General features: G+C 36.6%; 9 protein-coding genes across 12 annotated transcripts in view; 4 read left to right on the plus strand and 5 right to left on the minus strand.

Annotated features, from left to right (window-relative positions):
• The first annotated feature begins 3,797 nt into the window (after window positions 1-3,797).
• LOC113514184 (calmodulin) lies at window positions 3,798-43,812 on the plus strand. Of its 4 annotated transcripts, none has more exons than XM_052899648.1 (4): window positions 3,798-4,112; window positions 7,873-8,047; window positions 39,099-39,341; window positions 42,903-43,812. In XM_052899648.1, the coding sequence occupies exons 1-4, from the start codon at window positions 4,110-4,112 to the stop codon at window positions 42,929-42,931; spliced, it is 450 nt and encodes a 149-aa protein (XP_052755608.1). In that variant the 5' UTR covers window positions 3,798-4,109; the 3' UTR covers window positions 42,932-43,812. The 4 variants fall into 4 exon arrangements, with proteins under 4 accessions (XP_052755608.1, XP_052755609.1, XP_052755607.1 ...); XM_052899649.1 differs by lacking the exon at window positions 3,798-4,112 and adding an exon at window positions 4,758-4,776; XM_052899647.1 differs by lacking the exon at window positions 3,798-4,112 and adding an exon at window positions 7,272-7,407.
• Window positions 43,813-46,072: 2,260 nt separating this feature from the next.
• LOC113522411 (cytosol aminopeptidase-like) lies at window positions 46,073-58,074 on the minus strand. The gene is made up of 12 exons (XM_052899637.1): window positions 57,847-58,074; window positions 56,438-56,547; window positions 55,948-56,083; window positions 55,306-55,433; window positions 54,250-54,436; window positions 53,788-53,990; window positions 52,079-52,184; window positions 50,753-50,860; window positions 49,618-49,723; window positions 48,757-48,906; window positions 47,276-47,349; window positions 46,073-46,246 (listed from the first exon to the last, which is right to left on the minus strand). The coding sequence occupies exons 1-12, from the start codon at window positions 58,000-58,002 to the stop codon at window positions 46,073-46,075; spliced, it is 1,638 nt and encodes a 545-aa protein (XP_052755597.1). The 5' UTR covers window positions 58,003-58,074.
• Window positions 58,075-58,603: 529 nt separating this feature from the next.
• Window positions 58,604-59,820, minus strand: LOC113522020 (alpha-ketoglutarate-dependent dioxygenase alkB homolog 6). Its single transcript, XM_026907723.3, has 2 exons — window positions 59,568-59,820; window positions 58,604-59,358 (listed from the first exon to the last, which is right to left on the minus strand). Exons 1-2 carry the CDS (start codon window positions 59,601-59,603, stop codon window positions 58,714-58,716), a joined length of 681 nt encoding a protein of 226 aa, XP_026763524.1. The 5' UTR covers window positions 59,604-59,820; the 3' UTR covers window positions 58,604-58,713.
• Window positions 59,821-60,504: 684 nt separating this feature from the next.
• On the plus strand, window positions 60,505-67,068 carry LOC113521996 (ubiquitin domain-containing protein 2). Its single transcript, XM_026907711.3, has 4 exons — window positions 60,505-60,711; window positions 60,790-61,070; window positions 62,953-63,150; window positions 64,563-67,068. The coding sequence occupies exons 1-4, from the start codon at window positions 60,630-60,632 to the stop codon at window positions 64,707-64,709; spliced, it is 708 nt and encodes a 235-aa protein (XP_026763512.1). The 5' UTR covers window positions 60,505-60,629; the 3' UTR covers window positions 64,710-67,068.
• A 10,199-nt stretch (window positions 67,069-77,267) lies between these two features.
• Window positions 77,268-89,908, minus strand: LOC113522006 (cytochrome c oxidase assembly protein COX15 homolog). Its single transcript, XM_026907722.3, has 8 exons — window positions 89,715-89,908; window positions 88,699-88,862; window positions 86,733-86,865; window positions 82,340-82,472; window positions 81,211-81,397; window positions 80,006-80,270; window positions 78,757-79,025; window positions 77,268-77,464 (listed from the first exon to the last, which is right to left on the minus strand). The coding sequence occupies exons 2-8, from the start codon at window positions 88,858-88,860 to the stop codon at window positions 77,324-77,326; spliced, it is 1,290 nt and encodes a 429-aa protein (XP_026763523.1). The 5' UTR covers window positions 88,861-88,862; window positions 89,715-89,908; the 3' UTR covers window positions 77,268-77,323.
• Window positions 89,909-90,915: 1,007 nt separating this feature from the next.
• Window positions 90,916-95,302, minus strand: LOC113521988 (tubulin alpha chain-like). Its single transcript, XM_031910712.2, has 5 exons — window positions 95,200-95,302; window positions 94,515-94,725; window positions 93,230-93,702; window positions 92,245-92,601; window positions 90,916-91,307 (listed from the first exon to the last, which is right to left on the minus strand). Exons 1-5 carry the CDS (start codon window positions 95,206-95,208, stop codon window positions 91,050-91,052), a joined length of 1,308 nt encoding a protein of 435 aa, XP_031766572.1. The 5' UTR covers window positions 95,209-95,302; the 3' UTR covers window positions 90,916-91,049.
• Window positions 95,303-96,733: 1,431 nt separating this feature from the next.
• Window positions 96,734-97,675, plus strand: LOC113521981 (3-oxoacyl-[acyl-carrier-protein] reductase FabG-like). Its single transcript, XM_026907685.3, has one exon. It carries the CDS (start codon window positions 96,795-96,797, stop codon window positions 97,557-97,559), a length of 765 nt encoding a protein of 254 aa, XP_026763486.1. The 5' UTR covers window positions 96,734-96,794; the 3' UTR covers window positions 97,560-97,675.
• On the minus strand, window positions 97,666-118,879 carry LOC113522036 (circadian clock-controlled protein daywake-like). Its single transcript, XM_031910713.2, has 6 exons — window positions 118,737-118,879; window positions 102,027-102,255; window positions 101,245-101,375; window positions 100,359-100,496; window positions 99,164-99,318; window positions 97,666-98,369 (listed from the first exon to the last, which is right to left on the minus strand). The coding sequence occupies exons 1-5, from the start codon at window positions 118,795-118,797 to the stop codon at window positions 99,167-99,169; spliced, it is 711 nt and encodes a 236-aa protein (XP_031766573.1). The 5' UTR covers window positions 118,798-118,879; the 3' UTR covers window positions 97,666-98,369; window positions 99,164-99,166.
• A 16,507-nt stretch (window positions 118,880-135,386) lies between these two features.
• LOC113510024 (protein takeout-like) overlaps window positions 135,387-144,179 on the plus strand; it is an 11,126-nt gene continuing 2,333 nt past the window's right edge. The window contains exons 1-2 of the mRNA XM_052899651.1: window positions 135,387-135,533; window positions 142,419-142,638. Coding sequence (XP_052755611.1) covers window positions 135,467-135,533; window positions 142,419-142,638 — 287 coding nt within the window. The 5' untranslated portion in view covers window positions 135,387-135,466. The remainder of the gene's footprint in view (window positions 135,534-142,418; window positions 142,639-144,179) is intronic.

Genomic DNA, 144,179 nt, shown 5'->3' on the forward strand with positions numbered 1-144,179 from the left:
ATTTCTATGTAGCCTAAGATACCACTGTTTACAGCTACAGAGTTTTTAATAAAACTTAGTTTAAATCAAAAACAAGCAAAAATATAAAACGATGCAGTCGGGTAGCTAAACCGTAATGGCGGCCGTTTTCATTTTTTCACGTCATTTAATTTTATACAACTTACTGTATAGCTCACCTGATGGAAATCAACCAAATATTATTTTGATTGACACAATTGATTGAACCGTTAGGTCACCAAGCGATAAAAATAAGCACAAACAAACTCACATATAATAAATAAAAATTATTTTTTTATAATGGACTGTAAACGCTGATGGGATGGGGGAAGGGATTGTTAGTAATGAGAGGTTAGTCCCCATTGCTATCAATATATCCTATCAGGTCGACCTCCACGCAGTTCCCCCTGGTAATTATCGTGACTAATTTATCGTTGAATTCGTCACGATGGGCTAACTGACCTGTCTTCATCCTCACCAATCACCCCTCACTGGTGGCCCGCCAGTGTATACCGACAGCTCAGACGTGATACTATTCCATTATCATTCAATAAAAAAAAACACTGATGAAATACCAGTGAGGGATGATAGATGAAGACGAAAGAATAGAGTAGAATATTGGGGGAGGGATTGTTAGAAATGCGAGCTACCAGTTCCATTGCTAGAAATATACCTTGTCAGGACGACCCCCTTGAAAACCATTTTGCTCCTGATAAATTCCAGGTGTATTCATCACAATGGCCTAACTGACCTGCCTTTTCCGTCTCACCTATCATCCCTCACTGGTGCCCCACCAGCGTATACCGTTAGCGCATACGGGGTTACCATTCCATTATCGTCTATTAACAAAAAAACTTGACTAATTATATTTTTTGTTGAATGTAATTGTTAGGACAAAATCCGCAGTCAAAATCGCCATATAAAAAACGAGTGAGTGAAATAGAAGATTTGGTCATATTTTCTTCATTAGTACGCCCGTACGAAGCCGGGGCAAGCAGCTAGTTTGTAATATTAATAATGATATTTTTTTTTTATACAACACAGGGGGCAAACGAGCATGCGGCTCACCTGATGGTAAGTGACTACCGCCGCCCATGATCACCCGCAACACCAGGGGCATTGCAGGTGTGCTGCCGGCCTTTATATTATATAAGATTTCTTAGATATATTAGAAGAGTCCTAACCGCATCAGCTGATGGTTCGAACTGCGACGCCACATTCTGTCTCGCGTCACAGCTAACAGCCACATAGAGGGAGGAATTCCAATATACGAACGAAATTCCTTTCAACCAACCAGCTATAATATTCTTCCAGCCTGGCCAAATAAACGGTATCCTTTGACGGTCTTATCACTGAAGAAATAAGATCCAAATTCCCGCAGCGTAATGCGAAATGCCGTGTTTACATACAGTTGTGCCTCTGGAATCCAATATGTACCTAATAGTGATGATTAAAACCAGTCGTGTATAGTTATATAAGTGTTTATATAATCAGGAATGGCAACGCAGTAAGGGTGTCATCGGCGACACAGTATACACTGTTACGTTCATGGTACTGTTCATGTCTATTTCCATCCAGTGGGCCGTCAGCTTGTTTGCCATTGTAAGTTGCTTGAAAAAACATATATATATATTGCAATACATTTTTATATTAATATGTGAAAATAATAACAAGTAAATGCATATTCAGAGGTTATTAATCCTTCTTTGCATGATATTTTTTATTGGTGACATAAATCAAGGTGATATATATAATATATATTCAAATTAAAGGAAAAATGATTAAAAAAATAAATTTGACAGCTATGTTTTTTTTTCTGCAATGGGCAATAAAAAGGTGTCCAGACACGATCAACTTAAACTTGGTCTTTTATATAATTTTTGGGCATTCAATATTATGATGGAAATTTCCACCATTATTCAAAGAGAGGTTAATATTACAGATTATGTCAGCTGTTGGTATAAATCTCAGGGGGAAACCAACCGCGTGGAGGTCGACTTGACAGGGTATACTGCTAGCAATAGGACTGGTAGTCCGAATTAGTAACAATCCCTTTTCCCTTACCGCATGCCATTAGAGCAGGCGGGTTGCCTTTTCACCACAAAAAAATCTAAGCGGATAACACTAGGCAGAAAGGAATTGTAAGTAGTGAGAACTAGCGGTCCCACTACTACCCCGTCAAGTCTACCTCTTAATGGTTGGCCTTGAAAACCATCGGGATTAATTATTATACAATTCGTCACGTTGGCCCAACTGACCTGCTTTTTATTTATACTGGCGCTTCATTGTCACATTTCCTTATTTTTCATTGGTGTTCCGTTAGTGTATAGCAATAGCAGAAAAAAATACAAATTCATAACATACCTATAAACAAAAAAAAATACTACACTAATTTATTCACTACACTCTTTTATTCTAATAAAATTTTTAAAGACATTTAAACACAAAGAAACTGAATCTATCGTTAGTTTTTAAAAATTCGAATCATCAATCGAAATCAAATTTGACCAGTAACTGTAATATTTATTTCGCTCCTAGCCACTAGATGGCAGGTAGTTGATATTTCAATAGAGATGTACGATTAAATAATCGTTCCATTATAAAATTTAAATCGATTTCCTAATTCAAAAATATGAAAAAAAATATTCCACTTAAAAAAAAAATTTGTGCATACACTTTTTATTACCGTAAACTACTTGTAAAATAAATTATAAAAATATTGTTATTGTATTGCTAAACTGTATGATGTATGCTGTTGATTTTCATTAATTATTGTTAATAAAAAAACTCTTAAATACGTTGGAAGCCTTTGTTTGTATATCGAAATGTGGTCTCGTACATAGCTACAATTCTTAATAAATTCTTAATTTCAGTGCGTTTTTTATGTTCTAATAATCTGTCTTTAAATATAAAAAAAAAAAGTATTCTATAATACAATTTCGCGACTGCGTTTTAGATTTGCGATTAAGAAAATTTATTCCTTCTTTCATAGGTGTTTAAAATCAATTTTCAATGTGGTCTCCATTTACTTAATATAAATAATAGACATAACGCTTAAGCTACATAGGTCCCTAATTAATCATTTCATATGCGTTAAAATTGCAGTAATTAATATAAAATACATATGTTTCAGGGCGAAGCAACACATTACAAATATGTTTCATTAATTCATTTAAATTTTATTAAATATTTCATGTCTCCATAGGTAATAATTATATAGTATAAGAAGTGTGTCTGTTTACATTGAGAAGTTAGATTTAGGTACCTATTCTATAGGTAGTCATAACAATGGTTTTCAGTGCGTAATATTTCAATGTCCATATTATACTTCAGTGTAATTACCTACGTGTGTTTGGTAACATTTATGTCTCGCTATTGAATAGCTATAGGTATGTGCTTTGATTATAATACGTCGCGACGCCGACGTAAACTTGACTAAACCTGCGCTGTCGGTAGCCAACATCCCATGTTATCTCGTTAGTGCGGGCGGCGTCTGCGGGCGGTCACTGCGGCGCGCCCTCGTCGCCGACCGCGAACTAGGCCATCGAGCGGGGTGATCGCAGATCGAGAGCAGCCGAGCAGCCACCGCCACTGCACAGCAGCGCTGAAGAAGCCCGTCATTTACTCATACTTCCCGCTCGTGGCTCGCTTGCGCTTCTCTGGCCGCGGCCGTCGCTTCTCGCTAGCGCCCCGCAGTGACGCATTGCAGGTGCGCGACGGCCAATCGGCGCGCGCCGACCGCTAGTCCACGCCGCCGCACCCGCCCGATATAAAACCCACTATCCTTTGCAGATTAAATGTAATCCCGTGCCGTGCGTCCCGAGACATGGACTTCGACGTTCGAGAAATTCATGTATAAAAGTAAACACAAGTAGCACAGTGCGATAAGATTTCGAAAATCGAAAACCGGATATGAAAATACGGTGAATCGAGTTCACTATTCGGAACGATTCGCGTCCGAGCTCTAGCGAATCGCGGTCGTGAGTTTCCCGGCGCGTCCGCTCGCGCGAGAGAGGGCGGCAGTATCGTTTCAATCGTCGGTCCGTGCGGTCGCTTTTGCGGCGTAGTCTGTGATTTTTAGTGTAGCTCCAGTTAATCCAAGTTAATCTACAATGGTGAGTGTTATTTCTTCTGAAAGGTGCCGGGAGTGCATTCGGGAGATCACCCTGGCCCTGTCGCTGGGTGTATTTTTGGGATATAGTGAATCGGTGTTTATAGTGATGACGGCCTCCATTATATTATTGTGATGGCCGTTTTTTACCGCATTGCGGAACGGCGACTCTGTTATGAGCCAATGTAAGGATGGAGCATCATCAGATGCGGATAACGTGAAACTGTATTGGCCTGCAACTGTCGCCACAAATTTGCGAAAGGAGACTCGAGAAACATCCGTCGCCATAGTGCCGTAGGTGGTACCGGTGAAAATGACGTTAGATACTAATCGAAGCCGGTCTTTTATGACATTTTAAAATGGCGCATAGCTAGTTTATATTAGAAAACAAGTGGTTTTCGTACGTTCTGTCTTGTCGGAGGCCGCGTCGCGCCCTGTTGACGGCGAATCGATCGACCGGGCGCAATTGTCAAACGTTGACTCATCGCGTAACAAGTATTTTATATACGCAATTCGCTGCGGCTCTCGGTGCTGGTGTCGGCCGGTATAGGAGTCTGTGTTTCACACAGTGCATATAGGCAAATATTGCTATTTGCTTGAGCAGTGAGCACTGTTACCGGGCCGGGCTGCGCGGGCCAGTAACATGTCCCTTACTTGTTGTCGCCATGGTATGTAAATACGGCTGTGGACGCACCTGGCGTTCGTCGCAGACTTCCTTGCACTATTCCATTGTACTGTTCAGGCAGTATTCCCACAAGGCAAACTGGTATCTTAACTCGTTCTTCATATTAGGAGTGCTGTGACTCACATTAAACTAGGTATGCCTTCGTCACAACGTGCTGTACCATACTTGGTATATTCCTATTTAATGTACTTTTTGTTTGTTTTTATATATTTAAATAAACAAGGAATTATTTTCATATGTTTCTATTATTCCAAATCCTTGTATAAACCTTTATACTAGTTCTAAAAGTATGTGCATTTTTTAATTTTACCTACCCTAAGCTACCCTCAAATATAAATATGGTTGAACAAATTATGTCTTCAGAAATGGTCAAAATTAAACAAAATGATGCAAAGTACATCTAAAATGTCATATAATATTTTGAAGAATAACTAGTAGGTAATAATAATTTGCACATATCAAAGTCTATAATATTTTTTTTTAGTAGGTAGCATAATTGGTAAACATTTTTTGTAAATTATTTTTAAGTTGATAATTTTATAATTATAATAAAAAAAAAGTGGGCAATACTAGTTCTCTTATTTACTGAGAGTACAATCATAAATTATAGGCACTAAAACAATAGCATTAGTTTCAGTTGAGTGCAGCTAATTGCCTACTGGCCACTGCTAATATGAGGAAACTGTGATCATGGTATATTTTTAGCGTCTGTTTTATGTATCAACCTCTATAAAATGGCCTTGTGAAGTCAAATCTTTGTGTTATATGGTGTTTACCATGTCACGAAATGCATATTTGATATTGGTAATTTAATTATGGGGATTACAGTTATAAACAATAACTATATAATAATAAATGTGTTGGTACCTTTCTAAATTATTAATAGTATTATATATTTTCTTATATATTATTGTTTCTATTAGACTTAGCCAGTATATAACACATAATTGACTAAACAGTAACAGTTTTTGTTTAAATTAGAACAAAAAAGCTGAAGACTTGCATGACAGTTGCATATTGGCATCATTAGTACATTATTGAACATTACAGCATATTCAGTGATACTCATTGAATCCCTCCTTTGTTGTCATTCCTGAGAAATAATTCTACCTCAGCGTATTTCACCTTTTGAACCGAAACAGATGTGCAAATACAGCTGCTTGATAAAAAAAAAACGCCAATAAGACAGATGTCCCGTTCACACGAATGGTATGTAACTTTCCTATTGTGGCTGATAAACATGGAATCCAGTCGGATGTGCTTGTCACTTAATGGGTATTTTTATAGAAATACTAACGTTTACCCATGTCTTTGTTTGCAAAACTAGAATATATTTACCGACCAGGACAAAAAGTAGTTTATATCCTTTGCCATCCCATATAGTATATATATACCATAATATCATAGTGATTAGTTAGGATAAGGTAGCAAACAAACTTGCACATTTTTTATATTAGTAAGTATATGAGATTTAATTTTAAAATTTCTTTACTAAAACTACACACATATGTGCCACCATTCAGCTTGCTTACATACTGTAATGCAGATCCAAGAGCCAGGACTTAGCTGTAAAGTTATTGATTCTCACTCAAGGTCATTATGTGAGAGGGGAAAGCTGACAATGGGTAAGGGATGCATCTGTTGTTATAGGCTGCAGTCATTTGTTGGTTAAAAAATATAAAGAATAATGCATGAATATGACTATGAAGTAGTGTTATTATTGACATACTAGTTATACCCTACAGCTTCAACTGTAAAATTTAAGATGAAAATAATTCTTATGTGCTAATTGAGGTTATTATATATTTAAAATATATTTGAATTTGTACCATATTATTTCTCTGAATAGGTCAACAAAAATAAAAGTGTAATTTTTACTTGAAAACAACTGGTTTTATTTGGAATAGTTACTTTTCATTGTATTGCTTATATTATTATAGAAAAAACCATTTATCCAAAGATATAGTAAAACATTTTTTTTTTCTTTCAAGCACATTTTTTTAGTACTTACCTAATTGTTGCCTTTGAAATTGTTAATATCATTCTCTTATGTACTTACAATGCCCTATTTATGTGGTCCTAATATTACATTTATATTATATAAATGTGATAAGAATTTATTAAATATTTAATTTACAATTTGCCTGTTAATTTATATTTATCAGTATGTAGGTGTTACATAGTGTTGATAAACATTGTTTTGACAAATTTCCTTGTTCACATTTATTTTGGAATTATAAAATGAAATATGATGCCAAATAATCGTGCAAGGATAATGTGTGTACTAAATATAAAAATATTAACGTTTTCTAGATAAAAATATAAATTACCGACGGCTTAACTGGGTTCCTACGCTTACTTGCGCATACTCGTGCTATCTGTAGGTGTAGCAATAATGTTCCAATAACTGATTACATTTATTGTAATGCAGTATTTGTTATCTATTGTGTAGACCGCAGTATGACGTGTCACAAGGCCAAACAGAGGTAATTACATATAATCTGCAGTAATCTTATCAGCCAGGTGATATCGCATACTTTATTGCTTAGTTTCGTTTTGTTGATCATACTGTGTGTACACTGATATATTCGACTCTACAATGGTTGCCACCAGTGTGCGTATTTATTTTTTTTTTTTTTTTTATTAACTATGGCCAGAGACTCGCTTTTTTTTTTATTTTCAAACTTGATTCGGAAAGAAGTTCTTAATTCAATTTTATTTTTTTGTCTTACGCGTATTTGTGGACTGGCAGTTGTTGGCATACAGTATGGCTTATGGTTACCGGCGGTCACTATGAACACTTAAAACACCGTAACATCACTGGCGTCTTGGTGACCCTTATGGTGTATGGGTCTCGAGAACTGAAACAGTATATCCACTAATTTTGTCAGGCTTTTCGGTCAATGGGGAAATTAGTCCCCATTGTTTGCAATGCCCTTCACATGGGGCATGGACCATCCGACTTGACTTCGTCCCTCACTGGAACCCCGGCAGGGAGTTTTCAACTAATTAAAAAAATTGTTAACATAAATTTTTTTTTTTTATGATTTTGACTAAGACAATGTTGTCGACATTCCAGGCGGATCAGCTGACAGAAGAACAGATCGCCGAGTTCAAGGAGGCGTTCTCACTGTTCGACAAAGACGGAGATGGCACAATCACGACCAAAGAGTTGGGCACCGTGATGCGATCCTTAGGACAGAACCCCACAGAAGCCGAGCTTCAAGACATGATCAACGAAGTTGATGCAGACGGTGAGTACACCTGTGAACACAGGCTTTTTCTCGCCTCATTTGGTAAACAATCGTGGCATGTCTTTACGCGGCGCGTGAGGGTATCGCCCTCTGGCGACGGGAGCATCTAAATCGCCTATGTCGTACACGAAAATCTACCGAACAACGGCTGTACGTGCCTTCCGAAACACGAAGCGACGGTAATATTTAAATTGTTGAAACATTAATTTGATAATTTAAAACTTTAGATTGGAATTCAATTTTGCAGCCAAGGTTCCTATTGAACTATTACAGTTTTTTTTTTTTTTTCTGATATGATAGTAAAATGAACGTATTGTTTATAATTTTGTTTAGTTTGTTATTTTTATGTTTATCTTATATTTAAAAGACTGTAATTTATTTTTAAAAACATGCCAATATTGTTTACCAATTAATACAAGTTAGATAGAGTGTATTTATTTATACAACTGATAGTATGGTATGGACATATAGAAGAACTTGAATTTGTTCAAAGCTAGAAAAAAAAATACTGTCCAACCGAACTTTCGGTTCCGGTTTTGGCCAAAAATTCTACTTTTGGCCTTAGTTTCGGTTTCGGCCAAAAATTTGCCGAAATTTTTGGCCGCGCCGAAACTTTGCGTGTGTGTCTAACTGAAAGTCCTTTTTTTTTTTTAATTTACTTCCACTTGTAAATCATAATTTTAATATGTTTTTATAGCATATAAATATATATATGATATATTTGTTACATACTTTAATTAGTGTTTATTATTACCCTTTAACTATCTCTGTGTGTAAGTAATTAAAAAATACACTACATTTTAGTATAGAAATTTTAAAGATGTTTCGGTTTCGGCCGAAACTGAGACAAAGGGGTCTACCATGAAATGAAATTCCGAATTTTCGGGCTCAATTTCGTGTTTTTGTTCGTACCTAAATCGACCCAGTAAATGGAGCTTAACATTTCATGGTAGGCCCTCAAGACCGAAAGTTCGTTTTCGGCTGTAAAACCTGTTTCGGTCGGACACTAAAAACATATTATTTTGAAGTTCACTTATCTATGGTAAACGAAATAAAAGTTTGTAAATCTAAATCGAAGACAATGGTCGGATCGTATCCTTTAATGTTGAATGGCAAAAACGGCTTTGTCTTCCACGACATAGGCCTAGTGTGGGGTCTCATAGCTATGTTGTACCATAAACTAAGTTTTAAGGGAATAAAGTTATTCTCATCTATTTAGTTTTTTTTTTTGATGGTTGAAAATGGAATGGCAGCCCCGCCTGCGCTAACGGGATACGCTGGCGGAGCACCAGTGAAGGGTGATAGATGAGAATGAAAACAGGCCAGTTAGCCCATCATGATGAATTCATAAGGAATTCACCATGATAGTTTCCAGGGGGAACCGCGTGAAGGTCGACCAGGTTGGGTATATTGCTAGCAATGGGATTCTTAGTCCCCATTACTAGCAATCCCTTTCCCCCCTCTATTTAGAGATTAATCATGCATGAACTTGACACATTCTTATATCATAGAGATTGAAGTATTAGAAAAACGAGACACCGAAATTTTTGTTTTACAATTTCAATCAAAAAAATTATTATAATGTATAATTATAGTGTTGATTCGCTTTTAAACGACAGTTTATAATTAACAACTAAAATGCCCGTTTGCCAAGTGAGAGGAGATTGTTTCCGAGGCATCATAAATTTTCATAAGTTATAGGGTCGCGGTTACTTTTTTTTATACAACTTAGAATGGCAAACAAACTAACGGCCCACCTGATGGAAAGTGGTAACCGTCGCCTAGAGACATGGCCTGTTTCGCCCATGATACCCCCATCCGTTGCCATTCTTGAGGACTCAGATGTTATTCTTCTGTACCCTATAAATTCACGCCATATCCCACCTATCAAACCGAAACACAGCTATGCAAACACAACTGCTTCACGGTAGAAACACGAATGCGACAGAGGTACCTAAGCAATCGACTTTTGTGCAGTCTCCCTCTGGTGCTAGTGATACCCTATTCTGAAGTTCCAAGTGCTCTGAAGCCCACTTGGTAAGCGGGGTGTTAACGGCCGACCAATCGACCTATTTACATCGAATATGAAGACTGATAAAGATTTTATCGTATAAGTTGAAACTTATCGTTTAATTTTATACGTTTAACTACGTAATGCGATAAAAAACCGACTGTGACAGAAGTTAGGTTTGTAACCAAATCATGTCCCTTTCGGGGTACATAGAGAAAAACGGGACACCAATAAATTCATAACTGTAATATATATATATATATATATATATATATATATATATATATATATATATATATATATATATATATATATATAATTACCGTCTTACACTAAAATGAATTTTTTTTAAACCGCCATCGAAATATATCTGCTCATCCTAATGGTTGATTGGCAGAGAATGCCTATAGCATTAAGTCCGCCTTTTGTGCCACATTTTATTGGTCAATAAAGTTTAAATAAACTTTCCCCCTTCATGTACAGGTTATGCTGTAGTAATATTGATGTTACCTTATGTTTTTAAATAACTACCCTATGCCCACAATTATCTGCATGTACACGACAACAGGTATTGGTTAACAGGGATAAATGTAGTCGTATCTTCTTGTGTAATCTTGGAGTTACTCCTCTCCATCCAAAAGGTTGCCTGGAAGAGATCGCTTTCAGCGATAAGGTCGCCCATTGTTTTCTCACTGTGATCATTTCTTGTAATTGTTTGTACGTATTATAACTTTAGTAATATTTTGGAAGAAACAATAAAGAATATCTATCTATCAACAACGTGTTATTGATTAAGTTTTGAAACCACATTAATAAGTGATTAATAAATTTTACAAAAGTCGATTGCTTGGGTACCTCTGTCCGATTCGTGTTTCAACCGTGAAGCAGTTGTGTTTGCATGGCTGTGTTTCGGTTTGAAGGGTGGGATATGGCGTGAATTTACTGGGTACAGAGGAATAACATCCGAGTTCTCAGGAATGGCAACGCATGAGGGGTATCATGAGCGAAATAGTATACTCTGTTATGTCCATGGTACTGCTCATGTCTATAGGCGACAGTTACCACTTTCCATCAGGTGGGTCGTCAGCTTGTTTGCCATTTTAAGTCGTATAAAAAAAAATGTTAGGTTACAAGAACAAATACAGAAGTTTTTTTTTTTTTTTTTTATACAGAATTATGCATACAATATATACAATACACGAGTAAATGTTATTAGTATTTTACTTTACGAGCTAGCATGTGATTAACAAGTCGCCCTGCCTATCAACGGAGTAATTGTTTCTTTATCTGCTGACGTACTGACGTAGCCGTTTGATAAGACGTTGCCTTACGTAAGGCGGCCGTAAATAGACCCTAATACTTATGTTGTTCAGAATCCACGCCATCACTACGTGTTTATTGATGTATTAATTGATTCCAAAAACTTACGTCGTGATAGGAAGATAATTCTGAATAGTTTTGTTTCCAAGACCCTAACGTTTAGGTTGCTATTTTTTATAAATGTAATTTTTTTTATACAACTTAGAATGGCATACAAGCTGACGGCCCACCTGACGGAAAGTGGTAACCGTCGCCTTTAGACATGAGCAGTACCATGGATATAACAGAGTATACTGTTTCGCCCATGATACCCCCCCATGCGTATATTTCTGAGGACTCGGGTGTTATTCCTCTGTACCCACTAAATTCACGCCATATCCCACCCTTCAAACGGAAACACAGCCATGCAAACACAACTGCTTCACGGTTGAAACACGAATGAGACAGAGGTACCCAAGCAATCGACTTTTGTACAAAGTCTCCCTCTGGTAATATATCTAATTGTCTCTTCTATGATTGGCATAATCTGAACACATTTTAAAATTCTCATTATATTGTCGTCTAGATTTAAACTAAGTTAGTTGATTATTGATCTAATTAGTCGAACTGTATCGTTTTACTATTGATGAAAGCAATAGCTAACAATGTCCGAATAAAATTATAGAAAGTTGTATTAAAAAAAAAATTAAACTATACATGAGCAAAAGATTTCGTACTTAGTAAATGGTACATATGAGAAGACAATATTGTCCTAGTTTATGTGTTGGTTAAAATATGTTAGTTGTATGGTTTTCAAAGAACACATTGGCTTAAGCTTTGTTGTAATACAGATTTATTGTAAACAATCTTAGGGGTACTCATTTTTTATCATTACTCCATTTCCATTAACCAGCAAACCAGTATTTACACACATCACAGTATGTCTATGCTGTCCATCCTATCGTCTCCACTAGTGACCTACCAATGTAAACGAATAACGCCAGCGAGCTTACCATTCCATTTTTATCCAAATAAAAACAAAGTGTTGAATTTATAACACAGCAGTGATAATTGTTCCTTCTGACACAATTCAATTTATTCAAATTTCGCCTTTAATTTGTTATAATTAAAAAGCATAATATCAGTAAAGAGATGAGGGTCATAGGGTCAAGATAGTGGCAATGAACTCGCGAAATAAACAAGCCCCGGTACCTACTTAGGCCGAGCAAACAACTACCACATTATAGCAATTTGGTAAATTGACAAATTGCCAGTTAAATAAGTTGTAACTGTGGAAAAAAAAGTTCAATTTATCTATTTGACACATCAGTTTTTTTCTGTGATCTTATCTATTTTGGATGGATTTAATTAAACCCTATCCGGTTGCAGTTGGAACTTCTGTATAAGAAATATTGAAAAAAAAATTTAATCCTTTAATAAATAAATTTGTACAAATTTTATATATGAAAATGCTGTAATGTAATTAGTATACCAGTGATAAAGACCAGACGATTTACTTGTCACGATGAAGTATCAGACTCCCTTACCAGACGCTAATTACCAATTAGGTGTCCGTCGAGAAACTCCAAACTCTACTCGCTCAAAAAATGTTTATATAGGTAGTATGTTATGATATCTGTCACGGTCCATATGACGAGAATGAGATTAACCCAAATAATATTTGTTTGTAAGGTAATATTACAATCATTTAAAACTCATTACACATATTGCAGTTAATTGGTTAACCCATTATTGACGTCATTGCGCACTCTAATCGTCAGTAAAGTAGCCCAAACATATGAGGCCCACTAGTCAAGTGACAAACGAAACCTATTTTCATTGACACTGCTCATGTGAAATATTGTTCTTATTTATTTATTGCACCATAAATAAAAATATACAATGACAATTGAATAATTGAAGTGAAATACAGTAACATAAATACAGATTAAAATATACAAATAAAGGTGCAAAAGGCGGTCTTATCGCTAGGGCAATCTCTTACAGACAACCTTTGGTTAAAGGAGAACAGATAGAAGTGGGTAGGTGGCGCAAAAGTTAATAATTTTTCGTGCATAAAATACAAAAACTTATGTGCGACGTACGCTCAATTCCGAAAACAAAATTGTGTATTTTTTTTAAATCTTTATCCCAGTATTGAATCCCATTATGTTGAATTTCTTTTACTTGTACCATGGAAGGTGCTTAATCGTCGCCTATAGATCAGCACCATAAAGCTATTGGGAACTTCTTTATAAAGTGGCTTGAATATTTTCTTAATACCTTATCTAGTTTAGTATGTAACACAATATCCTGTCCTGTGCTGGTATGGTACCAATGAGCAATACCACCAACCAAGTTACGACAAATACCTTTCACTTGCACATTAATGTTTCATGAGACCTTGATTAACTTTTTATGGAGTGCTTGTAGTGAATATGTACCAACACGCACGGCAATTTTATTAATAAATGTTTAATCAGTTTTAAGCGACGTCAAAAAGAGGGATTTTTCAATTCCACAGTATTGTTTTGTTCGCATCTTAAGTATTTTATTGCAGTATAGAAAAATACTTGAGCCATTACCAATTCTAAACTGCTGCCCCCCTAGTCAAGTGATAAATTAATGCATCGATGGTATCGTTATCGCAAGCGAGTCCATCAGTTGGAGTAAGACAACAGCCGTTTGCTATCTCATTGTATCTCATAGATTCGCTATCGATGAAGATGTCTAAAGGGTCAGATTTAGTTTACTCTTTCATTAATCTTGTGGGTCAGTCTTATTGAATCGAAATCAGCATCCTTTTGTGATGCATGATACCGGTACTGCCACTGAATTAAAAAAAAATACCGAAAAGATAGGCTGACATGGTATGCCCAACTGGCATGGCAAGTTAGTATGGGAGATTGAAACTGTTATAAGGTTGCTAACGAATTTTTATTTTATGGTACAGTTAATAGTAATTCAAAGAAATGTTCTTTTTCCTTCTGTATTTAATACTCGTTTGTGTAAATTGTATTTATATTTGAGCCCACGTGTCACACGGGGTACATGGGTAATTAATTATGTTTCACATTTCATCAAAACTGGCAAATTTTGGCAAGTGCTCTCGTTTTCCTCGTACAATGTGTCGATTACAAATGTAGTGACATGCAAATCGAATGCCGGGGGCGGTGTTATTTCAGTTCCACCAGCAGTGGGCGACAGCGAGTCGAGTGTTTGTTTACAATGCTCGCCACTTTTACCCGCTCCGATATTTACCTTTTATAAATCAATCAAATTACGTACGTGTACATCAATCAATCGCCGTTTGCTTTCGATATGCACTATACAATTTTATATTTTGTACTACATGTGAATACAATTCAAAATTGAATATCGAGAATTCGAAACATTGAGCTGCTGGACTTGAAATCCTACTGGTGACCGCAACAATAGTCCCCAACCGCAGACCGCAGACGATATTAATTGTATTTATGTGTTTGTATGAAATTCGATGATAGCGAGGCGTTCCCAACAGTCTCAGCATATGATGCCTAGCCACTCCTAGTGATCGTGGCATGCCATTTGAAAGTGACAGCAGAGATATCGTCGTGCTCTGAATCTGAATCGAATTATCTCAACCGCGGGCCGCATCTGTATGTTGCCAATAACATTGTTATAGATGCCTGCACTAGAAATTGAAAAGTGTTGTTTCCATTTCTTTAGCCACATTGTAGATTTCTCATTTTATAAACTCTCCAACATCTATTATTAAATCACAAACAACCAGTTATTGTTGCAAATACGAAAGAGTAGTCAAACCTTGGTTTATTCCTTAGTTCGAATTAGAATTCCATTCCGCCATTGCTGTTACTGTAAAACGCACTTGTAAACCGCGTACATTGTTATAACAAACTATAGTATCAACTAGTTCTCAGCTATAAACGTGTGCAAAAACACGCTATCAAATTAATAACCTTGATAGATCTAATTCGATTTTAACGCTCCATTGTATCCTGCAACAAAGTGTAGGTCATTTAGGTGTTTGTTAATTCACGTTTTAGTTAACATTTGTAATTTTGTATTACGCACACAGATAAAATGTACAAATAAAAATTAAGACATCGTAATTAAAAAAACTTATCATTTTGCCTAATAGGTACAATTATAAATATACCTTATGACGCATATAAGTATCTAAAACGTCTATACCAGAATTGTACATATTTTACGTGAAGTTCAAAGTCGCGGAAATTTCTTCTAGTTTATGAGACACTCATAAACCAGAAGAAGAACACATTATACGTACGTATAATTTGTTTTTTAACCTTGCCGCCATCCTTGCATTGTAAAATGAAGGTTTACATTACAGAGTTTCATTGTCCTAGTGGAGGGATCGTCCATCGCAATTAGTACAATTGTCATCTGTAATACGATCTGTTGAGGGAACAGTGAATTGCTCGTTGCCCGGAACGAAGTTATATGTTGTATGTTGCTCATTAAATTATGTTTATATATCTATTTTTTTTTTTTTTGGAATTATATAAATAAAATATTGCTATCATCTATACCAGAAGGAGACTACAAAAGTCGTTTGCTTGGGTACCTCTGTCCTATTCGTCTATCAATCTTGAAGCAGTTGTGTTTGCATGGCTGTGTTTAGGTTTGAAGAATGAAATATGGCGTGAATTTACTGAGTACAGAGAAATAACAGCTGAGTCCTCAGGAATGGCAACGCATTGGAGGTATCACGGACGAAACAATATACTCTGTTATGTCCATGGTACTGTTCATGTCTATAGGCGACGGTTACCACTTACCATCAGGTGGGCCGTCAGCTTGTTTGCCATTCTAAGTTACATAAAAATAGCCATTTTTTTATCAGCAGTAGGCCGTTTGAATAAAGTTTGCTACATTTGAAAAGTGTCTTAAAAAAATGGGTGTGTCACAAGGATCAATTCTCGGTCCATTAATATTATTAATAGCTACTAATGATCCATGGTGTGGTGATGATGCAATTTGGTCATGATTTACAGATAACATTTCTTTGAATTATAATTGTATTAAAGATAATAAGGTCGATAAATTTAGTAATACTAATAAATTATTCTAAAATATATTTTTCTTATAATTTTCCTTATTAGATGTTTTTATTTTAATGAAAAAATTTGCATTTGTAGTATTAATTTATAAACTATGAAATCATTGTGCAGTTTCCATAATTTTCCTTGTTTGGCTTTGACATGATGACAGATTTTGCTCCTAACTATAATATATTTAATTAATCAATAGGAATTATATAGGTTTTACTTTTAAGTAAATTTATTTCAATATAATCCAACCAGTACAAGTGATTCAGTTTTTAATGAATCTCACTTTTTTTAATGAAATCATTAGAATTACATCTACAATCAACGTTATTAATATCTATATTTTTTTTTATCGAAAACTGATTGTCGGAATATTTTAATAATAATCACGCTTTCAGGGGAAATTATCTTAATAATCATTGGTAACTATTGAATGTGCACAGTTGATAATAACGCGTCTTTTGTTGTTGCTAATAGGGTAGGGGCGCCACTGAAATCCTTCAGTACGTACCCGGCAACGAGAAGGGATCAGTCATTGTTACATACGTCTTTAGGGTTTAAAAAGGTAATTCTGTCGTATTACTCAACAATGACTTTATTGTGTCTGACACTTGTTATCGATTGCCATGTAATATTTACAGCATTCAAGGCAAGAAATGTAATTTGCTTCAATAGGCGCCTTTCAGCAAAACACTGAATATATAGTCTAGTATAGATCTCTTTCTTCTGTGATTTAGATGGAGTTTACAAGTGCTGGAATAATTAGATCTAATGAAATTTTAACTGGTATTTGTCAAAATGGGATCTAATCTTGTAATGACGATATAACACGGAAATTAATAAATTCTAATCGACTATCTAACAATATGTAGATATAGTGTGACAATCTAACAATAATGGATTGGTACATCCGCTGTATCAACAATAGGCACCGTTGCAGATTTATTTGTCGCTTATGAACGGAAAGGGCTACCGATAAACGCACCGGTTTTCCTGTCGCAGCGCTCAACGTTATCGATAAATACTCGTAACACCCAATAGTAGAGTCCGTTTGTAAACTGATTTGGCTGAAACGCTTATAGCCTTGACTACATATTGGAAACTAGCTTTGTTTCACGTAATACGGTTTATTCTGGTTACAACCTCTAGTGTACATCTGGAATATACCGCCTCTGAATTGAATGGTGCATTCTAGAAAGTTCCATGGCCAAAATAACAAAAGTGTGTGACACTGCTTTCATATTTCAAGTCGCATATTTCTGTTCTTACAATACAATACATAACGTAGTCGCTTTTTCTAAGAGTGCGGTTTCATTTGAATCTATTATATAAATATTGTTTTGGGCAAGCTTCCATACACCTAATGACGGTCAACTGTAGCTAATTATTTTAATGTCGCTCCATACTAGTGCGATTGTTTACAGCACTGGCGTATTCGTCGTTGGCAAATTTCTCGTCTACACTCCTGTAATGCGAACATAAATGTGTATATATTTAACATATTGCCTACACAACTGTCTGTTTCATTATCAGAAATTTGTTATGGTTCGCCATGAAAATTTACATCTAGTCTTTCAAAATAATTATTTTCTTAATTATTATCTTGAAACAATAGGCCAATATTTTATCAAACAACAATACGGTGAATTAACGAAAGAAAATCGTCGTAAACATAGTTTATTTCGACTATTACTGGTATATCTGTAAAGCATACAACAAATTTCTCACTACCGACTGGACTGACCGGAAATAAAACATTTCCGACGACAGACGATGTAAAGAACTTGGAGCGAAGTAGTTCACAGCCAAATAAACTGTGTCCAGTCAATCAATCATACATAATACACTAATCTTAGAGTCGAGTTTTAAAATAACGCTGTAATGCCTTCCGTAAAACAAAAAATAACTGTTTTCATAACGCTTGACAACGCCACATCTGAATGTTTATTTTCGTAATGACGAACACAACGGTTTCCAACATATTGGCAGTGAGTATGGTATAATTCGTGGTCGGTCTCAAGAGATTTTTTTCAGTACGTGGGCGCTGGCGCTAGTGACCGAATTCGCGGAGGCACCGTTGCATCTGCCAAGTTTCATTGACCCCACGTACGGAACATTACAGAAGTTTACTACTTTTCGAGAGCATATTTTAACGTTATGGCTAAAAGGCTATCTGGAAAACGTAATCTCTAGATTTATGGAAGAAAATATTGCCTATGTACATTTAAAGTGTGGACCATTTATAAATACAACTGGCGGGATTGTTACCAAATTTATGACCTGATAATGTCACGCAAATTCGAATTACAGTTCTTTAGTTGGCATACATTTATTTCCGTGATGTCACGGACGCCGCGATAAGGAGTCGTTCACTCGCTAGAGGGAGAGCCGGCGGCTCTGTACTTCATCGCTATTTGTGGAACAATGCTGCCGTGGCGAGCATTAAACTCGGCTTTACTCGACGAAACATCGACAGCTGACCAGACAGCGTAATCCAAGGAACGACCTTTGAAAATATAATCGAATCGAACTTCCTGGCTTGTTCCCAATCACAAAAATGTATCAAGGTTTTGGCGATGGGATGATTAAATTATGGCTATTATTCTTACAGCGTTATAGTTGAAAATCATTGCAGCTGCCAATATTATCCTAGTATATAGTATATGGAAATGCGCAAAAGTGGCTTAGAAGTACTAGTTTTAATAAATTCCGAATAGGTTTTACAACATAAAATCGTGGAAGGTGTATGTCAGCTGAGCGGCGAGGGTCGAGGGTTGCGGCGGTGGGGTCGCGATCAATACCCGGGCACGTGTCGTCCGTTATTGGGCGACCGACGAAATGCTCGCTGCACCGAAAAATATCACTTGAACGCGTCCACCCGATAATCCCATGTTACAACATCGGATTTTCATTCCTCATGTTGAATGTTCGGATTTGAGAGATTTTCGAAGAGTTTACTTTGTCGGACATCAGTTTTATAGTATATAATACTTAATTGCGCAATAATTGTCAAAGAGCTTATTCAAAATGAAGTAATAATATTAAAATATTCTCTTCAATCATGGATAACTCGACGTGGAAGTAAACAACCAATTACCTCGATGCGATCAGCGTCTATCGATTCGATTGACTCCTTGCCTCGTCGATTTGAAGCGGCTGTTGAGTCACGGGTGTATTCTATTTATTATTGAGTATTGGAAATAAATCATTCAATGTATTTAAATAAGGTTACTGTAGACGACCGACCTGTAATATTTCGATATGGCTGCGACTGTGTCGATATTTAAATTAGTATTACGCGGAATAGCTTAGATTCTTGATGTACACGAATTACATCATCTATCAGTCCATTAGTTACTTTCTGGATATTTTTTTTTATCCAACTTCGAATGGCAAACAAGACGGCCCACCTGATGGAAAATGGTAACCGTCGCCTGTAGACATGAGTAGTACCATGGACATAACAGAGTATACTGTTCCGCCCATGATACCCCTCATGCGTTGCCATTCTTGAGGACTCCGGTGTTATTCCTCTGTACCCTGTAAATTCACGCCATATCCCACCCTTCAAACCGAAACACAGCCATGCAAACACAACTGCTTCACGGTAGAAACACGAATGGTCTCTTCCCATCAGTTGAGCATATTAGTCGACTATTATCTTGTTGATTAATCAAGCTAGCCACGAGTTTTTGTTTAATATTTCCTCTCCCGTACTGGTGTCATTTTCTCTATTCCTCTTTTACATCTAGTCTTTTACATCGGGAAACGAAACTAAATGGGAAAATGACACACTATTTTTCTTAATTTGCCTCATTTGTGTATAAACAATCAGTTGTTATATCAAACATTTAAATGCAAGTCTGTCATCTAGCTCATGATTTATGCTTGTACGAAATTCTCACAACGCATGCGCCTGTTTACGCCTTTCTAATCTGGGATCACAATAAAAATAGGTTACGGGCCGGTCAAGCAACCCCGTCATCGATCGACTCTGAACCGATCGTGCGACTTTCTAGATCATAGCAATGTATCGTTTGTGTATCCAAACCAACAGTTTCTCTTGACTGAGAAACAACATGATCTGAAGCTGCCATATTATCAAGTTTTTATCCATATTCGAATATTATGATTGGCGTAATATACTTTCCTTTCTCATTCTTCTTAAATCGTAGTCATTTCTGCATTCACTCCCATTGAGGCCGTGCCGTGTACCTGTACAATAATTAGTTACTTCTTTTTAAACCAGCGTTTTCTTGTAGATTATCTGAAGATGTTTGCATTATGGTTTAAAATCGAGCCTCATAAAGCATTCTTTTGAACCTAATCTTTGTTGGAATTTATTAAAGTAACCATTATTAGTGTGCACAATGACTCAATTGATGATTTCATTGCAAACAGAATGAGCTGTTTCATTAAAATTTGTAACGTGCTCCTGGGAGGCTCGTTTGCTGATGTCATGGCGCGTGTAAAAAACGACTCTACCGCGCAATGTTACTTAAAATAGGACTGATGGTGTCTACTATTGTTCCCACTCCTTAATTGGCTACATTCCCTACCTTTTAAAGGCATTCTTCACATAATTTGGCTAATGCCACACCCTTTATTACCCCAAATGAGAAGCCTGCAAGAATGGCCCTAATATATCAGACGCTGACCTTTTTAGCTCATTACTAAGTGGTTCGCGCCTCTCAGTCATTCATTTCCTCCTCGGTAGATTCCACTAACGATCGTTTGTTTTCCTCGTGTTTTTGTGATTGCGATGCTTTTGGTACGCTTTTGTCGTTCGCATCCTTATTTATTATCTTCTAGATTCTTCTAATCATTCGTCGATCAGAAATAACTTACTAAATTACATAAGAAACAGTATAACTCAATTGTGAAAGAGATGGAAAACGGTCATAATGTATACAAGAAAATAGGGACTAAAATGTAATGATTAAAATATACTTTATGTTGTCGAATTAAAGGCGTGAAGTAAATTATTAGGTAAATATTTACAACTGTCTTAGTATATTTTTTGCTATAACGCCTTTGCCGTGCGTTGTGGTGTGGGCGAGAATTGAGTAGGTATTACACAATATCAATATATCTAATTAGTATTGACTGAAACATTCTGATTGTTTTCTTATTTATTGTTAGCTCTATGCCCGCTACTTTGTACGTGTGGGTTTCATTACCCCTTCTGAAACCCACACCAATTAAGCAGGCGATTTCTATTTGACGTACCATGACAAAATGTACACGAGATGTTAAATTAGACCATCAGAAACAACATACTATTAAAACCGCATCCAATTTGGTGTAGTAGTTTTTGCATGATGTCGAAACAAACGTTCAAAGACACAGTTCAATTCAGACAAAATTTCCAAAAATATTGTTTTGACATTGTTTTGGTATTAAGACCTCTCCTGTTATTTTTAAATATCTCTTATGTATAAATGGACACCATATAGTTTTTTTTATTATATTTGTTATTGTTATTATTAATTTTATTAGTGAGGTAAAATTATTTATTAACGTATTTTCGTTAAAAAATAATGCATTATACAATAATACAGTTTTAGTGAAGTTGCTTTAAAGACACGTTACAAATTTAATTTTACATAAATAATATAAATATGCAATATGATGGGAGGAATGTAATATTTATTTGCACTTTTGTATTAAAAATTTCCTAGCTCTTAACGTCTTTCGCACATACGTATTTCTCCCCTCTTCTCTCACACCTCGTCCTGTCCCTTTCACTCACTGTTCCGTTCCATTCCATGCATTCGTTATTCATCCAGTCGCACATAAATAACTGCCTCTTACCTGTACAATGTACCTACCACAATGAAAGGCAAGTTTACTTGGCAACTAGACGCGCCATGTTGTGGCAGGCTCAAAATTATTTTTCGTTTTGCAATCCGTATCTCTTTGGGAAATATATTCGGTATCACTGGTTACTTATTTATATTTCATTCTATATTTTTATTTGTCCTTCTTTTATTGCATTTTTAGAGAACTATTTTTAATTTAAACTACTGTCGTAATTTCTTGACGCCAAGTTCGTTTAGAACATTCTAGTATTTCCATATTTCCTTTCCCGTTGTTTGTTGCACTGTGTACTACAGAAAGCCAGTCGTTTTTAATATCCGAGGGAATAAATTCACCACTCAGTATAGTCTGTCCCAGTCGCAGGCGGGAATATTTATTATGGCTCCTGGTTAGTATAATGAGTGTCTGGTATGTATCACATCAGGTCGCGGTGACGACGCTTGAACGCGAAAATTGGTCTCTCCGCTACTGAGTGGTGTAATGCAGTAAATAAATCCTGTTTACAATCGATTTCCAGAACATTCTCGATTTCTTTGAAAGAAAGAAATATTTTTTTTATTAAATTTGAACGTTTCTATCACTCATGGGGAGTGTAATTTCAACTGAATGGTATATGTTATAACCATACGTGAACGTTATTTTTCCTTGAATATACAATTCGAGATAAGATACAAGTTTAATTTCTAATACAAATAGTGGTTGTATAGATAGACTATACATACATACATATCTGTCACGTCTGTCTCCCATTAGGGTAGGCATAAACAATGGAAGGAGTGAAAGAGGTTTGTTTGAATCGAAGCATTTGGTATGCTTCGATTCAAACAAACCTCTTTCACTCCTTCCACATTCATCAATCTTTTCATACATGCTCGCCGGTTACGGGTACTTTTAATTTGGCCCTTCTTCAGCACGTCGCCTATTTGGTCAACATACGTCCGTCTAGGGCGGCCCCTAGCGACATCTCCATTCATTCTTGATCGATAAATCTCTTTCGTAATTCTTCTTTCATCCATCCTCTCCAAATGACCATACATAGACTATACACTTGTCAAATATCTTTCAAAGCATGAAAGATGTCGTAGGTTAAGCAGATATTTCTAGATAGAGTATTAATTATCCATGTTTGTAGATTGGTTACACTTGTTTGCAGTCTTTGTAAAATAATAAGCGTTGCCTCATTTTCATCAGAAATAATTTCTCCATTGAAGACATTAAAACTTTATTCCCTTAGCACAATTTCAGAACTGATAAAAGCAGTGAGTTTTAGGTTTTTGTTTTGTATGCAAACGGTAATTGTACAATTTCTCCTCGCTCAAATAATGTTTATGCAATAATCGTCTCGGCCATTATCTGTCCACTGCTGAACATAGGTCACCCCCATAAAGAACGTTCCTGAACTACCTGCAATCACAGACTCCCTGCAATTATGCAATATTAAAATAAAATTCATATTCATAAATCGATTTGAATATTGTATTATTTTCTCTGTAGTTTAGTATATTCATAGAGCAAAAATTGCTTATGGTGGTACGCTATAAAATTTGAGATAAGCTTTTTTGTCGTCCTTGAAATGAAATGTATCGGATTGTAGCCCGTTATCGTATTATAATGATTTCATTTACTGTTATGGCCTTGTGGGCAAACCACATAAATATTTCATGGCAATACGTAACTTTCCGTAACTCGTAAATGTGACGATTATATTTAATAAGGTGTACCATAGCACTGGCGACATCTGTTTAGTCAATGCCAACCAAAAGTACATTGTATATACTTAATTTATGAAGATGGAATTGTATACCCGTCTATGTTAATAGTAAACACGACAAAACACTGAAGATAAAACAAAGAGAATGAACCTAATTGGTCCATCGTGACGAATTTAACAGGCATTAATCACGATGGCTTGAAGGATGGCCTGACCTCCCTTCTGCCCTATACATAATATTGAACAAAACCTTGCACTTCTTCAATAAAGTAGAGCTTATTCGAACGTAGGGTAAGATGAGATGGGGCACAGTTAAGACTAGTGCTCTACAGCCAGAAACTTCCTAAGAAATTCCCATCTCATCCTCCAAATGTAAACAGTCCAAGCACCGTGATAAATGTGAAATGTCATCTTGGTATGATGCCAACGCAGGCACCGGGCTCTTTCATCGGGGAAGACGCCCCCGCGCATAGTTCAAATGGCGACCCATTATTGTCCTAATTGCTCGACGGGGTGCCCTTTCAGATTCTGAATCACGGCTTGATATAGTTTGCCACTTCTATTTTGGGTCGATCTAATTTTCTATTTACCGATCTCTCTTGACAAATGTTAATTTTATTCACTAATACATGAACACTTGATGGTCGCTGTAGTGACTAAATTTTGTGGTACATTATGTAGACCGCTCGAATCCTGGTTCGTAACGTAAAGCTGCACATTCTGAAATAGCTCTTTGTTTTGAAAATGATTGACGTAGAATCTCAATAGTTTTCCATGATGATCCGAATGTGGCGGATGAGTCTTTTCTTTTTTTTTTCAGTCCAAAAATGTTCGCTCATAGTGCAAAAGACTCATTCATAATCATATCTTACAACATAATTTACGTTACCCGTCCATACACAGTGTGCCACGTGTGTCGCACATACAGAATATATCGCTTCTATATCATACCATGCGTAAATATTCTGATATTGAGATATATATATAAGTACATATAGTGCAAACAAACTACTTGATGGAAGTGAGAATGGAACAGAAATGCCCATATAGGAGGAACTCGTGTACAGGATATTAATGATGTTTCCATAGGTTTATGGTACAATAAAACATTTTATCTCAATTAGGTACATACGGCATTGTGGTATTGTCGAAACAACAATCAGACGCGCCTGGAATCCTCGCAGATTGCATATAAATTTGCATTCTCCATTGGCGGAGTGCCAGCCCCCGTTCCTCGTAATTGACTCGTCGTACACTTGTTTATTTGGGAAGACTATCCCAGCAACGCCATTTGTGTCTAACCGTCACGACACATTGCACTTCTAAATGGCAACTGATTGTTATTAACGACCTGTTGTCAAGTTTGTAAAATAAGGATCTGTGGGTTAATAGCCCAGTCCATACGCAGTTACTAGGACTGATAGCTATCTTGACCGTGCTCGTGCCCGGTGGAAACCTATTTATCGCATGGACGGCAATATTATAAGGAGACGCTTACATAGCTGATTTAAACATTGAGCCCGGTCTCTTTATACATTTACTTATAATCACTCGTTAAATAGAACCCTGTTCAATAACGGAATATGATATATGGTATTATTATTAGATTGGTTGACAGACTAGGATCATGTGCGCACATTACATTCTTCCAATCACCAGTGCGCAGAGATTGATATCATTGAACCATTACAAATTGATTATATCAAAGCGGAGCCGATAAAAGTGCATTTGTGAGGATTGCACTTTACTCGGTTGACTGGCGCCTCGCGACTATAAACTTCAGAAGATACCAGTCATAACGCGTGCAGTAACCCTCGCGGGCCGAGTCCACGGAGCTGAGTCCGCGTGCTGCGCTCATTTCCGCATGTTTCTGCAATTCTATTGTTGTGCCGAATAATTCTCTGCGCCTTACATCCTGCTTGCTACATTTTTATTTAGAAATCTCCCGACTTCATTAGTGTACGTGGTGTGCTTGGTAATTAGATTCTGGCATCGTATAAGGAATGTGTCGAGGATTCGCTAACGGCCGCTGACGGCACGGTCGCGGCGGCATGACTCAGATGTCCTTGCTGGTGTTTGTGTAAGGCTTCGTATTCGCACGCTCGTCCGTTAACGACATTTATATATTTTCTGTTAAACCTGTTATTTCAACGTCTCTCATACTTAAGTCAATTAATAGGTATTAAATCAAATATTTGTTTAAATCTTTATTATCTTGCAATTTGTATTCGTGTATATTCTACGTCATTGATTTACATTCAGTTTTAATATCGAGATTTAATCACAAATTTAATCCCCTCCAGATTTAGTAGTGGAATGATGGGAAATGCAACAACATTCTCGAAATGGACTAAATTATACTAATGATTTTTTTTTTAAGAAGTCTTTGTCCTAATTGTATACGTACGCTAAAACTATTAACTCTATAAAGCTAAAATTTTGGATACAAATGTAATAACATTAAGCATTTGTTAGAAAAGTATTTGTGAAAATTTTAACTTGAGGGAGAAACACGATACCGTATGTGCAAAGCCGCAGGCGATAGCTAGTTAAAAGTAAAATAAACATGATATCAGTACTAGTAGATAAAAATTTACACACCTGTAGGTTGCTATACGGAGCAGTAGGTACACGTAGACAAATAACATTTTGGATCAGAGGGCCTACCATGAAATGTTTTCCGAAATTTCGGAGCCAAACAGAAATTTGATGTTAAAATTACATAATACATGCCGTTTGGAAATATTAAAAATGTTAAAATATTGTTCCTTTTGACTTTTATGATAGGATGTATGACGAACGAAATGTTAAACTCCATTTATGGGTCCGATTTTGGTATAAACAAAAACACGAAATTGAGTCCGAAATTTCGGAATTTCATTTCATGGTAGACCTACAGATAAAGTTTCGTGATATATATAACTGTGTAACAAGTTTATACCATTAACATTGGATACTTTATCCATTCTGTATAACTGTAACGCGCCATAAACGTCCTAATACTTGGCACGGGTCCCTCGCCATTAGAGGTCAATCGGGCGGCTTGGTTTTATTTCTTATATTTCTCCTGTTGCGCTGGTATATGGTGATTCGTTCCCATATTTGCCTGTTACACTGTTCTACAATGTTGAGGAAAAGGATATATTGGGGTCGATTTTGAAGTGCCATTTTTCTAAATTTATTTCTTAAGTCGATATTTTAATTTTACATATTCACAAAGTTACTGTTAAACTAGAAATATAATAATTTTGACTTAATCATCATATCATTGTTTAATTGTCCAGTGCTTAATATAAGCGTCCCCTTTGAGGGGTTGCCAGTAGCTGCCATGCTTGGCAGATGGATTGGCAACCGCTGTTAGGCTTTCGAAGGTGTTTTAAGATGGACCCTGCTGCCCATTCGTCGTCGAAATTTTTATTTACATTTATTAAAAAATTAGTTTATATTGATCCTTACAATAAGGATTCTATTTCGCTGTAATATCAAATTGAAATTTTAATTTTAGAACGCAAAATAGCAGTCCCAGAATCGACCTCAATATGTTCATAATTCGTTAATAATAACCAGTAGGGGGGAAAGGGATTGTTAGTAATGGAGATTGAGAATCCTATTGCTAGCAATATGCCCGACCAGGTCGACCTCCTCCCGGTTCTCCCTGGAAACTATCATGGTTAATTCCTGATGAATTCATCATGATGGGCTAACTGGCCTGTTTTCATTCTCATCTATCACCCTTCACTGGTGCTCCGCCAGCGTAACCCGTTAGCGCAGGCGGGGTTACCATACCATATTCACCCATTAAAAAAAAAAATAATCAGTAAGAATAATTTATCAAAATAATTCTGATTTCGTAGATCTGATAGCAATTATACATGGCTTGGTTCGGCCAAGCCATGGTTGTTTCATCATCTGCATACCCTTATCCCAATTATTTGGGGTCGACCTAATACGTTTTTTATCAATATTATAAAAATATTTGGCTTATAGTTTTACGATCGGCCGCCTGCCTGACGTCAACCCTCTTGAGGAATAAAAATTAATTAGGCAGTGAAGATAAATAAATGTAAAGATTAAAAATCACCGTAATGATTATGCATTACCATAAGAATAGTTTACTACTCCGCACCAACGAATATTTAACAATGTAGCTAATAAATACTATTTTCGGAATATGATTCAGTGATCATAAAACGATCCCAGGAAGTTCTCACGTGGTTACGACGACGGAATTGTAAACAGTGTAATGGTTAAAACCGACTTGTACCGAAAATTGTCATTTTTTTTTTGATAGGTGAAAATGGTATGGTAACCCCACCTGCGCTAACGGGATACGCTGGCGGAGCACCAGTGAAGGGTGATAGATGAGAATGAAAACAGGCTAGTTAGCCCATCATGATGAATTCATCAGGAATTAAACATGATAGTTTCAAGGGAGAACCGCGAGGAGGTCGACCTGGTTGGGTATATTGCTAGCAATAGGATTCTCAGTCTCCATTACTAACAATCCCTTTCCCCCCAATTGTCATGTATTAACGGCATCATAAATATCCTTTTATCATCACCCATTTTGAGTTTGTACCCAGAATATACAGATACATCCCCATAAGAAGGGGATGAGCCTACTAATAACTGTTACCGCATAGACGAACGGAGATCGGTATGAGATTTTACACAGAATTTTCCTTTTACATTGATTTGATTTCTCTATTTTCACTTATATAGAACGTCGAGATGAGGATAAAAGAGTGCTGACACATCGTTTTCTTACGCAGTCACGTCACGTTTACTGAATGCCTTTTAATATACGTGATGTATTTGTATTTATACAACTGTGTCTATAATAATAGATAGACTGTTCCATTCCACATCAAAACGCAATCAAGCGGCAGTTATTTGAGTTTCCAATTCACGTACAATTACGACGTTACGGCGCGCTGTGTCGGTTGAACCGTAACCCGAGCACATAGTCAATGGCGTCGCTACGTACATAGACTATTGATGATTGACTACCCAATTGGAAGAATAACTATTGTATATAATATTATATAATAGATTAAATATTGTATATTGGTTGCTGTGTGTGCAGCGCCTTTTATCTATATTATTGCTACTCGTACTTGTGAAAACGTATTAGTGGCTTGGTTTGTGATCCTAAACTGTATTGTGGGTGATCATGGGCGGCGATAGTCACTTACCATCAGGTGAGCCGTATGCTCGTTTGCCCCCTGTGTTGTAAAAAAAAATTTGCTCTAGTGTAGCCCTGGTTTTCCTGTGCAAAAATTAATAAATAATTAGAAGAAAAGTACCTTACTTCCCACGTATTGAATTCGTATTTTCCCTTCCCGCGGGAATTGTACAAAGCCCCCTGTAGACACCTACCAGTGGGAGACTGTACAAAAGTCGTTTGTTTTAGTTCTTCTGGCCCATTTATATTTCTACCGTAAAGCAGTTATATTTGCATGGCTGTGTTTTGGTTTAAAAGGTGGGATATGGCAGTAAATTTACAGGGTATAGAGGCATAATACCTTTATCGTTAGGAATTGCAACGTATAGGACATAACAAAATGCTCTGTTATGTCCATGGTACTGTTCATGTCTATGGGCGACTGTTACCACTTTCTATCAGGTGAGCCGTCAGCTTGTTTGCCATTCTAAGTTGCATAAAAAAAGGTAATTAAGACCGCCCTGTAGATGTTTCAATGTGTGCAAAATTATAAACAAATACGTAAACCAAGTAATATTTTAAAGATCAACTTTGTTATCAGACCGGGGAAGCTGACTAAACTCTGTGTTCTGCAAATGAAACATTACATCGTCGTGTATAAGTTCTTGTGTTTCTGGGTTGCGGTGAGCGAAGATTGTGTAGTTATACGCTGGAGTTTGGTTTCTAACTTATACGTAGGTACAAGTTATGCCTAGTTTCTATTTATTAGTTTTGTTCCGCTTGCATGAGATGCATAACAAAAAGTATCGAAGATACGATGTCATTTCTTCATTATTTGTGATCTAGAAGGAAACTAGAAAAAAAGACAATAGAGGGGCGTCTCTATTCATATTTTCCTGTTTTTTTTTTTTTTGTTCTATTAGTAAGGTTTTGCATTACATATTGTAAATATTAGGTATATATAAGATTATGTACTTAAGTACAAAGGAACGATGTGTTTAGGTTTCTAGCAAAATGCTATTTTCAATTGTGATCACTTCTTGTTATTTATAACACAATAATAATATACCTTAACTTTGTATTTTTATACTTTTTTTTTTTTTTTTGATGAGTGAAAATGGAATGGTAGCCCCGCCTGCGCTAACGGGATACGCTAGCGGAGCTCCAGTGAAGGGTGATAGATGAGAATGAAAACAGGCCAGTTAGCCCATCATGATGAATTCATCAGGAATTAACCATGATAGTTTCCAGGGGTAACCGCGAGGAGGTCGACCAGGTTAGGTATATTGCTAGCAATAAGATTCTCAGTCTCCATTACTAACAATCCCTTTTCCCCTTATACTAATATTTGCCATATGATCCCGGTATAGAATGGGCCACCCCTTCCTTTCCCGTGCGTGTTGTAAAAAGAGGCTAAGGGAAGGCGAAGGATAGGCAACAGCGCGTCCCTCTTAAAATAACTCTAAAGCCAAACTGCAGTTGCCAATCCGTCTGCCAAGCGTGGCAACTACTGGTAAAAACCCCCCAAGGGGGAGGCTTATGTTCAGCAGTGAACAGTTAAAGGCCGATATGATGGTGATGATACCTTTATTTGATATTTTCTATATTAATATTATAAAGAAGACAGACTTAATTTTTGTTTGTAATAGATTAAGTTAAAAAAATTTCGATCGATTTATAAATTCTTTTACTATTCACTAAGAATCTGTGCGAAGTCGGGGCAGATTACTAGTTATTTGCAAAATGATTTGCATTATTCCGCAATGTCCATTGTGTATCGAATAGTCAATGATAAAATGTGAAATGAAAGCAGATCAAGTCGCTTACAGTAGCGGCAATGTATAAATAGATGTTACCGGTATAATTACTTCATCTAGTTGAATTGTTTTCCAAGAGTCCTCGCCTAGAACAGGTTTGCTCATTATAAAACAACCGGTCCTAGATGACGCCGACGATGACTTTATAAATGAATCTCCATAATTAATTAGTTCCGGCATCTAATCTAATGGTTGCATGTGAACTCCATCCTGTAACGAAGGTCAAGTTCATTTATTGTAATAAAAACCTGAGATCATTAACTTTTTTTGTTAGGTTTCGTGCATCAGTTATCATGTTTTTTTTTTTTTTTATACCACTGTGGTGGCAAACAAGCATACGGCCCACCTGATGGTAAGCGGTTACCGTAGCCTATGAACGCCTGCAATACCAGAGGTATTACGCGCGCGTTGCCGACCCTGAAGAAACCTCTTTACCCCCTTTTGAAGAACCCCATGCTGTAGGCACTTGAGAAAACCTCGGCAGGGAGCTCATTCCATAACCTGAGTGTTCGTGGGAGAAAGCATCTCTGAAACCGCGCTGTACGCGACCATTTAGGCTATTTCTTACTTAGTTTCTTTTTCCCCACCGTACCACTCGCTTCGGTATTGAAATCCAGTTTAAAGTAAATTTACATAATACCGGCACGTTTAAAATTTGAATGTAACGTTCGGCTCGGAATATAGAGAGCGTAACTTGAAAACACAAGTCTTTATGTATTGTTACGCAATTAGTAATATTTTAAACATAATGGTAACTTTCCAATATTTAATATACCTACATATTTTCTTGTTAAAATATTTTCTCTCTATGCTAAATTGTTATTAGCTTGTAATTTGATATCTTGTAAAGTGCATACATAATTTGCTTTCACAAATGTTTTCCATTAATAACATCAGTATAACCTCAAATATTTCTCTTTATCATCACACAGAGGTACATGTTCCGTATTGACAATTTAACCTTAGGAATAGAGCACGTGGTGCGTGTGCAATGGTATGGACTTCACCCAAGTCGTACCAGCATTTTTTGATGTTCATCCTACATGTACATCCTTACTAATATTATAAATGTGAGAATTTGTTTGTTTGTTGTCTTAAAGTACCTTAACGGTTTAATCAATTTCTGTGAAATTTGATATACACTCACTATAAGGGATGGAAAAGGAGATAGGTACTCATTATCTCGGTTACGCGAACAAAGTCGCGGATAAAAGCTAGTACATAATATTCGTTACCGCACATTCAGTAATGTGTCTCGCTAGTTTATTTGCTTTCGGTAAAAGCTGAATAAAACTTGATAATAAAAATGGGTTTCGATCACTATGCTATCACTCAACATAAGACTATGTTTATCTCGACTTGTCCAATATGTTTACTAAATCTATACGGTGCCGTCCATCCAGACGGCGGGGCAAAATATATCATCCGAACATATAATGGAATTGCAACGCGCGGACTGCGGAACGATGCAAAAACAACAAATAAGCACCGGCCGGCGGGTTCAAGGCGAGCCGCCATTGTTGCTGGGCGTCGCACAGTGGGAACTCTCCTAAGAAAGCCATCTCATAAATACTTTTTCTAAAACTCTGTGAATATGCATGTATAATACCTCAAATTGTAGCTAAAGAGTTACTCTATCATTATAAGTATGATTCAAATCTGTCACTATTCATACTTCATAGAACAGAGCATCTAAAGTCAAGGAATGAAAAAAATACAAAAATAATTATGAAACTTAAATTTCGTTTGGTATAATTTTATAGTATCAAAACAATAGAAGTCATATAGTGTGATACCATTTTAAAATGCTTAGAATGTGTACTTTACTATAAAATAAAAATATATTTAGTTTAGTACAATATTACTTAACCAAAGAACCATATATCGTTATATGTATTATTTTCTTTTCTCAAACTTTCAGTTGGAGATTTGACAGTTGCCGAAGCTTGCCGAAGTTCTGATTTTGGTTTAATTTATTAGGAAATATAATGTAATTTGAGGGCAAAAGATTTTTTTTTGCAGTTTTACTGCGTAATATATTTAAATCTAGTATAATATCATGGTGAGAATGTTTTTTTCTAAGTACGTATATTAGGATTTTTTTCTTTATTTGAGATTCTTTGTCTGGACACTCAAAAAAATACTTTTGTCTCAATTATTACTTTATATTTTATCTTTTGCGTTACTTTTAACAAGTATTTCACATAGTATTTAGTTCCCATTTCCATACAGACCTATTCTTTACCGCATAACCGCATAATGATGAATTTTTTAAATCAAGTAATTTTGCACACGTCTATGATCATTATTAAGTATAAAATAGTGCATTTACATATGAAATATTACAGTTCTTTATAAGCATTTGTCATTTCTAAACAATTGTTAATTACTTATCTCTCCGCTATGAATGAAGTCTCGTGTACCGGACGCGACTTAAGTCTCTTATTGTTGAAAGTGATACAAATTATATTGATTATATCTCAAACTATGTACGAAATAATATTACCGAATCTTCAGATGCGAATATAGCAAAAATTATCGCAAGTATTTAGAAGTCCTTCATAACTCAGTTTCGTCAACGCTATACGAAATGTGGTCGAAAGAAAGAACAGTTTTTAAATCAAAATAGCAATTGGTTTAATGTCATTTTCACTGTAAATCTAGAAAAAACAACATGCGAACCTGAACCTTTTACTTCGACAGAGAAAAAAGGAAGACCTTCTAAAAGATACGATGACAGTTCAGAGAGTACAAAGAAACGGAAAAACAAGGGACTGCTTGATACCTGTGGACTTGATTTCATACTGAACTCATATGTACAGGGTTTAAGGTCACGTGGTGAAGTAGATGAAGCATTCATCGTTGATATTTTACGAGCATGGCCGTCAGAAAAAAAGAGTGAAATACGCAGTAATTTTCTTAATGAACCGACACATATAACAGCATATTCAAAAGATGAAGATCTTAGCATTTTTGTAGAATTGGATCTGAACAAGGCACGGTAAGAAAATATGATGAGTTGTTTGATAGCAAAGAATTGCTTATTGTTTCCATCATACAAGTTGATTCGTGAAGTTACAGAATCTTGCTATCCGCAAAATCACAAGGTGTTGATTCATTGTGAAAGTGTGATACGTTACTTTTCTGTCTTGCCTCTTGGGCAACTTTTAGAAGATGATCAAGAGTCACGGAACAAAGACTATAAACAGTTCAGGCTTCATCATGCAAGACAATGTTCGAGGGTAGCCACTAACAAAGATGTTCTACATGCACTTTTATATACCTCTGACCCATACATAACAAGTTTAAGAAAACCTTCCAATAAAAAATATTTAGAACTTTTTGATGAAGTAAAGGAGCTCTTGAGTGACTTCTAAGTTATCTTTATAAGAGTTTTTGTTTTTTACGCAGATACTTTTACTTATTCCTGTATAAATTTCTTAGGACATAAATGTAAGCCTACAAATTTTATATTTCTTGTATTCCTATATTATTTATAACTATTAGAAATAAATTTTTACTCACAACGCATACATAATTTAAAAGCATATATATTTAAGATTATCAGGAAAAAAAATCATGTACATATCTTTATTAATACGGAAGTTATAGATTTATGAGATGAAAAGGAGTCAAAGTTCCCACTGTGCGTCGTTTGAACACTGTTTCTATAATACAGGTTCGTATTTTGATCTCGTACAAGACTTATTGTTTGCATTGTCGTTGTACCGCACTTACAGCGACGTGAGATGATTTTCATAATCTCCATTGAAATGGCAAATTTCTTTCCTAACTCTTCTTGATCTCTAATAACAATTACCAATAACAATTCGTGTAATTTTGTTATTAGAGGAGGGTACCTACCATAATGACTTATCCACGTGGGGGAAGGAATTGTTAGTAATAGGGATCTGAGCGTCTCATTGCTAGCAATATACCTTATCAGGTCGACGTCCACGCTGTATCCCTTGGATACCATCTGGGGTAATTCATTTGTGCAATTGTCACTATGAGACAACTGGCTTGCTTTCATCTTTTACTGGTGCCCCGCCAGCGTATACCGACAGCGTAGGTGGATTACAATTTCATTTCCACCTATTTGTACAAAACTGTTTCATGTAGTAATAGGTGACCAGAGAAATCACAATGTACCAATCCTAACATGTGAGGACTCGAGTCATTATTCGTACCAAGCCGCTTGCATCATTACAGTAATGTTAGACTCTTACGACATTTGTCGTCACATTGATAGAACTACATATTTCACCAATAGTTCCCTAACAAGTAATTACAGGGGAGAGGGGTCTAACTGACCCATTGCCATCAATCATTAGGTCGATCTCCACGTAGTTCCCCCTTGAAACCGTCGTAGTTAATTCTAGTGGAATTCGTCACAATGGGCTAATTGACCTGTTTTCATCGTCACCTATCATCCCTCATTGGTGGCCCGCCCATGTATACCGACAGCGCAGGCGGGGTTACCATGCTATCATCGTCCATTAAAAAAATTACATCACCGCTAACAAGCGGCATACCGTTCTGAATACCAGCAACGCCTGACACAAGTGGCGAGCGTTGTAGCTAACGAGACACACCCGACATTTGGTTGCGTGCGTCCAGGTGCGCCCGTAACCAGAACAACGCAACCACCAGCGAGGCGGGGGCGCGCGCGGCCTGCATTCTCGCAAGCTGAGCGATTCGCGCCGCCTAAATATAGAATGCGAACCGCCTCGGAAAGGTTAAACCAGAATTAGACGCGCCAAACTTAACTTGCACTTATTTTTGCGACTAGCCGCCGGGCCGAGCGTTCACCCCCAGCAAGTGTGACGGCGACTCCTTATCTCTGCTTTTACCGCGGCGAGAGATTGCGTCAACCTTAAAAAACATTACACTCGACTGTGTTGTACAGTTGTGAGTTTAAATGATCTTATTTTCGGCTGATCTCATTATTGGACTCCTGGAGTAAGTAGGTCTGCAGATAACTAAATGCTTGTTTCGTGAACTCTATAATATGGACTTGTGAATCTAAAATTTTTAAACTTACGACAGTCGTAATCACGTGGCCACACTACATTACTACGTCACTGTCGATTTCTATCACAAGATCATAGTCCATTTTTTGTTATTGTTATTCCATATTTGTTTCTAAATAAAGTAATCATCGTCATACCAGCCTTTAACTGTCCACTGCTGAACATAAGCCTCCCACTTGGGAGGGTATTGCCAGTAGTTGCCACGTTTAGCAGGCGGATTGGTTGGCGCAGTTAGGTTTTGATGTTTTAAGAGGGAAGCTTGCTGTCCATCCCTCGTCCCCCCATAGTAGACTCTTACGACGCCCACGGGAAACGAATGGGGTGACCTATTCTATGCCGGAGTAAAACGACAAGAAAAAAGTAATGCTGTATTATTTATTATTGTGCACATATTTTACTTTCTTGTTGATTTTACTTGATTGTCTTGTCTGTCATTCGTTGGTGTAAAAAAATGTATAAAACCAATATTGGCATGTTACTTATATACATTTTATTGCACATTCTATAAAAAAAAAATAGTCGTTTATGTACTTTTTATTTGTTTATATGCTGTTACTCATTCACGCTTAAACGACTGCATAGGTTTGAATAAAATTGTTTGCTTCGTCATTAAATTAACATATTACGTAGGATAGTTATTATCCTAATTCATGCGGGCAAAACGAATACAGCTAGCAGAATAATAGAGCACCGTCTAAAATGCATTTAGATAGAAACCCATGTAAGAATTATTCATCGTACTAAACGATTGCTAATGTAAAAACCAATGATAAACAACACATCCAGATGTTTCGTCTCTCTTCATACGCACTTGATGAAATAGTGAATTAACAACGCAGGATTCTTCTAACTCGTAATAAGGAAAGTATAAAGATATACTGCCGCCTTGTGTCATTAAATGACCCATAAAATTACATGGCTATACGCCATTAATGCTTTACGTTTGTTTTGTTTCCGAACAGCGGACGGTTTGTTGTTTCCGCGAATTCGGCCGAATATCAATACAGTTCTTGTTGATTCTAGGAAATCGATACACACGCTCCAAATAGATTTACCCCACTATCATAAGAAATTGAGAATTTAATGCCCAAATTGTCCATTGCACTCAGAATTGGGTATTTACTCTCAAATCGACCTCTTAAAAACAACACAATAGAAGTAATGGAAATGTAAATAAAGTACTATTTAGAAATGCCTTTGTGTTCAAGTAAAATTAATGTCCTACAGCTTTAATGGTCGCGTACTGCGCGGTTTCAGAGATCTTTCCTCCCACGAACACTCAGGTTGTGGAATGAGCTCCCTGCCGAGGTTTTCCCCAGAGACTACAGCATGGGGTTCTTCAAAAGGGGGGTAAAGAGATTTCTTCAGGGTCGGCAACGCGCGCGTAATACCCTCGGTATTGCAGGTGTTCATAGGTTACGGTAACCACTTATCATCAGGTGGGCTGTATGTTTATTTGCCACCTCAGTGGTATAAAAAAAATTAATAAAGATTCTATTCTATTCTCATAATGCATTTTTAACACACTCTTTAATCTGTATTAATTAAGTGGCAATGTGAGAAAAGCTAAATTTAATATCTCTAAAAGAAATAGTGGCATAGAAAGTAGTCGGTGAGCAAGTGAATATCTTACATGTTTTTTTATATCAGTTCACATGATCGTTATAATTTGCTAATTAAATTATTACCCAGTGAAAGCAGCAGGTGTAACAAGGTGACGCGGGACTGTCATCGCGACAGTAAACATGTCGACACTCCGTACACGCGTGCCCGTAGATACTGCCACAATTTGAATAGGCACCGCTTGTTTTTACAAACATGAAATTATTCCGTGACTGTACACTTCACAACTCTAATCAGAAGCGATGACTCGATTATAATTTTATCGGCATATTCCGAGTGTTTGAAGAATGTCATGATAAACAACCGACGAAATACAGAAATGATTAAAAGCAAACACAGGTTCTAATAATATTCTATTAAACTGCTGTAAATTTTGTTACCGAATGAGGAAACTGCGAAGTAATTACCGATTCGTAATTAACGTTTTATTTTGATATATTTAGTTGTGTAGTAAACGCAAGCAGATGGCAGTAATAAAGGTTTTCTAGCTGTAATAAGCTGCCAACGAAGTCACTATACGCTGCGTGATTGAGAAACCATGTGGTGGGAAGTTAGAAATTTTATCTTAATTAATATTCCAGCGCCGCTCGCGCTGGCACGTTCTGAAGTTATTTCCTTTGTATTATAAGAGCTGAAATATGTTAAACTGTTACAGTAAACAAGCTGAAGGACAGAAATATAAAAGGATAATTACAATAATATTATTATTCTCGTATGTCACACAGAAAAATAAAACAATATGATTTTCTATAATATTGTGCGAGTAGTTTCTTTGAGTCTTTAAGTATTATTAACGTAAATTCTCGATCTAAAATGTAAAAAACAAAAATACAACTAATTTATAGACCCCACACTATTTGCCAGCAGTGAAATGCTTGTATCCAATCCACAATAGTAAGAGTACAAGTCGACTAGCCAGAGAGAGATTTCTTAGAAAGTCATGAATACTGTCGCGAAACAGTTTGCTTGCCGAGTTAAATTTCAAATTTGAGATATGCAGTGAAATTACGGGGTACTGTGACTTGACATTTTTAAATCAACAGTATCCGTGTGGCACCTCCGTTGTAAGCGTGTATCGACTACCGTGGTCTCTTACTAACGGACGCATACGGTTGCGTATACAAAAATTTGTCAGTTGAAAAAAGAATTATTCTACACTTTTGTACAAAAGTTGTGAATACGTGCCTCTCTGGCTCGTCGGTGTTTCAGTTGGAACGCATAAAACTGTGCTTGCATGGTTATGTTTTGGGTTTAAAGCGTGGATAGGGTACGACAGTGAAATTATCTGATACGGAAGCATAACACTATACTCATAATCCTCACAGAATGAATTAGCACGAGGGGTAACAACGTCGCAGGCGATGGGTATTATTTTCCATCAACTGCGCCGACAGTTTGCCATTCGACGCATCGTTAGTAAAATTACAAGAGAATCGAGAAACCTCCGCTTTTTGCTGTTACTTTAAAAAAAATCTAATATTGTTTCCTGTCTCGTTTCCAGGCAACGGCACGATAGACTTCCCAGAGTTCCTGACGATGATGGCGCGCAAGATGAAGGACACCGACAGCGAGGAGGAGATCCGCGAGGCGTTCCGCGTGTTCGACAAGGACGGCAACGGGTTCATATCGGCCGCGGAGCTACGCCACGTGATGACCAACCTCGGCGAGAAGCTCACCGACGAGGAGGTCGACGAGATGATCCGCGAGGCGGACATCGACGGCGACGGACAGGTCAATTACGAGGGTAAGTTGACGCATCCACTCCACCGCTCCAAGTATGCGCACATTTACAACACGCCCGGGCGAATTTAGGAAACGATTTTTTTCCCAAATTGGCTCGATTCTGGGTGTTCAAGGTTGTATGCCCAGATGTATAGTTGTTCATTTATCATAACGCATATAATAGTTGAAGTAGCTATTGGTGTTATTGTATAGTGTTATGTTGTTATTAAAATACGTAAACACTAGCCCCCACAGGTTTAGAATTTACGTTGTACGGACTTTATAGGGATGTTGGAATTGGAAATAGTGGGAAAGTCTTTGGATAAATAGTATTATATATTTGTATATTAATAGTAATTATTGTACATAATTATATATAATAAAAGGAAAATTACTGCAGTCTTCTGAAGTAGAGGCTCAGATCGTCCTACCAAAACGTACAAAGTTATGAATACCGTCTTTTAGCATATAATTGTTAAAAAAGAATAATGAAAGTTTATACGGGTACGATGGATAATTAGCTAGCTACCGAGACATGTGATAAGGAGATCTAAAAAGGTCACTTTAGAAATTTGCTATAGGAGTCAACGAACTATTTGCTATGACACTCCAAACAAAAGAAAAAAAAGAGAGATAAGTTTTAACGTAATACACCAGCAATTCTCAGAGCCCCATGTTTATTGATTCTCGTGGAAAATTTGAAATATCATCTGCACTTGAGAATCGTCAGTAAAGTATGTGTACATTTTAACTTTTTGGGCTGAATTAAGAAATTGATCTTAAATTCTTTTAATTTTAAAACTAAAATCTCATACACGCTTTAATATATAAAAGTAAATAGCTTGAAAAGTTCTACCTTTGCTATTAATTATTCTGCTTCGAAGAATCGCAGTGATTTTCTTGGTCTTCTGATAGATAGTCAGACGTGGTAATTCTAAAATGTTTTCTTAAAGATACGTTAAAATTCAGGTAAACTGTATGTCTGAATCGTATTTCGTAAACCAGAACTTGATAGAATCAGCTCGGTATACGCTGTACAAGAGGTGGCCAACTGTGACAGTGCTTAGTTTTTATCCATACATAATAGATAAGATTGCGTGCAGCGTTCCGGACTAGTGTCTCATAATTACGTCATTGTGCGTATAAAAAGTGGCACGGCACACTGGACCTGATGAACTTTTTCATAATAAATACTACTACAAGAATACTGTAGAATTCGGTTGATAATAAAATAGGATCTCTTTGTTTACCAACAACAATAATAATTTATTACAGTAGTTGTTTGTTGCTTATGGTATACAGTAAAGCTGTAAAGTTTTTCGTCGAGAAAATAGCGAGCTAAATCAATTTATCGAAATGGAATATCTATTTTGTTAAATCGATTTATTTTTGTGTAGCACAGATAGTTTACAATCGCACAATTGTTGAGAGTTGCAAAATGAACTCTGCACGCAATGTGCTGTTCACAACGTGAATATAATACCACCCTCTAGTATGTGAATAATGTTGTGTGTACAAGTGAAGTACTCCTACACGGCCCGGCCCCCGCATGTGCAGATGTTCCCTCACACTAACACGGTTGGGTATTGCTTGCGTCCAGAACGTTCACGAATTTCTCCTTCTCATAAAAATATTTAACTACTCGATGTTTACATTACTCGTGATTTACGAACACCGTAACTTCACAATGAAAGGATCGCTGCCAATTTATATCTTCAATCGCTGACACGTTCAAAACCATATCAATCGCTACACGAGGAAAGATTGAGGGGGCGTTGCCTTCACTCGCGTCCCCCTTACGGCATCTGTAGAAATGTCGGCAATTAGATTAGAACATGTTTGTATGTTGAGCTTACACAAGTACAATAGTTGCTCAGCGCTCGTTGTATGTTAATGAAATGTAGTAATGTATATTAAGAAGTGACCCCGCCGTCCACCGTGATTATATCACGCACCTAACAATAGCCATATTGAACACATTCCGCCACGGACCAACCGTAGCGGAATGGTGAATTCCGCTATCGTTTCCCGATATGAGTCACAGGGTAACTTCACGGGTAATTAGATATTGCTTTGTAAGTTGGACGCTTGCTGCCCCGCTCTGCATGGATTCAGTGTTATGTTACGAGTTTCACGGAAAAAAAAAACTGCATTTGGGCGGTCGCCAGCTGGCGTGACGTGGCGATGGCGGCGGCGGCGGCCGTTACACGCGCACTTAGACAAACAAACAGCACGCCAGCAGCCAGCGGCGCCCAGCGCGCGAGCGCCCGGCCGGCCGCGCGTGCCGTCGCCGCGCCGGCCGGCCTGTGTATGCCTGTATCATCCGACCGAGCGTTCTCTCTCTTGCAGACTTCCATGCTCTCGCCCAAATCATATTCGCTCGCGGGGACGGCAGCCGCTAGCGCGCGCTCCGCCGCCGCGCTTGTGATATTAGTACCGTAACTAACAATAAGAAAAGACTCTACGATAACGCTGTGATCTCGAAACGATTTCCCTTAGTAGTGTGTAGCAATGCAATGCAATGCAATGAGCCCAACGGCCTACGTACGTCGAGCGCGGTACGACAATAGGTACATGACAGTGTTAATCTGAATGGTTTGCTGCTCGTTATTAACTGTTCCTATACCTACTACCTTGGATATGTTAGCTGCTCCCGGCTCGTCCGCAACCCCCGCTCCCCCGCGTCCCGCCCCCCGCCATCCCCCACCTCACACTCTGATTGGGATCTCACCACTTGACTATCGACTGTGTCTCTGTTTACTCACCCACGGCGCGTCGGGCGAGTGCAACTCCGTCGCATGGACTCGGAGTTGCACTCGGCCGATTCACAGGGAGTGGCCGCCTGTATTCCGCCTGTATACTGGTGCATGTGTCTAATGTTTGTATAGCAGTTTTCTTATAGAAATACCACCTGGTGATCCCTCCCGGCGCGAGCGTCGTCCGCTCGCCGCGTCCGCTAGCGCGCGGTACACGGTACAGCGCACAGCTTCACGAGACGAACGAGCAGCAAACGATAGCGAGCGTACCCCCCCGTACATTACATGTAACCATAGGCTTGTTCTCGCACCTCACACTTTCGGAATATATATACATACATATAATATCATCGCAGCACTGGCATTCACTGGAATGCGTTTTCAACTATCGCTTTGTTTAAAATATTTTTAATCGATATCCAGAGGGTGGTATTTCACATAATCCCTTTGTAGTGGCATGACGAGGTAAAATATTTCTTGTCGGTTTAATTGTTGTTCGTTGCAGCACCGAGCATACGCTTCGCCTTGCGCTGTGCGTACGTCGTAACGTACACCGCGAGCGTATGGTCGGGCGCGGAGCCCGGCGCCGGGCCGCCTGTCTAATAGCGGTTACTACATCTGTATTAGTGCATCTACACTCCTGTCGGTTACTTTTCGTTGTGTTATAATATATTGTTGTGTTAACATTTTATCTTAGACATGTTATGCAAGGGTTTATGTGAAACGTTTCTTGTAAATCTATATTCTACTTGTAACGGCCAACGGCCGAATGTGGCGCGTACTCCGCCGCTGCCGGTACTAATGTGGACAATTTTGTTTCTTTCCAGAATTCGTCACCATGATGACGTCGAAGTGAGCCGCCGGCTAGTGTGTGTGTAAAAAGCAGAGAATTTAAATATACATTTTGTTTCATGACACACAATATTTACCATCGTATTGGACCTGCATTTCTCTAGTGTTTGCGATAAATTAAATATTGTCATCGTTTCAGTTTAATGATATAATTGTATGCGCAGGCGCGGCGGGCGGCGGGCGGCGGGGCGCCCCCGCGCCGCCCTCCGCCTCGCCTTTTTATTTAGATTTTAAAGTATTCCGTTAATTTTACTATGTAAGAAAAACTTTAACTGTAGCGGTACAAAGGAAAACGAATAGGTGTGCGTCGCAATGTGATGGTATAAGCCTCGGGTTCGTGTCGGCTCATAATTTATATTTGTGTATATTTCTGCGGGCGGCCGCGAGGGGTCGCTCGCGTCGCTCGTCTGTATAATGTGTGTGTGCGTGCGTGCCTCTGTCTGCGTCGCGCCCTGTGTATGCGGTGCTAGCGTCCGCACCTTTCCGATACATTTTAATGTAAATTTTTTTCAAGTATGAGATATTTATAAAGTACGTGAAGATTAAAAGTTTAAAAAAATCCCAAAAAAAGTTGTAGTGTGCTGGTGCAAGTGCGCCAGCGGCTGCAGCTCCCGCTCCCCGTGCACCGACGGGCATAATGGATGTTTCAGTCTAACTAACTCAGTAAACGAATAAATTAGATTTATCGGTACTGTACTGCATTAATTGTATTGTATCTGTAAATGACTTGATAAATATTATATTTCTATTGTTGGTGAAACTAATTCTATCGAGATGAAAGTAATCCGCTCTGTTATTCTCTTACCACATTTGAATCATTCTGTTATTAAATTTTACAAAAGACATAACTGAAAATAAATGTTTCTTCATTTTTAGGTCAATAAGCATCGGTGTTTCATTTAGTCCCGTTGTGTTCGGTTACGTTTGGTTCGCCCCGCCGCCCCTCCACTGTAAACCCCCCCCCCCCCCCCCCCGCCCCTCCCTTGCACGCCCACACTCCATTCGTTTGTCCACCGGGGAGGTTTATCTCTCTATTCGGTTATAGACTATTCCGCTAACGGTTATTTTGTTATTTATTTGTAATAGGTACTTATTATAATAATAAATACATGCCATAAGATAAATATGTCTATTTAATGTAAACCTAAATTTTTCAAATATTACAAACACACTTGACGCTGCACTCTTGTTAACTTGAAACAACAACACTGATTTATTGTGCGAGCGAGATGGTATTGTCTCGCTCTGATAAACTAATACAGGTTTATGTTTGGTTTATACTCGTAAAGTTAAGTTTTGTAAGACTAATAGTCAATTTAAGGAGTTTTTTTTTTTAATGGATGATAATGGAATGGTAACTCCGCCTGCTCTAACGGTATACGCTGGCAGGACACCAGTGAAGGATGGTATGTGAGAATGAAAAAACAGGTCAGTTAGCCCATCGTGATGAATAAATACACTTGGAATTCAGCACGATGGTATCCAGGAGGACCACGTGGAGGTCGATCTGTTTAGTGTATATTGTAGGAATTGTTATCTCGTTTGGTTTTACTGCTCGCGCATATTGCAGCGAACCGAAACGCAGCGCATTGCATATATATTTTAGCAAATTATTGTTTATAATGTAAGTATAAAGAATCCTCAATGTAGGCAGTCCGTATACATGATTTACATAAAAGATCGAGTCCCACAAAAAACCAACTTCGGTGAGAACAAAACCAATAATTTTGACATTTAAACTAAAGTACTGGAACGATTTTGGTAAAATTTCTGCATTGCCAATAGGTAAGTATGTCCTTTGAGATAAAAAAAATCGGTTTATAAATGAGTTACATCGTAACAAAAAATACAACCGAAATGAAAACCGTCTTTTCGAAGTCGGTTCTAAATGTACTTTTTTTTTTAATAGGTTATAATAGAATGGTCGTCCCGCCTTACGCTATCGGTATACACTGGCGAGGTACCAGTGAGGGATGATAGGTGAGGATGAAAGCAGGTCAGTTAACCCATCGTGACGAATTCAATAAATCATAATGGTTTTCAAGGGAACCGCATGGAGGTCGACCTGATAGGGTACATTGCTAGCAATGGGGCTTTTAGACCCCATTACTATTTCCCCCCGGTTCTCTAAATATACTGTATCGAGTTGCAAGAATGCTCATCGCAATATACGCGAACGTATAGTTGCACACAAATAAACTGTAATATAACGAAATAGACGTGTAAGACCCGGCATAGATTGGGCCACTCCTTCCTTTCCCATGGGTGTCATAAGAGGCGACTAAGAGATGGGCAACAGCGTCCCACATAAAACATCAGAAGCTAAACCGCAGTTGCCAACCCAACGACCATGGCAACTACTGGCAAAGCCCCTTTTATGAGGAAGGCTATGTTCAGCAATTTACTGCTAATATATACACACATACATAATATACCTCTATTTACTTTACGTATATATGAAATTTGTATCAAAGTTCACAGAATTTAAAAGGTAAATGAATTGAGGATTTCTAAGTGTATTGTTATCGACGAGGCTGTTTGAACGTCGCTACTGTATCACATATTTCCAACCGAAACGCATGCAAGTGAACTGTTTGATAAGTAAAATAGATGAAAAGGTATTTTTAGAATTAAAGAAATACTTTTGCGGGTAGTATTATCTATATTTTCATTTTTTCTGCTAATAAATACATCTCAATGGTATCACAGTAAAAAATACAACATTACAATACATACATGTAGCTAATTTTAAACATTATCCATCCATGTGAATTAATATCCATAGGTAGGTGGCTGCCATATTGATTGCTCCAGAATAGTTTTGCGAGGAAGCAAAATCATTAAAATAAATCAATTGTTGTTTACTCTTGCTTATGAAAAATAAATTTGACACATTAGGATTTTTTTTTATTTTATTTGTTCTAATACATAGGTGATGTAAAAGAAAAAAAAACACCAAAAGTTCAGCAGAAATATTAACAATGGGTAGTTTTGTATGGAAATCGCTATTTTGGATTACATTGACTTGGTTGTAAGTGATACAAAGTTCACTAGATGTAGTCAGCGGAATCTGGAGCAGATTCTATTTTTTTGAGTTTTTATCCGCATTTCCTGCGATGGCAGCTCTGCCCCGTACTACCGGCAGCTATGTGGCGGCGGCGGCGGGGGGAGTGGCGCTGGATTCCTGCGCTATGAGCTGCAGCGCAAGCGCAAGCGGGCGCGCGGGCCGCCCGGACATGCGGCGCCCGCGTAGATACGGAGGGCCGCCTCTCTCCACGCCGCGCGTGTCCAAGTGTAGCCAGTCGCAGCACACGAACCGCTGCACAAGTGAAATTGAACTGTGCATTGGTGGTATACCATAGATGAGGATGAAGTAATGAGAGTAACCCCATGCTACCAGTATACTATTATTTCAGCCGTTCTCAACTGCTGAAAGTCTCAAGTCTTCCCCCATAAGTGGAGTTTTGCCAGTATTTGCCACGCTTGTCAACTGCAGTTAGGGTTTTTTTTTTAATGGATGATAATGGACTGGTAACTCCACCCGCGCTATCGGTATATACCGGCGGGGCACCAGTGAAGAATCTATCATTCACCTATCGTGAGGATGAAGTAAGTCAGTTAGTCCATCGTGACGAATTCAACGAGAATTGTTCACGATGGTTTCCTGGGGGAACCACGTGGAGGTCAACCTAATAAGGCATATTGCTAGCAATGGGGCTGTCAAGCCCCATTGCTAACAATCCCTTTCCCCCCTGCAGTTAGGGTTTTAGAAATGTTTTAAAAGGGACGCTGCTGCCCGTCACTCAACCTTTAAGTTCCCTTAGTCACCTCTTACGACATCCACGGGAAAGGAAGGGGTGGCCTATTCTATGCCCGGACACGAATTATGATATTTCTGATGGATATCATATGGATTATATGATGGATAAATACCAATGAGATAATCTAGAATTGATAATAACGTGGATGTTGGGAGATTGTTAGTAATTGAGTATTTTTCAGTTTTACCTTGGCGGAATCCTGTTAACCATCATAACTGGTAAGTCGTCGTGTCGACCCCAACATAGAATGGGCCACCCCTTTTCCCGTGTGTGTCAAAGAAGGCGACTAACGGAATTTGAGGTCGAGGGATGAGCAGCAGCGTCCCTCTTAAAACATTCCCAACGGCCTCACTGCGGTTGCCAAGCATGGCAACTACTGGCAGAACTCCCGTTATGGGGAAGGCTTATGTCCAGCAGTGGACAGTTAACGACTGAAATGGTGATGAAGTCACGTAAAAGTTACGTTAATAAAGATTTATATATATATATCCTTTACTATACTTTTTTTTGTAATATAATATAGGTACCCTGAGAAATGCTGCGCCAAGACAAGACGTTGCTTTCCCGGAGCCTTTGTTTCTCAAGTCCACCGATGGATCATCTGGAAAAATATAATTAGTATAGTAAATGCATAGTAATGACCTATTTCTATTTCGGCCATGTAGTCCCGCTATAGAATAGGTCACCGCTTCCTTTCCTGTACATGTCGTAAGAGGCGATTAAGCGAGGGCGAGGGATGGGCAGCAACGTTCATCTTAAAACATCTCTAAACTGATTGCGGTTACCGATCCGCCCAAGCGTGGCAGCTACTGGCAAAACCCTCCTAGGGAGAGGCTTAAGTTCAGCAATGGACAGTTAAAAGCTTATATGCTGATGAATGACCTATTTCGATCTCTAATGCCATACATTTAGAGCATTTATAAAGATAACAAAAAAAATCCAAATCGGTTAACAAGTTGTAGTTATGAGGTACCAAAGAAAAAATATTTACAACCGATTTGAAAACATTTTTGAATTCTGTTGAATTGAAATGTTGTTATATATATTCACATTTTGCGATTGTGTTCACATTTTATTCAATAATTTCCTCAATCTCCGCTGGAGGCGCTGTTAAGTTTTTCATGCAAATTTATCAAGTAATTGCGTGAATTTACTGGGTACAGAGGAATAACACCTGAGTCCTCTGGAATGACAACGCATGGGGGGTATCATGGGCGAAACAGTATACTCTGTTATATCCATGGTACTGCTCATGTCTATAGGCGACGGTTACCACTTTCCATCAGGTGGGCCCTTAGCTTGTTTGCCATTCTAAGTTGTATAAAAAAAAAAGTTAACGTGAATGCCCCCATACATAAATCTTCGTACGGTTCAGAATAGAGAGAGAGACAGAACTTATTGAGAAATGTTTTTATTCACTTGAAGCTATTTTGATGTAAAATTTTAAGAATAAGTTCCAAATGTAATATTAGCACGTAGCACGGTTGAATGCAGTTTTCTTTAACATTAAATACTTCTAATGTAATAACCTGTATTCGGGGGAAAGGGATTGTTAGTAATGGAGACTGAGAATCCCATTGCTAGCAATATACCCAACCAGGTCGACCTCATCGCGGTTCTCCCTGGAAACTATCACGGTTAATTCCTGACGAATTCATCATGATAGGCTAACTGGCCTGTTTTCATTCTCATCTATCACCCTTCACTGGTGCTCCGCCAGCGTATCCCGTTAGCGCAGGCGGGGTTGCCATTACATTTTCACCCATAAAAAAAAACCTGTATTCGAGCAAATAAAGTTATCATTTATTCATTCACTCGCACTAGGCTCTCTGATAATATTATCCTGTTTACTTAAGCCGAAATCAAAAACATTGGCTCTTAAATGCATAGCTTTAGGTGCTGATTCCTTATAAAACGATATCGTAGCTTGAGGATCAGACAGTGTGACTGTGGCGTTTATCATTATAGAATCGGCGTGATGGTCACAGTGTAGCGCGGCGCCACTGACCCGTGAGCTGCCTATGGTAGTACTCCCAGAGTGGCAGACGCCACGGCCTGTCTCCTGTGATGGCACCCGCGTGCTGTAGCGTGCGCCAGGCGCGCTCGCAGCTGCTGAAGCAGCCGTACGCGCCGCCGCCCGTTGCCACCATCACGCCCTCTGGTGGGAGCATGCCGATTATAATTAAATTTCATGCTAACTGTACGCACGTGTGAGGTGTGAGGAACGACCTGCGTTTCCTCGCCTCTGGCATACCATGTCATGGTTATGTTTAAATCAACGATGGAAAACATTCTCACACCCATGACGATTTAATATTGTGGTCTGCTCTGTTATTGTAATAAAAAAAAACTTTACGTTCAACATTGTAAATGACTTTTTTTGTAATTTACTAGCGACCCGTCCTGGCTTCGCACGGGTGGACATTTTAACATTTTAAAAAGTGGCCATTAAGGCTGCACACGCGACGGAAGCTTAAAAATGGAGTAACTACTCCCGTTTTCCCAACATTTCCCTTCACTGCTCTGCTCCTATTGATCGTAGCGTGATGAAAAGTATATTATAACCAGCCCAGGAGTATGAAGAATAATTGCACCAAGTTTCGTTAAAATCCGTCGAGTAGTTTTTGTTTCTATAACGAACATACAGACAGACAGACAAAAATTTTACTGATTACATTTTTGGCATCAGTATCGATCACTAATCACCCGCTGATAGTTATTTTGGAAATATATTTCATGTACAGAATTGACCTCTCTACAGATTTATTATAAGTATAGATTAATAAATATATTTACTAAGAACGTTCGTGCATAATGTATGCATAGCTATGTCTCTCTGGTCAAGGCGGGGGAAATGGTCAATACTAACTGGTGAGCGTGGCGACATCTATGACGAGCGAGGGCTTGTGTACCGCCTGCCCGTATACGAGCGCGTCCGCCAGCATCAAGTGGCCCTCGTTGTCCGTGTCCTCGATCTACGAAAACATGGCAAAATTCTATCTAATTTTATACAGTTATGTCATTTAATCGCTGAACTTTCAAACAGTCGCGTCCTTCACTTTTGAAAGTTCGTGATTCCCTGTTCATCCCTATGGTTGGTTGATAGAAAATGCTACTAGCACTAAGTTTTTCTTTTTTTTTTATACAACTTACAATGGCAAACAAGCTGACGGCCCACCTGATGGAAAATGGTAACCGGCGCCTATAGACATGAGCAGTACCGTGGACATAATAGAGTATACTGTTTCGCCCATGATACCCCCCATGCGTTGCCATTCCTGAGGATTCAGGTGTTATTCCTCTGTACCCAGTAAATTCACGCCATATCCCACCCTTCAAACCGAAACACAGCCATGCAAACACAACTGCTTCACGGTTGAAACACGAATGGGACAGAGGTACCCAAGCAAACGACTTTTGTACAGTCTCCCTCTGGTTTTGTATATTTTTTTTGTTAATGAAGTTATTTAAATAAATATCCTTAGACTAATGCAAACGATACATTTATCAATAGAATCTATAAGTTAGAAGAAGATAGCGATATCAGGTGTCTTGTTTTTTCTCATGTACCATCAATAGATTCGTTTGTTTATTTAGATCGTCTGAATATTTGACTGATATATCTACAATAAAGTAAAAAAAAATGCTTAATTAACAGTAATCCTAGTTAAAAAAAAGCCTTTTTTAACACAGAGAACACGAAGACACGTGAAGACAAATGTCTGTAATAAGCCGGGATTGAACCTGCGACCGTCTACACCACCAAGGTGGTCCATTGTGTTTCTTTATGGTAGCGGCGAGGCGCCTTCCTTTCCCGTGGGTGTCGTAAGAGGCGACTAAGGAAGGGCGAGGAATGGACAGCAGCGTCCCTCTTAAAACATCTCTAAAAGTTGCCAGCACGCCAGCCAAGTGTGGCAACTACTGGCAAACCTCCCCTTATGGGGAAGGCTTATATCCAGCAGTCGATAGTTAACGGCTGAAATAATAATGGTATCGGTGAGTACCTGCATGTAAATCCCGTTGAGCGCCTGCACCACGTCGCCCACCTTCATGCACTGTCCGCTGATCATGTTCTCGCACAGCGGTATCACCGCCACCACGTTCAGGGGCACCTGTGCGTACACCACGGGTGGACCCCAAGTTACTCAATACTTCAACAATTTAACAATTAACATAGGTTCCTCAAATGCAGGCTCGACCCATATGGGGACCATAGTTAAGCAATTTTGTAATTTACTGTCACTATCTATCCCCTCTCACCGTACTGGTTTCGCTTCAAATTCTTTTCTCCTACATTCTTCACAACTCTGGAACGCGCTTCCTGATGCCATTAAGAGACTACCGACTAAACCGTCTTTCAAAAAAAACGTTCACGCTCACTTTTTTACTTTATCCGAACAGTAAGTACTTTATATTATTCTCAATTTCGTGTATAATATAGTATATGCCATATATGTGTAAGTATATTTGTTATTCGTATATATTTATTCGTTTATATATGTAATTCTAGTATGTATGTATATCAATAATTAGTAGTACCGCATTCCAGTATTCTGACACTTCCCTACGGTTGACTAGGAGAGAATGCTTTTAGCATTAAGTCCGCCATGTACACATATTTATACTAATGAATAAATAAATAATTTTATTTAAACATATAGTATAATTACAACTGGACGCCATTTGTACATTCTTTTTCTTATATTAAACAATATATAGAAGATATTTAACAAAAAAATACCTACATGAGGGGTTTTCATAAAAGAAGGCAAAATAAGTATTCTTAAAAATTATGACTGTGTGTCTGTTTGTTCCGGTATTACTCAAAAACTACCGCACTAATTATATGCGTTTTTTACAGTTTTATTTCCGGAGAGCGAATTTTAAATCTGGCCCTCTAGACAAGTAGCAAGCGAATTCATCGATGAAGTTGACATCACTAGGCAGTCCATGAGTTGGAATGGGACATCCGATGTTGCTATCTCATTGTATCTCAGACTCGCTGGCAATGTCGATTCCATTGACGAACTCGCTTGCCACTTGTCTAGAAAGCCTGGTGTAAATTTGATGGTAATATACCATCTATAAGTGTTCCGAAAACGTTTCATAGACGTACGGAGTCACGGACAAAAACTAGTAATGAATATTAAACGTGTTTTATCTGAAGGAGAGTAGAGTCTTCGGAACTTGAATGCATGAGACGATGCACTTTCATAATGCACCTATCTAGAGATGTATGTATAGATAAAGGCTTTTGGCACTTAGTTCTCTCTGCTTAATCCGCGGAGATTTGGCATAAAGACAGATACAGTATTGACCAGAGAACGTACTTTAAGCTTAGCAATGGTCCGCATCGCGGCGAGCGTGGCAGCGGCGCCAGCCATAGCTGCGTGTCCGGCAGCCAGGTCGCGTCCTCGTCGCAAGCACAGTCCACCACTGGACTCGCACAAGTATATTATTAATTGTTAAAAAGCACAATTTGATAGCTAAACAATATTATAAATGTGAGTTTGTTTGTCTTAGGGCCTCCAGGACTTTACCAATTGTCATGATCTTTAGTATAAGCATATATAATATTTAGGATGTGTAGGCATCAAATGGAAACACCATATTTACATAACATACGTTTACTATCGAAACGGAGTTACATTTTGAATTCCTTTCGTAAGCGCGCGAGCCAGTGCGTCGCATAGAAACGCCCCAAGAGCCGGTCCGTAACTGCAAGCGGCGTCGGCGCCGCTAAGCTAACGGTACCGCACGTTTGGGGGGAAAGGGATTGTTAGTAATGGAGACCGAGAATCCCATAGCTAGCAATATACCCAACCAGGTCGACCTCCTCGCGGTTCCCCCTGGAAACTATCATGGTTAATTCCTGATGATTTCATCATGATGGGCTAACTGGCCTGTTTTCATTCTCATCTATCACCCTTCACTGGTGCTCCGCCAGCGTATCCCGTTAGCGCAGGCGGGGTTACCATACCATTTTCACCCATAAAAAAAAAACGGTACCGTACAGGAGGGCGACGCGCGCGGGGAGGACGATCAGAAAGGGGAATTACCGCGTAACAAGGATGCACAACGACATAGGTTTTTATACTGATCAATCTATATACATATCTTAGTCACGTCGAGACTATATCACCCTTTAAATGTCCATTTCTGAACATAAGTCCCATAAGAAAGATTTTGGCAGTAGTTACCACGCTTGATGTACCACGGGTTGGCAACCGCAGTTAGGCTTTGGTGATGTTTCAATAGGGACGCCGTTGCCTATCCCTCGACCATTAAGTTCCTTAGATGCCACTTACGACACCAAAGGAAAGGAAGGAGTGGTCTATTCTATGCCGGGACCACACGGCACTTTATATATTTGTCAGTAGCCAATTCAATTGCTAATTAAGTACTAGGACAGCAGAAACATGGCTTAGTATTTCAACATCATTCATCATTTCATCCTTTACCTGTCCACTGCTGAACATAGGACTCCCCCATAGACTGTTATAAGGAACGGTCCTGAGCCACCTGCATACACTGACTCCCTACAATACATTTTAGATAGATAGATAATCTTTATTACCAGTAATAATATTTAAAAAAGTCAACAATAAAAATAAAAAAAAATAACATTTTGCTGGTTGCTGGAGCCGCGTCAGCTGTTGCTGTATATGCACACCTCCAGCGAGATGTACCTATATAGCGCTGGTTTTCAGGCGGCCCCTTAACTCGTTTACTTTTAGCATACGTCTTTACATTTAGGTAAGGTCGTAACTCCACCTAGGAGTCGTCCTACTGCGTTTACCCGTACCGGATCTCTACTCAAGGAGGATAAGCAAGCTGAAGTGCCAAGAGGCTGATTACATAGCTCGAAGAACCGACAACTGTCATGGTTTTATGGTTTTATCCATATTACTAAAGGATTTGGCTTATACTCGTAGTTTTACGACCGGCCGCCTGCCTGACGTCAACCCTCTTTGGGAAGAACCGATGGGGAAGAAAGGTTGTTGAGTAGCTGAGTATAGTAGTAGGGCTGTCGAGTGACCTGTCGAAGGTGACGCCGGTGGCGGCTAGCAGCACGGGCGGCGCGGCGGTCGCGGCGCGCGCCAGGCTGCACTCGAGCAGCAGCGCGCCGCCGCCGCCGCCGCGCGCCGCCGCCTGCAGCGCGCGCAGCCCCGCCGCCTCCACCCACGCACCCTCACGCACCTCCACCCGCACGCCCAGCGGGCACAGCGTGTCCAGCGCCGCCTGCCGCCCACGCACACTATAGTCCTATCCTCATTCAGGTAGAGAAAGATAAATGCAACATCAAATGGTTCGATTCAAATTAATCTCATTCGCTGCCGGCTACATTCATCAATCTATACAAGTTCGCTAGTTAAGTATATTTAAAACTTGACATTTTTATTACGATATCAAAATGACTAATCTATGGTGCTATTCATATCTGTAAACCATCAGCTCATTTGCCATTTATATTATTAAAGAGAAAATTTGGTAGTCAAACCTGCGCCAAGTCGACAGGCGTCATCTTGTTAGCGGGCATGTCGGACAGAAACCGAGCCCAATTTTGAGCGCGCCCGAACTCGGCGCCTTCGTTCCACTCCGAAGTTAGACTTTCGTCGCGGCTGTCTTCACCGGTGTACAACGACACCCTAGACTTGGGTTCCTTACACGAGCTGAACTCCTGGAACCTATCAAATACGGGTGAAGATATAATAGTCAGAGAAATGTCGACAGTTGCTCTTGAGCCGAGATTACCAATTTTTTAAGCAACTCTCAAAAAACCTATAGTACCAATTTATCAATTTAGTCCTTAAGAATGGCAACGCATGAGAAGTGTTAGCGCTTTCTGTGATGTCCATTGTGCTATTTACGCCTATAGGTAAGTGATATGGGCTCCGGCAGCAGGGTGCAAGGTGGTGCATTTACACCCCCTACCGGATATAAAATACTTGAAATCTTTGAATAAAAATTTAAGGCTAATAAAATATACGAGTATATTTTATTAGTTAATAGTATAGTGTGTAGATGCAGATAATCTTCCTGAAAGTTATCTTAGCAGCACCATGGTAGGTGACTGTTACCACTTTCCATCGAATGGACTGTTAGAGCGTCGTCAGAAGCATGTGGTTCAGGACCATTTCTTATAACAAATAAGTGTTCCTGGAATTATTTTTTTGGGACTGCTGAAAACTGGGGCTTGGTGTCCAAAAAAAGGTTACATCAAATTCAGCAACGTTCTTATTCCGTGTGGTCAAGGCATAGAATAGGCCACCCCTTCCTTTCCTGTAGGTGTCATAAGAGGCGACTAAGGGAGGGCGAGGGATGGGCAGCAGCGTCTTTCTTAAGGCATCTCCAAAGCCTAACTGCGGTTGCCAATCCGCCTGCCATAATAAAATAATAATAAAAACTCTCTTAGAAATAATGGTTATTCTTATGCTATTTGTATATGTACAAATTAGATATCGCCAAACGCATTAGATCTGTTGTTTAAAGATCAAACGAGGTATAGTCCCGGTTACGGCTACTAACTGCAGAAATCTCTGGACAAACCAAGTACCTCCAGGCAGCGAGCTCGGCGGCCTCGGCGGCGGCGCGGCAGCTGGCAGCCGGCTCCACGTCTATGTGACCGACGCCACGTGCCTGCAGCTCACGCACACCCGCGCCCACTCCCCACCGGACATTCTCCTACGCCACATTCAACCACAATTAATCAAATACCTCATTAATTGATAGGAAGGTATTGTTATCATTAGAATCAACTTCCAGCAGCAGTATTTCCGAACCGATACGACATCATAACCTCCAAGAAAAGAGCATATTCCTTTTTAAAAGACCGTCAGCACACCTGCAATGCCGCTGGTGTTGTGGGTGATCATGGGCGGAGGTAGTCACTTACCATTAGGTGAGCCGCATGCTCGTTTGCCCCCTGTATTGTAAGAAAAATCATTATTGCTAGGTATATATGTTATCAGATCGACTTTACGCAGTCCCCATTGGAAACCATGGAGTGAATTCATGATGACGGGCCAACTGACCTAATTCCATCTTCACCTGTCATCTTTCACTGGTACTCCGCCAGTATATACCAATAGCACCGGGGTTATACTATTCCATTAAAAAAAAACCTGCTAATTTAAAAACCGTTATATGTCCACGAGAAATTATCCTCTTCGTGCCATCGAATAAAACTTCGACTTACTTTAGTCTCGTCTAATTCCTCCAACTTGTTGTAGCCAGGGTCTTTGGGTCCAAAACATGTGATGGCAACCGCAGAATACTCCGGCAGTAGGTCAGTCACCGTGAACGCCTTACCTAGTTTCAATTGACTTGACAACCTACAATTTAGGAATTAGATTTTGTTTTTAGGAATGACGTTTTATTTTACATCCATTTCGATATTAGACGACCACTGTGGTGTGGCCTTTTAGTACACTATTTTATTGTTCTGGCATGTCAGTAAGTTCAATACTAATTCTCATATTTATAGTTATATTTATGAGTATATTTGTATTTGTCATTTTATATATATTTATTTATTTATTACATCCACTGGGTGAGCCTTAGTCTTCCAATACGCTCACCCAGGAAAGCATCGGTACAATAACATATAAAAAGGAATATTACACAAAAATATTAAACAAAAAATAATATAAGTAATAATAAAAGCAAAACTGTGATTTTTCACTTACTCATTCAAATACTTGCATAACTTCCCATTTGTCTTCTGGTTGATCTCCTCCGCGGTGGGCGTCAGTTCGAACTTCTTCCCCGATTCGTAAACGCCCACCACTAAGCCTTTCTACAATCGATATTCAATTTGCAATCCTCATATAGATATGACACAATATACCTAATAATGGAGGGGGGGGGGGAGAAGGAATCATCAGCAATGGAGATTGACAGCCAAAAGCCAAAGAGTATTGCTAGCAATATGCCCTATTAGGTCGACCTACACGTGGTTTCCCTGGAAACCATTGTGAACAATTGTTGAATTCGTCACGATGGGCTAACTGACCTGCTTCATCCTCACCTATCATCTTTCACTGGTAATCAAGGAGATTAAAAACCCATAAACAAATAACTTATTTCTATTATGATTATTATACAATGGGGGTTTTAACACCCTCACCCCGGGGGAGAAAGGTTTGTTAGTAATGCAGACTACCAGTCCCGTTTGCTAGCAATATACCCTATTAAGTCGACCTTCTCGTGGTCTCCCTGGAAATCGTATTGAATTCTGACTAACTGACCTGTCTTTTCATCCTCACCTATCATCCCTTACTGGTGTCCCGCCAGTGTATACCGTTAGCGCACGCGGGGTTACCACTCCATTGTCATCCATTAAAAATCCTCACTCCTCCCCCTCGCTTCCGGAATCATTCGCTAAGAGAAAGAATAGCTTCTTTGAAAATAACAACGTTGTTTATTGCAAATATTGTCATATTACATTATTTATTTGAGTCATTAGTGTCAATAAATTGCAAATGATCAATCAATTGCAACCCCTATTGTTAGTTTTTTTTAATGGGTGATGATAGAATAGTAACCCTAGCCGCGCTCTCGGTATACACTAGCGGGGCGCCAGTGAGCGGTGATAGGTGAGGATGAAAAGGCGGGTCAGTTAGCCCATTGTGACAAATTCGTTGATAAATTGGTCACGATAGTTTCCAGGTGGAACCGCGTGGAGGTCGACCTGATAGGGTATATTGATAGCAATGGGGACTAAATTCCCCATTACTGACAATCCCTTCCCTCCAGCAATCCACCCTATTAGGTCAACCTCCAAACAGTATCCTCTGAAAATCATGATGGCTAATTTTAATAGAATTTGTCACGATGAGCTAACTGACCTGCTTTCATTCTCAACTAACATCCCTCACTAACGCCCTACCAGCGTTTACTGATAGTGCAGGTGGGATTATCATTTCATTATCACCCATTAAAAGATAGAAAAAGCTGCTAATAACTTGTTACAAAAAAGTTTTGTATCAATATCTGGTATAGTAGTAAACAAATAAAAAATATATTTAGACAGATGATAAACAAGTAGAGCTGCTACAGTTAACACTCATGTAATTCACAGCCTATTAATTAATACCTTGGAGCCATCCAAATTGTTAGCCTGGTTAGATTCCTCCACTGAACAAGTGCTCTCCTGCGGTGTTCCTGCACAGTATGATCGGCTCACTACTCTTACAGAATTGAACTCTTTTGGAACAAATTTTATACATGAAAACAATTTTGTAAATTGCATTATTAAAAAAATCTAATAAAACATAAGTGACATAAGTACAATATCTAATAAATATAAATGGAACCATCTAGATTTTAGATATGTTAGAATGCATTATTTTAATTATAGAATGTATAATTTTAAATAGATTTTTATTAAAATTTATGGTTTTTTTTTATACAACTTAGAATGGCAAACAAGCTGACGGCCCACTTGATGGAAAGTGGTAACCGTCGCCTATAGACATGAGCAGTACCATGGACATAACAAAGTATACTGTTTCGCCCATGATACTCCCCATGCGTTGCCATTCCTGAGGACTCAGGTGTTATTCCTCTGTGCCCTGTAAATTCACGTCATATCCCACCCTTCAAATCAAAACACAGCCATGCAAACACAACTGCTTCTCGGTAAAAACACGAATGGGACAGAGGTACCCAAGCAATCGACTTTTGTACAGTCTCCCTCTTTTGATTATGTAAACTAAATAGAGGAAGATTATATTATATAAATTTCCATAGACACCTTAAAAATTAAGTATTCAAAACACAGAGAATGATAGTGTGGAATGAGTAGAATTATGTTTGTATAAATAGTAGTATATTTAATAAAAATGCAAAAATTCATTATTATATACAATTTTATTTAAAAGCAACAAACAAGTATCTTTGTATCAACAAACAGTTCTTAATCGACCTGTGGGTAGAAAAAATAAACAATACTATTAACATATCATCTTTTATTACCAATATTAATTTTAAAACTAGTCGTTCTAGGTACATGTCTTATGGTTAAAGATATTCTAGTCTTTCTAGGAACAGTTGATCCCTTCACATAGTCAGTTGAGCACATACTTAGATTAGCTATGGAATTGTCAAGTGTATCCTCTGTCAATTCCTCTATGCAATGTAAATAATAATTGAACAGTTTATCTTGAAGAATAAGCAAACTTCTAGGCTCTAAAAGTAATGAAAATGCTGGAGCCATTTGTATTTTGTCTGTATCGTCATTAGGCTCCAGAAACTTTAGAACAATATGTGAACCTACAGATATGGTGGTAATAGTGGGGTAGAACAACGAGCCATCCACATGTGGCATAATGCCTTGTCCTGGCAAATACTCATTCACTAAAACGTGATTAGGCCTTTTTCCACCCATTATGTCCAGTTTATGGATTCTTTCTAAGTAGTTATCAAGCCAGGACGGTATGGTCTCTGCAATCATGCCATTGCTGTGCGGTATGCCGCCCCAGTTCTGCAGCCGTCTATTTGAAAGTTGCGTCCACTTGGGTTTTGGCGCCGAATTTATGTTTGACAAAATTGAACTCTCCTCGTTCGGGGTAATGTACTCCGATATGTAGTAAGCGGTAGATGCCACCTAAAAATATTAGCCTTATCACAATATTGATCTTATCAGAGCTAGTTAGGTTCATTAAAGTTTTTACTCTATTCTCGAATATTTATACCTTAGTCTATAATTAAGATCTTAGATATGCGGCGATCTATAATTACCGCCTATTCAAAAGAGTTTTTACTGTAAAGGTGTAAATTTATAATATTAATAAAATACTGCAATATTATACTTACATTTTGAACTTCATACTTTTTGATATCAGAAGACATTTCTATAAAACATGTCAAGCATTATTATCGTTTAAGACTATGCTTTTAAAAATAGAAAGGTAAGATTATATAATGCCAATTAGATTTATCCACTGATACAATTAAAATCGGAAGCATTCATAAAATAGGAAAATAATGTAAATATTTATAAAATAAATTAAGACTATTATAAATTGTCAAATTTAACTGACACTGACGTACTATCTGACAATGACACACACACTCTAAAACAAGGAATAACGAAATATTTGACGACAACCATCACTGTTCACAGATTAGATTGTCTAAAGAACAAACTAGGTAGAATCTACTGTAATCTTCTATCTATAATCGCAAATTATTTTATAATTATAATTAAAATAATATTTTAATTGCGAAAAAATGTATAAGATAATAAGTAAATAATTCTTGATGTAAACCTACCTACCTACTTATAAAAAAATACAGACACTTATTTAAAACATTACTCTCCTTTGTATTCATAAAAACATCAAATTTCTCATAAACCTATTTAAGGTTGAACTGTTTGTTTCTTTCTTTTGTCAAAATAGTGAAATAGTCAAAATACATTTGTAGTCGATTTTAGTTTTTACGAATGAGTGATACATGTATGTATTTTAGATAGTATGTTTGATTTTTTTTTATATTTTTAGTCTGTGATTCTAGTTCTAGTTCCGTTTTGTTACTTCTCACTTTATTCATAGACATGTTTTTGAAGTAAATATTTTATTTTATTTCATCCTTTGTTTTCTTTTAAATTTAATCAATAGCTGTATTTTATAAGAATTTAGTGAATTTACATATTTTTATTCTTTTTATTAAAATTTGGTCTACATAAAGTAAATCATTGTAAACCTAATTATTGACATGTTCTAGTAACTAAAATCAATGCAACAATGTGCAATCACAAAACTTAACTCATATAGCTAAATCTTTTTTGACAGCCAACTATCTGGATATAATGTTATTTGTTAGATATTTTTTTGTAAATATTTGCTAGTCGAGCAATTGTATAATGTGATCACAATGGGCGGTTGCATTGGTATAACTAGGAGCAGAAGCGGTCCAATCGAAGAATCATCTGGGACGGTGTCGCGTCCTAATTCCGGTACGTGAACATTCCCTCTCGCTTGTCGCCGTGGAGACCACTGTGCGTGGTGTTTAACTAACTTTTCGTTTATTGCAGGCGGGCTGAGGAAGAATCAGTCGCTGTGTCATGAAACAATAAGATGGAAATCTGACGTGCCACTTACTGAAGGACAGTTGAGGAGTAAACGAGATGAGTTCTGGGACACTGCCCCAGCCTTCGAGGGCCGCAAGGAGATCTGGGATGCTCTGCGAGCGGCAGCGGTGGCAGCTGAAGCGATGGACTTTCAACTGGCACAAGCCATTCTGGATGGAGCTAGTGTTTCTGTACCTAATGGATATCTCACTGAATGCTATGACGAATGGGGAACTAGATATCAGGTAATCCTTATGTTCATACGTTATTGTGAATGTCTGCTCAATTTGACTAGAGTACATAATCTGCTGATTGTATATAGACATTATTATAATGAGAAAGTGTACCATCTCAGGCTTCCTAATTACAGATGTTACAAAAACTCTTTCATCGGATCTTGTTATCTGTTTTGATTGTAACTTATATTTTTTAATATTAAAGTGAAGTCTTTAAATGATAACATTTTACATTTGTATTATAGTAAATATTACTTTATTTATTTTTTATAAATGAAGTGATAATATATCATTAAAAATTGAAAATTATATTTTAATATTTATTTTGTAATGAAAAATATCTGGCTGATTGTCATGTTTTATAATAATTAGAGATTAGCATTTCTTACAACTTTGTTTTTTTTACTTCAATCATGTAAGCACATGTGGATAGGTCTAGAGAACATTTGTATCACACACTTTCTCTTTGATTAACATATAGTTTAGCTTTTATTAAAAGAATCTGTTGCATAAACACTAGAAAAAGTCATGCTTGTAATATTCATTAAGACTTTTAGATATTTATGTCTTTGTGTGTAGCTGAACAGTTATTAAGTTTTTTTCTGTAACTCATCTTCACACTGTATAGAATAAGATTGAAATTGGATCAGTCATGTTTGAGCCTGTCTGAGTACTATGACTATCTAGAGTGTCTTGCACTTTTATGCACTTCATGTCTATAATTTTTTTTATACAACTTAGAATGGCAAACAAGTTGACAGTCCACCTGATGGAAAGTGGTAACTGTCGCCTATAGACATGAGCAGTACCATGGACATAACAGAGTATACTGTTTTGCCCATGATACCCCCATGCGTTGCCATTCCTGAGGACTCAGGTGTTATTCCTCTGTACCCAGTAAATTCATGCCATATCCCACCCTTCAAACCTAAACACATCCATGCAAACACAACTGCTTCACGGTTGAAACACAAATGGGACAGAACAGGTCATTTAATATTCTAATTAATATACATATTTACATAACTGTTTTCCTTATTTGTAGAACTATACAGCATCACTTACATGTGTAGTTTATTTCATTTAATACATATTTCGATAATATTTGAAATATTAGGAAAATTTCAGTTACAACAAAATACAATTAAGACAGACCAGTGAAATATAAATATGTCATTAGCACCCTGATAAGGTATTGCACAATTATACAGTGTTGTCCAAAGTTGGTATGTGAACAGGAAGCACTGACAAATTGACCGTGATAACACTTACTTGTTAACTGGTCCCTAAATTGTACTACAATATGACCATTGACATGGTTTAGTTGAATAGATTATTGGTAGGAGGATATTAGGAGAAATCCTTACAATTTCATGAAATTTCTTATATAATTTAGGTTGTTTAATCAATTCACAGAATACAGTGTGTCTTAAAGTTCTAAAATATTAAGCCTGCATACATACATGTATTTGGGGTTATAAAGGTATGAATATGAATGCATATGATCAATGGTTGTACATAACTTTTTAATAATTTAATAAACAGTAATATAATTCATTTAAAAAAGCAGAAGATTTTAAATTTATTTAATTTCCTATTGATATAATTTACGTTCACAACAGTTCCATTTGAAATTAGTTTCATTAGTTTGACTTTACAAAAATATTACATGATGTCTGTTTGTTTAAATATAGCTTAATTTTTTCATTAAGGCAGCCATGTTTTGTTGAATTAATTTCTAATTTAAAGACAAATAAAAACATTCCCTCAATTAATATTTTGTTCTCTAATAGCAACAAATCTTTTTTGTTTATGTTTTCATTAACATCTACTGAAGCAGACTATAACTTTGTGTTTATTATGTAACATAATTTGCTTTCTTGTGTCAAAGGTACCAATATACTGCCTGTCGCCACCTATAAACATGGTGAAGGAGGCGAGCGGGCGCGACTCGCCGGCCGAGTGGTCGGAGCCGGTGGAGGGCGGCGCCGAGCTCACGCTGCGGCTGCGCCTCTCCAGCACCTGCAAGGACGTCGACCTGGCCGTCTACTCGCGCCACACCATAGCGCAGTGCAAGAACAAGTTGCATGTCAGTATATCACACTATATGCTCATGTGATCCTAGTATGGAATAGGCCACTCCTTTCCTGTGTGTCGTAAGAGGTGACTAAAGCAATATAATGGTATAGGCAGCAGTGTCCCTCTTTAAAACATCTCTAAAAGCCTAACTGCAGTTGCCAGGGGGGAAAGGGATTGTTAGTAATGAAGACTGAGAATCCCATTGCTAGCAATATACCCAACCAGGCCGACCTCCTCGCGGTTCTCCCTGGAAACTATCGTGGTTAATTTCTGATGAATTCATCATGATGGGCTAACTGGCCTGTTTTCATTCTCATCTATCACCCTTCACTGGTGCTCCGCCAGCGTATCCCGTTAGTGCAGGCGGAGTTACCATACCATTTACACCCATCAGAAAAAAACTGCAGTTGCCAACCTGCATGCCAAGTGTGGCAACTACTAGTAAAACCTCTCAAGGAGTCTTGTGTTAAGCAGTGGACAGTTAACATCTGAAATGATGATGATACCACGTTTATCTGGCAGCTTATTATGAGCTTTTAAAATCTGACAATGTGATAGATTAAATTGGGGACTGTGAATTGGCTATAAAACAAACAGTCCAGCTTGTAAACCTAAAGCCCATTATTTACATTATAATGTTTTTAATTTTAAATGTATAACACTTCTATACTCCTATATTGTTTTCCTTGTGTTCACTAATCATTAAATATGCTTTGATAGTGGTATACAACTGCTTGATGGTATGTGGCCTTCACTAATAATAAATATTGATTCTATAATAATATACATTGGATATCTTCATATAACGAGATACATAGTGCAATAATACCATTACAGTGTTTTGTTTCCTTTACAATATCCAAAACCAGAGGGAGACTTTGTACAAAAGTCGATTGCTTGGGTACCTCTGTCCCATTCGCGTTTCAAACGTGAAGCAGTTGTGTTTGCATGACTGCGTTTCGGTTTGAAGGGTGGGATATGGCGTGAATTTACAGGGTACAGAGGAATAATACCTGAGTCCTCAGAAATGGCAACGCATGGGGAGTATCATGGGCGAAACAGTATACGCTGTTATGTCCATGGTACTGCTTATGTACTATAGGCGACGGTTACCACTTTCCATCAGGTGGGCCGTCAGCTTGTTTGCCATTCTAAGTTGTATAAAAAAAAAATATCTCATTATTGTTCTCTATGTATTATAACACTAATTGGTTGCCTTGTATTTGCGTAGTCCATGGAGATGGGGCGCTGGTGACTTGTGACACAGGTTCTTCAAAACCTGCAAGCACCAGTCTCTCACAAAATTGGTCTTACATATCTAATTGTACCTCAAGATGTCACCTTATACTTTTGTGAAGAGAAAATAAACCATTCATTAATTCATATAACTTTTTTAAACAAATATGCGATAAAATATTGCAGGCGCAAGAGAACATAGAGCCATGGCGGCAGCGCTGGTTCTACAGCGGGAAGCTGCTCGGCGACCGGCTGCTGGTGGAGGAGGCGAGGATCACGCCCGGCTACGTGGTGCAGGTGATCGTCAGCACCGACCCGCAGCCGCCCAGCTAGTCACCCTCGCACCACACGGCCGCGTACACCACACGACCACACACACTAAGTAGACGTCTTTGTGTACATTTGAGTCTGTTGCGACCAAGTCTAACATTGCAATAACCAATACAACCAATCAACCAATCATTTATTTAATCAATAAACTTGATACAGTTGGGCGTATATTAAACAAACAAAATTAATTGCCGAAAATATTGTCTTATTGGGATAAACTTATTATTTATTAACAATATGAGAATCTGTAATCATTGTGTGTGTAATGATTAGCTCAAAGTGTACAATTTCTGGTTTATGATGTATATATATTAAAAATTTATAGTGATTAAAGCGAATAACTTATTCATTGCTCACAAATTAAAATAATTAGGTCATGCTGTGTGATTACTGATCAATTGTCTACATGCAGTGATTGGTTCACGGCCTGCAATGATTGGTTCATAGACTGCAATGATTGGTTCATGGCCTGCAATGATTAGTTCATGGCCTGCAATGATAGGTTCATAGCCTGCAATGATTGATTCGTTGCCTGCAATAATATTGCTATTTGGTTAATTGATTTACAAGATTTTGTCGCTGCAGATACGGCCACGGCTTTTATTTATAACTGTCAACTAAGTGTTTTGTTTCAATGAAAATGAAGTACTCGGTACTTTCATTTAATTAAAGTTACTTTTGCTGGATGAAATGATGAGGCTGACATGTTCAAGTGTTAATATCAAACGTAGAAAGAATTGTCCAATTACGTTAACGCAATTCTATTGATAAACAAGGGATTCGTTAATTAACAATATTGGTAATGTTTAAAATGGACAAGTCATTAAATATTCTAATAGTTTAATTATTTAATTAATATGTTTACATAAGTAATACTCATCTCTCACTGAATAACAAAAGTGTAATTATTGTGAATGATGGTCAGTTGCAAGTTGTACAAATACATAACTCGTTTTAAATATATTTTATTGTTTAAAGTGATAATGAAATAATTTTAGTTTTGAAACGACTGTCGTAGAGAAATAGTATACAATGCATGAAAATATATAATAGAATATTACGTTTATGTCAAATCGAATATGGTGTAAGTATAAAAAGACTGTAAATAGTATATGACAGAGACGTCTACATATACAGCTCTGGAACAACATAATCCATGAAATGATATTATATTCTAAAAATATATAAATTTTAACTGTATAATGAACAAGCTGAACGTAAATGTAAGGGTTGTATAACAATTTTACAGTAAACACTAGTATTATAAATATGTATAAATAATTAATATTCACGGTTATCATAAAAATATAAAATGTATTTGTTTGTTTGTTTGAAATTGCTTTATGTCATTTCGTAAGTTAGGTTTTTTTTTTTTGATGGGTGAAAATGGTATGGTAACCCCGCCTGCGCTAACGGGATACGCCGGCGGAGCACCAGTGAAGGGTGACAGATGAGAATGAAAACAGGCTAGTTAGCCCATTATGATGAATTTATCAGGAATTAACCATGATAGTTTCCAGGGGGAACCGCGAGGTTGACCTGGTTGGGTATATTGCTAGCAATGGGATTCTCAGTCTCCATTACTAACAATCCCTTTCCCCCTCGTAAGTTAGGTAGGGAGCTTATAATAGTTGATTTGTATCATCCATTTTATATAATCAAATTGAATTGGTCTCGTCCTGTGGATCTTATATAAATGGGCTGCATACTACTGCAGTTAGCCGGGTTATATGAAATGAATGTTTCACGTCACGCCCTACTGGCTAGGCAGACTGGAACGAGTTTCAAAGGCCTCTAAATCTTAGTTCTTGTAAGTATATATTCACTTAAAATGGCTACTTTAAACTAATCACGATGAAATTGTCTGTGTAGATTTAAAGCTATTTCAAACAAACAACTATATAGATATGTTATTTTTATATATTAGTATAATTAATTATTACATTTGGCTAACATTGTTTCGGTTTAGTGTTGTATTTATGTTAAATTTTCAATCGATTTCAAATTTGATTGAAGTATGAGTCACTTCAATCAAATTTGAAATTGTGGGCTGTATCGGTCAGTTTGATTACTTTATTTAACTATGCGTTGTATTTGTTGGCAAATATCGATTTCTTTGTAGTGTAGTAACGAAAATATATATGTGAAGGAAGCCCCAATATATATATATATATATATATATATATATGTATAGTGTAAAATATATATGGAGCAATGACTGCGAGATAGTTAAATTATTCAACTACTAATAACGTTAACTGGCGTAGTACCACTTATCAGCGTCTGTGTACGTGTGTCAAGTAAATGGATGTTATAGTGTGAGAGCTAGCGGTCAGATTGAACAGTGTCTGTATTATAAAATGAACCAAATAATTATGAATCGGTTCCACTAGTGGACTTGTCATGTAATCGGAGTTAGGAAAAGAAAGTAAATTTGTTTGTTATGAATTTTCACATTATGCATAAAGGTATTTTTGATTGACTATTTTCCCACCATAAAAAAAAATACTAGTAAACTGCCTCGAAATTTATCGCCGTTATTCAAGGATAAGGATGAAGGAAGAATGATAATTTTGAAGCATAGAATTCATTTTCAATCAATCAAAATAATTTATTTCTACAGTGCATTCTTTGTCGCTTATTTATATCAATTTTTTTTTTTATATTTTTTTTATTATTTTCTACCATTTAGTTGAGTAAGCCCATTTAACCGAGAAGTATTGGCAAGAAATATTGACTGTTTTTCTTTTAAAATAAATACCATATTTTTTTTAATAAAAATTTAAAAAAATATGGTATTGTAAAAGTATATTTTATGTTTAACATATTGAATTGTACATAATATAATCACTAGAAGCTATTGATTGTCAATTTATTGGGTACAATTTTCAAATATTTTAATTCTCGCCATGAAGTGACCGCTAGCCCTTATGCTATAAGTTATTAACTGCGCCCATGACTTGATAAACGTCATAATGTCACCGAGCTGTTGTTTTGTACACGATTATGCAAAATGCGGTCATTGTCGGCCATTAAACGATTAAATTGGATGAAAATTTAATTTCGACATGACTTTTTGCATAATAAGTGAATTAACATTGGCTCTACCCCCTAGACAAATACATTTCTGTTAATGATATTGTAAAAATATTGAAATTGTATGGACTCCTTTGTGATACTTGATTGTAATAATTGTAAAGTATTGCAGCGGATGGGTGCCTTTTAATTTGTCGTAACCCGATACGGCACGATATCGTCACGATATAATAGAGGAGTAAAGAGTATACGATTGTATAGCGGTACTTTAGTTTTCATTCTCGATACTGAAAAATTGTTTTAATACGATTGCTTACCCCTTTCAGACCTGAACGATACGGGCGTGAGTTGTAACTTTAAAAAATTCAAAAACCGCGCACAATTCGTTTTTACACACGAAGCTGAAATAACATGATAGTGAGATTCTAAACCAGCCAATAAGAAATCGTTTTAGCGGTTAGGTGGTGCAGTAGTGTCGTGCGTGCCGGCAAGATGGCTTGGCTCCAAAACACGAAAATATATTTAATCTGAAAGAAAAAAAATCTTGGGTCTGAAAGGGATATATTTAATTTTCCTATCGCAGCGGCGACGAAATCGTGCCGTGACGTGCTACGATAAATTACAATAAGCAGCCATATAAAACTTCGTGTAGGGGGTCTGTGTATATTATATGTACAATATAAACAGTATGTATGTAGTACTAGAGCGATTAAGGTTGGTTTAACCTCAATATATATATATATATATATATATATATATATATATATATATATATATATATATCCAGCCCGTAGCTGATACAAAGAGATTATCCGGTGCGCGAGCGCCGCCACCGGACCGCTCCTGTGCGTACACAGCGACTGCCATGTATTGTGATGTTGTGAGAAATTTTCTTTATACTTACTAATTATTATATATTTATATTGTTTACTTTGAATATTTTAAACGATCGCTAGATATTAATTTTACATGGGAAATGTACGCGACGCAGGATACGTCACGTTATGCTTTAATGTTGGTAATACTGGTAGCGTTCGTCGCGCGGTGTTGCCAGTACCCCAACATCTTCGGCGTGCAATGTTGCCAGTGCGTGCATCGTTCGACGTCCAATTTAGCCAGTATTAGCGGCTTCAAAATACAATGCTGACGGTACCTATGATTGTTCAGTGTCCTTGTTGGCATTCTTTGTGTGTGGGGTCCGGCGTTCTTAGCTAATACTCGTTACGTTCGACGTCCAATGTTGACAGTACTTGCGACGCGTGACATGCAGTGTTGCGACACGGCAGCAAGAGGGGGGATGCGTGTCAACGAATTCTGTAGCTTGTACTAACTAGCGTTAGATTGCACACGAGTTGAAATGAGTAACATTATAGTGTTGTTAAGCTTAGGCGATATATTCGTATATATTATAACTTAAGTTTCGGTTAAAATTATGTTTATAGTGTTATCACCTCCAGGGGCATACTTAAACGGCCATCCCTGGAGCGAACCTGGTACAGTTACATTCGTTCTCAAAATTGTTACGAGTCTGCACAAATCGACAGCGCGCTCACTGTCAATTTGTCGTATTTTTTTTTTTTTTAATAAAATATCGATTTGTTTCAAAATTGGCAAGTTTTAGCGAACTACCCACATAACAAAGCAAAAAATACCAATATATAAGAAAAACAAGTTTTTTTTTTAATCTGGGTCATAAAGTCGTCTATATTTTTGGCCAGATAGTTCATTAAAACTTTTTGTTAATTTTGAGTTAAATCGATTTTTTATTTGGAGTGTATCTTTGATTTTTGAATTTTTTGAGCGTACGTATATATTAGAACTGCGTATGCGTACTAATTAGTAGTTGGCGTATGCTTGGTCGAGATCATTGTGCGATCCGGCTCACTAGTGATCATTTTGAGAAGCATGCAAGTGTTCCGGGCCGGAATTACGTCGTTGTAAATCGATAAGTTGTACTGTTAGGCTTTAAGAGTTTTTATTGGAATGTAGCCAGTGAGATGTGCGTGTCACACGAGATTGTCTGCCGTTTGTCTGTAGGTCACCGGTTTTGCAGTGTTCGTTCGTTTGTATCGGTCGCCTCGTTTACTTTAGTAGTCTCATCGTCGATGTACAATTCCAAGTGATCACAGGCTGATAGTACCGCCCATTTTTTAGTTATATTTTTGATTTATAATAAATATTATATGCTTATATACGCACATAAGTACTCCATTCTAAATATATATATATATATACTAACTAATATATATATAACTAAGTATCGCATCTTAATATCGAAGCAATAATCTATATATATATATATATATATATATATATATATATATATATATATATATATATATATATATATATATATATATATATATATATATATATAGATTATTACTTCGATATTAAGATGCGATACTTAGTTGAAATAGATATCGTTTCAATACCACCAGATTATAATGTTTCCCATGTCATAACAGTGCAAGGTTAACCAGCTCTAAATGGTTTAACTATCGGCTCGAGGTCAGAGGTCATTGTTTAACTATATATTCAATTTTCTTATTTCTTTCCAACTATCTTTTCATGGGATGAGCTGCATTGAGCACATTTTTTTTAATTTAAAGCGTTCAGAGTAATAATAAGTGCGTATACCATGACACTGACCAAAATCTGTTTTTTTTTTTAATATGTATCAATATTTTGTCTATTTTATAATAAATTTCCCAAAAAATAAATTTGTGATAAACGTTTTACGTACATCCATACAGTTGCCATATTTTTATGACAAAATAATAGAATTCCCAGTTGATTGTAATATATCTATTGTATCGAACACCTAATACGTTTATTTACAATACACTTAAACAACCATCTAATCCGTTAGATTTCAGAAAATGTGTCGCCTAGGCGATATTTTACCTTTGTTACCTTCATCAGCACATGTATTATACAGGGTTTAAGAGAATTCACTGCAATTCTTTCACGGTAGAGAGAAATGGAGTTATTGTTGAGTGAGAAGAGATACTGTATACAGATCTGTTTACAAGCTTAAATTATTGTCATTTCATTAAAATTGTTATCTGTTAAGAGATTTATAAGTCGATCTTTTTTAATAGATAGATAGATAATTTATTTACATTACTTACAGCACACAAATTACAATAAAAAAACATACACATAATACACAGTAAAAGAGACAAAAGAATAAAAATAAAAAAGCACAAATAAAAAAAAAACTAACAATCTCCTTTCTTACCCTTCCTTCATGCGTGTGCCATAGTAACACAAAATTCAGTCTATTGAACACGTTTATTTTATGTAGTTCTGTTAAGCAATATGACGAATAAAATAAATAAATAAATATACGGTCAAATCACACAGATTGAGCTAGCCCCAAAGTAAGTTCGAGACTTGTGTTATGGGATACTAACTCAACGGTACTATATTTATAATAGATACATATATAGATAAACATCCAAGACCCAGGCCAATCAGGAAAAGATCGTTTTTCCATCATGACCTGGCCGGGGATCGAACCCGGGGCCTCCACGTCGCAGGCAGGCGTGTTGACCGCTGCGCCACGGAGGACGACATTGGAGAGTTGCAGTTATTTCCCTTTAAAGTCTGTATAATTGAAAATAAAATAAACAGAAATATGTAATGAAATTGTATGTTACATCATGTACATACAATTCGGTATATGGTGTTTATTTATCAAAATGCATAGTGATGTTGTATGAATAATGCTTAATTCTACGTTTGTCGACGCAGGCGCGTTTGCCATCAATGATTTATTGCATATATTTTTTTTTTATTGTTATATATTTCCGTTTCTACCACCATGAAATATGTTTACCTTGACAGTGGCATGTAGATTAAATTGTAATAAGTGATAGTAATTGAAATATCGTATTAATGATTAGGTTAATTATATTTATTTATTTTTAGTTTTACGGGAAGAGGCTTGCACACAAGTTCCATAGATAGTTACTTTTTTTTTTCTAATTATTTTTATTAAATCAAAATTATGCAGAGTCACAAACGTTCGCGACAAGCGTTAGCGATTTACAAGTGAAGGGTTGTATCTAAATATGCATCTATAATATTAAAATATATACTGTCCATACCAGAGGGAGATTTTGTACAAAAGTCGTTTGCTTGGGTACCTCTGTCTCATTCGTGTTTCAACCGTGAAGCAGTTGTATTTGCATGGCTGTGTTTCGGTTTGAAGGGTGGGATATGGCGTGAATTTACTGGGTACAGAGGAATAACACCTGAGTCCTCAGGGATGGCAACGCATGGGGGGTATCATGGGCGAAACAGTATACTCTGTTATGTCCATGGTACTGCTCATGTCTATAGGCGACGGTTACCACTTTCCATCAGGTGGGCCGTCAGCTTGTTTGCCATTCTAAGTTGTATAAAAAAAATTACCTACATAGTATTTATTAGACGAATTCTCTCGCTCGACTATCATTCTGTTGCATTTTGGATAACTTTGTTTTATAATTGACACAAAAAGAAAAAAAAAGAAAATTCAGAACGGTCATCGATATCGGTTTAAGTGTTGTAATTTTTTTTATACAACTTAGAATGGCAAACAAGCTGACGGCCCACCTGATGGAAAGTGGTTACCGTCGCCTATAGACATGAGCAGTACCGTGTACATAACGGAGTATACTGTTTCGCCCATGATACCCTGCATGCGTTGTCACGTGATTCCTTCATAGTGTTTGTACACTCCCCCGGCCTTGAACATACCCTAATTGCTAACCAGACCTGTCGCGAACTGTTTGTTTTATGGGTATGGAACCTAGTAGATTATTTATTGGTCGTATTATAAGAACCTTTAAATACGTACATTTACTTAAATTATACACAGTAATATTATATTTACTTCTTTTTTTTTTGTGTATTATTCAAAATGCCTATTTTATATAGAATAGGTGTCTTATATGAAATTCGGTTGTCTTTTACGTTATTAAACTATTTACAGTTAAGTTGCTTATTGATAATTTTATGATGAAACGTTAATTTTTATTAGGCATCCGATAGAAATTAGATACTTCAAGTGTTTTATGTTAACTGCTTGTAATGGGTTTACGCTTGTATGTGAAATGGACTCCATTTGTACCATATGCTAATATGTAACTATGAAATACTCTTTATATTAACTAAAAATCTTACAAATATAGCTTTTAAAGTTTATAAAAATGGTCTATAGGTTACGTTTATCGTTTTCCATCAGGCGGGCCGTCAGTTCGTCAATTTAAATTGCATAAAAGTGTTTAATATCGGAATTTACTGGGTACAGAGGAATAACACCTGAGTCCTCAGGAATGGCAACGCATGGGGGGTATCATGGGCGAAACAGTACACTCTGTTATGTCCATGGTACTGCTCATGTCTATAGGCGACGGTTACCACTTTCCATCAGGTGGGCCGTCAGCTTGTTGGCCATTCTAAGTTGTATAAAAGAAAAAAAAAATTCGGAACAAGATTTGATCGCGTACAGATGGTAGAGTTTGCTTACCGATACGTAGTGTTTACCCATTTTACAATATATTTTTCGAAGCTAGCAACATTACGGTGATAAAGCATTGCATGTAGAAGGTACACTCCCTAATAATTGTTCCGTATTCCCAGTAAAGTTTATCCTAACAAGCTAACCGGCCATTCCATGCGAGCGACCCATTATAACAGTAACGGCGAGTCCAGGCCAACTCCGCTGCCTGTTTCAAAAAACCAGAGGGCCTACCATGAAGTATTTTCCGAAATTTCGGGGACGAACGAAACAGAAATTTGATGTTAAAATTACATAATACATGCCGTTTAAAATGATTAAAAAGGTTAAAATATCGTTCCTTTGGACTAATTTAGAATAGGATTTATGACGAACGAAATGTTAAACTTCATTTACTGGGTCTATTTTAATACGAACAAAAACACGAAATTGAGTCCGAAATTTCGGAATTTCATTTCATGGTAGACCAGCAGATCTCAAAATTCGTACTGAACAAACTCGTGGACATATCTTAAAATATTTATACAACTTTCAAACATTGATCTAAATATTATTATACATTTATTAGCTAAAGTTTTCACATTAAGGAATTATTATTGTATGGTGCTAAGATGTATATTTTAATTTTTTTTTAATTTCCCTATACGGGTGATGTTCGCTTAAGAGCATAGACAATGTTACGGAATTGGAAACAAATTGGTAGCGCTACTGCTGAATTAGATAACTTGATTTAAATCTAAATAAGAATGCAGTATTTTTTTTAATATCTAATATAAATATATATAAAAAAAATCATATCGGTCTAACAAATGTTGTCCTAAGATGTAACATTATCTATGGTTTACCATAACCGCCCGATGTACCACGCTCACTTTTTTTTTTCACAATAATTGTTGTGACTAACACATACGGGTAATATCCAAATTGTCTTACTTTAAGAGTTAAAAATATTATCTATTGTTAAACTCACACTATGTCTTTGTTACTGGCAACACTCTCTCACTACAATCCGCGCACTAGGGTCTTAACTTTAATAAGTTCTTATTATGTACTAAATAAGGTTATTATAAAGTCGAATTAGCATCATGTTACTTGTATAGTTTGTCCCTAAGTCGTCTAAAAATGGCTATGCAGTACTTATACTTTAAACGAAGCATATCAAAAGGAAACTTATAGTATTTATCAAACAGGAGGATTCATAGAAAACTGCGACGGAATATGGATTCCTATTTTCCACCTTTGTCGTTTGGAAAAATAAAGATTTATAAATGTAAACTATCACAGAGAATTACAATTTGGTATCTTCATTTATTTGGCAGTTGTTTATTTATGTTCCAAAAATTTATCAGTGTATTGTTTAATTATTTTGTAGTAAAAAAGGCATAGACTATAGATGGGCTGTAAGCTTGTTTGGCACATGTATAAAAAAATTACGACTTCATTTTATATTCCAAATGATTCTTATTGTATTAAGACAAATATATTCCTACGATGTCCATGTTGTCATTAAAATACTTAAGTTTTCCACGAACACTAATGGTACTTACACATTTTCACAACTGGTAACACAGCAAGGCACGCCCATTTAATAATTGCATTCAAAATGGCTACCGCTAGGACAAGAGTGTGAGTTTTGAGGAAGCCCAGATTCTGACTTGAGAATTGTATGCTCAAATAGGTATTTACTTATAAATGTCGTAACTTATTGCACTGTAACAGACTAGATGGCGCTGTCAATATGTATTATTTTCGTTCAGCGTTCCATTTTTAAATTTTTACTTTTAAAATGCATTAAAAAGTACAGGTTACTTTTTCAATTGTCTTTTGTAGAGTATGTAATTTTGAATTAGTTTGATTAATTTGTACACAAACAAAACTGCGTTTTATTATTTGTAATAAAATTTTAAGTAATGCAAAATCTTTAAAGTTTTATATCATTTTTCTTTTCATTAGTATAGTTCAAACGATGGCCATATTTTCAATTCTGAATGTTACCTTACAACACCTAATTATTACTAAAGTATAATAATTTCTATTCAATCTTAGTATCAAATTTTGAAAAAAAAAAGCTAGTAAATGTTATCCGTTGGCCATACAATTCAATTTATAAGGTATAAATATGTCCATTATGTATTTTAAAGTTATTTGTAATCAAGATATAAAATGTATCCGATTGTAGACAATAAAATTACAAATTAAATACGTGGTTCAGTGTACACGAATAAGGCGTATCGACCATCGCGAGCTTTAATTTTGCATCATACTGAAACCATTCTCAATTCAGAAACCGGAAAACTGTAACCATTACACTGTTTGGATCATGCCTGTATTGTTATAACTGTAGATAGATAGGTAATTGTAATAAAATAACAAATTGCTGAGTGTACTCTCATAAGACTAACTTACCCATGTTGTATATTTTGAATATTAGGGCCTACACACGAGTCCGTCGTGTCGAGACTCGCAGAATCTCAATACAGCGCTCGATTATTTGTGAGTTTGTCGAATGGTAACATTTTATTTATATATAACATCATATTGTCTATGTATACATTAATAATTAATGAAAAAAGCATATGGCGTAAATAATATGTCTCTATCGAAGCATGTCTAACAATACAATAGAGGTCTCTATATATGTATATGGGGGAAATTTATGAATTTACTATGTTTCTTGTTTCCAATTATTGTGTCGACGTTATCTGGAAGTCTAGAAGGTGTACGGCGGCATGCGTCACATTGTCGCATTGTCGCTTCGTACTGAAGGCTGCAGCTCTCAAACGGAAAACTCAATTGTCGGAATCCGATAAACATAGTAAATTTATAATATATATATATATATATATATATATAATTCCTGTCACGGTGTTTGTTACCAAACTCCTCCAAAACGGCTTTACCGATTTTTATGAAATTTTGTGTGCATATATATATAATTTACTGTTTATCGTTTATATAGCATAGACAATGTTTAGATATAAATATATTGTTTGCGCCGTGTGTATCAAGACTTAATGTAGACATTATTCGATTAATTTTAAAGAGCTTTATAACTTTGAAGTGTATTCAACGTGTGTAATGTTTCTTTCGAATAAAACATACTGATATAGTGATATGCTAGAATTAATTTGTTACAAATTCGTGCCCTTTTTGGCAACCCTACATGTAAGGAGGGTCAGCATGAATGTCAACAAATTAATTGAGTAGCGACACTACTCGTATGTTCTGGGGGCACACAGGCCGCGTCACGTCTCGACTTGTAGGCTAGATTGTCAGGTTTTGTATATAAACAACAGTTTTTCAGTGTGTAAGCAATATTAGCATTTTAAATTTTCAAATAAAATCACTTTGTGAATAATATTTTTTTTTCTTATTTTACTTTTTCCCTCTTTTTTTTCGATGTTCGAAGAGTGAATAATCATAAAAGTCTTCGAATAGCAATTTTGTATAAGTAAACATAGTATAGAGAGACTCCTTACAAGTGTACCAATCCAGATGTGTTTTGGAGACATGTTGTTACTACTACTAGTGTGGGTGTCGCCCTCTGGTGTCAATTGGTTCTAGGCCTCGTTTGTTCTATACGGAGAACTAAGATCCCAGAAGAGCTAAGAATACTCGATCGTCGTATATATGGAGTCCTGTAACGCGATTTACCAAATGATGGCTCTGTCTACATGATTGTAATTTTCAGAATTAATTTATTCACTTTACTCATCCTGCCAGTCAGACGTAAACCGCGCTCATGAACAAGGGCTCCTATTGAGTTCGAAACTAGTCGGACGTCCCAGAATTTGAAATGTGTGTAAAGCGGACATTAATTACTGTAAATCCAAATATGATATTGAAAATTGAAAGGTTTACGTTTGGGATTAGATTTTGGAATACCCTAACCACGGGCAAGTAAGGCAGTTATCCAATTGTCACCTATCTCATGTGAAGGAATATAGTGATCAATCCATAATGGTGATTAATCTCCTACTGCCATTTCCATTTGGGACAATAAAACAAATGAGTGTCTAACATACTTATATTACAATGAAACGATACCTTGCAACTGTCACAATACTGTTCACTTGGGTATGAATTTGAGGAGCTTGACCTCGTGCGTGAGCCAGATGGCGAGCGTGAGGAGCGTGAGGGAGCCGGCCTGGTGGCTCGCGGCCAGCGGCGTCGGCACGTAGTGCAGCAGCGTCAGCACGCCCAGCGTCACCTGACAACCACCGCATCGATATTGAACCGTCTGACAATCAAAACTGGCCGTATCAATGTTGAATCAACACTATCAGACTGGTGTTTCCCAACGTGGGGCCCACGACCCATAGGGGGGGCAATTTGATAGTTAAAGGAGGGTCAATTAAAAAATGGTATCGAAGCAATTTTAACCCTCTTGCTCCGGACCATTTAAATGCAATGGTACAAGTAGATATCGGTGCAAATTTAACAAAAAAAAAAGTAAATAAAAAGAAAATTCTGTAAATATTTATTAGGTATAATTTCGTTTGACGTTACCAAAATAACCAAGTGGGCGATTAGAGTCGTCAAGTAAACTTTATCAGAATAATATATGTATGGGGACATAAAAAATTTTGAAATCAAGTGAGGCATGGCACAAAAAAGATTGGGAAACACTGATCTAGACAGAAAAAAATATTAAAACGATAGGGACAATAACGGACTATGGCCCATTAAATGAACATTTGTACACAATAGGAGCCACAGACAGTCCTCCGTGTCGAGGTTGTTTTGACGCCGAAGAAACGGTCGTTCACGTAATCCTGGAATGTGAAGCTGTTACCTTCACATTTATAATATTAGTTATGATTAATTATATTGTTATTGTAAAAGAGCGATTTACTACTCCTAAGAAGTATGGCGCCTAATGCAGCTACCAATAAATGTGTCCAATAAATAATTGACATCAAGTTTAGTATACATGTTCACTCTTAATTGACAATACTCAATTTTATAATTTTTCGATACTGGCAAGTTAAAATAATAATTCTAACTTGCCAGATTTGGTATATTGATAATAATGGGGCTTACCTCCTAATTACTAACAATTCCTTCCCCCTGGTCGTTCTACACTGTCCTACACTTCAAATACATTGCAGGGAGTTAGTGGATGCAGGTGGTTCAGGACCGTTCCTTATGGTGATCTATAGGGGAGGTCTATGTCCAGCAGTGGACGGATAATGACTGAAATGATGACAATGAAACGTTAGTAGTGGGGCAGCATACCCTACAGCCTCAATGGTAGCGTACAGCGCGGTTTCAGAGATGTTTACTCCCACGAACACTGGTTATGGAATGAGCTACCTGCTGACGTTTTCTTAAGAGACTACAGCATGGGTTCTTCAAATGGGGGGTAAAGAGGTTTCTTCAGGGTCGGCAACGCACGCGTAATACCTCTGGTATTGCAGGTGTTCATAGGCTACGGTATCCATTTACCTTCAGGTGGGCCGTATGCTTGTTTGCCACCTCAGTGATATAAAAAAAGCATACCTGCAGCCAAGCCATGGCGCCGACGGCGGCGGCGACGCGAGCGGCCGGCGCGGACAGCGGAGCCTTGCGTGCACGCAGCCACAGCAGCGACGCGGCCGCCAGCGTCGCGGTGCCCAGCACGCGGTGGTCGAACTGCACCGTCGTGGGGTTCTCTGTGAGGTTGCGTAGCGTCGGGCTCAACGCGAGGATGTCTTCGGGCACCCAGTGGTCGCCCATCTTGGGGAACGAGTTGTACACGAGCCCCGCGTCTAGGCCCGCCACGAATGCTCCTGGAGACCGCAGCGATGGAAGAAATTATTACCAAGTTATTGTATTCATGTTTCATATATGATGATATTAGCTATTAACTGTCCACTACTGAATACCAGCCTGTCCCTTAGGGGGTTTTGCCAGTGGTTGCCATGTTTGGCAAATGGATTGGCAACAGCAGTTAGACATTTATGATGTTTTAAGAGGGATGCTGCTTTCCATACTTTGACCGTTGAGTTCCATAGTCGCCTCTTATGACACCATGGGAAAGGAAGGTGTGGCCTATTCTATGCCGGGACTACACTACCAATGTGTATGTATACTGTGACATAAAACAGTACTATTGTGATGTCCATATACCATTTATGTATTTTACAGTAAGAGAAATATACCATTTTCAACCAACTTTAATAAGAAAGAAGTTCTCAATTCGGGTGTATTTTTTTGATTGATTGCCATTCTAAGTTATATAAAAAAAAAGTTGTCAACCGACTTGTAAAATTACTTTTTTATCACGAAGGATATACTTACAGATTGGTGCTTTAGTAATAAAAATTAAAATCTGCTCAATATTTTGATTTTGAAATCAAAGTAATGGGTTTTGTCCTTGCCACATATATATATATATATATATATATATATATATATATATATATATATATATATATATATATATATATATATATATATATATATATATATATATATATATATATATATATATATATATATATATATAAATAATTTTTTTGTGGAACATGTTTTTGCATTTAATGCATCAAATAGACTGTCAGCTTGTTTGCTGTTTAATGTATCATAAAAAATGATTTTTCCAAAAACCAAACAATAATCGTGATCCATTTAAATAAAATAATACAGGAATACACCTCAAATAAAAAATCAAACTTGGTGCAACATTAAACATGAAGATATTAGAAGCACACAAAACAAGACCCTTTTAAAGTTCGTTAAAAAGTCAATACCTTATTAGAAGACACACCTGAAAGAGCTGTGAAAAACGCTAAAGCCTTAACACTGTGTGCTAGGATGGTGACGCTCTTCAGTTCCTTGACGCCCTTGCGCAGGACGGCGAGCGGCGGCTGCGGCCGCAGCACCCGCAGCGCGCCGCCCAGCAGCGCCGCGTACAGCACGAACGCCAGCCCCAGGTGCGCCGCCAGCCGGTACTGCGACACGCGCGGCACGTCCGCCGGGCCTTGGAAGCGGTCCTCCAGCCCCGACTTCACCATGTACCATCCCATCAGGCCCTGCGCACGAAATCACAGTATTTGCTCGTTTGTCCGTAAACATATTGGATTATTTGTCTAATAAAATCCACAAATACAGGTCAAAGACTTCGAAATAAATTAGAATTACCGACACAGAGACAAATTATTATTGCATGGCTATTAAAATATACAATAACTTGTCTAATAATATTAAAAGATTGATCAACACGTCAGAGGGAAACTTTGTACAAAAGTCGTCTGCTTGGGCACCTCTGTCTCATTCGTGTTTCTACCGTGAAGCAAGTTGTGTTTGTATGACTGTGTTTTGGTCTGAAGTGTGAGACATGGTAGTGAATTTACAGGGTTTACCTTTGACACCATCAAGGGGAGGCCGTGCCCATCTCAGAATGGTCCGGTTCCCATCCCAAAATTGTTCGGTTCCCATCCCAGAATTGTTCAGTGCCTGTCCCAGAATTGTCCAATACCCGTTCCGGAATTATTTGATGCTCATCCCAGAATTATCCGGTTCCTGTCGTAGAATTGTCTATTGCCCGTCCCAGAATTGTCCGATGCCCGTCACAGAATTGTCTAGAATCTGTCCCAAAATTGTTCAGAGTCTGTCCCAGAATAGTCTAGTATCCGTCCCACAATTGTCCAGTGTCTGTCCAAAATTGATCGGTGTTCATTTCAGTATTGTCCGGTGCCCATCCCAGAATTGTCCAATGCCCGTCCCTGAGTTATCCGATGCCCATCCCAGAATTGTCCAATGCCCGTCCCTGAGTTATCCGGTGCCCATCCCAGAATTGTCCGATGCCCTATCCAGAATTGTCTAGTGCTCAACCCAGATGCAATCAGAGCTTTGTAAAAACACGTCTAAGATACATACGTGCCTTATTTAAGGGCCAGGGTTTTTCCTAGAAGATACTGCCAAATAATTCAATACTTGACAGTAGAGGTTGCCCCTACTGCTGCCACCCACCTGCGCAGCGACGAGCGTGCAGTAGACGGCGACGCGTATCTTCATGCCGCGGTCGAGGCAGCCACGCAGCCAGAAGCCGGCGGCCGGCAGCAGCACGGCTGCGCCGATGGCTCTGCCCCACGTGCGATGCGCGAATTCCATGAACCAGATCCACTTGAACTCCGACAGTGTTATGTGCTGGTTTTTGCTGGAGACAATTGGAACAATAGGGGGGGGGGAAGGGATTGTTAGTAATGGGTCTAATTGACCCATTGCTAGCAATACACCCTGTCAGGTCGACCTCCACACAGTTGATAACCGTCGTGGTTAATTCTAGTGGAATTCATTACGATGGGCTAACTGATCTGCTTTCATCGTCACCTATCATCTCTCACTGGTGCCCCACCGGTGTATACCGATAGCACAGGCGGGGTTACCATTCCATTATCACCTAATAAAAAAAATTGGGACAATAGGTATGTTGCAAGTGGTAATTCGGGTGTGATAATGTAAATTTGAAATGTTAGAAACATGAAATTTTTAATATAAATAGCTCGGTTGCTTCCTCCTGTAGACTCTCAAGTTGTGGAAATCAAGAGACTACAGCTAAAATATTCAATAAAGAAGTAGAGGTTTGTACAGGCCATCCATGCGCACTCATTGCTTGAAAACACAGTATGTTAGAAAATATTTTTTTTACTACTAAGAATGGCAAACAAGCTGACGGGCCCACCTGATGAAAAGTGGTAACCGCCGCCTATAGACACGAGCAGTACCATGGACATAACAGAGTATACTGTTTCGTCCATGATACCCCTATGCGTTGCCATTCCTGAGGACTCAGGTGTTATTTCTCTGTACCCCGTGAATTCACGCCATATCCCACCCTTCAAACCGAAACACAGCCATGCAAACACAACTGCTTCACGGTTGAAACACGAATGGGACAGAGGTACCCAAGCAATCGACTTTGCTTGGGTATCTCTTGTATTGCGTCTAAAAACTATGGTAACCGTCAAGTAGGCTTGTTTATTAACTCAGCGCTGGTATCCATAGAGCATGGGAACTGTTTTGTCGACTTACACCTACTGTTTTCCTACATAAAAGTTGGAAGAGCAAAAGTTCCATGAATATAGTATTCAATACATACTATTTGAACTCCGGGTATTGCTGGTATTTCTCGAACTCCCTCTGCCACTCGTCCTCGGACCTGGGCATCTTCTCTCCTAGCAGTTTCCACGTGACCATCGAGAGGCCGGACTCCGTCAGCCTTGTCACACCACCTGGTTGTATTATAGGTGCTCTCTTAAAAGAAGGAAGTCAATTAGATACATGCAAAGAACAAAGGCCGTGGCAGTGTGGTCCCGGCATGGAATAAGCCACCCTTTACTATCCGGTAAGCGTCTTAAGAGGTGACTCAGAGAGGGAGAGGAATGGGCAGCAGCGTTTCATTTAAAACATCTCTAAAGCCTGACTGCGGTTGCCAATCCGCCTACTAAGTGTGGCAACTACTGGCAGGACCCCCAAGGGAGGCTTATGATGATGGAAGAACAATATATTTGCCATTCTAAGTTGTATAAAAAAAAATATATTAGCAATTAAGTAAAACAAAAGTAGAAATAGCAGTATAGAAAGGTTATATGTTCCTATGTTCTTCGGCTTGAAGTAAACACGGATTCCTTCATTCATAAAAATTTAAACGTCCTACAAATTTATTTTCACTATTACAGTGTTCTCTCACAGTCTTTCAAATTGGGAATTTTGCGTAAAAGAAAAAGACAAAAATACTGTAATAGCTAAAATTGATATTCAATGAAATATTTGACGTTTTTACAAGGCGATAATAATACTTGCTACATAGAAGGAATAAGCTGTAGAGAAGTTAGGAGATAGCTTCTGAAAATGTTCTGTACTTTCCGCCTAGAGTATCGGAGTACTAAGACAATATGCATATATACTCGTATATGTGCATATATGTATATATAACCTTTCTTAATTGTCTTACTTATTTCCTATATTGTATAATGCAAACAAAGTATTGTCTGTCATTCAACATGGCCAGTGGAATTTCTGTCACGAAAGATTCGTTCTTAGGAGTTGATATATTCGAAGGATGCTTCGGGAGGAAACATCTTTGAAGTCTATGGCTTTGTTCCTGTCTATGGGTAACATTTACCATTTATCCATAAAACAGGCCATCTCGTTTACCATCGCCAGTAGAATTTGATGTGTTTAGTAACAAATATGTATTTCTATATGCATTTAATAATCACAATTAACACCGTTTACCATTAGACGAGCCGTATGCTTATTTTTCACTATAGTACTTAGTATAAAAAAAATGTTTGCATGGCTGTGTTTCGATTTGAAGGGTGGGATATGGCGTGGATTTACTGGGTACAGAGGAATAATATCTGAGTGCTCAGGAATGGCAACGCATGGGGGGTATCATGGGCGAAACAGTATACTCTGTTATGTCCATAGTACTGCTCATGTCGATAGGTGACGGTTACCACTTTCTATCAGATGAACCGTCAGCTTGTTTACCATTCTAAGTTGTATAAAAAATTTATAATAAACTTGTCTGGCCCATAGATGGACTGCTAATATAACAAAATTTTGTATTTATTGTACGACTTGAAGACGATCATTTAGAAAAAAAAACTACCTACATACCTACTTCTTTGTATAAATAACATTTTTCAATACATAAACTGTAATTTCTCGTATTGGGAACCTTAAACGAATCATGTTCTAAAATCTTCTACGATTCCTCGTCATTTACTTTGGCCGTGTGGTCCCGGCATTGAATAGACCACCCCTTCCTTTCCCGTGGGTGTCGTAAGAGGCGACTAAGGGAGGGCGAGGGATGGGCAGCGGCGTCCCTCTTAAAACATCTCTAAAACCTAATTGCGGTTGCCAACCCGCCTGCCAAGCGTGGCAACTACTGGCAAAACCCTCCAAGGGGAGGCTTATGTTCAGCAGTGGACAGTTAAAGGCTGATATGACGAAGTAGATTTACTTACCTTATTTATATAATAACTTTCGAGTGTCGGTTTGATTCATTGAGGGTTTTTTTATGGGTGATAATGGAATGGTAACCCCACCCGCGCTATCGGTATACACCGGCGGGCACCAGTGAAGGATGATAGATGAGGATGAAGCAGGTCAGTTAGCCCATCGTGACGAATTCAACAAGAATTGTTCAAGATGGTTTCCAGGGGGAAGCACGTGGAGGTCGACCTAATAGGGCATATTGCTAGCAATGGGGTTTTTAAACTCCATTGCTAACAATCCCTTTCCCCTTAGTTCCCTGAGGGTTCGATTCGCAAGTATGCATCATTGCATCAGTAAAAGCATTTGACAACAATGGAATATTTGCCGCTCCCAATTTTGATTCAAAATTTAAAAAGTTACACAAATACTATGGGCGTCACATTATATTCTGCGATAACAATCGTTTGTTAAGATAGTTGGTCACTAAACAAAAGACACGAAACACTAGATGGCGTTAATATCGAGACTCGTGGTGTTTGTGGATTACTTTATAATTAAAGATAACTTGAAGTAAAACTTCTAAATTAGAGAGCGGTTTTTATTATTATGTATGAATGTGAAATGGCAGATAATACGCGATCTTTTCCTAAATGAATTATAACCCACACAATCTCAATGTTTCTTACTAGTATGTTGTTTTTCACAAAATTATACAATACAAGAGAACAAAGACAAAAATTATAACAATATATTACTGTATCGGTAAATAATAAATAAAACCACTTTAACTGCCAATTTAGAAATATCAAATTACCTTTAATTTCAAAATAATCAACAAAAACCACGAGTCTCGATACTAACGCCATCTAGTGTTTCGTGTACAATTTTGTTTAATGACCAACTACTTTTAAGTTACTATGTCACGAAAAGAAACAACATAGTATAAAAAACATTATTTATTGCATTATATACAATCAACCGTTATAGAAACTAAATATTTAATACATAATAACTTAAATAAATTAGCTGTCTAGTTATTTAAAAATGTAAAAAAAAAATTATGTCTTTTTTTTTAATAAATCAACTAAGACCCACCCATATACTATGTATAATAATAACTTTTCTATATCAGGTGTAACAGAATGGGTATACAGCAAATCAGGGATAGTATTTGTGGATTTGGACGACTTCCCCCAACGAACATACGTCCATACTACAAGTACATTTTTTACAAAAAAAAAAACTTCTTACAGCTTCAAAAAATTAATACTGACTAGTAACCCCATTGTTTATATTTAAAAAATGAACTAAATGTACCGCTGGACTGCGACGTGGTTTATAGCTGCGAAGTAGCTAGGCGTGGGCGAAGTGGACCCTCGCCCATGGCCTCGCTCTTGAAGGGCTCTCACGAGACCTCTTTAAATGCGATGCCACCAAACTTAAAATGCCCTTTTATTATAAAAAAAATTATAAAAACTTAAAAAATATTTGTCACACTCGTCACTTTTTTTATATAAAATTAAATAACTCAAGTTACAAAATAAAACCTTGTTACAAATCTATATGCTTTACAATATTAATCCCACTGCGTATTTATATTTTTTCACTATCATAAGTAGGTAGGTACGTCGTGTGGAAGCATGTTTGATGGGGTTTACCCCAATCACTTGCTTGGAGTTTACGCCCATCACCCCCATCATTGCTTCTACACTTTATCAATTGCAAAATGATGTTAATTAATAAACACGGTTCCAAATTAATAATTCATAATCTCGGAATGTTATAATAGGAGAGCCTATTGAACGGTAAGCCTTTTTTAATCTTTTAACATATATTAGAACTAAAATAAATAAAATATAAAATAAACTGAGTTGTGACCATTTTGTGTTACTGTGGCACACTCAAGAAAAATTATGATACCTCTTTTACGTAATTCCCTTTTGTTTTTTTTTTGTATATGTTTTGTTTTATTTCCTTTTTTAGGTATGTTATTACTAAATACTAATATTATTTGTGTGTTGCAAGTGATGCAAATAAATTATATATCTGTCTGTCTAACTACTCCCTAATTAAAGTGAAAATTACAAAAATTTTTTTTTACATTAATGGTAATCCCGAGGTTATGAGGTAAATAAATTGGTTCATATTTCGACTCGTGTCGCTTGGGAAGGCTTGTTCTATTTTAAAAATATAATTATCAGAATGCTGATTATTGTTATTTTCTCTGTTACACCTGTCCCCGAGTGGCAAACGCACTTATCAGCAAATACGCATACGTCACTGCGAGAATGAGAAGTTTTATCTCAAGCATGCGGCAGCGATAACATATCTATCGATAAATACGTCGCGGAGGACCAAATAGATAATTGCAACGTAAAAGTTCGAGTATTTGCGATCAACCCGTCGTCGGGCGGTTTATGTCACACTTCGGTGCGAAGACTAATAACATGAAGTTGGCAACTATTTGCCGCCATTGGTAGTGGTCAGTACCAACCTAACGATGTAATATATACTGTAGAGAAGTATCAAGTAGCCTGCGACCATACCTAGTACGACGGCTGTGAACACCATGCCACTGCAGCCGAGCAGCCAGTAGCCCACCACTTTTGGTGTCTTCGGCTTCGGAGCACTGGAGCAAAACCTCGCGACGATGCCGTTTGACTTGATTATTTCATTTATCTGTGAAAATATAAGCAAATATGTTAATTACTGTGTTATTAGTATAAGTATGTGTGTCTGTATGTATATGTATGTGTATATATGCATATCTGTGTATATGTATGTATAAAGATATAAGTTTAGTATATAGGACTAAGATATAAGTTTATAATTGTTTAAAAAGCTGTATGTACAATGAGCACAAAGCTGCAGACAAACTGCAATGCAGTTTCGCAGCACTAAGTATATATACTGTCTATGTACTTTTGTCTGTTTACTTGAAATAAATAAATAAAATACAGTATAGAATCTAATATGTAAAATATATGACATCAGATTATCAGTCTAAAGTCTGAGTATAAACAAATATTGTTTTTTTCTTATATTGCAAATACTCATTGGATTTTTTTATTAATTTATCACAAAAAGTCACAAATATAAAAATTAAAAGCACTTCCATATCATCATTTCAGCCGTTAACTGTCCACTATTGAACATAAGCCTTCTCCATAAGGGGAGTTTTGCCAGTAGTTGCCACGCTTGGCAGGTGGGATTGGCAACCGCAGTTAGGCTTTTAAAAATGTTTTAAGAGGGATGCTGATGCCTATTCCTCTATAATTACCATACCATTCATATAATTGGCAATAATCGCAAAAAAAAATGTTTTTCTAATTCATATTATACCCAATTACATTTGTGGCTAAATATTAAGGTGGCCCGAAGGAGAAGCAAGCTGAAGTGGCAATGAGCTGATCACATAACTCGAAGAACTGACAACCAATGGGGAAGAAAGGTTCTTGAGTGGGAATCTCGTATAGATAAATACAGTATAGGACGACTCCCCACTAGATGGAATGAGGCATTTAAATGCATTGGAGGGAGTTAGTGGATGCAGATGGCTCAGGACCGTTCCTTATGTATTAGATATTCCATATCATTATTTTTTCTCAAACATGCTTGGAAATGTGAGCATTATTTTGACAATCTTCTTAGAGATAAATCAAAATTGCCATACTGGCCAGACACAGGCCGGCAAAAGTTGTATGAAAATCCATATCTGTTGTGTTTTGCGGCCAGATAAATTACTATGTAAACTCATATCTGTCCTGTAATTTAAAAATGGAATGACCTTTTACTTCGAAACATGGCTACCAAGGAGGTAACTAATAAAAGGTTTTATTTAAATTTCGAACTGGCTTGCAAATAGAAAGCTATTTATTGAAAAAAAAACAAAGGAATATTATGGCGCGTAAAAAAATATTATTGTTCGTTATTCGTCATTGAACTTAAAAAGTAAAATTGTGTTTTTGATTTCCGCGCATTGTTTGATTAAATATAGTACATACAAGCCTTGGCCACAACTAGGCATTGATGGACTTATGTATGTGTGCCTCGTCTACGCCTTGACCCACATTTACACGTTCATCCATCAATGCCTCAGTTGCTGGCCGCTGCAGTAATGTACTATATATGTTTTGTTTGTTTGTAACACTTTATTGTGCAGTCTTAAATTATAGGGTACAGATTACTTAAGAAAATGAATACAATGGTGGACTTATTGCATAAAAGGGATCTCTTCCAGTCAACTTTAGAATATTTGATATAAATTGTGAATTAAGTATTTATTTTTTATTTATGATTTGAGTATTTTATATATATAAAATATGACTGGTTGTTAAGTCTTATAAAAAATAAACCATGTTGTATGCTGTTTTGTATATTTAATAAATAAATAAATTGGCAACCAAACACATGTATACTTAATTAAATAAATAAATAAAATATACATAGTTATAACCATTGCATTAATTACTAATTAATAAAAATATTAATTATAATAGCATGTCCACTTACCCTTAGACCCTTATAACCTATTCTGGAATTGCCGCATCTTGTGGAAGTAATCAACTGTCTTGTGAGCAGGCTGCTATTGGTACCACTCCTATTCCCCACCAGCAACCAGGAGGGTGCAGTTTTCAATGGCCGAGTGCACCGGCACAATTGTGACACTAACATTTCTGGAATAAGCAACAACACTAATTTATTAAGGTAAAAATGAGTTTATTTGTCTGTTACCTCTTGAAACTCTTACTTGCAATATGACAATTGGTATCATTGCATAATGTGTCTGTAATCTGTATTTTTTTTAATGGACGACAACAGAATGGTAATCCCGCCAGCGCTAATGGTATATGCTGGTGGAGCACCAGTGAGGGATGATAGGTGACGATGAAAAGGCAGGTCAGTTAGCCCACCGTACAAATAGAACAGGAACTCAGCATGATGACTTCCAGGGGGACTATGTGGAGGTCGGTCTGACAGGGTATATTACTAGCAATGGTACTGGTAGTCCGCATTATTGACAATGCTTTACATTAGGTTTGGATTAAAATAATTAATATAATAAACTACTAAGTAAATACTAGGGTACTTAGTAGTTTACAGTACATTTTATACATATGTAGTACAGCAGATTTTATAAACATAACATCCTGTAAAAGTTTGTACTTAATTCGTTTTTATTTTCCGTTTTAAATTTGTTGATTAGAATTATTTAGTTTAATTCTGCTAAACATACAACATTTAAAAAAAATAAGATTTAAATATTTTTTTTTCTTTAATCTCTTTGATATTGGGCACTGGGAATAATTTACAATATAATCTGCCCTAAATTAACGCTACTACCGGCCGGCGGATAATATAATGTACGCATGTCTATGGTTTGAATGTTGAGATATGAATTTAATTTCATTTTGATACCTCTTCTTACTTCGAGAGGGTACTCATTGACTGAATATTGCAGGAATGTTTAAAAATTAGAATTTCATAACTTTTGCGTCTAAAAAAATATGCTACCGAAAACTACTTACTTGGTTAAAATTAATTCTTGGAGTAACGTTTAATACAAGTACGAATTTAATTCTTCACAAATAAATGTTCGGTATTTCATATTACGTAAAATGCATTTTTGTACTGTAATTATTGTATATAATAATTTTGTTAACGTAATAAAATATAGGAATCGAACCAATATCAATGAACGAAAATGTACGATTTTTGACATAACAGTACAAAATTCCCTGACATATCAAATTCAAATTGTCAATGTCTATTTATCGAATTCACTGTACATAAGTACAGAGTACGCTTCGAGCATTACTGTGTACTGACATGGATAGACCTGAAATACCCATGAATTTACTTTAAATATTTTTGTAATAATATGTGTAATATTAGTTTTAAATTTACGTAGAATTAAAATCAATACTTGCGTTAAAATGATGTACCAGGCAAATAATTTCTGACTGTGTCGATATACCTAGGTACATAGATTAAGTATAATAGGTATCTTAGGTATAATTATAGTTATAAACGAGCTTTGTAGACAATTGAATAGTAAATTCATAAAAAGTCTTTTATTGTCTCTGACGTAATACCGATTACCAACTAAAAGTGACTCTATTACTCTAATGTATACGAACTCTTTGCGGTTCCCCCTGGAAACCATCGTGTTAAATTCCAAGTCAATTCATTACGATGGGCTTATCATCTTTTACTGGTGCCCCGCCAACATAAACCGTTTTTTTTAATGGATGATAATGGAATGGTAACCCCATCCGCGCTATCTGTATACACCGGTGGGGCACCAGTGAAGGATGATAGGTGAGGATAAAATAGGTCAGTTAGCCCATCGTGACGAATTCAACAAGAATTGTTCACGATGGTTTCCAGGGGGAACCACGTGGAAGTCAACCTAATAGGGCATATTGCTAGCAATAGGGCTGTCAAACTCCATTACTAACAATCCCTTTCCCCCCAATATAAACCGTTAGCACAGGCGGGATTATTATTTTATTACCATTTATTAAAAAAAAAATCACTCATGATTCACTATCATAGAATAAAAAATGTTTTCAATATATTGTACAATAGTACATCTAAGTTAATTGCCTTTTTTATCTATAACAATATGTCCATTAATATTAATTCTAGAGTCCTTTAAAACCCAACGTATGTAATTACTTACTCCTAGTAATAGTAACTGCTGTACATAAGTACATAATAGACATTTACAAAAATAATATTTCGTTGCTATAAACATTTATTCCATGCACGTTATCTAAGTTAAAAATGAATAATTCGCTAGATAAATTCAAATTGTAGTGAAAATAATGTAACTTCACAAAATTGATTATCACTTAAATTTAGTCTTCCATCTCTTTGTAATCGTTCGACAAAGCTTTTATGTTTTGAAGTGCATTCTTAAATTCGCCTTCTTCTAAACCTTCGCCGACGTAATGATGGACGAATGCGCGTTTTGCGTACATTAGAGAGAATTTTTTGCAAAGACTCTCCCATGCGCCTCTCACTGCCGAGTTGTTCGAAACCATAACAACAGAGCGCTGTAAGGCGGCTAAGTCACCACCTGGTACTGTCGTCGGTGGCTGATAGTTTACGCCAATCTGTACATTTTAAAGATATTTAAAATAGGTACATATCTTAGTACACATGTATATTGAGAATTTGAGATACCGCTAATAACACTGAAGCGCTGTACTCTTCTGCAGCTCTCTACAAGCCTTTTTTAAATAATTTTTACACAATGTAATGCAACCACATGACTGATGTGCTTTCATATGCGCCCTGTGTCATCTCTTACGGCCAGTAATGGGTTGTCCCTCGAATTGGGGACCGGTAGACGGTAGAGGTCGGCAGTTCGGAGGCCGACCACATACTCATTTGTTGCAGTATCCGGCCGTTCATTTACCTTCCTCATGCTCCTCAAATATTGCTTCTAAATTACTATTGAACACATCATGTACCCTCTTGTATAGGCATTACGTCACCCGTATCCAATAGCGAGGACAGGATGCCTTAAATATTGTACCGTAAACCATAAAAAAAGTGCCGCGGAAGATAATACTGAAATGTTTGAAGATCATTCTATGCTCCAAGTTGAAGTTAGTTATTACTTATTATTATATCAGCCATTAATTGCCCACTGCTGATTACAGAGCTCTCCTTTAGGGGATTTTGCCAGTAGTAGCCACGTTTGGCAGGTGGATTAGCAACCGCAGTCAGGCTTTGGTGATATTTTAAGAAGGACGCTGCTGCCCATCACTTAACCTTTAAGTTCCCTTAGTCGCTCTTACGACACTCACGGGGAAAAAAAGGGTGGCATATTCTATACCGGGAATACACGGCAATAGTGAAGCTAGTAAGTCAGCTATGAATTAACTAGCTTGAAGAACTAATAACTAAGGCAAAAAACTTTTTCGAATCCCGGAAAAGTCAGTTCTTACAGCAATATATTATGTTATGTTGGGCCAACTGGGTTAATCGATGCAGCTAAGATTCTTGAGGTGTTTCGTTTCCTTTATATTTATCCTTAAAAATTACCTTAAATCCAGTAGGTGACCAGGACACAAACTTTATAGATCTCATACTTTTAATTTGGGTAATGGCACTGTTTATGTCATTCTGATTGATGTCCCCTCGGAACAGCAGACAGCAGGACATGTAACTCCCTTGTCTCGGGTCACACTTGATCATCTGATTCGATGGTTCGAAGCAGGACATCATCAGTTGCTGAGTTGTTAACGTCTCATGAAACGCTCGGGTCGGAGGTACGAACGGAGAAAAGGTCACGAGCGGAAAGTGAATCCTCGGGTACGGTATCAAGTTTGTTCTGAATTCGACCAATTCCACGTTTAACGAACCTTCGAATCTAAGAGACGCTGTCATACATGATACTACCTGCAATAACATGTGAGTTCATATTGCAGACTGATGGAATCAATTACCTACTTACATTTATTAAATAACCATAGAAATAAAACCTATTGATTAATTTATATTTCACCTTATGACCTAGTTGATTATGACTGTACAGTCACGCTTATTATCATAGAGGGATATAAACAGCATTATCATTTTACATTATTGTTTACTGTTGAAGCTTAGTTTTTTTTTAAATTATTACATACTTCTCTATTCTCCGGTGTATCCAATTTCAGCTTTCATTTCAACCTCAGTGGCATTGTTGTCTGCACTGTTGGGTATTAATATTCAATAAAGCTATATCTACGATACATTTTATGGCCATGAAATTGGTACATAGTTCTTATACCTGAATATATATCTTCACGCCAAGTACAATTTTGATTTTCATTGTTACAGGGATAGACAGTGAGAGCCGAGTGAAGAAGATATCTGGCCTAACTCAATATTTATTTTTATCTAATTAAAACTCTTGTCTCATACATACGGGCCGGTTTAGAAAATTTTCAACACTTTCATCAGACGGTACAAGGTATAATTGGATCAATAGACTTCTCCACATCCTTCCATTTTCGCGTTAAAATTAAAGAGTAGAATTTGTTACCTGAGCAATGAGTCTGTTCAAATTAGTGTAGGTTGGCCTTGGAACGTCCAGCATCCTAGCTAAGATATCGTAAAGGGCTTCATTGTCAAATATAAAGCAAATGTCTTCTGTATTCATACAAGCATGTGTAGTTAGTACGGCATTGTATGGTTCAACGATGATGGGTGATATTTTTGGCGCGGGGTATATTGCAAATTCTATTTTGGATAATTTCCCATAGTCATTCGCAAGGCCTTCCAAAAGGAGGGCGGTAAAGCCCGAGCCAGTTCCACCGCCAAAAGATCGAAAGATTATGAATCCCTGGAGGCAGCTACAGTCTTCAGCAGCGATTCTGATGCGGTTGAGGGCTAAATCGATCATTTCTCGGCCCACCCCAAAGTAACCTCGGGCGAAGTTACTGGCCGCATCTTCCTTGCCAGTTAGCAAAGAGGTTGGATGGAACAGTTCTCGGTATGTGCCTGTGCTTATTTCGTCTATAAGAACAATATTATAAAATAAAAATATGTTCAAGACAGTAATGCAAAGGGGTAGTCGGCTACACTAGTAGGCACACGGCTAGCCTCGGCTACACCTCGGCCCACATTTGCACGTTCGTCCATCAATGCCTCAGTTGCTTGCCGCTGCAGTAATGTACTATTGTTTATAATTAAATATTGTAGGCATCTTTTGTACTAAGAGTGTATAACAATAATTACTCGTATGTACTGGTCCAAAAAATATTATTGGATAACAGATTTTTAAGATATTCGAGAATAGATATCCGATCGATATGGGTGATATTGAAATCGGTGATGACCTTTTTACCGCCATCAATGTCCAGAGAAACCCAATATATAGATATCAGATCGGTATCCAGATTACGCATACCTATCTTCAACAGTAATTATAATAATTTAAAGATATCAGAGGTATAAAAAAAACTAGAACAATAGATTTTTTTTATACGACTTAGAATGGCAACTAAGCTGACGGCCCACCTGATGGAAAGTGGTAACCGTGGCCTATAAACATGAGCAGTACGATGGACATAACAGTACACACACACATACTGTTTCGCCCATGATACCCCCCATGCGTTGCCATTCCTGAGGACTCAGGTGTTATTCCTCTGTACCCTGTAAATTCACGCCATATCCCACCCTTCAAATCGAAACACAACCATGCAAACATAACTGCTTTACGGTTGTAACGCGAATGGTACAGAGGTATCGAATCAATCGACTTTTGTGCAAAGTCTCCCTCTGGTAATGATATATGAAAAATAGGTACGTTGCTCTAAACTTGCCTATAGGGGTTGGCTCCAAATCAATCATCACAACCCTCGGGACGACTTTCCCAGCGCCTGTACTGCTGAAAAATGCACCAGTGCTGCCGTCATCGTTGGAGAAGGCGAGCATACCATCAGGTCGCGCGCCATGCTCTAGGCAGTATAGTTCCCAACACGCGTTAGCTATTTGCACTCCTGCTTGCCCGATATGGATGTGGATCACTTCCTTCTATAGAACAAATCGGTTGTCGATAAGTGGCGTTCCTAATGTAACATTTATTCCTCTGAATACTATAATAAACGTCTAGCAGTTCCTTCAAAGAAAGATTAAAATCATTCTATCTTTCCAATTTAGTTTAAATATAAAAATGATTAGAAGACTGTCATCATTGTGTTATATGTTGTATTTAACGTGTGTATGTATGTGTGTATATGTATGTGTATATATATATATATATGTATGTATGTATGTATGTGTGTGTATTTATATGTATATATATAATTATTTATAATTTATGTAAATATTTATTTAAATTTCTGTCTTGCACTACTACTGCTCACTCACTACTTCCTATGCCACTGCATTAGGTTGACTGGAAGAAATCTCTTTTAGAGATAAGTTTGCCTTTGCTGACATTGTTATTAACTTATTGTTTTTACTGTATGTTTTAGTGCAATAAAGAATATATATATATAAACTCACAATAGCCATTAAATGATTGAAATATTACGGATAATTTAAAACATTGTAAACATATTTTTTGCTTTTATCTATAACTAAACTACATGATTTATCAAAAAATGTATGAATACTTACGTATTGGATGTCAAAACCATGACGTTTATTGTTTATAAATCTATGTATTAATAATGAATTTAATTAGGTCATATAGGTATTTATTAAGTGGTCAGCTTTTGCCCATGGCTTTGTATGAGTCGATTTGGGAAGTAAGAAAATCAATGAAATATACCATTTAAGATTGGGGAGGGGGGGGGGGGAGATTGTTAGTAATGCAAACTGTCAGCCGCGTTGCTAGCAATGTATTCAGTCAGTTCGACCTCCACGTGGTCCTCCCTGGAAACCATCGTGCTGAATTCCAGATGTGTTCATCGCGATGAGCTAACTGACCTGCCTTTTGATTCTCACCTATTATCCCTCACTGGTGCCTCGCCAGTCTATACCGATAGCGCAGGCGGGGTTACCATTCCATTATCATGCATTAAAAAAAAACACTTAAGATTTTGACTAGATGGCGTATCAAAATATAAAATACAATATATTTTAGGTTCGACTTACAGGACTACATCTGTTAACCACATCCAATTCGATGTAGTAATTTAAATGTGATGCCAGAACAATCATACAGGATTTTTTTTCCAATTCACACAGACGAAGACGCGGGATACAGCTAGTGTTGAGTAAAATCTAATGAAAATGAGTCGGGCTGGACTAATATAATAAAAGAATAATAAATTTAATACATCAACCATTCCTTATAATTATCTACAAAATTATAATCTTTTATATTCCCTTATAAATAAATAAAATAATTCCTTGAGGGAATAGCAAGAACAAGAAAAATTAAAATGGATTTAAAATTTAGATGCATTATAAGAATACAAACACACTATGATCTTCTTCTTCTTTTTCTACTTCTTGCAGGGGAGGCCTATGTTCAGCAGTGGACAGTTTACGGTTTATATAATAACAATAAAAATGCACTATATCTGAGTTTTTTTTATACGACTTAGAATGGCAAACAAGCTGACGGCCCACCTGATGGAAAGTGGTAACCGTCGTCTATAGACATGAGCAGTACCATGGACATAACAGTACACACACATACTGTTTCGCCCATGATATCCCTCATGCGTTGCCATTCCTGAGGACCCAGGTGTTATTCCTCTGTACCCTGTAAATTCACGCCATATCCTACCCTTCAAACCGAAACACAGCCTTGCAAACACAACTGCTTCATGGTAGAAACACGAATGGGACAGCGGTACCCAAGCAATCGAGTTTTGTACAAAGTCTCCCTTTGGTTATACAAGTAGAGTATTTTTTATATTAATTACCACAGTCAAATAAAAAAAAAACAAACCTAGTACTGGATAAGTTATCACGCCAACAACAATCTTAACCTACAGTTATTTGGCTCTCCATAGATATGAATGATATAACATCACAAGGTCGTGCAAACAATACACACAGACATGTATTATATAAATATCGTTTGATAACTTCACACTGTTCAGTTACAGCGAGGCGTCTGATAGAAAACGTCACGATACAACAAAATGGACTTTTCCGGCAAAGTCGTTATATTAACTGGCGCTAGTTCTGGTATTGGTGCTTCAACAGCCGTATATTTAGCGAAACTAAAAGCCAAACTAACACTTGTGGGCAGAAATGTTAATAATTTGAAGAAAGTAGGCAAAGAGTGCGACAAGTACACTAATACCCTTTTGGTGACCGCCGATTTGACGAAAGAAGTTGACATCCAAAACATTATAAAGAGCACCGTCGATCAATACGGAAGAATCGATGTTCTGGTGAACAACGCGGGAATCTTAGAGATGGGAACGATCGAGAACACCTCACTGGAACAGTACGACCGGGTTATGAATACGAATGTCCGGTCGATATACTATTTAACTATACTGGCGACACCGCATATCATCAAGTCTAAAGGGAATATCGTCAATGTGTCCAGTGTAAATGGCATTAGATCTTTTCCCGGTGTTCTCGCTTACAACGTGTCTAAGGCAGCCGTCGACCAATTCACCAGGTGCGTGGCTTTAGAACTGGCCCCAAAAGGGGTGCGAGTGAACAATGTGAACCCTGGAGTTATTGTGAGCGAGCTGCAGAAGCGCGGTGGCTTGTCAGAGGAACAGTATCAGGCGTTTTTGACGAGAAGCAAAGAGACCCACGCCCTGGGTCGTCCAGGGCAGCCGGATGAAGTGGCAGCAGCGATCGCGTTCCTCGCTAGTGATTTAGCCAGCAATATCACAGGCGCGAGCCTGCCTGTTGACGGTGGACGGCACGCCATGTGTCCTCGTTAAACACTTTTACAAGATCTTCATGACAATTTAAATTCTAATATGTGCCATTAATTAAGTTATAATCTATAAGGATATGTTTCTTAAATTACATGCAATGAACACTCAGTTTAAAGTTATTGTAAAGTTGTTTTTATTTTAGACACAATCAATTGAGGCAACCTATAAATATATTAATACTATTTCAGTCCCTAATCTAAATCTTACATTTAATTATCACAATTACTATTTAAATCAACAACATAATAATAAGTAATGAAGCCTTCAAACAAATGACCAATAACAATACAATTAAGAAAGACTAATATGAACTATGTATAATAATTTAACTTTTTAATAAAGTGTTACTAACAAGCATTTATTAAACTGTTTTTTTTTTTAACTATAATACCTAATAGGCTATCAGGAACAACATCAGACCTCGTAATGTTCAAATAACTTAATGAATATTGAACATGCTTGACAGTACGGAGAAATTTCATAATTGTTTTCTAATTAACACGCTCTTTGGGCAACACTAACGACATCACAACAATACCTAAATACAGTGTTAGCTATGCAAATAGCGTTATTAAATATTAACATGTGAATAACGGCTAATACGTTATGTTAATGATATTTTACAATAACCGTTATTGTGCAACGTTACATAACTCATTGTCTATGGCAGCATGAGGTCCGCAGTTGGTACTTTACTGAAGAGTTTCTTGACTTCCTCGACGCAGGATTCGATGATTTGTTCGAAGGCGACCGGCGCAATGTCTCTTATCACAGGCTCCCAATTTTCGTTAATCACATTGTGGATTGTGTCTCCTGTAAAACAATATAGTTTTTTTTTATAATACCTATTATTCTGATAGCGATGATAATATTATAGGTTAGATTAAAGAGTTCAAGAGGTTAATAAGAAATATCTAGTACGAAATATTTAGTTGTAAAATATGATAATGCGAAGATAATTATGCAATAATGAATATGATTGTTAATGAACATGACTGTATAAATAAATATATATTTTATTCAAAGATAAAGTATGTAAATAAGCAATTTTTTAACTTGAAATGTGAAATAAAACGATTTTTATTTCGTTACAAAATTTTAAATTATTATATTATTTTATTTCGTACAAAGTGTAAATGATACATGTTAATTACAAAAATTAAAACAATGAACAATTGAATTAATTTATTTAATTTCAATTTGTTATTAATTTATTTATTTACATTTTAAATTAATTACAGTACTTAAATTTAATTATAAAATGAGTTTTATAATAAAATTTAAGTACTGTAATGTATAAAATATAATTACTTATATTTTATTATATAATAGTGTACTATAACATTGTTTAAATTATTATTATTATTAAATAATAAATATATTGAAATATAAACAAGCATTACCAGTTAGAAGGCATAAAAATAAGCCCCATAAAATAATCAATGCAACCGTTATAAAAAAATTTAAAACTGTTTATTTAAAATATAATAGCCGTTTATTAGTGATGTAAACGTTTATATTAGAATCGATAATATTGTTCTCGAAAGAAATCGAATTTAAATGCTAGACGAAAGTAGCAGTACGAAAGGGTATGTTCAAAGTCCCACCATTCAAGGGCGCAGTAGTTCCCTGGCGGGGATGGCTTGGAAGAATGTATTGACCACGTCCACACAGTTCTTGATGATGCTCTTGACGGCCGGCGGTGCGATCTCTTGCATTATGATCTCCCAGTTTTCATTCGTGAACCTGTGTGTGGTCTCGGCTGGAATGTTAAATGGTGCACATGTTTGTATGTTCCAAGAATGGGTTCGTTTGGGCTGCTTGATTAAATAAGTCAGTCGGAGAATTGTACATGCGTTACTTTTTTTTATTACAATGAGTACAGACTATTTAGGTGTGCATGTGTGTGTGTGCATGTGTGTATGTGTGTGTAGTATTACTATCATAATATGTATTTTTTTTATTGGATGAAAATGGAGTGGGATAATGGGATACGCTGGCGGGGCACCAGTGAAGGGTGTTCAATGAGGATGAAAACAGGCCAGTTAGCCCCATCATGATGAATTCGTCAGGAATTAATCATGATAGTTTCCAAGGGGAACCGCGAGGAGGTCGACCTGGTTGGGTATATTGCTAGCAATGGGATTCTTAGTCTCCATTACTAACAATCCCTTTTCCCCCCAGCATAACATGTATTATAATAGTGTGTACTAATATAATGTTGTTACTCTGATTTAATTTACTCGACTGTATGTGTAAGTATTTGCAGCGTCATGTGCATTAGTTAAATCTTGTTTTTATTTGTGTGCTTTTTGTCTTTAATGTTTCTATTTTTTTATTATGAATTTTTCAAGCTGCTGGTCTTTCTTTAATAAACAATAAAATAAATATTAAAGTAATTTAAGGCTTTGAAGTCGGACGACGAGAATTGACACCAATACAATACGATTAAATTACATACAAAATGAATATTTGTTGTTGTTGTTTTAAAATTCAAATTGGAGACGCAGAGCATAGCTTATACAGCCTAGTCATATGATTTTCGATTACGAATATTTGGTAGTTATATATATATATATATATATATATATATATATATATATATATATATATATATATATATATATATATATATTTTTTTTTTTTTTTTTTAATAATATAACTTATCGTGGCACAAGAACAGAAATTCCAATATCTTTGGTGTTGATCCACTTTCTGTGATGTGCCTAGCCTAGATGGGTAGAGTGTTGGTGCGGTAATTGTTATTCTGGTCGGCGCGTGAACACTGTAGTAGGTACTTACCAAGTGCCTTGTTGCCGTTGAACAAGTTGTTGAGCTTGAAATGCGCCCTGTCCATGCTGTAGTTGTCCTTGTAACTGGTCACCAGCCAGTGCCCGTCCTTCGTGTCAAAGTCATATTTGATTATGATGTTAAGGTTTGCTGTAAAAAAAATTATAAACGTTAATACTTTTTTTTTTTAATTTTAATTGTTTCACTGTTTTTCTTACTTATACTTCTGGTGCACACTTGTGTTTATTTGCTGTTACAAACTAGAGCTGCGATTTGATACAGAAGAAGTTTGTCATTTAATAGAATGCGTCATTTAATAGTGTTTCGCGTGAAGTTGATGTATATAATAAATTATTTATATAATATATAAATGGAAATAATTTAATGTAAAAAAAATATTCAAAAAACTGCAATAAACGAAGAAAGACGAGCCACCTGTTTCATTGACCGATCCCACCACACCACATTGATATATCTACGAATTACTGGGTACAGAGGAATAACACCTGAGTTCTCAGGAATGGCAACGCATGGGGGGTATCATGGGCGAAACAGTATACTCTGTTATGTGCATGGTACTGCTCATGTCTATAGGCGACGGTTACCACTTTCCGCCAGGTGGGCCCGTCAGCTTGTTTGCCATTCTAAGTTGTATATAAAAAAAAGTAATACAATACTCTCAGTGGCATTTAATTTAAACATAGTGATCATGACAATGAAACGTCTAGATTACAATGAAACACTAAATTAATTCGAGATTACTTATTTGAAAATGTTTCAAGGCATCTGTGAGGCCGCTGTGACATTGTACGCGTGTGGTATAGCATTTTTACGCAACGGGAAGGTAAATGGAGAGTAATTTATTCAATCCCTTGAGTGATGGACGGTTTACACTTACTGATTTTGATCTTAGCAGGCCCGCTGCCCCTGATCGGTAGGATGATGACTTGGCCGTCAATCTCGTACTGCGCTTTGAGAGTCACGTTTGCCGTGAAGTCAATAGTTGCCTTGCCTTTTGATGGGTTTATTCTAAAAAGGACATAATTATATTAGATATATAATAGTATAATTTGAATATGTGTATATATATATGTGTGTATATATTTGTGTAAATGATTATAATTGATTCAGTTGAACAATTTATTTTAGTACTTTATAAATGAATGAATGAATGAATGAATGAATATTTATTTGCAAGAAATGTGGTAAATATACAGATAGATAAAATAATATTAAGTCCACATATTTCGCCACAATTAGACATGCAACATTTTAAATACTTAAATATTAAATTAACAATTCTTATAACAAAACAATATGTCAATTAAAATTTCATGTTATTTTTGTAATTTATAAGTTTTAATACTGTTTTGATCCATAACTCAGAAGTTGTTATTGAAAAGTACTATATAAACCTTGGCCACAACTAGACATTGATGGACTCACGTATGTGTGCCTCGGCTACACCTCGGCCCACATTTGCACGTTCGTCCATCAATACCTCAGTTGCTGGCCGCTGCAGTAATGTACTATTTTTCATGATACCATATATATGATACCACGCTGATATTGTGATGATGAGGTTACTTACCTGTATGTATGTAAACCTCCCTTTTATAGGGGAGGCCTGAGTACAGCAGTGGACAGTTAATGGCACAAATAACATTAATAAATACTAACTTGTAAGCATTAAGCCTGAATCCTCTCAATCCTGTGACTACAGTATCAGTGAAGACCAGTTTGAGGGAAGGGTTGTTGACCACCACGGTGCCCAGATGTAGAGGATCCAACGGTGCTATTCCTAACTCAGGGATTCCGTCCGCGAACTGCGGCCCACCGGCTTGGATCACCTTCTCGATACATTGGTCCACGTTGCTGTCTGACGCGGAGCATGGCGAGATGTAAGGCGCTGCAAGGATAACAGAAGTTGTGGTTAAGTTTAACTACAATATTATTATATCTATCTATCTATACATTTAAGAGCTGCGCTCTTGTCGGTGGAGCTCTTGCCACTCACTACGATTTTCAACGAGTCTCTTCACCTCTTGATACGACACCACACCAACTCCTTCCTTGATCTGCCTGATGTAACTATGTCTCGGCCTCCCTCTCCCCCTCCTTCCTTCTATCTTACCTTCTATTATAATGTTCATAAGTTCGTCGTGTCGTATCAAGGGTCCCAACATTTTTCCCCTTCTGTCCTCAATAGTTCTAATAATTTGTCTTTTTTCCTTAACCCTAAGCAGGACCTCCTCATTGCTAATTCGATCCCTCCATTATTATATAGAATCTCTTATTAGAATTATAGTATATAATGTAATGATTGATTGACAGACAACGCGTAACCTAAACTGGAATATCTAAAAGTCTAGACTCTGAAAAGGTCAAAATTTTGTACAATAGATTCATAATAGTTAAGTGTTAAGTCCGCCATATGTACACTTACTTTTTTTTATGTAACTTATAATGGCATACAAGCTGACAGCCACCTGATGGAGAGTGGTAACCGTCGCCTATAGACATGAGTAGTACCATGGATATAACAGAGTATATATACTGTTTCGCCCATGATACCCCCCATGCGTTGCCATTTCTGAGGACTCAGATATTCTTCCTCTGTACCCTGTAAATTCACTGCCATATCCCACCCTTCAAACCGAAACACAGCCATGCAAACACAACTGCTTCACGGTAGAATCTAATTTATATAATTGTGCATTAAGTTTATTTAAAATAAATAAATAAAAATAAATAATAACATATTCGTATTCCTTGGGTGTCATAATAGACAACTAAAAGAACTTATTTTCAAGACATGGGCAACAACGTCCCTCTTAAAACATATTTAAAAGCCTAACTGCGGTTGCTAACCCGCCTGCCAAGCATGGCAACTACTGGCAAAGCTCCCTTTATGGGGAAGACTTATGTTTAACAGTGGGCAGTTAACAGCTGAAATAACATTTTTAGGAAGCAGTAATTTACGACTTCCCGAAATTTTCGGTAGATGTCTGATAGATTACAGAGATAGACCTATAGGTAACAATTATAATTCAGTTATAACCTAGCATAGTGGGGGGAAGGCGATTGTTAGTAATGTAGACTAAGAATCACATTGCTAGCAATATACCCAACCAGGTCGACCTCCTCGCGGTTCTCCCTGGAAACTATTATGGTTAATTCCTGATGAATTCATCATGATGGGCTAACTGGCCTGTTTTCATTCTCATCTATCACCCTTCACTGGTGCTCCGCCAACGTACCCGTAAGCGCAGGCGGGGTAACCATACATAAAAAAAAACCTAGCGTAGTATGTAACTGATTCCATAATAAGGCCGTTTGAACGTAAAAAAATACTAAAATAAATAAACATTTATTTATATTTACCTTGCTATGTATACGTGTCTGTCTATATTACTATATGTAAATCTTAATATTCTTTTCTATTGTACCTCTGATAAAGTTATGACCTTGTAAAGGTCATAGATAATAATAAAAAAGCAGTATCTATTTTTTTATTATTTAACACTAAACCTACCAAGCGCGGTCAAATGACCGTTTTAGAAATGTAGTTTAAAAATTTTCATGTATAACGTTGCTGTATCACCATGTAACTTATTGACTTTTCCTGTAATATACATACATACAAGCCATTTTTCAATATTTACAACTTACTATTATTTACTTGTTCACTATCCAATTGGTTAAAATCTGTTTCTATATTAAGATACATAGTTTATTTTAAAGCGGTCGTTTGACCCGCTCATGGTAGGATTAGGTATATATGAAATGTCGGTAGGTATAGTGTTAATATATAACTTTTACAATAGACTGTGAAATTAAGTATTTAGTGAAAATATTAAAACAATTGCGTATTTTATTTCGAAATACCTATAAGATTTTAAAGAACTTTTCATAATAAAGAACTTTTCATAATTAGAAGTCGAAATATAGGTATGTGAATTAAAAAAAAAATAGAACGAAAAGTACAATGACGTATACACGTAGACTGCCTCAAAATCAAAGATATTCTTTTTAATTCATAGCAATAGTCAAATCAGATTAATGTAATTAAATTAGTAAAAAAAAAATAAGTAATTAAAAATAAAGATCCTTCAAAATGTTATCAAATATTCTATTTTTTTTTACAACACAGGAGGCAAACGAGCAAGCGGCCCACCTGATGGTAAGTGACTACCGCCGCCCATGAACACCTGCAACACCAACGGCATTGCAGGTGTGCTGGCGGCCTTATGGCGGAATATACTCTTTTCTTGAAGGTTATGTTGTCGTATCGGTTCGGAAATACTGCTGCTGGAAGTTGATTCCAAAGAATGGTTGTGCGTGGAAGAAAGTGCCATTGAAAAACGCATATTCGTTTGATCTTCTTTGAGAGATTATAAATGGTTCTACAAAGTTGCTAAACGTTGATTGTAAACAAAAGGCAAACTAAAACAAGTTAAGTACTTATGTACATACCCATATTCTATACCACCTCAGTGGTATAAAAATAACTTACAAACATTTAACTTAAAGTTATTACTTTTTCTCGGAATAACCAATAATAGTGTTAGTTCAGCACAGTAAATACGACAGAGCTATAAAACATGATGTCGGACATGTTGTAGTCATTTAAACAAATATTGTTTTTGTAAATAACAAAGTTGACTCGTACACATTGTTTACAATTAAAACTCGATTTTAGGTTCGTTTGTACAGGGTTTGCATTCAGAAGGAAAAAGATGTCCGCTCCGATTTTGCGCGTTGCTAGTTTTCCGTTGCGGTTATGTAGATAATCCATATGATATTTTTTACAAGCAAATATTTCCCGCAATGGTATATATATATACAGGCTGTAACCATACGAAATACGCATCTACATATACAGGATGTAATACATTCAATTTATTAGACAATAATTTTTCATTTATAAGGAGGTGAACCGTGAGATTACAGAATAGAATGAGCTATCCTTTCCTTTCCCGTGGAAGTCGTAAGTGGCGACTAAGGGAATTTAATGGTCGAGAAATGGGCAGCAGCGTTCCTCTCACGAGACTCATGGGAAAGGAAGGGGTGACCCGTTCTATATCGGAACCACACGGTTCTAGTATTGCGCAGTGTGAGATATTAAATTTTATTTTAATTTCAATTAATTGCAATTAACGACCTCCGTGGCGTAGTGGCGGTCACGTCGCTTTGCGTAAATGAAGTCCCGGGTTCGAATCCGGCCGGGCCAATTAATCAAACCAGCTTTTTTGGATGCCCTGGGTTGTGTTCACAGATGTTCGTTGCTCGATTCCTCATTACACTAGGTCTCCTAGCTTGAGAACCAGCGTATTGGTGTGATTGTGTATTACCTTATTAATTTAATAATTTAATTTTATAAAACATCTATTTAATTTCGTTTGTAATTAAGTTAATAATGTTTAAATATATTAAAAAAATATTATTAATATAGATGGATTATATTTAAGTATTTAATTACTGTATTATCTAGAGCTAACAAAATTTTTTATCGTGCCTCCTACCAAATTGTTTATAATTACTCCTCTCCATTCAAAGGTTGCCTGGAAGAGCTCGCTCTTAGCGATAAGGTCGCCCATTGTTTTCTCACTGTGATTATTTCTTGTAATTGTTTATATTGATAATAAGTTTACTATTGTAATCTTTTGGAGGAAACAATAAAGAGTATCTATCTATCTATCTATATAGGGATAAATAAGTGAAAATTTTCAAATTACTTTCGATGTATCTAATTCACGTAGTTTCGGATGTACATGCAAACTTTCATTTCCAATTTTTACAATTTACAATCCTCAAGGTATAGTAAAAAATCCACATATTTTTCTAGGTTGTTAAGTAACTTTTTAAATTTTGCACTTCTAGTGTCAATAGTTTTTCAAAGGCATCAACGAAGAATCGAATCTACTAAAATTTCTACATTACTAATTAATATATTATTATGTTATCCATATAATAAGTTACATATAATTGTGTTATTGGACATTAAAAATCAGAGAATGTTCATGTAAACATAATAATTTGGCCGTCAAATATGCTATGTTCTGAATAAATAATTATTTAATAAGGAAAATTACGGCATGAACCTTACAAAACGTGGTCAAGGCTCTATTATCTGAGGTTATGTTATAGTTTACACTGGGTGTAAGTAAAGGTAAAAATAAGAAAGATCATCCTATACAAATAAACCTTTTTGTAAAATTTGTAAAATAAACCTATGGCTCACTACACGTTTTGGGAAACTGTAAGTTTGGTGAGTAATTTTCAAATAAATAAATAAATAACAACAGCCTACTGAGCATTCTGTACAATTTTAACATGAACATGTTTTATTTATTTTTTATTTTAATATTTAAAAATATTATATTTACTGTAATTGGTTTTAAGGTAATTGGATTCCCAATTTGTATACCAGACAATACGAGTATTATGTTTATTTTTGGAGGGTAGGTTAAATTAAATAGAAAAAATAAATCTATGGAGATAATTATTTGAAACGTCGCATCACTGGAGGTTCAGCAATAATTAGTGTAAAAGTGTGTGTTATTTATGTGTGTAGTGTTGTGTGTACAAAGAAACAAAATGTCATGTGGTGATAAAAAAAGTTTTTTTTATCATGTTTTCCTATTTATCCCGTGATGAATATAAATACATAGATTTAAATGTTAAAATAATTATTTTTAATAAATAAAAAAATTCTGTATAATTAAATTAAGGAGAAATAATATAAGTTACATGAAATAGATATTCTAAAATTTCTACTTATTTTCATATTATTGTAATAAATTTAATTTTTCTCTTATTTGTTATTTGTTTCTTATTAAAAAAAAATGTTAATAAAACAATTAAGAAGTATTCTTATTTTATCTATGTAGTAATTATAGTAGGTGTAATTATTATTATGTATTTTATATTTTTTTTTTATTATATTTTTTATTGAATTTATATTAATAATGAATTGACTAGATAAATAATAAGTATTGCTCGCATAATTAATAATAATAAATAATTAATAATAATAATTAAACCCCCCAAGGGGGAGGCTTATGTTCAGCAGTGGACAGTTAAAGGCTGTTATGACGAACGCTAAAATGTATCAATGGAATAGTGAGATTGAAAGTTTATATATGAATATATTATATCTAACATTAACACTAATATAATAATTAATTGATGTTTTAAATGTCACGGTTTACAGCTGGCGTGGATGCAAAATATCGTATGTAGTCAATAAATGTTTGTGTTCAAGTAAATTGCATAATTTTCCAAGTACAAGATTCTTGAACGCAGAGTAGCATATTTATTTTATTTATTTATTTTAACTTTAATACACAGTAAAATTCTATGTACATTTGGCGGACTTAACACCGGACGGTGTTCTCTACCAGTCGACCATTGGGCGAACAGAGAAATAAGTAGGCGGTGCAATATTAAATAGAGGAAATATAAAGCAATACTTGATATATTCATATAATATAAACATATAATTAGACTAATATAAACATACACCTAATATATTGAATAAATAAATATAATACATACATAAAATTTGTTGTGGCTGCAATTAGATTATGGAACACACTGCCTCATGAAATTAGAAATAGCCCAAGCATTGGGATTTTCAAATCACGTCTGAAGAATTATTACCTCTAACAATGCTGATGTACGTACTTATTATATTTGTGTATTATATTTAATATATATCTATCTATTTATATATTACTTATATATATTTTTATTTATTTATTTATACCTATTGATCTTTTCAATTGTAAAGACATTTTATTTATTTCTTTTAACTATAACATTTAGATCGATCGGTGCACATGTATGACTGTAACTACTAATGAACTGTCAGTTTTCTCATATTGGGTTTGCTGGAAGAAATCTCTATTGGAGATAGGCTCGCCTTTGTGCACTATTATGTTTGTTTTTACATTTCAATAACCTTTTGTGTACAATAAAGAAAGAAAGAAAGAAAGAAATATTACTATATAAAACAATTAGATAATATCACAGTAGTGCCTGCGTACTGCAGTATGTACTTACTCAATCAATATCAAAATATATTTAATTTGGTAACAACTTTCAGGGCCTTTCTTTCATCAGTGTTGGGTAGCGTAAAAAGAAAATGTGACCTTCGAATTTGAAAGAGGCCTGATGAAACAGAAGCTACGATCTGGTGAGGTTGGAATATATGCCCCGCCATGTTTATAGTGCTGTAACGTTTGAGATTGTCATGTTTTTATATTAATTTTTTAGTAAAAGAATTACGTAAATTTCCAATTTTGAATCAAACATTCAAAATATTAGATTCTCAAACCAGATGGCCTACCACGAAATGTTTTCCGAAATTTCGGAGCGAAACGAAACACAAATTTGATGTTAAAATTACATAATACATGCCGTTTGGAAATAATAAAAATGTTAAAATATCGTTCCGTTGGACTTTTACGATAGGATGTAAGACGAACGAAATGTTAAACTCCATTTATTGGTCCGATTTTGGTATAAACAAAAACACGAAATTGAGTCCGAAATTTCGGAATTTTATTTCATGGTAGACCAGCAGCTTACATCTTCATTCCCGTTGATTTTGAGACTACGGGCGTGTGGGAGCGGAAGTAAAAGCCGAAAAAGAGAGTTGAGTCTGCGCTTTGCGGATAGGGGCCATGCTCGCCGTTCTGGTTCGTATCTGGCTCAAAGGATATCCCTGGCAGTCCAACGCGGAAATGCCGCACGTATCATGGGAACATTTGGGTGGGGTACGGCTTATGAATGGGACTGATCATTAATTTAATTTTTTTTGTGATTCTATGAAATGTATTAGTTTTATATGTATATTAACATGCTCATTTTGAATTCATTTTAATATTTTATTTTTACAATGTAGTTGTTCTCTGATGTAACTATGCCTTGGTCTCCCTCTTTCCCATCTTCCTTCTATCTTATCATCTATTGTAATGTTCATAAGTTCGTCGTGTCGCATCAAGTGTCCTAACATTTTTGTCCTTCTGTACTCAATAGTTCTTATAATAAGGTACTTTTACATCAGGCAGATCAAGGAAGGAGTTGGTGTCGTGTCGTATCAAGAGGTGAAGAGACTCGCTGAAAATCGTAATGACTGGCTCTGGTCTGTCCGGTTTGGAGTGGATATTTCTCCTCTAGTCCTGGTCTGCTATTATTCTCGTCACATTTTTTTTCTATAGAAGACGATATTATAAATATCGTCTTCCATATCTATTCATACTTTTTAATGCAAGTTGTTGCATTTTTTTTAACGATTTATCATTTATTTTAGATAAATCCTTTGGAACGATTAATTAAGGATTTAACTAACATGACAACATGTCTGTAGGGAATGTAGAAGGAACACACAATTTATCAACAGAGAATGTAGGGAGGCAGCGCGATCGTGTCTTTTTTTACGTTCGGGCGGAGACAAAACAAAAGTTCACATAATTCACGCGAGAGGCGCTGCCCCGCTTACTCCCGCGTTTATTCAAAGCTTAGGAACACAATATACATATGTATATAAAGAGAATAGAACAAATACATAGTTGCGCATCGCCTACAATGTCATTCTACACTATTTTACAATTTGTAGTCTCCGGCACCTAAAACATACAGCTTGCAATCTACTACACTCTAACATTACTATAGTCCCCAATTCCCCATAGCGTGAGCACCTCCCTATTCGCTTGCTTAATATATATCCGGTGGATTCCGGCGCCGGGGCCGGCAGCGGCCGCCGCCACCGGGTCAATGTCGAACAAGTTTCGCTGGATTAGCGTAACACCGGTTGACTGGCCGCTGCCACTGGCGATCAGCATTGCCAGATTCGGTATTTTTTTCGCAATTGTGGGCAAAAATTTTTTGTATTATATTCTTTATATAATATTTCTCCATACTTGTTTTATTATTCTCCAAAAATTTATTTAACATTATGAAATTGTAAATATATATATATATATATATATATATATATATATATATATATATATATATATATATATATATATATATATATATATATATATAATAAAGGTAGTAAAATGGGGTAACAGAGTGTAGAGAACAGTTCTTTTTTCTTTGTCAGTCGTGTAGTGATTACGTAGTAAAACTCAGTGATAACTAACCAATGTTTGTGATTGGGTAAAGGGAAAGAAAATGATACCAATTTGGAGAAAAAATTGTAAATACTGAAGGGGTAAAAAAAAATCGCATCTGGCAATGCTGCTGTCGCTTGTGCACACACGCGAGCCACGAGCCTACGACACAGGCCGGATGACACACGCTACATCTAACCATCAATTATCAATGTCACGTGCACAACACTTTTAGGGTACCGTATTGCAAAATCTAGTAACGGAACCCGTACATAATTTTATTGTTCGTTTGATTGTCCGTTAATAATTTTTTTGTTAAATCAAAAAAAAGGATATACAGTGTTGTGTACACATATAACGATATGTGACATAGATATTTAAACACAACACATGTGAGATGAGAACTGATGTACAATCATATCCTGAAATTTCACTGCTACATCCTATGTGTGGAGTACAGGCCACATATATTATTATTTACCAAATTCGAAATTGACGCGCATATCTATTGTTTCTTTTTGGCTTTCCCTTTACGGCCTTGGTCTTCTAAGTTCCTTTGACTAATATACATATATTTCCAATTTCCATTCCTGGTTTCCTTTGTCGCCCACACTATGATTCAAACCAAAACACCGCCATTCACACACAGCTACTTAGAGACACAGAAACGACCTTTTTCCTCTTCTCTGGCACTTTTAAGGGAACTAATTAATTGTGATATGTATGTATGTGATAAAACGTACTGTGCTAATCCAAAACATTGGCCTTGACTCGATTGCCAAGGCTCCTTGTGTAACGCGAAGATTTTACGCGGATGTTGACAAAAGAAAATTAGTTTTCGCCTAACCTTGACTAGAATTTTGGGGTCAGAAGGGCAGGCAGAGGGCTTTGACATTGAAACTGTAGGAGCGACTTTACCATGGTTACTTAATCGACCTCTGTTTATAAATTACTCTATGTTACACAATTGTATTTATACGTAGGTATGCATCCGAGTGTCGTAAACGTTTATTCAAAATATTCAGTCTTTACCATGTCAATGGTGCTTGAGAGTTCTTTTGAATTTTGTCAACTTTGCAATGTAATGGCCGATGTCCTTAGTTGATAGTTTAAAGAGACTGCAAGCAGAAGGAGGTTCTCAGTTCGACTATTTTTAATTACATACACATACACACACACACACACACACATATTATATCTTATCCTCAAAATCCCTTTACACTCATCTCTGCGCTATAGTGGACCTTATTTATTTATTTATTTCTTATTGCATTCCATAATATAATTAGTACATATGGTTTCAATTATGGAGCCTGTTGGGCACAGCAAGTACGAGAGAGGAGGACAACACTTTTTTCACTTTCGAAATAGTGTATCACGATAAGTACGTACTTTCTTATTATTATTATTCATTATTTAAGTATTGGTGTGTATCTATTCATATCGTAATTATTATTAGTATTATATAGTTATTTAATATATTCTGTAGTTTATAATTCTGTACATGAAATATATTTCCAAAATAACTATCAGCGGGTGATTAGTGATCGATACTGATGGCAAAAATGCAATCAGTAAAATTTTTGTCTGTCTGTCTGTATGTTCGTTATAAAAACAAAAACTACTCGACGGATTTTAACGAAACTTGGTACAATTATTCTTCATACTCTTGGTCAGGTTATAGTATACTTTTCATCACGCTACGATCAATAGGAGCAGAGCAGTGAGGGGAAATGTTGGGAAAACGGGAGAAGTTACTCCATTATTAAGCTTCCGTCGCGTGTGCAGCCTTAATGGCCACTTTTTAAAATGTTAAAATGTCCACCCGTGCGACGCCGGGACGGGCCGCTAGTTATGTATATAAACAAGTTAAGTAGACATAATTAAAGTTAATCTATTCTCCATCTAAGAAGATTATTAAAGACATTTATCTATGCAGCTCGCTTAATGTTAACCAGATGAACAATGCCATTGTTGTCGCTATAATCGGGGCAATGGGAGTTCAATGGTGGCCATTATGATGTTCATCACACACTTTTTTTTATAACAAGATGTCTCCGGTTAAGTGCAGCTAATTCAGATAATTTTCACATAAACAATTGTTACTATTGAATCTATGAAATAAAAAGGTCTCGTGACACTAATATGTTTGTAAACGACGGTGGTAACATGACAACAGCTGAGTGCATGTAAATTGTCAAGTTTACTATGGCGAGTACACGAGACAATCGCATGTTATGCCGATAATCTCAGTTAAACTGTCGATAAAAACATTCTAACTTGTTAGAAGAATAGGTAATTGTTATTGATAACCTGTCCAGGTGTATGAAGAATAATTGTACCAAGTTTCGTTAAAATTCATCGAGTAGTTTTTGTTTCTATAACGAACATATAAGACGGGCAGATAAAAATTTTACTGATTGCATTTTTGGCGTCAGTATCGATCACTAATCACCCGCTGATAGTTATTTTGGAAATATATTTCATGTACAGAATTGACCTCTCTATAGATTTATTATAAGTATAGATAATAACCAGAGGGAGACTTTGTACAGAAGTCGTTTGCATGGGTACCTCTGTCTCATTCGTGTTTCAACTGTAAAGCAGTTGTATTTGCATGGCTGTGTTTCGGTTTGAAGGGTGGGATATGGTGTGAATTTACTGGGTACAGAGGAATAACATCCTAGTCCTCAGGAATGGCAACGCATGGGGGGTATCATGGGCGAAACAGTATACTCTGTTATGTCCATGGTACTGCTCACGTCTATAGGCGACGGTTACCACTTTCCATCAGGTGGGCCGTCAGCTTGTTTGCCATTCTAAGTTGTATAAAAAAAAATCTAGGTGAAATAGGTTTGTAATAATTTACACTACTAACTACTTTTGAATTATTCGTTCGCGTAAATTAATTTTTGTGCCAACTTTATTAAAATACATTTATTACTCAGTGCATTTATCTATTAGGCAAAAAAACAGAAACTACTATTTACAAAACTTTATTTCCCATTTTTTTTTAATGTTTAAATACCAAGTCAGGACATGTGGAGGCCAAGACTTCTTACGTCTATTGCTCCATACACTGCCTTAACTCCATATACGCTGAATCCGATGACATTTGGCTCTATCGAATATACTTATCAAGGAATTGAATCGGGGACTATTCGTACAGTATGGTGGTCAGTGAACTAAGTACATACAAGTAAATTAAAACTAATCGACGTTTAAAAAGTACAAGCAACGCAAAACGGACTTCAGTCCACAGTACAAGAATAATTATCCACCAATAAAATTAGCGGATATTGCGAGGATATCTAATGTTTGTGAAACATAATAACTAAGTACTGTTCGGTTACTGATCATGCATATCAAATGCAGATATACATGAACATTAGAGGGAGACTTTGTACAAAAGTCGATTGCTTGTATACCTCTCTCCCATTCGTGTTTCAACCGTGAAGCAGTTGTGTTTTCACGGCTGTGTTTCGGTTTGAAGGGTGGGATATGGCGTGAATTTACTGGATACAGAGGAATAACACCTGAGTCCTCAGGAATGGCAACGCATGGGGGGGATCATGGGCGAAACAGTATACTCTGTTATGTGCATGTGTACTGCTCATGTCTATAGGCGACGGTTACCACTTTCCATCAGGTGGGCCGTCAGCTTGTTTGTCATTCTAAGTTGTATAAAAAAAAGGTACACAACAACAAATAATTTGCAGTATTAATTCCAAACTTTGTGAAATTAACAAGAGATCATTATTGGAATTAACACCTTTCAATATTAAAGGAACAATCGTTCGATTAGTTCAGTTTTTCATGTAATAACGAATTGGGAATGGAAAGGATGAGTTGGACAGAAAAGGTAACAAACAAGAAAGTCTTGTAAATGATAACTGAGTAAAGATCATGAATTAAAACAATAGAGAATAAAAGAGGCAAAATGCTGTGTTACCTTACACGACATGACAATTTTATAAAGAGCATACTAGAAGGAAAAATAGAGGGCAAAAGAGGCCGAGAAATAATTACATGGGACAGATAAAGGAAACACTAGATGTCATGTTGTGCATAGGGAGGTCACAGATGTGGTCTGGAATAGAATACATTATTTAGTTGCCTCGGCAATAGGATACTTTTTAATAAAAAAAGAATTAAGGATACAATTAAATTGTATTTATTGCCAATATGCCAATGAATAAATAAAAAAATCTAATTCAAAATTTGACATCGTTTTTACGATGCATTAAAATCGGAATGTCTTAAGAAGCGACTAAAGGCAGTTCCGTCTTTACGGAAATAAAAATATATACGAAATCTTATGACAACAATGCGAAACAAAACTCCAAAAAAAATCCTATGTGGCCTGGCCAGTATGATAATAGCAGGCCAATACCCTCTTCTAACATGGAATGCTCACTGTTGGGACCGTAATGACTTGTTACCGTGATGATAAGACAAGAATTAATGAGATTTGAATACCGTAAACACAAAACTTCGTAAACTCAATTCGTCGGAATTTTGTGTATGTTGTACACGTCTTAGACATTTGTGAACCTATTTTGATTATTTTTTTTTTCAATTTTTAATTGTTTCCAGCCATTGTTTCCAGCCAAGCAAAAATCCGCTTATTACATATATAAGTTTAATATGTTTAATACAGTTTTACGTATTAGGATGGTCACAAAAACTGCAGCATTTATTTCAATGCACTCTAATAGCATTTTTAAGCAGTAAAAAAGAAGTATTATTTACTTTACCCTAAACATAAAAAGTAAGAGACGATGCATTGATTTTTATATGCAACTTAGAATGGCAAACAAGCTAACGGCCCACCTGTTGAAAGTGGTAGCCGTCGCCTATAGACATGAGCAGTACACATGCACATAACAGAGTATACTGTTTCGCCCATGATCCCCCCCATGCGTTGCCATTCCTGAGGACTCAGGTGTTATTCCTCTGTACCCTGTAAATTCACTGCCACATCCCATCCTTCAAACCGAACACAACCATGCAAACACAACTGCTAAACGGTAAAAACACGAATGGGACAGAGGTACCTAAGCAAATGACTTTAATTGATCTAGTTAAAGCAATTCCTTAATAAATAAAATGAAAGATTTTTAAAATATAACATACTAAAAAGATGAAATACAAATCGTTCGCATCGTTGAAAGGGGGCAATTAGTTTTTTTTTGATAGGTGAAAATGGTATGGTAACCCCGCCTGCGATAACGAGATACGCTGGCGGAGCACCAGTGAAGGGTGATAGATGAGAATGAAAACAGGCCAGTTAGCCCATCATGATGAATTCATCAGGAATTAACCATGACACTTTCCAGGGGGAACAGCGAGGAGGTCGACCTGGTTGGGTATATCGCTAGCAATGGGATTTTCAATCTACATTGCTAACAATCCCTTTCCCCCCGGGGGCAATTAGTTAAACAATGACAAAATACTCTAAAATATTTGTAAGATGTTTTATGTTTTATAAAAAAGGGAGTTAGTTTTATGTACTGCATTGGTTTCACTTCACATATATCGACACATTCATCAATAGGAACCAATCTATTATGGCAGTTTTTTTTTTGTATCTAATAACTGTGTTCGCTATATTATTTACTTTACTTTTTATAAATTTTCTACATATTTTAATTTTTATGATTTTTTTTTGTATGTTTCAATTGTTATATTTTTATATGTAATCCGAGCACGTTGTAATACAATTGTACCTCTATGGGTTAAGTGCCTGATAATAAAGAATATTATTATTATTAAAGAAAACAAAAACTAAAAGCTATTAAGCTTTTCGGTTTATTTTTTTTTTCTTCAATATCTATAAAGGACCGATTTGTAATCCGACCTTCATTCTTTCACAGAGAAAGTTGTATGTTTTTACGAATGCTGCCTCTGTATTTTAGTTGGTTACCTATGTTTTTGCACCTTGCACGACAAGATAATTAGGTCATAACTTGATCAACCTGATCGTTCATTCATAATGAGATTGGATTCGATCACTTACCAAACCATTGCAACCTATGCCTACTAGATTTAATCGTTTGTTTAATTTATATATCAAAACTAGTATTACATCTATATTTAATAGGATATGTCTATAATTCAGCGGTAATACAATGACCGTTGTTTTTTTTTAATCGACTTCAAAAAGAATTTGATAAATTTCCTATGAGACCGATAAAGTATGTCCTTTTAGATTAAAAAAAAAATTCAAATCGGTTTACAACTGACAGAGTTATAAGGTAAATAACAAATTCCAGACAAATTATCTTTTTGAAGACTAGGCAGCATGGTCTCCGACCTTAGCCTGTTCCAAACGGAACAAACGTACTAAAAAAAAAAAAATATAACAAAAAAAAAAAAAAAAACTAATATAACATACAACCGAATTGATCTTTTTGAAGTCAGGTTTATAAAAATAAAAAAATAAAATTTGTGGCTTGCCATTGTAACAATTTTTTTTTTTAATTTGATAAATTTTACTTTTTACGCGGTTACATCGCCAATTCTAAACAGATTTGGAAGTCGGGAATAAACTCTCGTGTATTAATTATATATTAATTGTTTTGACGATTAAAACTGGGCAAAAAACTGCGTATAGCGAAGAAAAAGTTACATATATGTATTATATACGATTTCGTATTATATATTAAATTATATTTAATCTGATGTGTCTACGAAACATCTTGTTCATCTGTGTATTGTCTGTCACACACGATTCAAGTCATTGTTTTTTTTTTAAAGTACAAACATGACTCGTGTCTAAACATTCAGAATATTTTATGACTTGAACCGCAGATGTCCATTTCAAATTTCCTACAATAGCATATAAATACTCAGGAACGGCAACGCATGAGGGGTATCATGGGCGAAACAGTATACTCTGTTATGTCCATGTTACTGCTCATGTCTATAGGCGACGGTTACCACTTTCCATCAGGTGGGCCGTCAGCTTGTTTGCCATTCTAAGTTGTATAAAAAAATATACTATACGTGGCATTATTTTAATTGTATTTATTATAATTATAGACTTTTATAAAATAGCAATATTTAAAAATTACTATTTTCATGGAGAAAAATGTTTAACAATCTATTTTAATCAAACTGTTATTGTATTAGTATTTAGAAAGATGACTAATATAGTTAGATTTAGAATAACCATATGTTTTAATATAAAAAAAATATCCTTGTCATTGCTTATTAAAGAGATATTATGTTAATGTTGGATTTCTTTAGATACAGTCATAAATAACAAGAAATATACTAATTGATATATATATATATATATATATATAACTGAATAAAATATGTATCCAATTAATCTCTGATTTATAGTTAATATATAAATAAATTAATAAAATAACAACATGTCTAGATTTTATTCTAAATTTATAAAATACTATTTATTTTACACGCTTATTTACTACAACATGTAAATATATATTTTTAATAATAATTTCTTAAATTTTAATAAAATTGTTATAGAAAAATTTACTTTTTAATTATATATTTATTAAAAAATGTATAATTTATGAGATTTTAAAACGTCTGAAACTTGTGAAATGTGTTTTATAAAGGACAAAAATAATTTAGTGTGAATTAAACATTAAATTATAATAAGTTATTTACTGTACGTAATAAACAGAACCTAAACTATCTATTGATTAATTAAATTTTAATCTAATTTAGCAAACGATCCCAATATCGGAGTATTAAATGTTTGTTACCATTTAAGTCTGATTTAATTTTTTTTTTTTACATATATATATAAAAACGTCAAACACTTATAAAACTATTTTAGCTGTTGAAATGCATAAATTTTTATTTGTGAAATAAAATGAGAAAACATTCAATAATAGTTAAAATTAATTTGTAGTCAGTTTTAATTATTATGAATAATAGAGCGTATGTATAAATATTATAAAAAAAAATTTAACTTTAGTATAACAATTGTTATTAATAAGTAATATTCAATATATAAATAAATATGTTTTGTATTATACTTTAAATAGTGGAGTAAAGAGTAAATAAATAAATAAATATTGAAGTTTCAGTGTGTTTTTAATCGTCGAAAATAGCTGTTCAAAAGTATGAGTTATCTATCTAAGTATATACTTATATATATATAATTTATACTTAGATATTATATATAATAAATATATTATATCTAAGTATAAAATAAATATTTAAATTAATAATAAAAAAAAATTTTACTGTTATTTAAAGAAAAAATGTTTATAAAACTCACGCAGTGTTCCCGCAGATGCGCCTGCAATGCTTATTAACAATATGCACAAGGACACACTCATTTTTTTTTAATAAAAATAAAATAAATTAATAAATAAATATATGGCTGACAGTTGGTAAGGCGTCGAGCTTTCGACTGTGCATATGTTTCGTTACTGTAGCCTTTTATACGGGTTGCGCAAGCACTAGACCTGTCTTCTGAATCACCTGCGGCGACCGGCCATCGTTATTTGGACCTCTCCCTTCCCCTCTATATCCCCTTGATCATCACAAACAATTAGGTATACGAGAGGTGCGGAATGCCAATTTATACTGGCCGTCAAACGCTTGCACATTAAATTTCATAGGGTCTAGTTACGTGTTTACATTTCTTTACTAATTAGAACCAATGTCATGGGCAAGGTGTTTTTGTTTACCACAAAAGTATAGAAGGAAATTTTGTCTACTGCAAACAGAAATTGTTATTTATTTATTTATTTAACTCTTTATTGCACCATAAATAAAAATATAGAATGACAAGTGAATAATTCAAGTGAAATACAGTAATATAAATACAGATTGAAATATACACATAAAGGTACAAAAGACGGTCTTATTGCTAGGGCAATCTCTTACAGACAACCTTTGGTTATAGGAGAACAGATAGAAGTGGGCAGGTGGCGCAAGAGTGAATTAATAATTTTTCGTGTATAAAATACAAAAACTTGTAATGCACAAAAATATCAAATACATATAATTTATTAATAGAATTGTTAATAGAAGATAACCATTTACTTCATTTCTATCTTCATGTGATTTTTTTTGTACCACAAAGGTGATACTTTTTAGGGAAAAACACGTGGATCTAAGTATGTTTTAAGTTACGTAAAATATAGGATCGTCGACACACGTATAGAGCGACACTCGCGTCTCTGTAAAATCTGTTTGATCATATTTAGTTCAGTATAAATAAGTATATCTCTTGCGCATTATAATTGTTATATATCTGTTAATTTTTTAATTTTGTATCCAGACAAGAATGGCTACTTTTGTCTTTTTGACTGTTTGCCCAATCTTCATTCGGTGTTAAGTCCACCAACATATATTCAAACTATACATTGAAGTTTAACTAAATAAATACATCGCTATATATTTAACTAGTTTTAGATCGTATACAATTTTCATTATCCCACATAAATAGGTATTCTTCACGTCTCGTACTATGTCAATATTTTGTAACGATTGGCTGGTAATAAAAATGAAATATCTATACTTATTTATAATATCAAAACAAGTGGATATTACAACATAAAAATATCAAATTTGTATCTCTTCTGTACATAAATATAGAAAAAATCTCCAATCGTATTTTTTTTTTGTAAAGTTGAGAAATATTTACACATATTATAAAGTGTAAACGAATAACAATAATTCATATGCAACTTGTTATTATTTATAGCGCCAGATGTCTCCACCCTGTAAAGGAAGGTAAATACTTCAGCGTAGGGTTCTTCAAAAAGAACCTATTAAACTTTCTTAAGGATCGGCAACGCGCACGTGACGTACCTGATGTTACAGGCGTCCATAGACTACGGTAACCCTGTTTACCATTAGACGGGTCGTCGGCTTGTTTGCCACCATAACTAACTAAATTATATTTAGAATATTTTGCATTTTGTTTGATTCCTTTTATGTATTTACTGTGTCTGACTAGCGCCATCTACCTTTCTCTCTGTACTTATCCATTCTTTATGCCAGGTTGTCTGTAAGAGATTGCTTTTAGCGATAAGGCCTCCTTTTGTATATGCACATTCTGTATAAATACTCCTTGTATACATCTCTACTGTGCGCAATAAAGAGTTTATTATTATTATTATAAAGCTAAAATTGTTATTATTAAATTTCGCCGTGTCATTATTATATTGTTGTATTTCATCAAATCGATAGATGATTTTTTTAATGGATCATTAGTATACTAGATTCCTTAAACGATAATTAAAATACCTGATTATGATGGCAGCCAGTATAGTATTTGAAACCAATTATCGCGTAACCTGTAAATGATATTGCAAATCTGGAAAACACAAAGAATTAAATAAATTAATGTGAAGCAATTTACTAAATTGTGTTCCCAACTACACATCAAACAAGGTATTCGATAATTGCTGTAAATATTCTAATAGGAACTTGATTTATCAAAACCGAATGTTGTTTCATGTATGGAACGAATTTATTTTTCACTTTTTTGTATACAACTTAGAATGGCAATCAAGCTGACGGGCCACCTATTGGAAAGTGGTAACCGTCGCCTATAGATATGAGCAGTACCATGGACTTAACAGAGTGTACTATTTCGCCCATGATACCTCCCATACGTTGCCATTCCTGAGGACTCGGATGTTATTCCTCTGTACCCAGTAAATTCACACCATATCCTACCCTTCAAACTGCAACACAGCCATGCAAACACAACTGCTTCACGGTTGAAACACAAATGGAACAGAGGTACCCACGCAAACGAGTTTTGTACAAAGTCTCTTTCTGGTTAAACTAATTATTTTATGTTTCCATAATTAAAAAAATATATATTGTTTTATTACCTATTTAATTATTACCTACTAACTTGTCCTTGTTACCGGAGATACTAACTCTATTAACTAACCAAAGCACTTGTTAGTTTATTGTACGTTTTTTCAGATATTTGGGTATTAATTATACGACCTACTTAATATACGGATTGGATTTATTATTGGATATACGGAACCATTTTTAATGTAATCATGCTTATGCTAAAATCACTACATAGTATAAAACAAAATCGCTGTCGTTGTCTGTCCGTCCCTGTGCATGCTTAAATCTTTAAAACCACGCAACGGATTTTGAAGCGGTTTGTTTTAATAGATAGATTCAAGAGGAAGGTTTATATGTATAATACATGCATAATATTGTAGAGAAACATTGATAATTTTAGAGGTTTCTAATGTGATGTGATGTAATGTGCACCCGTGCGAAGCCGGGGCGGATCGCTAGTGTAAAATAAAGATAAAGTTTTACATGAACTGTGAAAGAATAGAACGGATTGTGCTCAGAGGAATTGTTCAATATGATGCCCACAGCCACTTTCTACCATCGTACGGCTCGCCATCGACAGGGAGTTCATTTTCATACCCTACAGCCTCAATGATCGCGTACTGCGCGGTTTCAGAGATGTTTCCTCCCACAAACACTCAGGATATGGAATGAGCTCCCTGCCGAGGTTTTCCCAAGAGACTACAGTATGGAGTGCTTCAAAAGGTGTTACAGGGGTTTCTTCAGGGTCGGCAACACGCGCGTAATACCTCTGATATTGCAGGCGTTCATAGGTTAGGGTAACCACTTACCATCAGGTGGGCCGTATGCTTGATTGCCACCTCAATGGTATATAAAAAAAAAGAAAAATAACAACTGAGTCCTCAGGAATGGCAACGAATGGGGGGTATCATGGGCGAAATAGTATACTCTGTTATGTCCACGGTACTGCTCATGTCTATAGGCGACGGTTACCACCTTCCATGAGGTGAGCCGTCAGCTTGTTTGCCATTCTAAGTTGTATAAAAAAAAGGTGTACTATGTTTTTCACCATTGTTCGTGGAACTATAAAAGCGTTGTCGCCATGTACTTGCACAGGTTTTTTGTCGTTTCATTGACTTTGTTTTCATCTTGTCAACAATTCCCACCAATTTGTCATTGTATTCGTCTAAAAACAGATTATTAATTATTGTGTTTACGTATGTTTTTATGCCTAGTACTCTAGTTCAGTTTGATAATTAAATATATATATTTTTTAATGGGTGACAATGGAATGGCAACCCCACCCGCGCTACCAGTATACACCGGCGGGGCACCAGTGAAGGATGATAGGTGAGGATGAAGCAGGTCAGTTAGCCCATCGTGACGAATCCAACAAGAATTGTTCACGATGGTTTCCAGGGGGAACCACGTGGAGATCTACCTGATAGGGCATATTGCTAGCAATGTCGAACTCCATTGCTAACAATCCCTTTCCCCCCAATTAAATATAATTAACTATACTATATTTTTAACTGTAAAAATGAGTAGTACCTCTCTGTAGGTGCATAGCAGGCCCTTGCGTTTTATTAATGGATCAGTCATTATTTAACTCCTGTAACGAGTCCCTCAATCTTGATATATAATATGTCACGACCATCTCAAGTCATTCAAGAGTAAAACTCTAAAACTTCTCTCGTAGTACTACCACAATTTTTCCACAACCAATAATTTTATTTCTGTGTGCACTGTTCTTATAATTTTAATAACTGTATGCTTTAAGTATTCTTATGTTATTACCTATATGTTTTTTTTATTGTTTCGTTGGTGTCAGTTTTGTTAATATGTAATCGATGACTTAAGGAAATATTGTGTACATCTGTAATTGGTGTAAATGCAAGATGCAAGCCCTGTGTATATCAATTAAAATTAATGTCTGTATTTACACTGTTGATGTACCTTTTAAAAATAAATAAATAAATAAACTCTTTTTTTGGACCAGTAATTTAAAAAAATACATTGATAATTGAACAATTCAAGTGAAGTACAGTAACTTAAAGTAATGGTTGTTGGTAATGCGGACTACCAGTCCTATAGCTAGCAATACACCCAGTCAAGTCGACCTCCACGTGGTCCCTCCTGGAAACCATCGTGCTGAATTCCAGGTGTATTCATCACGATGGGTTAACTGACCTGCTCTTTCATCCTCACCTATCATCCCTGACTGGTGCCCCGCCGGCGTATACCGATAGCGCAGGCGGGATTGCCATTCCATTATCATCCAATTAAAAAAAAAAACTAAAAGTATAGACTGAAATATATACACATATACCAATATGTATATACATATACATAAAGGTACAATAGGCAGTATTATCTCTTACAGACAATCTTTAGTTTAAAGGAGAACAGAGAGAAGTGGGTATGGTATACCCTGGCAAGTTGCCTACCATTGAGAGGCGATGTCATTTAATTAAATATAACAGAATTATGTGATTACCATGTAATCTGCCAATATTGTTATGCACAAGCCAGGCGTATTGTAAATATTTCGTGCATTCTTTACGTAGACATTTATTATACTGTAATAAAATACTAAATACTCCTAATACCTGGATCGTGACGTGGTTACAAATAAAAAAAAAACTGTTTTTTGTCTATGGGGGATTTTCCGTTTACTTCGGCACCGATTGCCTTCTGTTTTATTTTTTGTGTCATTAAAAAAAACAATCAGCATATTCATTGTTGCAGTCTAATGATCCTTTATTGTTGCAACTGCCGGTAATGGGGGGAAAATGATTGTTAGGTCGACCTCTACGCGGTTCCCCCTGGAAACCGTTGTGGTGAATTCTAGTGGAGTTCGTCACGATGGGCTAACTGACCTGCCTTTTCATTTTCACCTGTCATCCCTCACTGGTTCCAGCCTGGAAACCGTTGTGGTGAATTATCATCCATTAAAAAAAGTTCGTCACGATGGGTAATTTGGAAATATGGCAATATTATTTCAGTTTTTTTTATCACCTACAATCATCCCTCGAATATGGTGAACCCCGCCAGAAATGTATATCGTTAGCGCAGGCAGAAATTTGATGTTAAAATTCCATTATCATCCATTAAAAAAAATACTGCCAGTAATATAGACTCACTAAACAAAGGTATTGTATGTATTTAGAAATATGGATACAATATTATTTTATTTAAAGTTTTTTTATAAAAACCATACAATATTCTTACGAATATAGATGAAAGAACATGTAGGTATATTAATTTGTAAGCCTACGCAGATATAATATCTAATATATAAAATCGTGTCGGTGTTTGCCAAACGAAACAGAAATTTTGATGTTGAAAATTACATCTAATACATAAGGGTGAACCACCCCTAAATGACGTTTCTTTTTTATTATATATTAATAATGAAATTAAAATATTTTCCTTTACGATCAACCTCTGACAATTTTTATGATAGGATGTCAATCGAATATAATAATTGTTAAATTTTCTCCAAATTTATTGGTCCGATTTTGGTATATTTATATAATAAATAGAAAAAACACGAATATCATCGCAGCATGTGCAATATACGAATAGTAAAATGTTTACTGCGCATACTGCGCGTGCGCCGAAACACACACAACTCACACATTTCCATACACCGAAGTTACGGACGAACGCCGATACGCGTGAGCCGATCCACCATCTTGTTCATATATTTAACAAACAATTTCCAGATATATTCACTTTCACATAATGGATTTAAAAAAAAATAGTACATGTTTTGAATAACCGCAAATAATTGTACTTAGTTGTAGTAATTTGTGGATAGCAGTGTTGGTACAATTTTACAATAAATCATACTTCTGTATGATTTATTGTAAAATTGTTTGCTATCTTAAATAAATAACATAAAGAAATTTCATATATAATGGCGGACTTATCCCATAAAGGGCTCTCTTACAGTCAACCTTTGAGAAGCTAAAAGATAAATTTTTATTCTTTGGATGTCTTGCTAGATGAAAATCTAATGGTAGTTTTGCTCATAGCGATTCGTATACGCTGGCAGGGTACCAATAGATCACGTGGCTCATCGTGACGAATTTACCATCAATTATGGTTTCCATTTGAAGGGGGGGTGGGGGGATTCCACCTGTAAATCATTGTGGTTAATTTTTGTGGCATTTGTCACGACAGGTCGACTGGCCAGAGAGCCCACCATGAAATGTTTTCCGAAATTTCGGAGCCAAACGAAACAGAAATTTGATGTTAAAATTACATAATACACGCCGTTTGAAAATATTAAAAATGTTAAAATATCGTTCCTTTGGACTTTTATGATAGGATGTATGACGAACGAAATGTTCAACTCCATTTATTGGTCCGATTTTGATATAAACAAAAACACAAAAGTGAGTCGGAAAATTCGAAATTTCATTTCATGGTAGACCCGCTGCTTTCATTCTCGCCTATCATTCCTCGCTGTAGCTTCGCTTGCGTATACCAATAATGCAGGCGGAGTAACCATTCCATTTACACTCATCAAAAATATATTTTAAATTAGTTTCGTTACGGGAATTTTATGAACTTACAATGTTTGTTGATTCCAACAATTGTTTCGACTCCATTTGGAAGTCTTCTTCAGAGAGCGTAACCTATTTGTGTTGAATAAAGGTCGTTTGCTTGGGTACCTCTGTCCCATTCGTGTTTCAACTGTGAAGCAGCTGTGTTTGCATGGCTGTGTTTCGGTATGAAGGGTGGGATATGGCGTGAATTTACTGGATACAGAGGAATAACACCTGAGTCCTCAGGAATGGCAACGCATGGGGAGTATCATGGGCGAAACTGTGTACTCTGTTATGTCCATGGTACTGCTCATGTCTATAGGCGACAATTACCACTTAACATTAAGTGGGCCGTCAGCTTGTTTTATTTTTTATAGAGTGAAAATGGTATGGGAATCCCGCCTGCGTTAACGGGATACGCTGGCGGAGCACCAGTGAAGGGTGATAGATGAGAATGAAAACAGGCCAGTTAGTCCATCATGATGAATTCATCAGGAATTAACCATGATAGTTTCCAGGGCGAACCGCGAGGAGGTCGACCTGGTTGGGTATATTGCTAGCAATAGGATTCTCAGTCTCCATTACTAACAATCCCTTTCAAAACCTCCGCTGTCAGCTTGTTTGCCATTCTAAGTTGTATAAAAAAAAAGATGGTAGAAAAAAATATTTCCCAGAAAACGGTTTTATAAAGTGCAGAAGAAAAAAATACTTGTGTGAATAATAATAACAATAGATTTTTTGCTCATACAGCCATATATCACACGAGTTTGCCCAGTATGACGCACGCAGTACGCGTAACTACGTCACCAATATGCCACTGGACATGTGAAATGAATTGTAAGTACGTTTCAATACATTTTTTGCAATTAATCATTATCATAAATATTTCTTTAGTGAATGTGTATGTCTCGCTGCATATACGTTTTGTTTCTTTCCTCTTCCCATGCGTATCTATGCTTGACAAAAATACAATAAGTTACCTAGCTTATGTTCACTAATTCGTCTGTTAAACATAGTCTCCCATAGACTGTCACATCTATAGAAAAATATAGGATTTTAATTGTAGAGACTGTCTTAAAGATTACATTTTTTTTTTGCTGGGTAAAAATGGTATGGTAACCCCGCCTGCGCTAACGGGATACGCTGGCGGTGCACCAGTGAAGGGTGATTGATGAGAATGAAAACAGGCCAGTTAGCACATCATGATGAATTCATCAGGAATTAATCATGATAGTTTCCAGGGAGAACCGCGAGGAGGTCAACCTGATTGGGTATATTGCTAGCAAAAGGATTCTCAGTCTCCATTACTAACAATCTCTTTCCCTTCTAAAGACTACATTTAAATTTAGTGGAGTAATTTTTTTTATTTTCTTAGTAATATAAACTATTATATAGTTTATATTATATTGTCTACTTATAAGTTTACTAAAAAATTGTAAATTCTGTTGCAAATAATAGAGGGCCGCACTGGTTGGAAGGCAATTAGGAAAGTTTAATCTATCTAAATGCAATTTTTCCATTGGGTTACATTATTGTAATTTTATTTACTTATTTATTTATTTTATACTTTATTGCAATCACTGATAATACGTAAACATATGACAGAGGTAATCAAATGTACAAAGGCGAGCTTAACTGTAAAAAAGTTCTCTTCCAGCAACACCCAAATGGAAAGGAGCATCAATGTCGGCGGGTAGAGCGGTGTACAATATTGTGACAATGTTCAAACTAAACTAGACTAACTTAAGTTTATACATAATTAATTACATTATATTTAATCGTATATATACACATATATATAGACATAAAATTAAGTCTATTCATAAAAATATTTAGGGATTGACTACTTTTATATTGATTTCTTTATTTATATTGTGTGCTGTAGTGCTGTAAGTAATGCAAATATATATATATATATATATATATATATATATATATATATATATATATATATATATATATATATCTAAAAAACACATAAATAACATCTCTGTCTAAGACGACGGAGGCTTTTCACGTGCACTTTATGCGTACGTGATAATAGACACGTACGTGCACTGCACTCTCATGGCTAACGACCTAGCCACCATGGTGTCTACCCCCATTGTAGCAAACTTGATTGATTAAAGGTTAATTAAATCAATAATTTATATAAAATGTATGTGATCTATTGACAACTGATCAATGTGAAGGTCATTGCCGAGATAGTAGCGCCATCTGTTGAGGCGTCTGTGTATCTGTAGTTAATCAATAAGTTGACAGTAAAAAATGTGAATTGTTGAATTACAATTATAAAAACATTATATATTATAAAAAAAATATATATATATATATATATATATATATATATATATATATATATATATATATATATATTTCGTGACGTTATATTTGTGAATTATGAATATATGTAGCTAGTTTATATTATTAATATTGGGTCTTATGTGTTTCCATAGCTAGCAATACATAATGTTAGCTTTATCTCCACGCGGTCTTCCCTGGAAACCATCGTGGATTTTTTTTTTGATGGGTGAAAATAATATGGTAACCCCGCCTGCGCTAACGGGATACGCTGGCGGAGCACCAGTGAAGGGTGATAGATGAGAATGAAAACAGGCCAGTTAGCCCATCATGATGAATTCATCAGGAATTAACCATGATAGTTTCAGGGGGAACCGCGAGGAGGTCGACCTAGTTGGGTATATTGCTAGCAATGGGATTCTCAGTCTCCATTACTAACAATCCCTTTCCCCCCAAACCATCGTGGTTATGGTGAATTCATAACGATAAACCAATTGATCAGAATTTTCCGAAATTTCTAGACTGAACGATACATAAATTTGATGTTAAAGTTACATAACACACACACCATTTAAAAATGTTAAAATATTTCTTTGAACTGTTATGATAGGATTTGTGACGAACGAAATATTAAATTACATTTATGTGACCGATTTCGGTATGAATAAAAATACAAAATTGAGACGGAAAATTTGAAATTTCATTTCATGATAGACCTGATTTCATTCCGCATTGATGCAGTGTGAATTCAGTCAGTTCCATTCACACTCACCTATCATCTTCCACTGGTGCCTCTCGGTGCATACCGTTAGCGCAGGCGGGGTTACCCTTCCATTATCACCCATTTAAAAAATCCTTGGGAATCTTATCGAGAACTGCCCGGTAAAGCTGTAAGTAGATATTTATTTTTTATATAAACACTTACTAACTTGTTCCGATTTCTTCAAAGCGAAGCTAAGAGACAAAAATGTACCGCCTCAGGTATGTCATCGTATGTCAGACTTTTTTTTTATACAACTTAGAATGGCAAACAAGCTGACGGCCCACCTAATGGAAAGTGGTAACCGTCTCTTATAGACATGAGCAGTACCATGGACAGAGTATACTGTTTCGCCCATGATACCTCCCATACGTTGTCATTCCTGAGGACTCAGATGTTATTCCTCTGTATCCTGTAAATTCACGCCATATCCCACCCTTCAAACCGAAACACAGCCGTGCAAACAACTGCTTCACGGTTGAAACACGAATAGGACAGAGGTACCCAAGCAATCGACTTTTGTACAAAGTCTCCCTCTGGTGAATTATACAGATAGAGCCTCGAGCCTCAAAAATAGATCATTTTTTTGTCAGCTATTATTAAATTAGCTGACTCTTTTTTTATATCAGTATTATATATATTTACGCGTAAAATATAACTAAATGACGTAATATTTAATAAATAAACTGCATTAAAAAGATGCAGATTTTATAAGACAACATAAATATATAAGTTATAAAGGAATCACTCATAACTATTTATCACGCAAAATTGTATGAAAAAGTTGACCCGTTTCTCTCAAAACATTTCTGTGGAGACATTCTATCTATAATATAAGGTTACAGGTAAGTTTACAGCCAATTCTCTTATGTGACACATACACAAAAACGACAAACTTAGATCTAATTACCTTTAACATTAGATTTTTTTTATTATTATTATTATTTTAAGGGCTTTTACCTTCTTCAGGTATATTAGTCCTATCGTACGCTGAACTGATTTCTCAAACAAAACTTTATCTACTTTCTCTAAACGCGGAAAGACAAGAATTAATGGGCATCAATAACTTACAGAGATATTAAAAAATTTCTGGTTTTAGTTTTAGCTGAACATAGATTAAATAAGACCAACATTAAATTTATTTAAGTTAATGGCATGTGGCGCATGAATTCTTCTCTTTCTTCTAACATTAGACGTTGTTTTCTTCTCTGCATATTCTTTTTAGAATTACGTTGAAACTCAAATTTGAAATTAATCAATGTCGAATTCAAATGTCTGTAAAACATCTCCAAATGCCAAAAACTGCGGTTGCCAACTCGCCTGCCAAGCGTAGCAACTTTTGGCAAAACTTCCTTTGTGGGGAAGGCTCATGTTCAGCTGTGGACAGTTAATAGCTGATCTTATTAGTCATCAATTTTAAACTCTATAGCAGTAGTGTCTAAACTCTAGGTTGCCTTAGATATAAACTTAAATATAGAGATGTGGTTTTTTTAATGGATGATAATGGAATGGTAATTCCGCCTGTGCTAACAGTATACGCTAATGGGACATCAATGAGAGTTGATAGGTGAGAATGAAAAGGCAGGTCAGTTAGCCCATCGTGATGAACCTGCATCCTTTTTCACTTTTATAAAAGTATTTTTTTTATACCACTGAGGTGGCAAACAAGCATACGGCCCACCTGATGGTAAGTGGTTACCGTAGCCTATGAACGCCTGCAATACCAGGGGTATTACGCGCGCGTTGCCGACCCTGAAGAAACCTCTTTACACCCCTTTTGAAGAACCCCATGCTGTAGTCTCTTGGGAATTTATTTTCGAAAAATATAATGTCAACGAGTAACCAACTGAGCAAGCAGTTTCTTAATCGATAATCTGTTTGAATATGTATTGTACGAGTATTAATAAAAAGGCTATATTTTAGTCACGTTTAATTTTTAATTTAATTTTTATCTTTGTATTTCATTCGGTTTTTTTTAATCCTTTTTTATTTATTTTTTGTTAATTTTTGTTTTACTTGTTTCATGTGCAGTACCTTTAATCTATGTATCTTATTACTATTTGTGAAAACCTATTAGTGATTTAGTTTTTAACCCTACACTTTACTTATAGTGTAGCTGGTTTTCCTGTAAGTAAATAAATAATTATAACAATGTGTATAATACCTTCCAGCTTCTTTAGGTCAGCAGAGTAGGTATCTGAGATTCTATATTGCTGGTTATTTCAAGGTAAGCCGGTCATCAACTAATGCTTAACTTACTTCACTTAATTTCAGTTAAGCGGCATGGATATCGTCTATCGACATTCTGGTGGAACGATATGACGTATCTATAGAGTTTAAGGTAAAAAAAAAATTAACGACAGGAGGTGCTTTTTGTATTTACTTTTGAGGACAAAGAAACGAGATTAAGACATTGGACACTAAGATACTGGACACTAAAACACTGGACACAGGACACTCAGACACTGGACATTAAGACACTGGACACTGGACACTCAGACACTGGACATTAAGACACTGGACACAGGACACTCAGACACTGGACATTAAGACACTGGACACTGGACACTCAGACACTGGACATTAAGACACTGGACACAGGACACTCAGACACTGGACATTAAGACACTGGACACTGGACACTCAGACACTGGACATTAAGACACTGGACACTGGACACTCAGACACTGGACATTAAGACACTGGACACAGGACACTCAGACACTGGACATTAAGACACTGGACACTGGACACTCAGACACTGGACATTAAGACACTGGACACAGGACACTCAGACACTGGACATTAAGACACTGGACACTGGACACTCAGACACTCGGACACTAGACATTGGACACTCGGACACTCGACACTCAGACACTGGACACTGGACACTCGACACTCAGACACTGGACACTGGACACTCAGACACTGGACACTGGACACTAGACACTAGACACTGGACACTGGACACTGGACACTAGACACTGGACACTCGGACACTCGGACACTCGACACTCAGACACTGGACACTGGATACTCAGACACTGGACACTCAGACACTAGACACTCAGACACTGGACACTCAGACACTAGACACTGGACACTCAGACACTCGACACTCAGACACTGGACACTAGACACTCAGACACTGGACACTGGATACTCAGACACTAGACACTGGACACTCAGACACTGGACACTCAGACACTAGACACTGGACACTCAGACACTGGACACTGGATACTCAGACACTGGACACTGGACACTCAGACACTAGACACTGGACACTCGGACACTGGACACTCAGACACTGGACACTGGACATTCAGACACTAGACACTGGACACTCGGACACTCGACACTCAGATACTGGACACTGGACACTCAGACACTCAGACACTGGACACTCACACACTGGACACTGGACACTCAGACACTGGACACTGGACACTCACACACTGGACACTGGACACTCAGACACTGGACACTGGACACTCAGACACTGGACACTGGACACTCAGACACTAGACACTGGACACTGGACACTCAGACACTGGACACTGGACACTCAGACACTAGACACTGGAGACTCGGACACTCGTCACTCAGAGACTGGACACTGGACACTGGACACTCAGACACTCGACACTCAGACACTGGACACTCAGACACTCAGACACTAGACACTGGACACTGGACACTGGACACTAGACACTGGACACTCGGACACTCGACACTCAGACACTGGACACTGGACACTCAGACACTCAGACACTAGACACTGGACACTCGGACACTGTACACTCGACACTCAGACACTGGACACTCAGACACTAGACACTGGACACTCGACACTCAGACACTGGACACTGGATACTCAGACACTGGACACTCAGACACTAGACACTCAGACACTGGACACTCAGACACTAGACACTGAACACTCGGACACTCGACACTCAGACACTGGACACTGGACACTCAGACACTCAGACACTAGACACTGGACACTCGGACACTCGGCACTCAGACACTGGACACTGGACACTCAGACACTGGACACTGTACACTCACACACTCGACATTCAGACACTGGACACTCAGACACTGGACACTCAGCCACTGGACACTGGACACTCAGACACTAGACACTGTACACTGGACACTCAGACACTGGACACTGGACACTCAGACACTGGATATTGGACACTCAGACACTGGACACTCAGCCACTGGACACTGGACACTCAGACACTGGACACTCAGACACTGTTCATTAAGACACTTGACATATATTTTTTAATCATCTTTATGTCAGCCTTTAACTATCCACTGCTGGACGTGAGCCTCCCCCTTGGGGAGTATGGCCACACTTGACAGGCTGATTGGCAACGGCTGTTAGGCTTTAGAGATGTTTTGAGAGAGACTCTGCTACCCATCCTTCTTACGACACGGGAAACGAAGGAGTGACCTATTGTATTCCCGGACTACCCGGCCATATATAATATATAATATTATGTAAATATATAATTAAATAAATGAGTTATGAATGTACCCGGTAACGAACATCTAGACTTCTAGAGGCACAATCCAAAAAATCCAGACTCGGGCCAAAAATGCAATGGCCGAATTGCTTATTTGGCAAATATATTGAAGCATCGATTCAGGGAGCATTACCCATCACTTGTTTATATCTAGAATAAGTTGACTATTGCAATTTTTTGGAGGAAACAATAAAGATTATCTATCTATCTGTCACTCTGATGCCGTATTTAAATTATGTATGTTATATATATGTATGTATACACCTTGTATGTATATGTATAAACTATATGTTTTTATGTATTTTGTGTAATTATTATGTAGTTTATATTATACTTTATATATATTTATCCTACAAATAAGTTTATGCTAATCATTATAAGTGTTTTTATTGCAATGTACATAAATTGTATGTGTGTCTATTTTTACTTTTAAATAATTGATTTCATTAAATAAAATCTCTTATTAGAAATAAGCTCGCCTTTGTACAGTTAAATGTTCACTATATTTGTCTACAATAAAGGAATACAAGCCCGATAAGGAATCGAACCCGCGACCTCAGTTACGCAAAGCAACGTGTACACCGCTACACCAAGAAAGTAGTCGGCAATACCTGTGGCTTTTCTAACTATTGTCGCGTTCAGCTGTCAGATTAGTATGACCAATTCTACTAGTATCATCGTCATAACATCTCAGCCATTATCCGGTCACTGCTGATCATGGGCCTCTCTCACAGACTGCCATAAAGAGGTCGTCTACCGAAGGTCTACACAGAGAAAATACAGACGAAAAGAAAACCTCCTGTTTTTGAAGGTGCTAAGAAATTTTATTGCATGTCTGTACTGTGTAATGTCTGCATCCAGAATCGAAATATTTTAATTATTCCTATTTTTTTTTATTATCAAATTTCAATTATGAATTTGTGGGCAATTTTATATATTTTACTCTACCTATGTCAAAATATATAATTTGTTCACAATTAACGCACGTCGTAATATAATATCAGATAAAGTTACAGCCAGAGCAGGGCCGGCTTTAGTCTACTACCTAGGGCCTCTGGGCAAATTATAGACGACGCGGCGACGGCGACATAAAAAAAAAATTAACTCTATCAAACACACCAATCAATCAATCATTCAATCAACTATACTGACATAACTACACATTTATCCTTTCGTTTACATCATTTATTTTAATTTTCATTCCGGAATCTAGCCAATTCCATTCCACTCACATCCAATCTTATACATATAATAATAATAATAATTATTATTATTAACACATCCCTTTCATCTATAACTCTATGGAAAACCCCATATAAAAAAATAGATTTAAGTTTTTGATGGGTGAAAATGGTATGGTAATCCCGCCTGCGCTAATGGGATACGTTGGCGGAGCACCAGTGAAGGGTGATCGATGAGAATGAAAACAGGCCAGTTAGCCCATCATGATGAATTCATCAGGAATTAACCATGATAATTTCCAGGGGGAACCGCGAAAAAGTCGACCTGGTTGGGTATATTGCTAGCAATGGGATTCTTAGTCTCCATTACTAACAATCCCTCTCCCCCAATAGGTTTAGGTTATGTACATACAGTCTTATTACGTACTGATTTTAATAGCAATTTGCACGACACTGCAGTGGAAACTGTAAATTTGTCAAGTTTTAAGCATTCATAATAAGATCTACTTTCTTTCAGTGTGACCCTACAGCGGCCATCTTAGATCTCAGCGCCCCCTTTGAGCTCGGTACCCCGTCCGTCCCCCCTAAGTCCGGCACTGAAATTGAGGCTGCATATGAATTGTTATTGAAAACTTAATTCATATATTACGTACTTATCAATAAGATACGAATTGATGACATGGGTTTATTGTAACAAAATATTGTCTTTATTAGCACCTCTATTACCGTACCAGTAAGGTTCATTGTGAACCGCTTTTATAATCGATTGTGGTCCATCCGATAGGTATAAATACTGCTAGATTAGTGGTTTCACTGTTTAGAGACACTTACATGATAGTAGTCAAGTGTTCTACAAAATGAAGACTTTATTTTTCTTGTTTACTTGTTTTTCTGTGTATATATGTGCCTATGGAGGAAATACGGGTGAGTTGTGCCTTTTTTTTATACCTAATACACAGTTCCCGTGACAGGAATTCCTCGTGCGTTGTCATTCCTGAGGACTAAGGAAGTCCTCCATGCCCCGTAATCTTAGATTATATAGATAGAGTATCCAGTCTCAACAAAGGGGTTAACTTTTTGTCTGCTAATTGTCAAATTAGCTGATTTGTTTTTTTTTATCAGTGTACTATATACTTAAGCATAAAATGTATTTTGACTTATTATTTAATAAATAAAATAAGTGTTTACGGATTAAAAAGATGCAGAAATTATAAGACAAAATAAATATAAAAGTTATAATGATTCCTTTATTCTCTTAACTATTTATCACGCAAATATGTATAACAAATTTGACCCATTTTTCTCGAAGCATTTCTATGGAGACATTCAATCTATATAATCTAAGCCTGCAATGTATACAGCCTTGTCCAAAATTATTAGGCATTCTGTATAAATTAACTTAGTATGTTTATTAACTGAATAATTTACAAATGCTTTTTATAAATTCAATAACGGTGTCATGAAACCACTTAAAACAATAAGCGGTATATTTTTACACCCATAATACATCTGGGGACCAAACATTAGAGGGAGGCTTTGTACAAAAGTCGTTTTGTTTGTTTACCTCTATCCTATTCATGTCTTAATCGTGAAGTAATTGTGTTTGCATGGCTGTGTTTCAGTTTGAAGGGTGGGATATGGCAGTGAATTTACTGGGTACAGAGGCATAACACCCGAGTCCTCAGGAATGGCAATGCAGAGGGGAGTATCATGTGTGAAACAATATACTCTGTTATGTCCATGATACTGTTCATGTCTATAGGCGACGGTTACCTCTTTCCATCAAATGGGCCCTAAGCTTGTTTGCCATTCTAAGTTGCATAAAAAAACAAAAGATTTTATTTTCTTGCTATATTATCAATGTATGGTCACTCTTCTTTTTGAAATATTTATTTGACGAGTCAAGACCGATTTGAATTGCTATAAATTACATCCTGAAAATAATATCTTTTTACTAAAAAGTATAATAAAACTAATTATAAATTCTCGTAGATATATCATAAAATACTATGCTCATGGTACGCCCCATTATTGGCGTTACCATTGTATGCACTAAGGTATTACGCCTCTGTACCTCATAATTTAATGTTCATAATACACCATTGATATACAAATGATAGAGCCATGCAACTATAGCTGCTTCATGCCAGAAACAAGGGTGGGACAGAGGTATCCATGCAAAAGACTTGTGTACAATGTCTTCCTCTGGTAATCGAGTAGTTTAAACATATTGATGTTTTTCTTTTATCAAAGGGCGTGCTTAATGTAAAATTGTATATTATAGAATTAGGTAAATAAATACATATACAGGTAGATGGTATAGGTGGACTAACTCCAAATAGATGTCTTCCAGTCAATCTTGCGAATATTTGTCTAGAATGATGTTTATTTTTGTTTTAATTGTCAAATTTTAATTAATATTATTATCATCTTAGACTTTCTTGAATCAATTCTTCCATGTGAGACTTCAGTTTTCCCTATTCTGATCTGTTTATGGTTATCGAAGCCTAATTATGGGCTATATGTTTGTGCAAATCAAAATGGCGATTAAGCTGGACGATCTATGTGATTGGAATTGGTAACCGTTGCTTACAGACGTGAATACATAATTTAATGATTTTTTTTTATACAACTTAGAATGGCAAACAAGCTGACGGCCCACCTGATGGAAAGTGGTAACCGTCGCCTATAGACATGAGCAGTACCGTGGATATAACAGAGTATACTGTTTCGCCCATGCTAGCTCCCATGCGTTGCCATTCCTGAGGACACAGGTGTTATTCCTCTGTACCCAGTAAATTCACGCCATATCCCACCCTTCAAACTGAAACACAGCCATGCAAACACAATTACTTCACGGTTGAAACATAGATAGGACAGAAGTATCTAAGCAAACGACTTTTGTACAAAGTCTCCCTCTAGTACATTGGTCATGGTAGTTACATACAAAATAAAATATACACGAGATTTTAAATTGGATTTTCAGGAATACAACTGTAAGGACCGTATCCAATTTGTCTTAATAGTTTTTGAGTGAGATCCGAACATTCAGATTGACAGACAAAATTTTAAAAATTATAATTTGGGCTTCTGTTGGTCTTATCAATTTTCCTAAAATATTTCAGTCATGTGCATTATCAAAGCGATAATTTTATTATACGTAGTATTATTTTGTGTTTACTAGTATGGGTACGCGTTTATAAACATGCTGATCTAGGGAAACATAACGATTGTGTTTGACACCAATATGTATGCATGTCAAGGTGATGCACTCAAGTAATCGCTGGCACAGTGAAAGTAATAATAGCAAACGGCACTTGGCAGCTATATTATTATTTATCAACCGTATACCAGGTTCTCAACTATTATCCGGTTGTCTTCAGAACTTCCTTCGATTAACAACTAAACAAAGGCGCGGATTATGCGATTTTCAAAGGATTTTCAAAACTTTTTAGTATTTAGTAGTTGATTATCTTCGTGGTCTGGATACATTGCTGGAATGAATACATTGCTTTGCTTTACCAGAGGAAGATTTTGTACAAAAATCGATTACTTGGATACCTCTGTCCCATTCGTGTTTCTACCGTGAAGCAGTTGTGTTTGAATAGCTGTATTTCGGTTTGAAAGGTGGGATATGGCGGGAATTTACAGGGTACAAAAGAATTACATCTGAATCCTCAGGAATGGCAACGCATGGGGGATATCATGGGCGAAACAGTATACTCTGTTATGTCTGTTATGTTATGTTACCACTTTCCATCAGGTGGGCCGTCAGCTTATTTGCCATTCTAAGTTGTATAAAAAAAAGAGTAAATAAGGTCCCGGGTTTTTAGCTCGGATCTGGGAATTCTGGATTGTAACCTCAAATATTCGCTGCCTGGTTCTTCATAACAAGAGGTTAAGGTATGTTAACTTGAGAGCCGGGTGATGGGTGTCACTGGTGGCGTTTGTCGTTATTGTTATTTGTCTTTTGGGTATGTTACGAGATGATGACGTTAATACTGAAACAATTTTCAAAATTGGCGATCTTGATGATCTAGCAGTTTAACATACCACTTTACCTTCCAATGGTCGCGGATTCGATTCCTGCACAGTACTTAAAAATATTTGACTCTATGAATAAGGTTATCTAATTGTATTGGTTTAAGTGTTTTTTTTTTTTTTATGGATGATAATGGAATAGCAACCCCGCCTGCGCCAAATGGTATAGGCACGCAATAAGAGATGATTAATGACTATGAAAAGACAAGTCAGTTGGCCTATCGTGATGAATTCACCTGGAATTAAACATGATAGTTTCCTGGGATGACGAGGAGGTCGACCTGATAAAATTTATTGCTAGCAATGAAAAAAGCTAGATCCCAGGCCAATAATTCCTTCCCCCCTAGGTCTAGGTGTTTTCTACATATTTACAAAAAAAAAGAGTTTATGTTATTTCTATCAGCTGTACAAGTTTTACTTAGTTTAGGATTAGATTACGAAGCGAAAAACTATTGCAAATCCTATATATGTACATGCAGACACGTATTTCCGAGTTGTAAATCCAAGTATCTATAATGCCTACGAATCTTCTAGACGTCCATCGCTGTGTTCACGTCACTATTAAAGTCGTTTATTTTTTGTTGAATATAATGTTAGGTACATTTGTTCTTTATGTGCGTGTGACGAACATGAATGCAATAAGAATAATCTATTTATACATAATTATACCGTAACTGGACGATGCTTGTACAATACTTTTTTTTTATACAGCTTAGAATGGCAAACAAGCTGACGGTCCACCTGACTGATGGGAAGTGGTAAACGTCGCCTATAGACATGAGCAGTAGCATGGACATAACAGAGTATACTGTTTCGCCCATGATACCCCCATGCGTTGCCATCCCTGAGGACTCAGGTGTTATTCCTCTGTACCCAGTAAATTCACGCCATATCCCACCCTTCAAACCGAAACACAGCCATGCAAACACAACTGCTTCACGGTTGAAACACAAATGAGACAGAGGTACCCAAGCAATCAACTTTTGTACAAAGCCTCCTTCTGGTGTACTGTACATAGGGGATATTTAAAAAAAAATATATGAGTGGTGTTAAGGGCCTTAACTTAAGGCAGTATCTGTGGTATGTCTTTGCTGTAATGTAGAAATAAAAAATGGTCAAATATAGCGTAAAATTATATCGGAAATTTGGCATTTTTAATTTTATATCAACCTTGGATTATGCAAGTGGTCTTAATAAGAGATAAAATAAGAGTAATAAAAAACAAAACAGGATTTTCCAAAATTTTTATCTGTCTATATTATATTGGATAGCAGCGTCCCTCTTAAAACATCTACAAAGCCCAACTGCGGTTGCCAATCTGCCTGCCAAGCGTGGCAACTACTGGCAAAATCGTTAAACCTTGTGTTCAGCAGTGGACAGTTCAAGGCTGATGATGATATATTTGTTTCGGTATCATGCAAAAGGTATTGCTCTAAATTAGATGCGATTTTCACAGTTGTATTCGAGAAGGTCAAATTTAAAAATTACAGTCTCTTTTATTTTGATATATTACTTGTAAATGGTCTTTATCATTCATTTCTGTAGTTTCAAAATCTACATTTACGAAGTTGCCAACAGAAGCTAGTTTATGCCAGTAAAATCTTGGTATGTTTCAAGGGAGTATAATAGAAGTAGTATGTCTTATACGTCATGTTAATGTATTTTTTATCATAATTGCTTACAAAATTAGTAATTAAATATTCATTAGAATAATACCCATTATTTATAGATTTTTAATACGTAAGAGACATGATCTTTGAAGATTTTTTCTAATGACATAAAAAGTCTTTTTTTATACAACTTAGAATGGCAAATAACCTGATGACTCACCTGATAATAATAATAATAATCTTTATTTGAAAACAGTGAATTACAAAATTGATTAACAACGGTTGATGGAAAGTGGTAACCGTCGCCTATAGACATGAGCAGTATGGACATAACAGAGTATACTGTTTCGCTCACGATACCTTCCATGCGTTGCCATTCCTGAGGACTCAGGTGTTATTCCTCTGTACCCTGTAAATTCATGCCATATCCCACCCTTTAAACCGAAACACAGCAATGTAAACACAACTGCTTTACGGTTGAAACACGAACGGGACAGAGGTACCCAAGCAAACGACTTTTGTATAAAGTCTCCCTCTGGTTTTCTAGTTTTCTTTCGTGTTTTTTTGTTTTTACATAATAATTGCATCTGTATCGTTATTACATGAAAATAGTATTGTATGACGATTGTTCAAATGTATTTTTGTATGTTATGTCATCATAAAATTGGGTTTACTTTTTAATGATTGATGATGAAATGGTATCCCCGCTTGGGCTATCAGTATACGTTGGCGGGGCACCAGTGAGAGGTAATAGGTGAGGATAAAGCAGGTCAGTTCGCCTATCGTGGCGAATACGTCAAAAATTGATCATGGTGGTTTCCAGGAGGAATCACGTGAAGGTCGACCTGCTGGGGATATTCCTAGCAATAGGATTGTTAGATCCTATTATCAACGATCCCTTTACCCCAATAAAATTGTGTTAGTCTTGTGTTGATAGTATATTATTACAATTAATGTTTCTATTTTGCCTCACTCTGCGTGTTCTACCACTTGTACAACGGATTGTGCTCAGAGGAATTATTCAATATGATGCCTATACAGCCACTTTCTATCATCGTACGGCTCGCCATCGACAGATAGTTCACACCCTACAGCCTAAATGGTCGCGTACAGCGCGGTTTCAGAGATGCTTTCTCCCACAAACACTCAGGATATGGAATGAGGTCCCTACCGAGGTTTTCCCAAGAGACTACAGCAAGGGATGCTTCAAAAAGGGGGTTAATAGGTTTCTTCAGGGTCGGCAACGCGCGCGTAATACCTTTGGTATTGCAGGCGTTCATAGGCTACGGTAACCGCTTACCATCAAGTGGGCCGTATGTTTGTTTGCCACCTCAGTGGTATAAAAAAAAAAGGAAAAATCTATAAATTATCTAGCTAATCGAGCACACGTTATGTCTCTTACCACTATATCGCTATCTACTGGGTTAGATTTTTTTAAGAACTATCCTATCGGTAACAAACTATCTGAATATATTACAAAATTGGCGCCAACACAGTTTATTTAAAACCGTATAAGCTGTTTCGAAGATTATCGTGGACGAATACTGTAACGCCTTGTACGTCCTGGCCTAGAATGGACCATCTTCCCTTCCCGTGGGTATCATAAGAGGTGATTAAGGGAACTAAATGCTCAATGGACAGCAGCGTCCCTTTTAATATATTACGAAAGTTGACTGCAGTTGCCAACTCGCCTGTAAAACGTGGTGACTACTGGCAAACCCCCACTTGTGGGGGAGGCTTATGTTCAGCAGTGGACAGAGATTGTAGTGATAATCTTTTTTTTTATGCAACTTAGAATGGCAAACAAGCTGACGGCCCACCTGATGGAAAGTGGTAACCGTCGCCTATAAACATGAGCAGTACCATGCATATAACAGAGTATACTGTTTCGCCCATGATACCCCCCCATGCGTTGCCATTCCTGAGAACTCATTTGTTATTTCTCTGTACCCAGTAAATTCATGCCATATCCCACCCTTCAAACCGAAACACAGCAATCGACTTTTGTGCAAAGTCTTCTGGACATTTTCGTATTAAGGTGAGACTCGAGTCTGTGTAAAAAACTACTAAATCTTCTAAATTTTACAGGTGAAATTACCATCTCATTTTCATCCCTTAAAGCTTATCTACAAACCTTTTTTATTATTACATATTCCAGCGCCGTTCATAACACCATGTCGGCAATCGGATAGCAGTTGCCTGAAGACAACTGCCCAAAAGGCGGTGCCTGTACTAGCTGCGGGGTACGCCGACCTTCAAATGATTTCAATGGACCCGATGCACATCAGTCGGATCAAGTCTAACCAAGCTGGACTCCAAATGGACTTCAAGAATAGCGTCGTCAAAGGACTGCGGAAGTGCATCGTACTGGATTTAACGTGAGTACTCTCTTATTACCATTGGAGGGTTCTGCCAATAATTGTCATGTTTGGCATGCGAGTTGGCAACCGCAGTTTGGCTTTTAGTGATGTTTTAAGAGAGACGCTACTGCCTATTCCTCGACTATAAATTTTCTTAAAACAGTATAGGATGACTAGATGGACTTGATGGAGTGACGACCTCAAATGCATTGTAGGAAGTTAGTCGATACAGGTGGTTCAGGAAAGTTTCTTATGGCAGTCTATGGGGGAGGCCTATGTGCAGCAGTGGACAGACTAAAGCTGAGATGAAGGTGATGATGATGACTCCATTGTTCGAACTCTAATATTTTGGTAAAGGAATAATAACAATGGGTCGTCGCTGGTTTTCACTCTAATAAAGCAAAAGGTACCTAGAGAAACGCAATACACTACTGCATATTTTCAAGCCTGGCTAGCGTGGTAGTGGAAGATTATTATCAAATATCCGCCTCAGTTCTAGAAACAGTACCGTGTTCAGTAATGGGATATTAATGGATTATGAATATGTAACAATTATTGTTCAATTATTAACTCATCGACGAAACCACAAAGATACAAGAGAACGACTCTGTATAATGTTGGTCCCATCTTCGTCTTATTTATTTTTATTGTCCACTAGCTGTTGTCAGCGACTTCGTCCGCGTTCCCGTCGTTTTTCGTAAAATAAGTAGCCTATATCCTTCCTTACGGTTCAGTGGTTTTGATGTAACAGACACATTTCCCTTCACTACTCTGCTCCTATTGATCGTAGCGTGATGAAAAGTATACTATAACCTGCCCAGGAGTATGAAGAATAATTGTACCATGTTTCGTTAAAGTCCGTCGAGTAGTTTTTGTCTCTATAACGAACATACAGACAGACAGACAAAAATTTTACTGATTGCATTTTTGTCATCAGTATCGATCACTAATCATCCCCTGATAGTTATTTTGGTAATATATTTTATGTACAGAATTGACCTCTTTAGACAGATTTATTATAAGTATAGATTTGCTAGCTAGTTTTAGCGCTTACATGTACAATAGAAACATCATTTGCCTATTGCTGTCCCTTGTGATATTAAGATTCTGAGATAATCTCATTATGTGAGGGAAGGGGAGGGGGGGATTTATTAGTAATAATGTCTTGTAAACCAATTGGTTCATCGCTAGCAATATACCCTGTCAGTTCCTCAAACCATCACGGTTATTACCTTAAATTTGTCACAATCCGCATTAACCTGACTCCATCTATCTTCCTTCAGTATTGAACTGTTAACTCCTTGTGGTCAGTACAATCGGGGTTACAAGTTCTTTTTCATTTTACATTCATTACGACTTTCGTGGCGTTATCATGGGCATGCTTTTTTGCGAACGAGGTCCCAAGTTCCATTCTAAATTGAGCCAATTTAGGACAAGAAATTTTATGAATTGGCTCCGGTCTGAGTGTTCTAGCTGTCCTTCCGGATTATTGTTACTTGGTCCTTCACGACACAGGGTATTTTAGATTAGGGACCAGGCGATTGGCGTGATTTTATGAC

Source organism: Galleria mellonella, unplaced genomic scaffold (genome assembly GCF_026898425.1).
Source record: "Galleria mellonella isolate WM207_F2 unplaced genomic scaffold, CSIRO_AGI_GalMel_v1 utg606, whole genome shotgun sequence".
Taxonomy (NCBI): domain Eukaryota; kingdom Metazoa; phylum Arthropoda; class Insecta; order Lepidoptera; family Pyralidae; genus Galleria; species Galleria mellonella.

Excerpts from the sequence above, each read along its gene's own strand:
- LOC113514184 (XM_026898178.3), top strand. The coding sequence starts at position 7,855 with ATGTTGTCGACATTCCAGGCGGATCAGCTGACAGAAGAACAGATCGCC. Across the intron at positions 8,048-39,098 it reads CAACGAAGTTGATGCAGACG|GCAACGGCACGATAGACTTC; the intron begins GTGAGTACACCT and ends TCTCGTTTCCAG. Across the intron at positions 39,342-42,902 it reads CGGACAGGTCAATTACGAGG|AATTCGTCACCATGATGACG; the intron begins GTAAGTTGACGC and ends GTTTCTTTCCAG.
- LOC113522411 (XM_052899637.1), bottom strand. The coding sequence starts at position 58,002 with ATGCAATTTACAAAATTGTTTTCATGTATAAAATTTGTTCCAAAAGAG. Across the intron at positions 56,084-56,437 it reads TTATGCAAGTATTTGAATGA|GTTGTCAAGTCAATTGAAAC; the intron begins GTAAGTGAAAAA and ends CCTAAATTGTAG. Across the intron at positions 46,247-47,275 it reads TTGGCGCAGCATTTCTCAGG|CGGTTCGTGTGCTGCGACTG; the intron begins GTACCTATATTA and ends TCACTTGTGCAG.
- LOC113522020 (XM_026907723.3), bottom strand. The coding sequence starts at position 59,603 with ATGTCTTCTGATATCAAAAAGTATGAAGTTCAAAAT. Across the intron at positions 59,359-59,567 it reads AAAAGTATGAAGTTCAAAAT|GTGGCATCTACCGCTTACTA; the intron begins GTAAGTATAATA and ends TAATATTTTTAG.
- LOC113521996 (XM_026907711.3), top strand. The coding sequence starts at position 60,630 with ATGGGCGGTTGCATTGGTATAACTAGGAGCAGAAGCGGTCCAATCGAA. Across the intron at positions 60,712-60,789 it reads GGTGTCGCGTCCTAATTCCG|GCGGGCTGAGGAAGAATCAG; the intron begins GTACGTGAACAT and ends CGTTTATTGCAG. Across the intron at positions 63,151-64,562 it reads AGTGCAAGAACAAGTTGCAT|GCGCAAGAGAACATAGAGCC; the intron begins GTCAGTATATCA and ends AAAATATTGCAG.
- LOC113522006 (XM_026907722.3), bottom strand. The coding sequence starts at position 88,860 with ATGTTAGTGTCACAATTGTGCCGGTGCACTCGGCCATTGAAAACTGCA. Across the intron at positions 86,866-88,698 it reads TAGGTTATAAGGGTCTAAGG|ATAAATGAAATAATCAAGTC; the intron begins GTAAGTGGACAT and ends ATATTTTCACAG. Across the intron at positions 81,398-82,339 it reads CAATACCCGGAGTTCAAATA|CAAAAACCAGCACATAACAC; the intron begins GTATGTATTGAA and ends AATTGTCTCCAG.
- LOC113521988 (XM_031910712.2), bottom strand. Across the intron at positions 93,703-94,514 it reads TTTGGAGCCAACCCCTATAG|ACGAAATAAGCACAGGCACA; the intron begins GCAAGTTTAGAG and ends TTGTTCTTATAG. Across the intron at positions 92,602-93,229 it reads TGAACAGACTCATTGCTCAG|GTAGTATCATGTATGACAGC; the intron begins GTAACAAATTCT and ends ATGTTATTGCAG.
- LOC113521981 (XM_026907685.3), top strand. The coding sequence starts at position 96,795 with ATGGACTTTTCCGGCAAAGTCGTTATATTAACTGGCGCTAGTTCTGGT.
- LOC113522036 (XM_031910713.2), bottom strand. The coding sequence starts at position 118,797 with ATGAGTGTGTCCTTGTGCATATTGTTAATAAGCATTGCAGGCGCATCT. Across the intron at positions 102,256-118,736 it reads CGCATCTGCGGGAACACTGC|CGCCTTACATCTCGCCATGC; the intron begins GTGAGTTTTATA and ends TTATCCTTGCAG. Across the intron at positions 99,319-100,358 it reads CAACGGCAACAAGGCACTTG|CCGAGACCACACACAGGTTC; the intron begins GTAAGTACCTAC and ends TTAACATTCCAG.